This window comes from Manihot esculenta, chromosome 12 (assembly GCF_001659605.2).
Source record: "Manihot esculenta cultivar AM560-2 chromosome 12, M.esculenta_v8, whole genome shotgun sequence".
Classification (NCBI taxonomy): domain Eukaryota; kingdom Viridiplantae; phylum Streptophyta; class Magnoliopsida; order Malpighiales; family Euphorbiaceae; genus Manihot; species Manihot esculenta.
The window spans coordinates 34,320,671-34,429,615 of record NC_035172.2 but is presented as its reverse complement, the minus strand read 5'-3'; the positions used below and the strand labels follow the sequence as shown (position 1 = coordinate 34,429,615).

Sequence of the window (108,945 nt, the reverse complement as noted above, 5' to 3'; positions counted from 1 at the left end):
AAAAATTACAGAAAATATTTTGATAAAAAAAATTTTCAATAAAAGAATTTATTTTTTTATTATTCAATATTAATTTAAAAAATAAATTTTATTAATTAAAAAAATATTTTTTATTAACTAATTTTTATGAATACTCAAATATCAAAAATGTGAAAAAATATTATTTTTAAAAATATTTTTTGTAAAATAAACTGAGCATTTATCAGCGTTTGTTTCAAAAAAAATATATATTTTTCTTATTTTTTAATGTTTGAAACATTCTGAAAATTTAGTGAATAGAAAAAAAATTGAATTATTTCAAAAAAAATAACTTCATTTTTTTAAAAAGAAAAGTCATTTTATACATTTTAAAATTTTTAATAAATTTTATTTTTTAAATAAAAATAAGTTGTCTTATTAAAAAATATATTTTATAATTTTTCACCATACAAATGGAATCTTAATCAACAATTAATAAAACTGTATATATCTCTCCCTTTCAATTTGAAATTTGAATATAAAACATATTCATCTTGTTCGTTCAATGTGAATTTCAATTAGTTGAAAAGTATGTATAAAAAAAAAAAAATTATAAAAAGAATAGTAGATGTGAAGGAAGAAACTAAGTGGGTGTGGTCCCTTAAGGGGACAAAAAAAGTATGGGACTTTTTATTTATGGTGAATTTGTCTTAGGGACCCAAAAGCAACATTACCAAACCTTATCAATCAATCAACTAATAACACCAAAATGAATCTCTTTCAATTTTAATCATCGCCCCAGCTCGACGGTGCCGCAGATTCTTGGGCTCTCTCTTTTCTTTTTATTTTCTAATGGGAACTCTTGGGTAATTTTCTATTTTTCTTGGTATAAAATCTAACTTGTTCAAATTGATTATGACACATCACTCCTACCTATTTTCCTTTTCAATTTTCTTTTCCTTATTGTTTTATTTATTTATTTTTAGCTAATCACAAGCACCTTTCATTAGAGATTGCAACCAAAATTAATCACTTAAAAAGAATAAGTTAAAAACGTTATGGTATCAAATGAGAAAAAATGGAGCCAATGGATTTTTAATTTTATTTTTCTTTTCAAAATTATATTAAGAAAATTACTAAATGGTATCAAAAAATAATTTGAAAATTTAAAAAAGAAAGTAGCTAGAGAATCTGCAAGTGGAGATTACATCACCAATTTGAAAAAGAAAACAAGTGAAAAGTATTAATTAACATAGAAATTAAGATGGAAGGAGCAGTAAGGGACCACTGCAGACGTTAATGGCATTTTCATGGTTGAAACAAGGGGTGGTGCTTCTCCACTATCCCCACACACACACACATCACCATAATAAAAGTGCATTTCGCTTTGGTTTCTGCTATGATTTTTAATCTCTCCTCCTTTTTAATTAATATTTTAAAATAATATAAAACGCATCCATTTCTAAAAATAAATTATATTATTAATTAAAGTTTTTTTTAAAATACAAATAAAAAAATCTTATTTACCATCATTTTTGAAATATTTATCATCAGACTAAAATTACACTTATTATTAGACTCAGACTAAAACTGGCGACTGGCATTACACTTATTATTAGACTCAGACTAAAATTGGCGACTGACGAGAGATATTTATTATCAGACTAAAATTACATTTATTATCAGACTCAGACTAAAGATGGCGAGTGCAAAGCAAATTGATTAATTAAGGGTTAACCAGCTTGTTAATAGACAAGAGCTGAGCTTGGAGGTAAAATCTAGGTCTAGTGTAGCTTGTGCATGGAGATTGAGAGAAAGATGAGACCATTTTCATTAATTAACATCGATCCATATACATAAGTGCACCCACTATGGATAATTTTTTTTTAAATTTTTACATATTTTTTACACAATAATTATATTATGTAATAATATATTGTCTTCCTCAAAGCTCATCATATAACGTGGGGGCATCAATGGAGTTGATGTTGACTAATAATGGCACTATTTATAAATATATATAAATCTCTCTCTCTTTCTTTCTGTAGTAGACATTAATTCTCTCTCCAAAAGACTACAGTCTTCAAGTCAAGCAACAGCCATAGTTTCACTTTTCCTAGAAGCAGCAGCCTTGGAGCTTGAAGATGTTGATGCATGGCGATCTTCTTTCTTTGATGCCATAGCCAGACTACTGCACTTTTCTTTTATCTCATCATTCTTCATCTGTTGTTCTCTGCACTCTACACTACAAAAAGCCGTATCCCCTCTGCATATATATAACAATATCAATAAAATCAAATACATGAATAATTCAGTTTCTTGAAAATAAGAAGAAAAACGAAACAAGATTGAGATTTGAGAAGCCACATGAGTAAATTCATAAACTTTAGCTGATATTTCATCTAGATCTTTATATATCTGTTGAAAACCATTGAAGATCAGGGAAAAAAGGGAGAGTCTTGAAGAATTAAAGCACATAACTTAAATTTAATATACCTATACATGTAAATATCTTTCCCATGAGCCAAGCGGCGGTTGCAAAGGCCACAAGTTCTCAAGAAATGAGCAGTTTCCAATAAAGCACCAGCTGAGCTTCTCCTTTGATTAATCCTGGGAGACACCATGCTTGCCAAGAAACGTTGATCGTATAAGCCATTACTATTACTATAATAATTTAGACACACTTCTTCAGCTCCCACAGCTGCATGATGAGGATCTCCGATCATCTGGTGGTGGTTTTGGGTACTGCTATCTTCAGACGACGGCGCCATCTCCGAGGCACCCATGTCGGGAATATCAACGGTGATGCCGGACATACTTGTGGTTCTTCTGATGGGTGCTCGAGGACGCTTCCCTAGCAACATCCTCACAAATTGAGAGAGAGAGAGAGTAGTGGATTTTGGAGGTAGCGAGTGGAAATGGAAGGCAAGGAGAGAAGATAAACGGAGGAGAGTGAGAGAGAATCTTGGCCGTTGCTTGCGGGCACCGGGTCCTAAGTCCTAACAAGTCCACGTCATGCCCTCGCCTTTCCTTTAATGCTTTGCTTTGCTTTCCTGCCTTTCTTTCTCCACCTCCTTCTGCATCTCTAGTTTTCCTTTTATAATGCTTTTTTTTTTTTTTTTTGCTTTTTTTGTTTTTTATCTATACCTTTCAAATTATTAATTTCTTCTTTTAAATCAATTTCATAATTGCTGTTTATTCACGTTTTCTCTTTTACCCAAAATTTTTCAATTTTTATGCAAAGGGTATGCTGAAGTATATTATCATTTTGATAATTAGGTATTTTCATTAATTCTTTTTAGTCTCGTAATTATTTTGATCTCAAGAAATTCATGTTAAATAAATAGTATACATAACAGTCTAGACCAAGTTGATTTAAATAATTTTTAAATTTAATTTTTATTTAATTTAAAATAATTAATTTAAATTATTTAATAATTTTATACGAAATTATTTTAAAATTATCACGTTATTACCAATCTTAATATATATTATTTATTTTATTGCATCATAATACAAACAAAAATAATGACAACATTTAATGTCAACATTATTGATGCAACTAAGGATGAACCCTAATAATACATACCTAGTGTAGATATATAGGCAGATGATGCATAGACATAAACACTATAGATTTTTTTTTTTTCAGAAAATATAATTAAATAATTATCAAAGCCTTCGAGTCCAAAATGGCTCATACATTTTTTAAATATCATTTTTATCGAGTTTCCCAAGTCCTTTTTCCTATTTTTTAAATACCGTAAGTATTGAAAAATAAATAAATAATTGAATTTTTTTAATTAAAGTATCATATCCAACCGAATAAAACTTTAAATTAAATTTATTTTATTCTTTTTTTTTAATTCAAACCAACTTATTTATTCATATTGCTGAGATATTTTATATCTCTCCCTTTCCATCAAGTGGGATACATTCGTGTCTAAATAGAGTATATTTATCATTTCCATTAGAGAGAAAAAAAAATCTATATGAGTAATATTCGATTTAAATCGAAAAAAATTAATTGAGTTAAATTAATTTAAAATTTTAGTTTAATTTTTTATTCAATTTAATTTAGTTTGATTTTTAAATTTAAAAATTTCAATTATTTAGATTTGGTTTGATTTTAATTAAAAAAAATAAAAAAAAAATCGAACTAAATTTATTAGTGATAATAATATATTATTTTCAATAACACAGAGAGATTAAATTATATTAAGGTTAAAATATCTCAATTAAATTTTAAAATATTAAAAATAAAATATAAAAAATAAAAAATTTATTAAAAATTTAAATCGATCAAATTAAATCGAATCAAATTAAATGAGATTGATTCGGTTCAAATCGACTTCTGATCAAAATCGATTCACTTTGATTTTTATAAATACTGAAATTTTAATTTTTAATTTATTTAAATTCCATTTTAAATTAAAAAATAAATTTTTATAAATATTAAAATTTTAATTTTTAATTTATTCAGTTGGATTTAATTTTAAATTGAATCGATCGAATGCTCACAGTAAATTACGTAATTTTAAAAATTAATTAAAAATTAATTTTTAACATACTTTAATTTTAAAAGCGCCAAAATATCAACACAATTTTTTTTCAAACCTTTTTTTCTCAATTATATATACAATAATGTTTTTTGTCCTATTAACCAAATTCTTCTATTATACAAATAAATTGGATATTATTATTATTAAAACTATTTTTTGAGCATCTTTCTTTAAATAAGTTAATTATAATATATTAAATTTAATTTTAAAGATTTTAAAATAAAAAATATATATTTTTTAAGATTAATTTTAACAGTATTTAAAAGTATATATGTTTTAAAAAGGAAATTAAATATTTTATTTAACAAAAAATAAATAAATTTGAGACTAATATAATATATGTATTTATTTTAATATTAAAGCATCAATGTATGAAGAGTTTCATAGATGGGAAAAAAGTGTGTTGAAAAATCACAAATGGAAATTGAACAGAAAATTAATTTGATGGCTCACTGATTAATTTTTAATTTTAAATAATATATTAAAATACTTTTAATATTTTAATAAATTTATTAATTAATTATTATATTAATTTTAATCGTTAAATATTATAACAAAATTAAAATACATCTGTTAAAAAAATTAATTAATAAAAATTTTAAAAATTTAAGAGATTAATTAATAAAATTTTTAAAATAATTTTTATTATTAATAGCTGACTAATATAAAATAATTTTTTATAAAGACAGGTTTTTCGTTTAAAAAAAGTATCTAAATATTACTTAATATTAAATTTTTATTCAAATATTTTAATAAAAATTATAATAAAAATAAAATTACAAAAATATTATTATTGGTTGGCCCATTACATGACAACACTCACAGGCCTTGATTGGCTCGGCAGGTTGCTTTGCTATATTTATTTATTTATTTTCTGGGTGTAATATATGCTTTTTATACGCTTGTGGAAGAAATCATGGGCTACTGACCCACACGAGAATCAATAATTTATAATTGATTATAACAATAGAATTAATGATTTCATAATTAAATTTTATTTTACTACACAAAATATTAAATAATTATTTGTTTCAATATAATTATTATTGTTTCAATTATAAATTATAAATATATTTTTATATAAAAATAATGTCTTCCAGATGTCCATCCAGTCGTTTCAGTTTAAAATTAAATCGAATTAAATAAATTAAAAATTGAAATTTTAGTGTTTATAAAAATTAAATCAAATCGATTTTGATTAAAAATTAAATCGATCTGATTCAATTCGGTTTAATTAATTTCGATTTTTAATTATTTTTTTATTTTTTATACTTTATTTTTTGTTTGAAATTAAAAATCAAACCGAATCGAAATATTTAAAAAACTGAACTAAATTTTCAATTTAATTCGATTCGGTCAGTACGGCTCACCCTATTCCTCTCAGCTTAATTTGTTTTTAAAGTGTTTCTTTTTATCAATTTAAATTTCAATGCATCAATTTAAATAGAAAAACTAATCCCTAAATAAAATAGAAAACTCTTGAAAATGTCATATAATACGAAATTAATAACTTGAATAAAAGCTTTTAAATTTGAAACCACAGCCAAAATAGGACAACAAAACGTGTTGAGATTGCTTGGAGATAAATTCTAGATTAAAAACACAAGCCTCTCTTTACTGGACATAATAACAAACAGCTTGGCTGCATGTGTTTGCGAGCTGCCTGTGTCTCAGTGCTTCCCCTGCTACAAAAACTCTGATTTCTTCCCTGTTTTCAGACCCGCGTACGTAATTGACAGCTGAATTACCTGAAGGAATTGCCCATTAGATGCTTTCAACTCAACTCGATTTGCATCATTACTAAAAAGGATTAACCTATATGACCTTAGTGATTATACACAAGAGCGATGAATGATACAAGTAATTGTTGGGAATTCCATTGAAGAGAGAAGGTTTCGTCCATCCTTATATGAGAAGCCAATTTCCTAATTAACAGCTTTGAATGGCAGTGCAAGGGAGAGAAGATGAGCAATTGAAAACTGGAAAATCACCGAGAAAAGGGCCAGGATGTATGAACAACCAGCCATTTCCGCTACTGTGTGTTGCTGGCAGATAAAGAAAGTCATGCCTATAGATATATAGAAGATTGAAGTAAGCATGTATAATAAATTTGAACAATTAAATTGAGTAAAATTAATTTGATTCAAATTAATTTTAATTTAAAATTGATTCAATTTATTTTTATAAATATTAAAATTTTAATTTTAATTTATTTAATTTAATATAATTTTAAATTCAACTAATCGAATACACATATTATACTAAACTATTATAATAGATTTTTTATTTTAATTATTACCATAATATTATAATTATAATAAAAACTTGTATTATATTTGCATATGTGAAATTTGATATCCTACATATTTATAACCTTTAAGAGATTAATCAAATTAATTTAACTCAACAAATAGTTTTTGAGATTTTCTTTTTGTTTTGCGTTTTTTTCTCAAGTATTTCAAACTTATAATTACGTTTCCAATTTAGCTACTTCTCTTTACTCTCTGTTTTATCTCCTTCTTCGCTGAAAAAGTTTTTGGAATTCCCACCGGCCACTTTGACCAATAGTAACGCTTTTTTCCTTCGATTTCTATAATAAAGTAGCGATTTACTGACTTCTTCCTTTCGGTAAAAAATCTTTCTTTTCTTTTTATTATTTCTCACTCTTAAAACTCCATTTATTTCACAAAGATTTTTTTTTTAAAAAAAATATATTTTATATTTTTTAATATTTAAAATACTCAAAAAATTTAATTAATAAAAAATTTATCTAAACCCAATTGATCCTAAGACAATTGTTTAGATCCCATATAATTTTTGTATAAAGAAACCCACATATATGTCTCGAGTATACGGGTCTAGGCAAGAGTTGTAAGACACCCTTGATTATACAGTGGCAACTGAAGATAAGAGAGGTAAACCGTATTTTCCTTCTTGAAAACTAGCCAACATCAAAGGAAATACACATCATTTTGGTGGGCTTGCAGGAAGCATAAGCCAGTTGTTGGTAATGAACAAGTAGCAACTACACATGTTGGAAATCTAAAGCTTTATATAGTTGTTCCGGATCATCCACTTGAGGCTCCATTTGTGATCTTCACACTTATAAGCCCAATACGCCCATCCAAACGTGGCACGCCCATAAACTTCCTCTTGAGCTTTAGCAAATTTTTTATAATCTTCTTTTGATGCTCCCTTCAATGCCCATTCTCCAGTCCATTCCCCTGCAAAATCCATCACAAGGCAAACAAATCTGTATCATTCAGTTTTGGTACAAATACAACCGACTCTGTCTGAAAAACACAAGTTATAGTCATATGATTGCATACCAACAAAACTCAGGGGACCATTTGCATTGGTCACAGCACTGAGATCACCAGCCCGCTGATTATAGACGAAATCAATGTTCTGTTGCGGATTCATGTTGTTGAATGAATCTGAAAAGAGGTTGTAGTAATGCACATCGATGGCTACACGATTGAGGGTGCTCGCAAACGAGAGCAGTTCCTTTGCATCTGCAGGTCCTAGCCTGTTTGAAAGGATCACATAAGCACTTTGTGTGTGCTTCCTTACAGCATTATAGCCTGCTTGGTAATACTTCTTAAGGATGTCCAGATTGATGCCTGGGGCCATAGGTTCATTCATCAACTCAATTGCTGCAAGACTTGGATTCTCTGCATATCTGCTTTGAAGCAAAGCATATATACATCAGAATTCAGGCAAAATGTTTAAAATATCCAATGACACAATTAAATTGAGTAAACCAAGATTAACAACCCATCTAATACCTTGCTGCAATGAAGTCTATTACAGCTACAGTTTCCTGAATATTGGAATCTCCCCATTCCTGATATCCATCTCGCGCTCCGCTGTGCTCATTGCCATTTTGTGAAGCTCGAATCGCATGTAAATCCACTATTACCTTCATTCCATACTTCCTGATTTATGTTAATTTATTCAGACCAAAGGGACTACAAACCATTGTTTATACTTATGGGATTTCTGATCAAATAAATTTCTGAGAGATGGATTAGTACAATAATCCATTCATGGGTACTTACTCTGCCCATGTAAAAGCTTTGTCTAAGGCTTCCAAGGAGCCATGTACAAAAGGCTTTGGTGTGGGATCACTAGCTATCCACCATCCAACTGGAACTCTGACAGCATTAAGACCATTTGCTGACATGAATCTGAAGTCCTTTTCAGTTATGTAAGAATTCCGATGATCCTGGTGAAGGAAACAGATTTGCATTTCATATATGTTTTCTCCACTTGGATCACATCTCTGCCTGTTAAAAATGCCTTGAAAGTTTGATTTTTCACCTGCAAGACCTTGTGAGCTTTTTCTGGGCCATAGCCATTTGTAATTTGGTATTCACCACGTAAGGTCCTGTCAGCGAGAATGATCATTTTAAAGATGGTTGGATCACTGTCTTCCCAAGCAGAGCCTCCATAATCTGCAGTCACCAACGTTTCTGATTGTGCCTGATTACAAAGATAAGCTTAGATCCTTCATTTTCTAGCATATTGTTTCTAAAAATATGATGCTTCTTAATAACTAATAAAAACCCATGTCCATGAGAGTTCAGAGACAATCTCTAATTGATTGTTATAAGATCTAGATTACAACTCACAGCATTTGTTTGATAAACAGAAATTCTAATTTCAGGACTTCTATCATCAGAAGATGAAATAAACCTGAAGGAATTGGCCATTCGATGCTTGGAGGCGAACTCGATTAGGATCGCCATTGTTCCTTATGATCTGAATTGTTTGTCGGTCTCCTGTTGTATTTGAAACTGCTGTGACTTGGTTTCCTTCACTTTCCAGACCCACGAACTGTTTGTTGAAAGCTCTCAAATTGAAAAATGTCTCATTGATCCTCCACAACTAAGTAATTGAAATTGCAGTGAAAGATCAATGGACTGTCGTAGAAATTATCCATGCCCATCATCTTAAAAGTACACAGTAGCAGTCTTACTCTGAAAGTTTCCCAGCCAGAGGCTGAGGATCGGTTGGCTACAAGAATGCTTCCACCTCCATTTTCTGAGCAGAGAAATTTTTGCAGCTTTGTGGACATGAATTGCACTTGGGTTCCATCCTGCCAAGACAATACAGTAAAAAATCATTAAATTTCAAGAAACTAAACTAAAAAAGGAAAATTGTCAACAAAGATAGCTCCAAGAAGGAGCAACAATCACCAAAAGATCTTTGTTAGGGATATGATCAAAGAGTGAAGGTTTCATCCAGCCTTCTATGACAAGCCAGTTCCCCAAACTCACAGCTTTATATGGCTGTGCAAAAGAAACAGAGGGAACACAAGAACACAGGAAACAAGCAAACAGAAGGTAATGGTAATCCATTTTTCTTTTCTTTTTTCTTTTCTTCACCCTCTTTCGAGCAAAATGAGAATTTATTTATACACAGTAGCTTTATGAAAAAGAAGCATGGATTCAAGGGTTTCAGTTCTAACTTAGCTCAAGTGGCATTCAGATTCAATATGGAGTGACATTTGGCATTGACAAGACTTTGACTTGGATTCCTGTGCAAAATTTAGTTTTATCTGATAGCTCAATCCTAAATTTTCTTGTCTGATAAATGAACATGGACAACCTGATAAAAATTCTGAATAAAAGGAAAAGAAAATATGCTCATACAGTTGATATTCACTTGACATTTCATAGATTACATGCATCTTGGAGCTTAGCTGGGGGTTAATGCCAATGCCAATGCCAATGCCAAACCCATTTGTTTAAGTGTATGTTTGGATGAAAGAAAGGGAAATAAAAAGAGAAAAATAAAAATTAGTGGGAAATAAAGTTTTGTTAATTTATTTGAATATTGAAAAAAATAGAATAACGCAAAAAAATAAAATTACAATTTTAACTCCACATATAGTATAATAAATTTAGAGATATATTTACATTTTAAAAAAATTTTATCTACATTTTTTTCATTCTGAAGAGAAAATGGTTCATGTTCATGTTCATATTGATAGTGATGGAGCTTCTCTATTTAATTAAATCATACGTTATGATTTTGGGTTGAAATTCTTTTAGAGGCTGTGTTTTATAGATTAGTCTTTTAAGATTTTATATAGATTACGAATAAGTGCATGTGAAAGTTTTGTGATTATTGTCATTGATTTGACCTAAATTCTGGTGTTGGTGTGATGTATGTTTTTTTTTTTTTTTTGTAAATAATAATAATAAACTAATGTGGTTGAGGATGGACAAGGCCTTGCCTTGGGCAGCCCATCTAAGGTAATGTCTGAATCGCCTAAGGCCTTTTTGCACCGAAGGAAAGAACAATCATCAAAGGTTTTTAAGTCTAACTTTTAAAAGTTTCCAAAATAATTTCATTTTTTGGAAGTAAATAAATTATTTAAATTTTGTCAAAAATTTCTGAAAAAAAAAGATTAATATTTGTTAACCGGAGGCAAGAAAAAGGAGAAGCCTGCTGCACTGACGGGGACGTAGCTACAGCAAGTAGTCACAGGCTCAAAAAGGTCAACTCTTGTATTCTTCGTGCACTCATAGTCACAGTGACAGACATGGTAGCTCTGCTCAGCTAAAATATTGAGCCAGCAGCTCCATCCTCAGTGAATAAATTACCCACACCATCTCAAGTAAGTGTTTGGACATAAATTTATTTTTTTTCCATTTTATTTTAAATAATTAAAATGTGTTATATTAAATTAATAATTAGTATTGATATTAAAATAGGGGTGTTTATATTATTTATATTATTAAATTTATTAAATAATTTTATTTTTTAAAAATTTAAAATATCAACCAAATAAATTAAAAGTAACTTCTGCCTGAAAAGGTTGGCTTAAGTAGTAATTATTGGTAGAAAAAGTTGAGGTGGAAAAGGGAAAATGAAAAAGGTCAATGGGTGAAAATAAAGATAAGCAATCAGACAGAGATGATGAAAAAATTTAAAAAAAAAAAGGCAGAAAGAGAGCAGAGATGATATGGGCAATCTTTGGTTCACAGTGTACTGTAATAGGGCTGCAGACGAATCTTTTTGGACTACCAACTAGCTTGTCATGTGAAATCAGCAACACCACCTATCTTTTTCTTTTCCTTTCTTTTCTTTTTTCCTTGGAATTCCTTCACCTGCCTGTTTAATTTCTATTCAACTAATAACATATGCATAAATCTTGAGGAATAATCCAAAATACAGATGCTAAAATTCTTAATTCCTTAATGCTCCAATATTAATAGTAAAGTATACATATATAAACGGAATCAGGAACTTCCCTTTAATAGGGCACTGCTGCGGCACCACCGGCTGTACCGCTGCGACACTTTCATCCCCTTCGTGTCCCTTGCCGTACCTTCCCTCCCGTACCTTCCCTCCGCCCTGTATATAAATCTTATATAAGATGAAAGATGAATCACCCATTAGATCTAGAGTTCTCCTTGTATGGGTTTTGTCCTTTTTTTTTTCTAAGTTGGGTTTGCTTGGGGTTTATCTTTGTAGGATTGTTATGTGCCTCCAGTACGTTTCTCTTTTATGAATATTAACCCATATTTATCTATTTCAAAAAAAAAAAATACATTTTAATTTTTAAATTTTTAATATAATTAAAAGATTAGTAGTTATATTTATAGAATAGAATACTTATATTTCTATGTAATTAATTATTCAAATTTTTCATTCATAATTTTATTAGTTAACCAATCAAATGAATATCGTATAAATATTTTAAATATTTAAAATATTTTGATGAATATTTAAATATTTTTAATATAGATGAATAATTTTATAGTGTAAACTATATTTTGATCAATAATAACTTTTAACGTAATTAATAAATAAATTTTTATATTTTTAAAATTAAAATTTTAAACTCTTACGTATTTAATCTGCCTAAAATTATAATTTTTTCATCTATTATAAATATTAACTCAAAATATGTTTAAATTTTTGAAATTATAATTTTTTTAATAAAATATTCTTTATAAAAATTTATAAATTATTAAAAATTAATTAATATTACTTAAAAATAGTTGAAATTGTAAGTATTTTTTTAAAATTTTAAAATTATAAGTACTGAAATATTTTAATAAATAGAAATTGAAGAATAAAAAGTATTAAAAATTAATTAAATGAGATATTATAGATAAAAGTTAATTGAGATTTAAGTGTTCTATCAAATAAAAAATAAAAAATAAAAATATTTAAATTATAATAGATGAGGATAGACTAATTATAAATGAATTTAAGTGTATAATTTTAAAAATATAAAATTTAATATATTAATTATATAAAATTAAATATTTAAGTGTAATTTATCTATTTAAAAAGATATTAAAGATATTTTCATACTTTTAATGGAAAAAATGAATAGATAGACCTCTGATTTGAATAGACCGATTATAAAAATATTTAAATGTTTAGTTTAAAAAATATATGAATCAATTTATTAATTATTGTAAAATATAGGGATTAAAATGTAATTTAATAAAAAAACTTTATCTCTAAAAAAAGAATAAGAGTTTACAGGCAGAGAAGTAGTTGCAATTTCATTTTCAGAACAGCAGAATATATACATTGAAAGAAGTAAATATCCCAAAAATCTAGTGCTGTGAAAAAGCCTATATCAGCCAACTGCTTCCTGGCTTACCAATCCATCTGATTTATCACCTTTTTCCTAGTTTGCCTGGGTTCAAACCCCCAAGCCAATGTCAATTCTAACAAAAAGTCAAAAACTACTGATCCATCATGACCCTACACTTAACATTCTCTTCTTCTCTCTCTCCATTAACTACATCTTCTGTCATCTGATCGAAAGCATCCAAAGTTTAATCTGTTTATGCATTTCTTTTGCTCCTTTTGATGCCTCATGCACCTTACCTTTTCACTTTTCCTCTGTCTTCTAGATCTCCTCTTGGTAAAAATATAAAGCAGAAGTGCTTTTGCGTTCAAGTTGATAGAGAAGAATATGGAGGTTCGATCCAGGAGAGCCAGAGAAAGAGATACCAGTCCCGACAGAGCCAAGGTGTCCATGCAGACGCAGATGCAGCCAAGGCTCAAAACCATCAAAAAGGTTCAAGTTGTTTACTACCTCTCCAGAAACGGCCAGCTTGAACACCCGCATTACATGGAAGTTACCCATTTCGCCAATCAACATCTCCGTTTGAGAGGTAGATAAAAAATCAATACTTGATCACTGATTCCCACTTTGCAACTGAATTTTTCCTCTTCATTTATCTTGCTTTTGTTAGATGTTGTGGAACGGCTTACGGTTCTTAGAGGCAAAGGCATGCCTTCTCTATACTCGTGGTCTTGCAAAAGGTTCGTATGGACATGATTTTAGCCAGTAACTTTGTTTCTGTAAGCTTGTTTAGCTGAGTGACTGGTTTTTTTTTTCCCAGGAGCTATAAGAATGGCTACGTGTGGAATGACTTGGCGGAGAATGATATCATCCATCCATCAGATGGAGCTGAGTACGTACTCAAAGGGTCTGAACTTGTTGAAGGATGTTCTGGTCAGTCACCATTGTTAATTAATTCTTTTGTAGATGTTTATGTCCATTATTAATTGATTAATTACAGTCCATACAACTGGGGCCATCTATTATTTCTTTCTTTTGCAGAAAGGTTCCAACAGCTGCAGGTAACCAATAATAGACAACTGATTCAAGAACCCATTCTCCAGGCGAAAGGAAAACAACTTCAGGCTCCGAGCCAACCCAAACAGCTAGAAGAAACGCACAACGCCAAGTACGAATTCGAAGATTACGAAGAAGAGGAAGAAGAACAAGAACAAGAATCACAAGAAGAGTATGAAGATGAAGAGAAAACAAGCTACACGACCTCCACAACGCCCCACTCTCGTTGTTCCAGAGGTGTATCAACAGACGAGCTTGAAGAACAACCTCCAAAAAACCCCACCACTGAGTCAACTCACCACGGCTCGTCCCCTCCGTCAACAGCATTAGTACTCTCAGCTGATAAAACCCACGTGAACTCGTCCAACAGCACTTCCAAACGATTTGAAGATGGTGATCCAATTGCCCCCGAGTCAGCAGCTCCTCGGAACTCGGTCCTACTCCAATTAATCTCGTGTGGAAATTTAGCTGTGGCTAAAGCAAAGGGTAATGCACCGAGTTTCAAGCAATCAGCAAAGGCGAACATCACCAATGAGGTTAAAAGAAGCGAAAGTAATCTCCACAAAGGAGTATTGTATAAAAGTGCAGTAAAGGTCGCTGAGGAGGATATGATAATCAAATACATGTCTGAGAATCCTAGATTTGGAAATTTACAGGCGGAAGAGAAGGAATATTTTAGCGGTAGCATTGTTGAATCGATGAGTGAGAACCGAGTTACGGCGGAGCCAGGTTTGAAGCGATCAAACTCATATAATGAAGAAAGGTAAGTGCAGATTCCATTGTCTTGAACTTCAAGATTTCTTGATTCTTACTGTTGCATGATCACCACCCAATAACCAATGTAAACTTTTTATTATTTTTGTGAAATCCTCACAAAAAATTATGGCAAGATGATGACACACATGTGATTACTAAGAATAATTTACTGAATTTCATAAATTATTTTGTGGATTTAATAAATTATTTTGTGGATTTACGAAAGTGAATCTTCTTATTTTCTTGAAAGTAAAGAAAAGTTGAGCTTACATTCGTGATTACTGGTCAGGAGAACGAAGAACAGACTGGAAGAAGAAGAAGTGCAGGAAGAGTGTAAAGAGAAAGCAGGAAGAGGCAAATGTATCCCTCGCATGAAGGCTTCATCGTCCTTAAAACAAACCAAAAAATGAAGGATATGTAATAATGTCGGGTTCAGTGGAGTGGTTGTTGCAGTAATTATTAGCAGTTGTTAGGTACATTGTTTCTTTTTTACTTGCTACTTGCTGTCATCATTAATTACCAAGGGTAACTCTTGTCCGGTGGAAAGTTGATGAGATGTTGAAAAATCTTGGAGTTGGGTAATGAACGAGTACGTTGAGATTGTAACCATGGTGAGATTTCTTCATCATTTGATTTGGTTGCTGGTCTCCGGTCTCCTGTTGTGTTGCCACCTTAACTGTTTCTCTGTTAAGTGAAGTGCTGTAATATGAGATTGTAATTGATTTCCTCCTCCTATAGTTCTTTTTAAGAATCGGAATCCGTCTGTATAGTTCCTAGCTAAAACTTTTTGTTTTAACTTTATAAAAACTAGAAAATAATTAACAAAATAAAAATTAATATCACATTCTCACCTCTATTTTCTTCTGCCTCGAATAACTTTAAGCTCCCTTTTGCTCCTTTCTCACTTGACTTGCTATTTTGGCCGTGCTTAATAATTAGTGAGGCAAGCCACTATTTTCTCTTTCTTCTCTATCATATCATTTTTTACCCTACTTTTTCCCATTCTCAAACGTAGCATTAATTTTGAAATGCCTATATTGATAGGTCAACAAAGGCATGTGTAGATATTCTCATGTACAGAGATGGCCTCTCTAAATTTCTAAAGAGAAAATCCTCCTTGTTTGCTTTCTTTTATCTTTTGAGACTAGGTCCTTTTTTTGCATGAGTGTGGCTGTTTTTACCCCTCTAGACAGGAAGAGCTTCTCTTATTCAATATGGACTGTGGGTTACCCTTCCCTCCCCATTAAGGTGGATGTAATTATATATATGTATGTATATATATGCATGTATTTTATTTTTATATTTATATTTTTAGTTGTAAACTTGAGCTTAGATGGAGAGGATTCTTTAGATCTATCTTCTTTTAGTTGGTTTTCTTTCTTCGTTGTTAATTAGTGCTTCAGTAAGACTTGATCGGTACCTTAACTACAGAAGTAATTCTTGCATGGTTGGATAGAAGATATCCTAAGATCCTTGAGCCATGAATTCCACTTGTTTGGATCATTGACCTTTGTGGCTCTATTCTCTGAAGCTAAGACTCTGCTTAGGTTCCTCTCTCGTAGCCACAATAGTTGAAGTTTCTTTAGAGTATGACTCGAATTGAACCAATGGCTTCTTGGAACAACACTCCTGGCCTCCTTAGTCTTCAATATGTTTTTTCTTAAAGTTTGGCTCTATTTATAGGGAGGTCTCTCTCTTATCAAGTATCAATTATTTGGTTATTTCCCTTTTTATTTAAGGTGTAGAGTTCAATAGTGTGATTTTTTTTGTGTGTATGAGATCTTTTGGTTTTAAGTAGTGTTAATTTTTGTGATGATCATTAAAGATTTAATAGAGGAAGAGTTGTTTCTATTATTCTATTTTGATTTCTTATTGTATGATAAGTTGAGATTCAAAAAATAGGGTTTACAGTTGTTGTGTGAGCTTGGTTGGAAAAAAAGACGTTCCCTTTTACTTTTATCTACTAGTGAGGTCTAATCGCTTCTCTGCTGCTGCAGTGTCACTCGTCTCTGCCACTCAAATTCGTATGTACGTATGGATGTGTCAGAACTCCTTTCCACGTCAGGCGGCCATTTAATTCCCTCCGACGCACATGCGTGCAGAGCTACGAAGTGATTGGGTCTACTCCACTATCTCTTGTCACGTCACCGAGCTAAACTTTTTTTATTCGAATCCATTCACATAGCCTATTCGGCTTGATTCTCGTGTTGGGCTGAAATATATAGTGTGAGACTGGTTTATTTGAGTAAGACTTAATGGGTGTTGGGACTGTACTGTTTTTTCAGGGTCTAATCTTGTCCCAGACATAAAAAGTCCAAGATCTGTCATCGTAAATCATGTGGTAGTCTCGTTGATCAAATTGCACGTTCTTCTCCGCCTTTTAGGATTTGATGGGATTAGATTCTTCTGGATTTGAAGTTTTGGACTTGTTTTAATTTGGATAATTTTCTTGGAACCTGGACTTAGTTTTGAGAGTTAACTTATATGAGCTAGTTATTTCTTGGATTTTTCAGAATTAGGCTATACTTTTTTAATAATAAACTACGTTTCTTATAAAAAAAAAAAATAAAGAAAAGAGAAGAACGTAAACACATGTATATACGAACCTCAAAAGATAATAATGCTTTTGATGTTGAGGACTTAACAATCAATTCAAGGGTCAAGAAACATGATTTGTTGCTGATTTCTATAGGTTGGTTAAATCAGTGTCTTAGAATCTAAATGGATCCAATCTAATCAAGTTTTTTCCATTTCATATTGTTGATCATTTGCAGCAAGTCGTCGTTTTTTCATTTTCAGTAATATTGCCCTGAAAGGTTATCATGAACTGATTTCTATTTTCTAATGCACAGAAGCATGGGAATTGTGTTTAATTTATGGGAGCTCTCCCGGAGCCTTCAATGGGAAACGGGCTCATTTGATTCTCCATCATTTATCGCCACATGACAAGCTTCCAAAGGACTCAGATATTAAGCGAGATTGCTGATAAATCCAGCGATATTGTCCTCGGGATCCATGACATACCCATTAATTAAAAGTCTCTTTATTTCCTTTTCTTGGATCTTGCTTGGTTACAACTAGTTACTACATCTTCCATTTAATGTTTCCCCATCCATCAAGTCAGCTATATATCTTTTCCACATGCCCATGCACGTCAATTATATCATACTAACTAAAATAAAATGTAAAAAATTCTCAGCACAGTATATATCCATGGGAGAAAAATTGATGGGAGTACTGTTGAACAAAAGATCTCTGCGTAAAAGAAGGAAGAAGAAAGACACCAATTAATTAACACAGAGACTAAAACGCCGCAATGGGTGCTAATTTTTCAAGTCTTGCTGCATGTGTGAAGCTTCACCCGCTTCATTGCTGCTCTATTTAATTCGTCGCTGATACCATATACCACGCTCAATTTCTTCACTTGTGCAGTTTTGCCTCTTCCTCTTTCTCATCTTCAGGTCTGTAGAGTCATGGCTAGGTGGCTGATGCTGTTGTTTGCCCTCTCTCTCTGTGTACTCCCTGGACTGGTTAGTGCACGCCGAGCTAGGAGGCCTTTCCATATCCAAGGCCGTGTCTACTGTGACACTTGCCGCTGTGGATTCGAGACCCCAAAAACAACTTACATTCCTGGTGCTAATTCTCTACGTAGCATATGCATCACCTTTGGTTTTGTAGTAGCCATTTCTTGCTTACTGAATTAGTTCAATTGGTGAGTTTCTTGCAGGTGCGAGGGTCAGGATCGAGTGCCAAGATAGGGCAACTTTGCAGCTGAGATACAGTGTAGAGGGAGTAACAGACTCAACTGGAACATACAAAATAAAGGTAGAGGATGACCATCTTGACGAGCTATGCTATGCTACTCTTGTTAGCAGTCCGGTGGCTAATTGTAGGAGGGCGGATCCAGGACGCAGTCGATCCGAAGTTGTACTAACTCGCAACAATGGTGCAATTTCTAACCTGCATTTCGCAAATTCCTTGGGATATTTTAGAGATGAACCTCTTTCTGGCTGTGCTGAATTGGTCAAGCACCTCTTGGAATCTGAATAGATTGATTCATTTGTTGCTGATTTTGCACAATTCCATGGAGTCTTAGGCCCAGTTTCTGCTTTACTTCTGTCCCCTTGATGTTTGATTTAGCTGTCGTGTTATGGTTCTTATTGATCTCTTAGAGTCTCTTAGCTCAGGAGACTATGCAGTGTCGCAAAATTGTTGTTCACAGCCGGCAAATTTTGGGATAAAAATTGATTCCATGTATCCTATGTCTGTTATTTCAGTTAAAATCAAATGCATTTAATAAAATTGTAAGAGATTATATATCTCAATCGATTTAATTAATAAAAAATAAATTTTACAATATAAATATTATATTTACAATTTCGTATTATAATTCTCAATTACAAATATAAAATTGAATTGAAATCAAACTAAAATTAGTAACAAAATGAAATAAGAGGAACCCTTGATTCGATTTTAATATTTCTAAATTTGAAATCTAAACCATTGATTTTAATCCGAAACCAGCTTGGTCTGGCCAGTTAGCAAGGGTTGATCCATTGAGAAATAACGTAAACGATAAATTGAGTGTATGTCGTCTCTAAGGGAACAAAATTGTCCTCAAGGCAACAACATTCAAATCTTCATGCCCATCAAATATTTTTCTTTTGTTCACTTTTTAGTTTTTTTTTTTTTTTTTTAATCTTGATTTATGAAACGTTTTTTCTCAAGGAGAAGACTTCAAATTCCAATGCCTTAATTTCTCCTAATTACCGAGGAAAGAAAATCATGATAAAAAATAATTAAAAAAAAAATAAGTAGCCTATTATATTATTTTTCTCTTGAGATAATTGAAAAGAAAGTAGCTCAGAATTGTGAACTAGTTAGGTTACTGTGAAGTATGATTCCAACGGTTTCATCCCTTTTCTTTTTTTTTTTTTTGGTTACCTTCCCAAAAGTTCCCCGAAACCATTGGCGCCAAAATCTCAGCCTTCGTAACAGATCACAAAGTTCCATTTTCATTCACCAAAAACAGAAGAGAGAAAGAGAGAGGAAGAGGGAACCCTAGAGCAACACCATTCATGAGTATGAGCAAACCCAGAAAGTTGTCTTTCCTGCAGACTTCAATGTGCATGTCAGTTTAAGATCGTTCATTCCGTGGCCATTTTTCACAAAGATGCCAACGAAAGATTGATCCTCTGCTATTCATTGTTTTTTTTTTCAAAGAATGAATACGTCAATGACCAAAGCCGATAGCCCTGCAAGTACCCCTCCTGAAAGTTCCTTACCGGTGGATAAGAAAAAGAAGGTAATAGTTGTCCAGTTTCAATGCTTTTATCAAAAAACTGTAGCCATGATTAATTTTATGATTTGTTTCCATGCATATAATTTTATGCAGTTTGTCATTCCAAAGATTTTCAGTTCTAGACGCAACAAAGCAGGCTCTAACGACGACACAGGATCAGATGGTGATGAAGTTTTTATTGGTATTCCCTTCTCTGTATATGTTTGCATGCGTGTGTGTGTTTGCGTATATTCTTGTTCTTGATTTTTGGGGATTTGGTTAGTGGATACAGAAAAAAATATATCAGAAAGGAGAATCACGTTCATGGAGACTCCTGATCAGCCAACCAGAAAAAATTTCTCAGGTATGTTTTATTAGATGCACAACATTTAAGCATTTTTTTTCATGCCAAAATATAATACATATCTGGACCTACTCCATCCTCCATCGTGTCCAAGTCACATGTAAGTGGGTCCCACAACAAAAAAAAAATTTACGTGGGATCCACTTTTATATGTCTTGAACTAATGAATCGAGTCCACCTAAGAATTTGAGTTATGTAAACATGGTGAATCATTGTTTTTATTGAATCTATGTGTGATGACCAAAAGCCACGTAGACATGAAGGACTCCAAGTTCAGCTTAACCCATGTTGCAAAATCAATGTAGCTGACCTAAAAATATAACCAGTTTTGTTGGCTTAGATATTTTGTAAACTAGAGGGAAAAGAAAATATGATGGAGACATGGGAATTCTTTTTCATGCTTGCTGTTGACCTGTTGTCCTTTTCATTGATAAATTGATGATTTTGGACTTGAGGATTTAATTAAAAGTTAAAACCATGGTGTTGATTTCTTTATCTACTTGCAGAAAGACAGGCTAGTTCTGCAATTGAAGGCCTGAACCTATCAAACTTTGAGCATGCTATGGCTTCAGAAACAGAAACTAAAGAATTTAGGTACGAGTTATAGTTGTTATTTTTTCAAAAATTAGGGTCACGTTCCTTTGCAGTAGGAACATTAATTGTGATTGGGTTGCAGGATTTTCGTAGGAACATGGAATGTAGGAGGAAGGACACCCAACTTCGGCATCAACCTGGAAGATTTTTTGCAGGTGGAAGGCTGTGCAGATTTATATGTCTGTGGGTATGATTAAAAAATCACAAATATATATCATAATCTAATTGCAGTTAAGTGACTAAATGACTAATGCATTCTGTTAAATGCATGCATTTATCATCATGCAACTGTAGGAGAGCAATTCAGGTTCAAATATGAGCTTAGTGGTTCTATGCATGGGAGGATGTAATTTGTTTTGAACAACAAGTGGACTTATTATAATTTGTTTGATTGATGGATATATATGTTAATGTTACTGCTGTTTTCCGGCTAGAAATAAAAATTTGGTCTAAGCTTATTTCTCTTCAGGTTTCAGGAAATTGTTCCACTCAGTGCTGGAAATGTATTGGTGATTGAAGACAATGAGCCTGCTGCAAGATGGCTGGCTCTGATAAACCACGCACTTAATAAGCCAAGGCAAGAGTACTACTCTTTTGCTGATTCAAGCCCTTTAAGGGACTTCAAAAGCCACAATGTCAAAGACCCTAAGTTTTTCAACAAATCTTCTCTCAAGGTAATTAGCAAAAATTTGAAGGCAGATAGTAATCTTCTCAAGATCTGCAATTGTCCCGTAGAGTACCTATCTCGAGAGAGACATAGATTAAGAAAACTTAATGAGTCCATGGCTGCATTAGACCCGGAAATTGATCCTCGTCATCGATATAACAGCTCAAATAGCTCGATTTATACCGTTGGTATGCCTACATCACCCACACAGATTTACAGCCTTATAGCAAGCAAGCAAATGGTTGGTATTTTTCTTTCAGTGTGGGCTAAGAAGGAGTTGGTTCCTCACATTGGCCATCTCAGAGTCTCTTCTGTAGGGAGAGGAATAATGGGTCGTCTTGGCAACAAGGTCAGCTGAATGATTGTATGTTGTCTATATATATATACAAATTGGTTCCTTAAAGTTATCAAATCCAGACAGTAGTGGAGAGATCTAACCTGGAAGATTATATCAGTTGTAGTAATTATGACGAGCATTGGAATTTAGTGCCTGCTTAATTTGATTGATCATATTGCAGGGATGTATATCAGTAAGCATGTCTTTGCATAGAACGAGCCTCTGCTTCGTCTGCTGTCACCTGGCTTCTGGGGAGAAAGAAGGGGACGAACTAAGAAGAAATGCTGATGTAGCTGAGATCCTTAAGAGCACACAATTCCCCAAGATTTGCAAGAATCCAAATCCTCGTGCCCCGGAAAAGATAATTGACCACGAGTATGAGTTATCCTTTAATATTTTTGCCTTAAATTCGTCGCCCTACCTAATCTTTTCACTTAAAAAAATCAATTTTGCAGCCGGGTAATTTGGCTTGGAGACTTAAATTATCGAGTATCTTTGAGCTATGAGAAAACAAGGGTACTGGTGGAGGATAATGACTGGGACACCTTGCTGGAAAAGGACCAGGTTTGTTGCTTTCATTGTTTACAAACTTCACAAAAGCAAGTGGTGAGTCACCACTACTTGTCTGTTTACAGACCATGCATTAATGAATATATAATATTGTGGGGATCGAATGTTTCCTTACAACAAGATTCCAAAGACAAGGAAGTTTATGCAATAAACAAGATTATCATTATATATTTAACACGCTGACTTGCTATAGCGATAATGCTAACTGCAGTTGAATATGGAGAGAGAAGCAGGAAGGGTGTTTGACGGATTCATTGAAGGAAGGATTTTGTTTGCTCCCACTTATAAATACTCCTATAATTCAGATTCATATGCTGGAGAAAATGGAAAATCCAAGAAGAAACGTAGAACCCCAGCATGGTATATATGAAAAACATTGGTTCTTTATGGAGAAGAAGCTGCAAAAGTTGATGACTTTGTTAATGAAGCTCAAAAATTTTCAGGTGTGACAGGATATTATGGCGAGGCAAAGGCATTGATCAGTTGTCGTATGTTCGAGTAGAGTCAAGATTCTCCGACCACAGACCGGTTTGCGCTGTCTTCGCGGTGGAGATAGAAGCAAAGAACAGAAACAACAGCAGGTTCAGAAAGGGTTACTCCTGTACTGCTCCCAGGATGTTGGAATATGCTGAATGTATGCCTCAAAGGCATAGCTTTTATGGAGTGTAGTGTTCATTTTATTAGGTTTTATTTTGTTTTTGGGTGAGAGAGGGGAAGAAATCAAGAAAATCACCACCTGTACCTCTTTCTTTTTTCACCTCAAAAATATTTTTGCTAACTGTTTTTGTTTCTAAAAGCAATTACCAATATATAGCAAATAATTTAAAAGAACAGCATTTTGTATATTGATGTAAACCAAATTTCTCAAAGCCTGTTTGTGCCATTGCATGAAGCATGGTTAGCTTTCCAAAATTTGCAGTCTTTTTTTTCATATTATTTTTTAGATTTTTTTTTCTTTGTCGAAGATAAAATTGCATTAGAGATAGACTTAAGACCATTGTAATGAGCCCAGTACAATCATTATAAGTAAATTAGGGCAAACAAGTCCAACACAAATAAGTTTGGACTAAAGAAATTAAGGTCCAAGGCCCAATTACAAAAACCTTAATATAAGTAAAAGGAAATAAGGGAAGGGCTCCTGTTGGTAACTGCCACATGCCACCATCGATTGCCGCTGTTTTTCAATAGATCGCATTCCCACTATCGTTATGACCCACGTGGTTTTTTTTTTCTTTTATATTTTTCTTTAATAAGCAAGATTAATATGCTCTTGAATGACTCCAAAAGGGGAAAAATAATAGTGAGAAAAGGGAAATTATAAAGGTTAGGCTCCAAAGATTGAAAATGAAAGAAAAGATTGCTTTGGCATCCATAGAACCAGAGGATTTAATTAAATACCGATGGGAAAATGAGTTTCATAATTTTCAAATTATCTTTTTTCTCATTTTGGTAAAGATAATGATTAACTTTAAGATAAAATAAAAGGGCAATATATTTAATATAACCTAACTTTTGATTAATGGGTAATTCAACATGGTCATAAAGAGTCTAAAAGACACAGCAAGACAAAATAAATAAATAAAAATATTTAAGAGTTATAAATATTAGACTAAATATATTAAAATTTTATTTATTTGAGTGATGATCGGAGATTTAGAAAGAAATAGAATTTTTGTATATATAAAAATATTTAGTATGAAGAGTGACACCTTTTTTATTCTTTTTTCCTTATTCTTTTGGTGATTGTATAACCGCCACCCTATTAACTTGTCATTGTCATGCAGAACTGTATTTACGAGCGTACCTATTTGTCCATCGACCGTCATTTAATTCCCCTTCGACGTTCAGATCGCGGTATAATTGGACTTGCTCTCCTACTCCCTATCACGTCAAATGAGTTAGGCTTCTTTCTTGCTAGTTCGGGCCTTCAATCAAGACAATCTGCTTTAATCGCAGATCGTATGGTGTATTGATGGGTCAACTTGCATAATAGGGTCTAATGGATTTTGGACCTAAATTAGCTTGCGTGGTGGACTCTAATGAACTTTAAGTCTATTTCTTCCTTTAAAATTCGACCTCGCATGTCAGAGATCCAGCACCCATCATAGAAGAATTTAAAGAAAAACTCAGCGTAGAACTTATTTAAAATTGTTAAAACAAATTTCATTTCGTTTATTATATTTATCAACTTTTTGAGAAGTCTTAAACTCAAATTAACTAGTATCACCCAATTAAAAATAATTAATATTAATAAGGCTATAAAATGATCGGGATTACACCTTGAATCAGCCTACTACAAAAAAATCTAGCTAAAAACACATAAATTCAGCCCACATAAGAAAAAGATTCAAGGACTACTAGCTAGAGCCAAAATCCTAGGTTATACAGTACTACTTCAGAAAACATAACTCGACATTCCAATGAGGAACAATGTCATTACCGCCACCAAAAGCTCTGGTAGGAACTTTCATTACTGGCAGTTATGCAAAACTATCTCCAGCAAAAAGGAAATTTTCAACTATATCACAGAATATCATTGGAATCAGGAAGCTCTAAAAACCATCAATTAAGGTTTTGCATCTCAAACTAGGGCCAACATATTAAAAAGGTTCCTTATAATTCTGATAGATAAAAAAAAAAAGCCTGAATGTGTGCCTGGAGTTGAAGAAGGAGCCGAGGTGGGAATCTTCTTCCCCGATTTAATTGCGCCTTTTATCGGCGAGCTCCACAATTAAACCTTACTCCATTCCCAATTCTTGATAACAATCGGAGGCATGACAAGCACAAAACATATAATTCTTTTTTTACTTTTCCCAATAATTATATTTTTATTTATGGGTCACTGCCTCTGCAAAAGGACCCAGCCCATCCCTTCTTTTTGACTCTTCCACATAAAGAACCAATAAATTTACTGGAAAAAGCACCGATTAAAAAAAATATATATATTAATATACAATAACATTCCATGTCACCATCTCCACAGGCCTCACTGCAGACATCCCTTCCCATTTCCCTTGATTTTGTAATTGTTTGTATCTTTACATCAGATAGTTTTATAAAAGGAATTATTAAATAACAAATTTTTACTTCCTTCAACATATTATTTTCTTGGAAATAAGATTCACTCATAATTTATTTTTTTCCGGAAAATAATTCTTTTTTTTTTCAGAAAATAAATATGCAAAGAAAAAGTGAAAAGAAAAAGCGCTTCCAATTCCCCAAAAACCCGGATTTTAAGGAGCCGTTAGAGCCCCTCTCTGGGGAAAACCTAGGGGCAAATATGTCATTTTGCGTAATTTATTCTTCAGTGTGCATCACATCCGCACCATTTCTCTTCTCTTCTCCCCTGTCCTGCACTATCAGGCGATCGCAGACAAGAGAGTACAAATTATTTTGAAATAAATTATAAAGAATGATACAATACTTAGATACTGTGAGAAAGCGACATTTTTCTTTCTCTGCAAAGTCCCTTGAAGCTGATTTCCATTTTTTCTTTTTAATTTTCTTTTTGATAAAAATGTAGATGCCACACACAGATAATCACTCACACAAAACGAGGCAACCTTCTTCTCTGCACCAGCTGTTGCACAGTTTCAGATTCCTCTCTCTCATCTTTAACCTTTCTTCTGTTTTACATCATTGCTCTGCTCTATCACTCTCTCTGTGTATGCAAAATCTTTGCTTTTGGAGCCTGAAGGCTGGTGCATCTCTGGCCTCACATTCATTGCTTTCAATCTTTCAGGTTTCCGTTAATGGCTTTCATTTTGTGACTTCCCAACTACTCTTTGCTGTTTAATGTTATCTTCTTCTCTGAAAATAACTGCTCCCATTGTGCCTTTTCGCTTTCTTCTCTGTTTTACCCTAAAAGAAAACTCCAACCATTTCTACTTCGTTTTCGATTTTCACTCTCTGTGTCTTGTCCTAATCCTATAATTAGAGCTTTCTCCAAGTGGGTTTTTTGTTTCTTGTAGGACACATCTTCTCCTGTGACTAGAAAAAGGTTGCTCTGTCTTGCTGTTCTAATCCAAAGTTGGATTTTTTAGGAGAAAGGGTTTCGCTTTTTCTTTACTGTCATTTCCTTCGTTTTGCTGGCGTTGTGGTTGTGGATTTTATTACTATTCCCAGGGAATTTTTTTTTCTTTTCTTTTTACGGACTCCGAAGGTTGAAGTTTGTTCCATAAAATGGAGTGTTAAATTTTAGAGAAAAGTTTGGTCGTTCAAGCTGTAATGTCCAGTTGTTTTATTTGCGTCTTTTAAGGATATTTCTGTTTGGAAACCAGGAAAATGCAGTTGGTTTACATTAATTTTCCGTGCAATTTCTAGTGAAAAAGTTTGGTTTTTCAAGGTCTTCATCATTCTAAGATATTCTGTTTAAATAAATGGCGATCATTTCATGAAACGGGCCTCGTTTATTCCTTAAGCAATGGGCACTGCGAGCTCCAAAGCTGAGAAAAATGAAGCTTTGCGTTTATGCAAAGAACGCAGGAGATTCATACAGCAAGCTATTGATTCAAGGTACAATCTCGCTGCAGCTCATGTCTCTTATATCAACTCTTTGAAAAACCTTGGCATAGCTCTCCGGCGATTTGCCGAAGCAGAAATTTTGATAGAATCTTCTGTATCAACAACGTCAGCCACTGAACTTTACAAGACTCCATCACACTCTTCATACCCATCTCCCTCTCCCTCTCACATTGCAGAGGTTTCGGATTCACCTTTGCACAACGAGAGCCCCATTTCACCACCAGTGATTAGTATGAGTTACATGAGAGTTAGGGGCGCTGCTAACCCAGTGACTGTTAAGATTAATTTGAATAATAGTACTGATGGCTTTGTTGAGGACGAGTCTTTTTGCATGCCAATGCCACCGCCACCACCTCCTTTTGAGTCTGGTGGTTCTTGGGATTATTTTGATCCGAGTGATAATTGTGAAAGTTTTAGATTTGTGAGGGGGAATGAACTGGATATGGATTGTGATGATGCCAGAGGGTTCAACGAATCTAGAGGTGATAGAGTTGGCATTGATCATAATGTAGTAGATGCGAAGGGGAAATGGACGAAATGGTCGAAAGTTGGTTTAGATGGAAGTGGTCAAGCACATGAAGGAACTATAGGGCCTGGATTGGAGCAAAGGGGTTTAGAAACTTCTGGTAACTTTGCAACACAAAATGGCAGTTATGGTGTAAGAGTAGAGAGTATTTCTCATTCAGGTAGATTGGTTGGAGTTGAAGGTTTTACTAGAAAACCAATAGATATTCAAGTGAGGCCAGCGGAAACAGCCCAAAATGCCAATGGTTTGAGTCTTGAGAAGTCAGGTTCAAAGAAAGTGAAAGAAGCGGCCATGAAAGATTTATCTGCAGAGAGAGAAGATCCATCAGAGTTTATTACCCACAGAGCCAAAGATTTTCTATCAAGCATAAAGGATATAGAACATAGATTCTTTAGAGCTTCTGAATCTGGCAAGGAAGTCTCAAGGATGCTTGAGGCAAACAATATAAGGGTTGGATATTCTGAGAGAAAAGGTAATTCTTTTTGTTGATGGCAAATTAATGTTGATAAGTAACAGCTAATTTATATTCTGGTTCCTTGTTTACCCACGGCAATGCAAATGCATGTTTGCTTTTATTCATGTAGATTTTATTGCTAAATCTTTTCGCGAATTTATTCGTAATAAATTTGATTGTCATAGGGAATTCATCTGCCTCAACAGTTCTGACAGCTTTCCATATTTGCTGCCAAGGAAAGGCTGGACTTTCATCTTATGGTAAGCTTTAGCTTCAAGCACATCAAGATTTGGGCCATCAATGCAATTATATTGTAATCTATTCAATGGTGTAAATTGCTTTTTTAGGCTGTATTTGTTATCACAAATGCATATTGCACTTGCGACTCTTTAATAATTCAACATTCCATATACTTTACTGATCCGGTGAATTGATTCTTGGCATTTAGGATACCTTCTATAAGTACCTATTGGTGCTGTAGGGGTGTTGAGTCAATAGTTGATTTCAACTTGCAGGCACATTTATATGATGTTGATTTTGCTGTTCTTTCTTACTAGTTTAATGGGTGCAGTATTTCTGTCTTTTCATACCATTTTGTCTTCTCCAATATTGTAGAACCTGCAGAACATGTTACAAAGGTCATTACATGGAAAAGGACAGCATCTTCAAGGTCATCTTCATCAAGAAATCCACTTGCGATGGCAACAAGAGATGATATTTCTGATAGTGGTAGTGATTTTGTTGAAGAGTTCTGCATGATTGCAGGAAGTCATACTTCTACCCTTGATAGGCTGTATGCATGGGAAAGAAAATTATATGATGAAGTAAAGGTACTTTGTCAACTCCTCTTTGATTATAGGAGTGGTGATATGTTCTTGAGCCCACATGACATAAATGTTAACATCTTTTCTACCCCTTTGATTCTGCATTTTAATCTTATGTTATGTACTGTATATGAGGGGATGGCTTGATTTTGGTGCCTTTGTTTCTCTACTGATTCATGATATGAATATGCACATCGACAATATTTTACAATACTTTATCAATAGGGAACATTTTCTTGTCCCAAAAACTATTGGTTTTTAATTGCAACAGTTTTGTAGATTAAGATCTTTCTTGCATGTTCCTCTAAAAAAAATGACCCTTCTTGCGTGACATAACCTACTGTTTGGATATACAGAGAGGTTTTATTCAATGTGTGGAAAATGACTTCTTTTGACCAGAAAAATATTTTTTGTTGACCAAATTTTCTGAGTGCTCCAAACATTTTCCTGGAAACGGAGCCTTATTCTCTACCAAATTCCATTTAAATCCTTTCCAATAAATTTGCATTCAACTGTTAACATTTGCATCATGATTTCTAAGGAAGTATCTTTAAAAATTATATACTTTCCTCATAAGCAACCACCATCCTGAATATTATGCTGCTGACTTTGCTATTACTTTGTTATTGGTTACCCAAGTATATTAGCATTGCCAACGGCATACTTGGATTTGCAGACACTTAAAATTTGGTTGTCTATAGGCCAGTGAATATATCAGGAAGGAGTACGATCAGAAATGTGACCAACTCAGGCACCAGTTTGCCAAGGACCATAGTGCTCTAGTGATTGACAAGACCCGAGCAGTTGTAAAGGATCTGCATTCACGGATAATAGTCGCGATTCATTCTGTTGATACAATATCAAAACGGATTGAGAAGATGCGAGATGAAGAGTTGCAGCCACAACTTCTAGAGCTAATTCAAGGGTAGGCAATGTTCTTATTTCCTTATTTATCTCAAATAAAATTAAGCATTGAAAATCTAATACTGTAGCCTATCGTTATATGTATAATCCTTGAGAACCACATGAATGAGACATTTCTGTTAATTCATCAGTAGTGTTGGATTGATGACACCAGCAAACATATGCAGGCTGATCAGGATGTGGAAGGCTATGCTTGAATGCCATCATGCACAATACATCACCATCTCATTGGCATACCATTTAAGAAGGACATCAGGAAGTCCACAGGGAGATACTCACAGGCAGATTATGGCTCAGCTCCTGGAAGAGATAGAGTGTTTCGGCCTGAGCTTTGCAAACTGGGTTAACAGTCATGCTTCCTATGTGGATGCTCTTAATGGGTGGCTGCAAAACTGCATCCTGCAACCACGAGAGCGTTCCAAGAGCAGGAGACCATTCTCCCCTCGTCGAGCCCTGGCCCCACCAATTTTTGTGCTTTGCCGTGATTGGTCAGCTGGCATAAAAGCTTTGCCATCTGAGGAACTTGGCAATGCTATCAAAGCCTTCTTATCTGACCTTTGCCATTTAATGGATCAAAAGACAGAACAATTACAAAACAAAGAGAAATTAATTGATGAAAATAATGGAGAGTTGGAGAGAAAAGATGATGAGAAAAATGATGAAGCTGCATCGAGCTTGAGCTGCATACAAGCAAGTTTGACAAAGGTTCTTGACAGACTCAACAAATTTTCTGAGGCTTCATTGAAAATGTACGAGGACATAAGACAGAAAAGTGAAGCAGCTCGAATAGCATACTTGAATTGCAGGCCAGTGAGATATTAAAGCTTATGTAATTATTATTTATAATATATAAGCATTTATGTAATTATAAGAATTTCTGTCTGGAACATGGAAATGAAAGTAGATACCTGTAAATGTCAAAAGTATCGTTTCAAACAGTTGTTCGGAAGAGAGGGAACAGTTTGTTGCAGTTCTGAAATATGTTTTTGCAGCTTACTCATGCAGGAGCAGAGCTAAGTTCAGGGGGCCCATTGATTTTGCTTTATATTGTTCTTCGTATCAAACGAGAACTTGAGAAAATTATGACAAAATACAGAAAGTTAAGAAAACTATGGACAAGAAAGGATCATGTTAGCCGTCCAAAATCATTGATCACATGGCTGCTGAAGGCCAAAATGTTCTCGAATATGCTTTGTTTTTCTGCAGCATCAGATAAGTGTTTTATGCTCTTAATAATGATTATATATAAAAATCCAAAAAAGACTTCCTTCTATAATGTTCCTTAAAATTGATCAGAGAAAATGTCTCAAAATTCCTCAATTAACCACGAAAATATTTCCCAAGAGAGTCAAACAAATAAGCCTAATATGAAGCTTATATCTTAGAGATGATTCCTAACCAGGATAACATTGTTCAGGCCTGGTTTTGCAAGTAACATCACTTGTATTAGTATGAAGATTACAAATAATTCCAGAGTCAGATTTTAGAAGTTCACTCATAGATGTTCAAGTGATAAACGATTAAAGGTTGACATATAGTTTGTTACAAGCTACCATCTGAAAGGGAAAGACGTACAGGTTTCCACCATATTATTCTTCCCTTGATCCCATTGAGTTCTAATTAGGAACAACAATACAAAACTACGAAAAAATGCAACCTATCCCTGTTTTTCCCAACTGGCCATCTTGAATAAACTCATCTCTGCTGCCGTTGCTTCTCTACAAATTAAAATCCAATATACTGAGTGTACTGAGAATAAGCTTCAGACTGCATGGCGATTGGAGCTTTTGTAACATGATCAGGAAGATCAAATGCGTCAACAAGTTCCCTTGCAATGTTTCTCACTTGGAAACTAAGATATTCCGTGAGCTTGTGGATTGCCTGCAAATGAAAAGAGATAAATAAATAACCTGCCTGAGATATCCTCAAACAACTATTTCTTTCTCTTTAAAGCAGGAGTGATATATTTATAATCTCCTCAGTTCAACTCCAATTAACAATCTAAAGATAATCAGAGAGGCAAATCCACCGATACCCCTATGGAATTCAGTTTCTGTTAAAAAATCTGGGATTTGAATACCTTAGCTTTGTTTGGTGCCACATAGTCAACGTTGCGGTATGTTCCTATGTCCTTCCAAATTCGATCCAATGCATAAAGATCACAAACAAGTTTCAAAGCAGCACGAGAACTTGCATCTGGGCAACTGGCACATAAAACAGATGAAATTAGAAACTATTAACCCCCACATGAAGATGACCAAAAGTTTGTGTTAAGGAATTACTTCTGCACTGCTTCAATAAATTTCTCAAGGATCACAGATTCAATATGAGATTCTGCAAGAGTGAGAAGGTGATTCAAGCACCGATTCCAAGCACCAAAACCCCCAAGAGTTTTGGAGTGCTTGCGAAGTCGGACAGCAAGACTTTGAAGTAATCGAGATGTTCGGTACTGTACGGGAAAAAAAAACAGGCGTAAATGAAGGTATATGCACGTATAGTCATGACCTCTTTTATATCACAAAACTAATGCAGCACTCACTCTGAAGGCATCCAACTGGAATTTAGGATCTCTCAAGTGTTCAACACCTTCCCATCGTGCAGTTACAGGATTTGGTTGAGATAGATATGCGTTCATGGATTCTTTCAAGTAGTTCCACGTAACAGATAGGGTCCCACCTTGGAATTTTTCCTGGTATTGCTTTAAGAGATCACCTGCTACCTACATCGCAACTAAAATTTCAGGTCTAAAAGATATTGTGGGAACAATGTGTCCCTGTGATCTTATCCTTGCATATAAAGCAGTAGCAGATTATAACACATGCTACTGAAAGGTGATAATCTGTAAAAGCAATGCCACATGCATGAACTCCTCTGTTTGAACAGAAGGGCTTCTAGAGTAATTGAAAATAATGTTAGTTTAAATTGTGAATAAAATTTGGTCCTTCCTTTAATTGGTCAGTTTCATGTATAAATATTAGATTTATGAATGTGGTTAATAAATTCATGTATAAATATTAGATTTATGATTATGGTTGAGTATTTATTAATTCAAGATGAATTTACGAAACTTACTATTCCTTTGACAAAGAAGAACCTTGAATACACTCACATAATCGGGTTTGTTGAAGTTCAAGAAGCCATGAAAAACATGAAAATAGGGATGTATACAGCCCAAATGTAGCCCTTTATAAGTTGCCTTAAGGAGATTAAAATAGCTTGGCTAACCAAAGTATTCAATGGCGTAGATCTAGCAAAATGCCAAATAAATATAGGAAAAGCACTTTTTTTCTCATATTTAAGAACGAAAGAGACAGCAATAGTATAAACTCCACGGCATTAAACTGATGGATCATACAATGAATATATGGGAAAGCGTGATTAATCACGAACTTAGTGACATTACTAACGTATCAGAGAACCAATTTAGTGACCTTACTAAAGAGTGCTTAATCACGAACTTATAAGGAAATGAAGAAAGATATCCAGAGTGGTTATTATTATGGAAAAGGCATATGATAGACCAAGGGAAATCCTTTTGTGGATAATGGAGAAAAAAGAGTATATCTTACATGTATGAGAGGGTAGCCATATTGTGCAAGAGCAATATGAGGGGATGGCGAGGGGACAAGTTCCCTATGATAGTGGTTTTTCATTAGGAATCAGTTTTGAGTTTGTTTCTATATACATTAGTTATAGATGAGCTAACTTTTCATATCCAAGATCATGTCCCTAGTTCATATATTTACAAATGACATCGTCTTAGTGGATGAAACTACTGAAGGAGTTAACCGAAAAATAATTGTGGATAATGACTCTTGAGATAAGGATTTTAGGCCAAGCAGAAGTAAGAGGAAAATGCATTCCAAGTTTAGCTACCGTAAAAGAAATGGATGGGAGGTTGGTCGAAGTTTCAGTACCAAAATGCAACTAATTTAAGTATTTAGGTTCTATCATCCAGAAGTACAAAGTAATAAATGTAAGCATAACTTGTAGGATAAAGACAGGATGGAAGAAATAGATTGTCATGGCTATTCTATGTGGTAGGATCCCTAAATAAAGTGAAAGGTAAATTCTATATAATTATGGTCATGCTAGCTATGTTGTATTGGAGAATGTTAAACATCTAAGGTACAGCATATTCATATGATGAGCATGGCAGAAATGGAAAGTTAAGAAAAATGTCTGATACACGATAATGGTAAAGATTATGAATATGTACTGTGGCAGATTGCCAAACAGTATAGGGAAAGAATTTAATAGGAGGAAAGTAGAAGAATTAGAGAGAAAAAGGAGGAGGAGACAGAATTGAGAGGGAATAGAGACTAAGATCCATTAGCTCATTCAAAATACCACTCTACAATTAAGATTCTCCCATATATGCTGTTTGGACTCACAGTGCAGCTGGATAACAAACTAACCAGCTGTATAACTACTTTATGAAAATATACCTAAAATATCGTCTCTTATTTCCCCCCAATTCTAATTACATTTACCCCTCTTCTTCTTCCTATAATACGTAACAGAATGCCACACCATCAGGTTGTGCATGTAGCATCACAACAGGGATCAAATATGAAATAGCCTATCAAGATGGTTTGACCATATCTAACATATCAAATGTCTCAATATGAATTGTGATAAGTTAGTGGTTAAGAAAAGGAGAGACATAAAATGACATGGATTGAAGTAGTATCAAAATATGGATGATTTTTTTTAATACTGATGCGGAATTAGTTCCAAACGGAGCAAAATAATGAAAAATAACCCATATAGCCAATCCAAATAAGTTATGGGATAAAGACATCTTTGTTGTTATTGTAGTAACCTCATGACCATGAAATGCCATTAATTTCAAATCAGCAATAATATGGTCATATAGAAAAGGCCTGAACTAAACTTCAATATCATATTTACAAAGTGCTAGAATCCCTATAACTATACCTATAATGTAAATATCATCTATAAGATGGCAGTTAATTCTCCTTGAAAATAATCAGGTCTCCAGCATGAGTGCCTTGACTGATAGTGGAACAGCTTTATCAGAAGACCATGATAATGTTTAGGACATAATTCTAAAAGCCCTTTGAGGTTTGCCCATAGTGTGCTCTTTGTCTTTAGTTTTTCAAAACTAGTATCCCTGTGCAAGCATAAGGGAAAGTGTAAACATTTTTTTTTTGTTTAACCACAGATATCCCCAACTCACTAGACTAAAACTAAATCATGTTCCCGCCTAGTCGGTCCACTAAGGAGAAAATTCTAATGCACAACAATTCAGCAGTTAAATGACGGTTAAAATCTAAAAGTTTCAAGGACTTAAGTGTAAAAAATTTTTTAGTTTTATAATCAACTAATAAAGGGATAAAATGTAGAGATGTTAAAAAACCTTAAGAACCTAAGTAAACAGTTTTGGAACAAAAGAGACATATATATGTCATCTCCAACCTCAAGAGGATATTAGTAAATTATCCTAATATCTAAAGCACAAACCATCTTAAAACATTGACTAGGGTCAGGTTGCTCAAGGGTCACTGCTGCCTCTCCTTAAAAATCTGAATAGTTTTTGGAATAGGGATAAAGGTGGGTGGTCGTGGCACATATTAGAGTTGCCACACCAGTCGTAAATCATTGCAATTCTTTTCCTTTTCTTGCCCTCCTAATATATTCAGGTATCCTTGTGTTTCATGCAATGAACAAGCTAGGAGCACACATTTTAAATTATCCAAGAGAATTTGATAAAATGGATTTTGTACCTGTTGTAGAAGCACTGTGTTGTCCCCCTCAAATGTCTGAAAAATATCATGATCATTCCTCAATGTACCAAACCGATTGACAGCCGCATAGCCATGCCCTCCACAGGCTTCTCTGCAGACACTCAAGGACTTTGCTGTATATGATGTAACATATGCCTTAAGGCCAGATGAAAGCGCATGCACATCTCCAAATAATTGTTCATCATGAGTCTTTTTCATCTCAGAATATTTTTTAACCAAATGCAACGTTGCAAAATGGAATGCATAAGTCGAAGCTAGCATTGGCATGAGCTTGTGCTGCTGAGACTGATAATCAAGAATGCTAACTTCAGGCTGCTTGGGAGGGCCAAACTGCTGGCGCAGCAATGAATATCGGATGGCAATTGTTCCAGCAAGTTTAAGTACACCAACTGAAGAATATGCAAGGCCAACCCTTCCACCAACAAGTTCACCTAGTGTAGCAGCAAACCGTTTATTTATGGTTGGAAGGCTACTGGTGTACTTCCCATCCCGAGACACATCTCCAAATCGATTAAGAAGATTGTCTCGGGGAATTCTTACTGAACTGAACCTCAATGCTCCATTATCTACCCCATTCAGGCCAACCTTGTGGCCACAATCATGTATTTCAATTCCTGGAAGCGTTTGGTGGGTCTTCAAATCCCTTATTGGAACAATAAAAGCATGGACACCCATATCAGAGACGCCCTTAGAATCATTAGTAGGCAAAAGAAGCCTGGCAAAAACTGTAGCAAACTTGCCATGAACTGCAGCATTGCCAATCCACCACTTGATGGCTCCATCATTAGGAGTGTTGATTACAAATTCATCAGTAATTTGATCAAATGTTGCAACAGTTTGGAGTCCTTGAACATTTGAGCCTTTGAAGCCACAATAAAAATTAGTACCCAACATTAGAGAAAGAAAATTTGATAAGCACCTATTGGAACCAAATACACGTAAAGATACAAAATTTTATAATCAATAACCACAATCAACCAGCTTTCTCTGTTAGTGACCAAAATGAGATAGAACAGTATTATCAGGACCTACAGCAGTTATACAATTTACAGCACCTTTTGAAGGCCTTTCCTCAGAAGTTAATACAACTGTGTAATTAATTCAGTTTCACATCTCAAAATTTAAAATATTCATGACTTAAAGTCTTGTGAAGTTAATAGAAATTTATTAAACTTTGTTAATGAGCTTCTAAACATAAATAAATTTAATGATTTACAAAAAATAAGGAAAGGAATAAGAGCTTACCATGATGTAGCTCTGTCATAGCAAAACAACCTGGGTAGTCCAAATTGTCAATACCATCAAAGTACTTATCTCTATGCTTTTTAGTCCCTAAGTTAAGCACAGAGCCTCCCCAAAGACTGCAAGAGAAAATACTGAAAGTCAGTATCATATTGGAAAGAAGAAACTTATTAGCTGACAAATTATGATAACAACAGTACAGCATGCACTTTTCCTGGGGAAAAACTAATTTTTCCCCTATGATCGTTTGAAACTAAGTACAGACAATTAAAAAAAGAAGTTTACAACAGGGTACAGATTATGAAAATTTCTTAAGCTCAAGCTAAGAGTAGCATGCAATACACTTATCTCACACTTGATTACCCCCAAAAATTTTGAACCTGTAAGAATAATTCTTAAATCTGACACAGTTGAACCTTACAAATAAGGCATGATAATTTATAAAGGAAAAAATGAAGGGTCATGGCCTGAATGCATATGATAGAACATCAAAAAGACTCCCATTCTTTTCTCAAAGGGAAAAAGAAGTAAGACAAATATACTTCCTATAAGTACAACATGTGCGTTGAAAATTCCAAGTGCATACACAAGTGAAGAGTCCAAATATGATATTGCCAAGTAATACAGTCGGACTGTTAGAATGAAAGGCACTGCAAAAGAGGATGAAAACACAGGACAACTAAATTGAAGCTATCAAGAAAAGTATTTTCAAATATGTTTTGATGGAATAACATAATTTCTTCCATGTCAATTCATGGATGAGAAAGTATTAGCACAGGATTTGTCCATCAACATCCTATCAAGCCTTTTAAAAGATAATCCAAGTTGAAGATCAAGCACATAAGCTTTGAATACAGAAACATCAACATCAAAAATAAAAAAATTACGCCATTGAGTTCTTCAAAATGAGTTGGTATATACAGTTACCCCAGAGATAAAAACCTGTAACAGTTACCATGCCAAAAATATCAAATATTTTGAAATGGAGAGAAACTATTAGTCCAGGAAATAGGGTGCACGAAAGAAAAGATCATTTTACTATTTAAAATAAGCCAAAGCATAGGTTTTTGCAAAACGATACCCATGTATGCAAAATGCTCAACAGCAGCCCAAACATTTGCAGCATATTTGAACCGTCATAATTACAGGCAGATACAAAAATATCTGCTTCTGTTTACAAACACAACATATTACTTAATACGGTTTCACAAGTGAAGCAAAGGACAAATCCATCCCATTCGCAAGGACAAGAATCCCAACAAACAAGACAATAAATAAATTCCATATCAACCAAAAACAAGCATTTATCTAGAAACAGAACAAAAATGGTGTCAAAATTTCGATTTCTATATATAAAGTGTGCAATAAATTGAGAAAGGAGTAAAAAACAAGCAAAAACTCACCTGTACTGGACTCCCAGCTTGATCCCAAGCGACATATCCATGCCCCCAGCAGCCTCCGCAATGGCAAAATACTTAGCAGGATCCTCCACCACATACCTAAACGGCCTAATCCCAGCTTCTCTGACCAAACCCGATAGCTGCCTCCAGCAGAGCTCCCTGTGTTCATCTTTGGAAATCTCCAGTGGGGTCTGCAACTCCGGCCTCGAGTTGAAGTACGCATACACCTTCTCCTGTATCTCCCTGTGTTCACCTCTCATGTAAAAGGACAGTTTCTGAGTATCCACCTCCAACTTGGCCTTGGCGCACGCCACCATCCCCAGCTGGTGGGACTCGTAAAGAGGACGAGGAATTGGGATGAGGTGGAAGGACAGGCGTTGGATGCGGCGAGATACGATCTGGGTTTCATCGTCGGACGTCGGATTTGGGTTTTCTTGATCCATTATCATCTTGCTAGTTTTGAGATTAAATGCAGAGTCAAGATAATTTAGAGCAAAGAGAAATAGGCAAAGATTTTTTAGTCGGAAGAGTGGAAAGCGTTCTCTCTTCTTTGCTTATACGGTTCAGATGATGACGTGGGGATTGTTATGATCGACACGTGGGTTTGACCTATTGGATAAGACCGTGGCAGTTAATAATGGCGCGCCTTCCAACGTCGTGAAGATATGCCTCGCGGAAATCTTTTAATATTTTTCTTATAATATAATATTTTTATGCTTCTTTCGGATAGTCAGAATTTTAAAAAAAGGAATGAATTGGAATTTAATTTCTTTAAATTTACTTATTTGGACAATAAATATAAATTTTAATTTCTTTAAATCTAATTTTTTAAAATTAAAATTAAACTGAATTTAAATTTTATAATTATTCAATTGGGTCAGTTATTTTAATTTAAATAGAATATTGTTGAACTATATTTATGGATTAAATTATTTTAATTTAGTTATTAAATAAATATATAAAAAATGGTAAAGTATCAACCTTTGATCACTCGAAATAATGGCATTGCCATCTCTACTCTTTGTACTTATGGAAGATGATATGCATGAGGTTTGCCATCATGACTAATGACTGCTCTTTCAAGTAGTTTGGGCTTATTTCCTTTTGTTGCAGTGCTTTGCTAGGTTGTTTGCGGCCTAGCTGTATTTCTTGCTTTTTCTCAATGAATTAACCCTTTCCTATGGCTTCCCAAAAAACTTATATGAGAAAGGAACAAATAACAATTAGATTAAATATTTTTTTTGATATTTATGCATATTTAGCCTTTTGTTTATTTTCAGAAAAATATTTTATTTCATATTTTTTATATTTAAAACATTTAAAAAAATGAATTAATAAAATATATTATATTATCTGATCACATTAAATCTATAAAAAAAAATAAAATTTCTGTATCTGAAAAAATTTAGTCTAAAGGGTCACACTCTCTCTTTTATATTTATATTCTTATTAGAGCCGTACGTACAAACGTATCTGTTTGTCCATTCTCTTCAGACGACCATTTAATTATCTTCCAGTGTCCATATTAATAGAGTCGCGGCATAACTGATCTTGTTCTGTTACTTCTTGTCATGTCAAATGAGTTAGATCTTCTCTAGTTAGGCCGGACCCTCGGTCTTACATAATTCGCTCTAATGAGTTTTAAATCTATTTTTTCTTTTAGAATTGTATTAGAGATCCCACGATTATCATTATCAAATGAAAAAATAAATTATTTTTTAAATTTTGAAAATTTTATAAAATATTATATATAAATTTGTTAGTGTATTTATTTTTTAAATTAAAATATAAATAAATAAAAAATAAAATTATCTCATTAAAAAATATTTTTAATTATAAATTATTTTCCACAAATAATAGAGAAGCCCTAACTATACATATTTTTCCAAGGGTATTTACATATGATATTATTTTCAACATTTTTTCTATATAAGTTCTCCATAAATAGTTTGTTTTGCTTTAATTATTCTTTATATTAAATTTTGTAATTTTTATATTTTAAATATCATTAGTATAAAATTTAATATTTAAAATTATTTTATTTTTTTAATAAAATATGCTTTGTCGTGGAAATTTATTTATATATATAATTCACTTAATTAATTATATTATATATATAATTAAAATTTAATTAATACATTGTAGTTTTGCTTGTAATAATGAGTAAATAATTATGAGTGATTATGTTATTATAGAAATATTTGTAAATCTTTTCTTTTTTTTTCTTTTTTTTTAACAATTTTAAATAAGGAAAATATATATAAATTAATTGATAGCAAAAATATTTATATTGAAAAATAATATTTCTGTTAAGTGTAGATTGACAATAACTGAGTAGACAGGAGTCATGTTCATAAACAATTGAAAAATTAATTTTAGTGGCATAAAAGTTATTAAGTCTCAATTTAATAAAAAAATAAAAAAACATCAAAATGTATGTGAAGTTTTAAAAACATGTTAAATAATTTATCAATTAATATTAATCGTTAAATATTAAAAAATAATTATTAAAAAATCAATTAATAATTTTTTTTAAAATTTAAAAAATATATTTATATATTTTTTAAAATTAAGAGGGTAATTAATAATTTTTTTATAATATAGGGATTAAATAGTAATTTAATTTTAAAGAGTAATCTTAATTACGTGAATAAATTAAAAGGTTTATTTGGGGATTTGACTTTATAGTTAGCCAAAAAGAAAGATGGTTTACAGAGGGAAGCGCTGAGCTGACCGTGAGCGCCCAAAAATCTAAATATTTTCAAAACGCGGGTCAGGACCCGCATTCGCCTGGTTCCCGCCTCTGCAAAATTTGGAACTGAAATTTTACTCTTCCCTGTTCCGCAAATCCAGACTAAACTACGATCACTTGGCAGGTTTTGGAAATTGGCATTCTCGGCACTGGATGCAAAGATCTTGGTTGAATTGAATCATTCACTTGCTTATCACCCTTTCCGAATCAAGCTACTTGTCACTAGGCTATGAAAACCTTGTTTAAACGCCCGTGGAGTGCTCGTAAAACCGTCGCAGTCGACGAATTACAGTTACGAACGATAGGGAAGTGATACCCCTTTTGAGGGTATGCGCCGGTGGTCTCTGGAATTGAGGGATACTCTTTTTCTGTAAGGTCAGTTTCTCCAATACCCCAATAAAAATTTCATGTTCTTCACATCGACCTTTCAATTTTCCCCTGAATCCTAGGGCCTTTTTTTCCCTATGAAATATGGAGAATTTAGTTGTAGATACTTGTTGCGACATGATTGAAACTCATTTTTTTTTGTTTGCTCTTTTCTTTTTAATGCTGCGGTTTCCAGGTTTGAGGATCAGCGGTGCGATCAAAATTTTATTTTATCTTGTTTTATTTTTGTCGAGGTTGTCTAATTGGGAAGTGGGTTTTTCTTTTTGGTGAATTGGGGTTGTAGTCTTTATGTTGTGAAGTTGATTGCGCTTATAGGCTGTGCTGTTAGACGAATGATGGGTGGAGATAATTTCACTGAAGGTGTTTCCAAAATGCGCGCTGTTTTGGGAGATATGACCAATCGTCCATTAAAAAGAGAGTTTTCATCCATTTCTAATGATTTGCGGCTTAAATCTGGTGATGAGTATGGTAATAGATTGGTCACTGAAGATGGGGATTCACGTTCTCCAAAACAACTGTGTTTAGGAGTTGAAAAGTTGGTCAAAGGGAAATGTAAAACCAAATTTGTAGTTGAAAATAGCAATGAGAAAGGTTTGTTTCTCATGGAAGATAAGCAACCTAGCGATTCATCACCTGCTGATAGTGTAATTGATACGTCGCAGGAGAATAATGTTTCCATAATCTCACATGTACCTAATGAAAAAAAAGAAACATCTCCATTATTAGATGTCAGCGTCAATGTTCTTAGGAGTGGAACAATGGCACACAGTGTTGGGGAAGGTGTGGATGCATCGAGAGATAGTAGTGCATCTACTGGTTCAATGCCCACAAACTCGTGGTCTTGCAAGAAATATAGTGATGATGAAGGGGGGCTCACTTCTGATGTTAAGCAAAGCAATCCGGAAGGTCATGTTGGTACAGGTGTTGACAAGGTTCTTGGTGTTGGCATGTTACCCACTACTAAATACGGGTCTGTTGAGTGGTCAAGGTTGCCCATGTCACAGGGCTCCAAATCATTTGAGTTGAAAAGGTGCACGGCCCTTAAAGATGATGGTTATGCTAATTTGAGTGCAGGTGCTGATTTGATGAAAGCTTGTTCTTGCTCTTTTTGTTTGAAAGGTAACTATAAATACTGACTTTTGAATCTGTATATTGGACATTGATTATGGAAATTTACCCATCACATGTCTATTTGGTCAATCAGCTGCTTACATTTGGTCAGACCTCCATTACCAGGATATCAAAGGAAGAACAGCTGGTAAGCTTGTGCACGGGGAAAAAAAAGATTACTGCTATTTACAATTTTTTCCAGAATTTCATTTACTATATCAACTAGAATACAACTTTATAGCTCTTGTGGTGATCGATATCATGCTATTTCTTTCCTCCTAGCATTAAAGAAGAGTCAGAAAGAAGCAAGCATCTTGGTTAATAAATATGCCAGGGGAAAGCAGACTGACCTTCCTGGCCAAGGGAACTCCAATAAATCCTCAAAATTAGAGTCTGACCTCACGGCTCAGTGGAGGTCTCTCTTTCATCGCATGGAGGATATATTTGCTCATGAAAGCAACCAACTTGTGAGTGTAACTTCTACTTTTTTCTGTTTAATTTTGTTTCTGATCATATAAAATTTAGCACCCCGCAACTGATTCCGATTATTGTGGCTGACCAAAAGAACCTGGTGTGCCATAAGAATTCCTAATTCCCATTGTTGGTTGCAAGGATTTGGTTGAAACTATTTATCATGCTACTGCCTGGCCCCTGAACGGTGAATTCTGTGTCTTGATATATTCTCAAATCTCCTTTGCAGCAAGCCAGCTTTGTTGCACTGAAAGATTTGAGAGAAAATTGCAAGATGGATTTAGAGAGGGCCACTGGGATGCCTTCTGACAAATGAGTGATATTTGTTCCTTCGATGATTGTAAGACGTTCTTGGCACTCCAGTTCTAGAAACTTATGCGTTACTGCAGATGCACCAGTAGTGCACACATGTGCCATGGCTTTGTTGTTTAGAGTTCTTTGCAGTTCTATTATTGTTAAAGTATCTGTTACCTTGCATCCATTGTAATGCCTGTTGTTTTAGTATTATCTGCATTAGCAAGAACTTCCATTATGGAAAGTTTGAAAGTTGTGGTTTTTATCCACTTGGTTGATTATATTATCCTTCTCGACATCTTAGTTTGTCATTTGCCTATTGCTGGTAGGATTTATTTCTCGGATACTCAAAGTCAGTGAGATTTATCCCCTTTTCAAATTCAAGTTACATACCATTACAATCAAGGAAATTTCATTAGCGTCTTTATTTTATTCTTTCTTTTTGTAATTAGTGTTCCTCACTCCCTTATTGGTTGTGATGGTTTTAGAAATTCCCATTAGAGAAATCGTTTGATTGGATTGAACTTTGTGATCCAAAAGGAAAAATTCTATATTATTTTCTGATTGGCAGCTATATAAAATTCAAAATGATTATATCTAGAAGTGAGATATCAGAACACATTATAAGAAATTAGGTGACAGTAAGATATATTTCAAATATGCAGTGACGAACTAAGCTTAGTTTGAAAGATTGCTTCGCCTTGAACATCATTTGGAGAAAAGTAGATGGAGTAGTTCTTTGGTGTCTCAAGATCCAGATGATTTCAACTTGCATAGCAGATATAAAGCTCTATATGTTTCCTTCTATAAGTATGTTTTTGTGGGTTATTATATTAAGAAAATCAGATTAACATGCGAAACCTATTTTCATATGTAGGGCTGTAGCCTTAACATCGGATCTATCTTCTGAAGATTTTGGAGTTACAATTTTTTTCCCCATATATTGAGTTGCCTTTAGTACTACCAAATGGGTTGATCTAACAGTTGAGGTCAAAAAGCTATTAGTTTGCAAGCTTTAGATTAAGGATTTAGTTTGGAAGCTTTAGATGGAAATAGTCTTTGATCAGTTCTCACTTCTTAGTTTGCAATCTTTAGATTTAGGGTAAGTAATAAAGTATAACTTTGGTTCTTGCATATTTAAACCTGTAATGATCCGTAGGCCTTCCCCTATTGACCCTAATCGCTTTAATATAGTTCCTACCAACCAAAATCCACTGTTTACATCTGCGTACGTTAACTTGTAGAGCTTTCCCATATTAGTATAGATATAGAAGCAAAGGCTCACTAGATTAAGTGGTAGTTACGTCACATCTATGTTTGTTGTGCTTCTAGTCCAACCAGCCTTAACTGAGGTGCTAAAGAATTTCAATTGGGCGGTTCTTGTTTTTTTTTTTTCTAAAGCGAGATATTTTATTGTAAAACAAAGTAAAAAACAAATATAACTATCTAATATTAACATCTCCTTAAAACATCCTATACATCACTTGGTCTCAATTTAACAATAAAGAGAATCCTATACATCACTTGGTCTCAGTTTAACAATAAAGAGAATCTTATGTATAATTGTATTTACGTCTAGGATCATTACATGAGAGAGTTAGTTTCCATAAAATGACATAATCCTAGTTATCAAGAATTATACGTCTAGAATCATTACATGAGAGAGTTAGTTTTCATAAAATGACATAATTCTAGTTATCAATCATCCTGTAGTTCCTCACTTTCTCTCAAACTGCCTATGTAACCATGTCACAAGGATCAAGTAACTTCTAATTTCCTTGTCTCCATAGATCATTAGCCTCCAATTTCCTTACCTCCATAGGTCATTAATCTTCAAGTGTTTAGGTACATCTACATCCTCAAAATTTAAGTTAGAAAATTCATCAAAAATATTAATACTATTCAATTAAGAGTCAAACTAGAAGAAATATGTCACCCTTTCCATTTTGTAATAATAAAACTGCTTAAAAAACTTGCTAATCTTCATAATATGTCTTCAGATCTAACTTGCATCCAAAAGTTTAATAATTTCTAAAACTCATTTGCTTCAACTTATTCCTACTCAGGTTTTGATGTTTGCGTCATCTTTATTGAAGAATTCATTACTTATACTAATAAGAGTGGCAGTTACTAATGGCGGAAGGGAGTTTCTTTGACCTAACACCCTGCCTGGTACCCATTCAATTTTGATGAGGGTCTTTTCCTTAGGTTGTCCAAAATTGGAGAGCTGAACTGACATTTCAGTCCATTTGGCTTTTGTGTGCTGTGGTTTTCTCTGCATCTGTCCCAACTATAAGTTTTCTATCATACACCAAAACTTCGAATCAAACCTGGTAAAATGCTCTTGAATTACGAAAGAGCCTATCACATGCTCTTTTAATACTTGCCCATTGCATGAAATTTCAGCTCCATTGATTTTGGTTTATTAGATGCAAGACAGCATGTCGTTTTTTAATATTGAAAGATATAATTTGAATATTACTTGGACTAAAATTAGCCCCAAATAAAAATAAAAAAAATCATTGTAGGTAATACCCCATGATAGGTTGCAGCAAGTGTTTGAAAACAACTCTACTAACTATAATATCTTCATACTAGAGAATGTGAACTAGGATGTGCCACGTTTCACTCAGTTACTGGAATTGGAACATTATCTTATGAGCACTGAGATTGACATTTGAGAGTCAACTGTTTAAATTACATTATCTTTCCTTCTTATATGCATATTTGGTCTCCAGAAATTGTTTTTTATTTTGTTATTGTTATTTTTTTCAATGATATGTTGTTTATGAGCTGTGATGTTGCAGGATAGAAACCATGACATTGGCCAATTGAATAAATGAAATAATGAATTCCCCTGTGATGTGAAGTGCAATTTAGTTGAAAATAAATAAATAAATAAATAATATGAAAATTATTGAGAATCCACACACATGCTTATGTTATGGCGTAGCTTAATGGAATCCCATGAAGGATCCACGTGATGTGCTCATTGCAAAAACAAAAAAGGGGCAGCAGCTGATGAGAACTGGAAGAGGTAGACGTGAAGAAAGTCAGAGAGAAGATAATGCCCTCACCAGCTGATGCCTTTGCTCTGCTCTGCTCTCTAATAAATATATACATCTGCTTTGGTTCTTCACATCTCTCAAGGTCACTTGTCCTCCCACATTTTTGTCTTTTCTGCCAAGTTCTTGCCCTTTCTAATTTGTATATAAAAAATTGTTAATTTAATAAATAAATAAATTTTGATTTTGATTTTGATTTTCATTAAATTAATATTATCATCTTAGATTAAGCATATAAATATTTGAAGAAAAGAAACCATTGGCAAGCTTTAAAAGAAGTCAAGAAGAGCAGACGCGGCCACGTCAGAACGACTAGAATTGGCTGGTTACACGTTGTCACGTACATTTAGAGATGAGGAAAAATTATAGAGATAGAGACGGATGGTGCTTTGCTTGCCTTATAAGTGATTTCCACGTTGGATATGACGTGTTACAGCGTCAAAAGTGGGACCCTTTACTATCTTTTGCTTTCAAATTCTCTGGGACCCACCACGAACCAACCAAAATGGATCCTTTGGCTTATTTCTTACGCTACTTTTTAACCCACGCTTTTCCGTCGTTTTGACTTCTCAACACTAACTCAACCATGGTTATCTTAACCATATACCTTCAAACGTTTAATGAAGGGTCTGACAAAATAAAATCTATAAAAAAATTTATAAATTTAAAATATCACATCAATCAATTCTTTTTTTTTTTAAATACAGGACTCATTATTTTAATAATTTCCAATTATTAATATAATTTGTGTATATACCAATTTTCTTTGTTATTTAATTCAAAAACAAAATTCTAATTTTAATTTATCAAAAAATAATAAATAAACTATTTAAAAATTTTTAAGCATCTCAAATTATTATTTATTTTATAGATTATAATTAATATATAAATTAATCATATTATTTTTACTTAATTTTATCATATTTTTAATATAATTAATTTATTATTAATAATACTTTTATTATTTTAATAAAATTTAATATTTTTAACTCATTTCGATATATAGTATAAAGTGAATAAAAATTATGAGATATAATAATTTTAAGGGTGAATGTTTATTTTTAATACATTTTTTATTTATATTAATTTACTAAAATGAAATAAATTATTTAAAATAAAATCATTTATAATCTATAATGAACGGAAAATTTTGATGAGATTAAACAAAAGTAGGATTCTAAAACACAAAAAAAATTTATATTTTTTAAATTTTATAAAAAATAAAAAACAAAGTAGGATTCTAAAACACAAAAAAAAATTATATTTTTTAAATTTTATAAAAAATAAAAAACACTGAAATAATTATTTTTTATGTTTTTTTTATAATATTGAAAAATTGACAAACACATAGAAAACTCTGTGTACAGATAATTTTACATGAAGGAAATATGATTTTTAATAGTTATATTTATATATTTAAATATGCATATTTTTAATTTTAAATTAATATAAATATTACATGAATTTTTCTTTATTTAAAATTAATATTAAAATTAAAATGAGAAATATTATAAATAAACATATATTTTTTTAAAAAATAATGATAATTTGAACATATTTTCCATTTTTTCTAATAAAAAATAATTTTCAATATATTTTTTTAATTTTTTAAAAAAATAAAAATAAATTAAGAGTAGAAAACAAAAATCTTAAATTTTCACTTCTTCGGAATTCAGAAATTAAGCATTTGTACAGTGTTGCAATGGCGCCGCAATTCACGATAGATTGTCTTGCTCAGATTTAGTGGGATGATTACGTCTCCACTCCCTTAATTAAACCTTCACTAATCATGCTTTAAAAAAAATAATCATACTTATCTAATCTTGCTTTGCTTAGCAACAAACTTTCTACCTTTTTAGCACGCATCCGCCAACCTTAATTCCATCCCCACTTCATCTTTTCACACTGTTTTCCTTAACTTAAGCTAATTATTCATTTAAAATTTTTATAAGATACAAATTTTTAAAATATATTAAATGGGGTTATTGGAAAATAAATTATAATTTTAAATAAAAAGAAATATAAAGTAATAATCTTAATCTATTTTTGTGAGAATGATTGAGTATTAGTTATAACTAAATTTTAATAATTTGCTTAATCCTAAGATTATGGTCACCATGTGTTGTTTTTGGATAAGACTGATGCTTTTTAACTTTATTATATCAACCTTATAATATATAGTGGAAAGCTTTTAACCCACTATCCTATAACAGTGGACACTGTATTTCTATTCAATTCTCTTTTATTTTATATTATAAATTTATATAAATTCAATTTAAATTAGAATTTTCCACAACATCCAACGGTGGATTTTTATTTACTCAGTATGGGTTACCCGACAACACACGGTGATTGCCCACACAAATTAATTAAGGATGACATGGCATTACAGGAGCGTGCCGCAACATTAATAAGAACAAAAACCGCATTAAATTCCAAAAGCAGATAACTGAGAGCCATTACAGTCAAACTAAATAATCAGCTCAAAACGTGTAACGCCGCCGCTACTTAACGGACACAACCGGTCACCAGATACAGCATACTCCTACGTGGCGACTCTCCATTTGATAACTCGCATCGAATATTGGTATCATCGAAGTTGACGAAATAAAAAATAAATAAAACGGTAAATGCGGTTTAGAGAGAGAATCTAAAGGCCAAGCCTTTGAGCTGAGAGCCTAGAGTTTCTATAAGAAGGGGGCCGGAGCAGAAACTGAGAAAGGCAAGGAGTGAAATCACAAAAGAAGTGAGGCCACTTAAAAAAAGAGCGATTGAGAGCTTTTTTCTTCTCTGCAACTGTGTTTGATAAAAAAAATTTCTTTCTCTTTCCCCTCTTCTCTGTAATCCCCCGCTTCTCTGTATCCCGTTCTGTCAATCGTCTGTCTTTCAAATCTTATACTGAGGTTTGTTTTCTTGGTGAAACAGCCAACCCATTTGAAATTGAAAGCCAGGTGATTCAGAATAGAGATCCAGGCTTATTTTATCTCCCTGTATTTTATTCTTTCTACAGTTTCATCAACTTGAGAGGGTTTGTTTTTGGTCCCTCAAGGTTGGTCTTTTTTGTTTTTTCAAGCTTCACTAGGATTTTGTCTACTCTTGCTGTTCATATAAATCTAGTTCCTCCCCTGTTCTTGAATTTTGTTAAGTAACAGGTTAATTTTAAGATCTTTGTCTTTTAGATTGAGAAAAGGTATGGCAGCAGCTATAGATTTCTACAATAGCAGCGTAACACCAGGTTTCTCAATTATAGATCCTTGTAGAGAAGAACTCATGAAAGCACTTGAACCTTTTATGAAAAGTGCGTCATCAACCTCCCCTTCTTATACTTCACCATCTCCCTCTGCTTCTCCTTCTTCATCTTCTTCTTTCTCCTCTTACCCTTCTTGCTCTTATGACTCTCCAATCTCGTCGCAGCCCAATTTTTACTCTGATTTTAGCTCCCCATCTAATTATAACCAGATGGGTTTTGAGCAAACAGGTTCAATAGGGCTTAACCACCTCACCCCTTCTCAAATCCTTCAAATCCAAGCCCAAATTCATCTCCAGCAACAACAACAGCAACGGCAGATTGCTAATCTTACCACAACTTCGCACTTACTCCATAACCAAAGGCTCAATTACTTGGCTCCAAAACCTGTCCCCATGAAACAATCTGCTTCTCCTCCAAAGCCGACAAAACTTTACAGAGGAGTGAGGCAGCGGCATTGGGGCAAGTGGGTTGCTGAAATCAGACTCCCCAAGAACAGGACAAGACTCTGGCTTGGCACTTTTGACACAGCTGAAGAGGCAGCCTTGGCTTATGACAAGGCGGCTTATAAACTAAGAGGAGAATTTGCCAGGCTTAATTTTCCCCACCTTCGCCATCAAGGAGCTCATGTTTCTGGAGAATTTGGCGACTACAAGCCTCTTCATTCCTCTGTTGATGCAAAGTTGCAAGCGATTTGTCAAAGCTTGGCAAACTCGCAGAAACATGGAAAAACAGAGGAGCAGAGTTCCGCTGATGATTCCAAAAAAATTCTACCAGCTCCTACACAGGCGAAGAAGCAAGATGATTACTCCATAAAAAGTGAATTGAAAAAGGAGTTTGAGACTTTTGGAGTTGAAGATTATAAGGTGGATAATTCAGCAGCTTCATCTGATGAGTCATTAGCTGGTTCTTCTTCACCTCAGTCTGAGATTTCATTCTTGGATTTCTCCGATTCATCACAGTGGGATGAGACTGAGAATTTTAGTTTGGAGAAATACCCATCAGTGGAGATTGACTGGGCAGCCCTCTAAGTTTTCAATTACTATGTAATCTCTTTTGTCCATTGTCTTTTCCAGGTTTACTTTTGGCGTCATAAGTAGCTTCTGCAATGAAGTTTTTGGCATTTGCAGAGTTACAATTAGGGTCAAGTCCTACATATATGGTTAAGAAATAGCTGGTTACATGTTCCACTTGTATGTCCATGAGCAATCTCTCCATTTGGTCTTGCTGGTACTTTTTTTCCTAGCTTGATCATTGGAGAGTTTCTGAGTTGGGTTTGAAATTTGAGGTCAGTGTAATTAAGCAATCGTCTCTCAATATATCAATGTATCTTTTTCCTGTAATTTTTGTATAAATTGTTATTGTGTTTGCTTTACTTCTACCTGTTATGTTTTTCATCTTAAACTTTACAGTTTATAATTCATCTAACTTCCAAATAGACATCTCTACTAATTGAAAAATTTTCATTTCAAACAAGACAAAATGGATTGATTTCAATAGATTGCCTTCCTTAATTTATCAAAAATAATATAATTATGGAATGTTAAATGTGATTGAATTAATTGAAATTTTGTGGGGCCAGCTAAGGCTTGAAAATTGACCAATTGAACTCAATTATTGTCCTTCAATTACTATTTATTTTGAAAATTTAAGATATGGACAAAATAGAAACATGCTGCCACAGTTGAGATAGCCAAATTGCATTTATGAACTTTTTCAATTTAGTCATCCAAGTTGTCTAAGAAAATGAAGCAATTGTCTTCTTAAATGTCAATCAAATTCAATAATGCATATTAATCCCTTGAGTTAAGAGCTTTCTAGACTTTTCCTGGGAAAAAAATTGCAGAAGAAAGTTTCATCTCAGAGAAAATTTCTTTAGTAATTAATAAAGAATAGAATTGCTGAGCTCAGAAAGCATCCTTGCATGTCCTGTCCACGAGACATTCACATGGAAGGTTTCCATTAGAGTACATAATGAAGTGTTTACAAATTCAAGAAAAAATGCAATGTAAGAAAAAGAATAAAAAAGAAATAATTGTGTAGTAGAAGCATCTGGAATCAGCCATCTCTGCAGCCTGATTGACAGGTGAGAAAGGCAAAGCCATGGATTTGCAACTTGCAGGTGGCATTTTCTCAGCACAGAAATATTAAAACATGACAGTATCTTATCTCTTGAGGCTTGAGATAAGGAATATGGAGACCACCACTCTCTCCCTTTTCTTTTTAAATGATGAATCTATCAAGAATTCTTATTCTTCATGCAGCAAACAAGTCACAGTAGCCATATAACTAAATGGAGAAGAAGAGAAAGACACTGTTGGGCCATTTGGAATCCTTACAAAGCTTTTAGCTATGCTTCTTCCTTCCTTCCTTCCTTCCACCTTTCTTTATTGGATGATTCTTTGATATTTTGTTGAATATTTTATATTTTTTTAAAGCATAAAATTTTCTTTTCCATTGTTTTCTTTCCTTTTACTTTACCTTAAAATCTTGTGTGAAGCATCCAAATCTAATAAGAGAACAAAAGGAGTGTGAATGGGATTTGAATTATGCAGTCTCAAAGTTGGTGAAGGATTCTTGAGAGGTGGAGGAGATCTTTCTCAAATTTCTTCACTTTACAGTTTTTGGTGATGTGAGATTGAAAGGGTATATGCAAAATGTTGGATGCCTTTGAGGTTGGTTGGTCATATGGAGGTGATTCAGAGAGAGAGAGAGAGAATTAAACAAAAAAAAATTTTAATTATGCACAAGACAAAAAATAGCTATTTGGAAATTGTTTTCATTGTCTGAATTGGTGGCTGTAATGATCAAAGAGGATCTTGGACGTCATTACCCTGTGTCTGCATCAGGTTTTTAATAATGCACCAAATCAGCCTAGGGTTAAGAAATTAAATGAAAATGGGCTATTTTGGAATCAAGCCCAATTACAACTGTTGGCCCGTGTTATGCTCCAACTCTCTTGGATCTTAACACTATGTTTAAAGTGGTCCAAGAAAAATAAGGTATTTTGTTTTTTCTTTTTAAATTTAAATTGAAGTGTAATGTAAATTGAAACCTAAATTGAAATACTCGATCAATTTAGGGTCAAAATACAATTACAAAAAAAAAAATCAGTGGTTAGCATGATTTCTTTTTTTTTTTTTTTAAAAGGGTTGAAACAAAGAAAATTTGACATAACTGGCTTATAACAAAACCCTCAAAATCCTCAAAATCCTTACTCTTTCCAATAAAAATCTTCATCCATAAAGGGTTTAGAAGGTGATGCGAATCGAACCAAAATGGTTTAACCTATTTGAGTGGAGAGATACCAAGTCAAGTATAATTCCAACTGCTGGCTCATATTTTGGTCTAACCCACTGGGCCTGAGAATCCAACATTCTTCAGCCATGGGAATTCATGCATTGGCCTGTACAGCATAAGTTGGCAAATTTTTTCATATTTCAAACGAGAAAAGGAAATAAACTTAGACTCATATTCCAAAACATAAGGAACTTAAACACTAATATACCAAAACATAAGGCATCACTTCTCAAATGAATCAAGACTAATTAGGGAAAAGGAGCCATTGAAGAGAACCTATAAAATGGAAATGCTCAAAAAGCAAGCTGTGGAGTATCCACAAATCACCCACAGACGTCTTTGTCCATGTGAAGGCTGCCTTGTAAAAGTTAAAATTCTTGATGACCTAATATATTCTTTTACAAATATAAGAGAAATTTTCATGTGGAAATGCAATGACAATTGTGATTTGTTTACGAGCTCATGTGACAATTCTGAAAAATCTATCTTCTCATCCTCCATCACCAAAAAACAATTCCCATATTCTTATCTAAGGATTAAGGTTTGGCCCTTGTATGGCCACCTTTACGTGGAATAAAAGATTCTAAAGAAAACAAGACTATGCTTGGTTCTTGCTTCTTGGAGTTTTAAACAACAACTCAAAGAAAAAAGAACCATCCTTGGAGAATTTCTATATTTTGAGTTAGCTAGAGTAATTAAATATTCTCGAGAAAGTTAATAGCAAGAGAATAAATGTAGGTCATTGAATGAAGACTGCACCACTTTATAATGAAGATGTAGACTGCTCGAATAGAGAGCTTCAGCATTCTTTAATGGATTCCATTCAAGACATTGTATTCTGGTCTCACCATATATGCAACTCCAAGCGTTTGGTGTTGGAATCCTATATAGCTAAAAGGTATATAATAGAGAATTTATTGTAAGAAAACCACTTGAATTATTGATGCTTTGTTTGTTGTACCCTTAGATTCTTAGAATTTTATACAACTTCTTTGCGTACTTATTATACCCATTATCTTATTATAAGCTAATCAAAAGAATGGCCAGTTTGCAGCAAGCATCTCTCTCCGGCCCCCATGTTCATGAGACGTAGAGAAGAGCTTTCCATGATTTCTCTCTAATGGTGAAGCTATGGCTACAACTAGACTAGTTAGTACTATAAAGACGATGAACTCAAGTTTACTAATATCTATGTCTTTTCAAGAATAATTATAACCCACCTGTGTTTGTCCAAAGAATCGTGATTATATATCACCATGCACCTTGATGATCCCCGGCTTCTTATCATGGAGTGAGGCTGGACCTGAAAAAGAATATAGATCAAAAACTCATCAGACCATTCTAAAGCAGGTTGGTCCAATATCGCATGTTTCAGTCCGGTGACGTGAAACAGGTCGAACTAACCACAAGCGTAAATCCATTAGAAAATAGTGTAGTTTGATAACACGACAAGAGATATGAAAGCAGGTACGGTCATTTCGCAGCCCTATCAACATTTTCAGTGGAGGAAATTGAATCGCCAATTGACAGAGATGGATATATTGGCACGTCCGTACGTATGGATTTAAATAATAGAGACATGTAACACTGTAATATGATTGTGATTATACATCATTAGAAAATAAAATAAAAAAAAAAAAAGTTATATTTTTTTATTAAACTCACTTATAAACCATAAATTTTATTTTTTGAATATTAAAATATCACATCACCTTCTACTCTGTTAATTAATTCAACCTATTTTAGCTCGTGTATATATTAAAATGGATTATTTGTTTAATTTTCTAGGTGAATCGATCTGTTTTTTTTTATCTAACACGTGAGGAAATTACTGTTATTATTGTATATGACAAACCCACTTTCACAATCCACAGCTACGAACTGTTTGATTTAGACGATGATATTTGGTAATAAAAAAGAAGTCTGCCACCTGGATTTCCATCATGTCGACCTGGATATTAGTAGGAAGGTCCCATGAATTCTATCAAAATCACCAACTGGTTTTCAGTTGGAAATGGTTAATAATATATATATACACATAAAGCAAAAGGAAGGAAACTAGTAATTATTTAATTTAATTTTTAATAAATTTTATGTCTTCTCACGATAATCAACTTACATGGAAGCTTGTAGACACATCATTACGCGGAAAAGGAGCTTTGCCCTTCTCTCTCTCTCTCTCTCTCACATGTGTGTAATTAATTTCTTCCTATATGTACAGTGAGAGAGAGAGTTTTTGGACAGATTTGGGTGCCGACTTGGAAATCAAAGTTGTGAGGATAATTCTGTCTGATATTGCAATGATGTAATGATATGATGATATGGGACAAATTTACCAGTCGGGTAATGTGGTGGATAAGAAGGCTGCAAGAGATCATCTTCACCATCATCATCATTTTCCAATACAGTTTATATAACTATTGAAAATAGTAGAGTTCAAATAGGATTTGAGCTTTGAATATTCAAAATTAAAATCATTAAACTAAATACCACCTTTTTGGAATCCTAAGGAATTTCTTCCTTTCTTTTCTTTGTCAAGTCCACGTTAAGAGCAATGAAGTGAAGGTCGACTCTCAGATCCAATTAGTCATTATGATCATTAATTTTCTTTCTAAAATTTTTCCCTCTTGCGAATTTTTTCATCAAAATAGATTTAAAGCTTGCTTTATCATAGTGGTCTCAATTTTGCTCTTTAGAGAATCTCTTCAGTCATAAACTCTATTATCAATATCAGCATTTAGATTTTGTTTTCTAGAAGATAAATTATTTATTATTATTATTATTATTATTATAAATTTACGTGGTTGTAGGATATTTCCATGAACATGCATGGAGAAGGGGAGGTTGAAGTAAAGACAAATGATAATAATTTAGGGAATAGGATAAAAAAGAAGAAAAAAAAAAGAGAAAAGACTATTTTTTCCCCAAAAATTGAAAATGACAAACAACAATTTACAGAATAAGAATCCAAAATAAATCCTAATGGGAAAAAAAAGATTGAATAATTAGAAGTGGGAACAAGTGAAGTGAGCCATCCTTTCAAACAATACCCACTTTCATGGGTTCCGTCTGCTATTTGTTAAGCTTTTTGAATAGGAAGATTATATTTATATTTCTCCCAATGATGTTCATGTGCCTTTTTCTTTTTATTAAGAATGATTTTTTCTTTTGAAACTGAAGATAATGACAAAAACAGTGATTTACCATTTTATAAACAGCTTTTGCTCTCTTGAAGCGACATCATAAACTGTGTGACCCAACTCATCTGCACTGTTATAATCTCTTATGTATATATATAAAATGAAGGGAAGGGAAGGGAATATACTTGCAATTGGAAGTGGGTGCATGAACAGAAACCAATAATCTGAAAGCTCGACATTGGCAACCTTTTATTTATATTTTTCCTTAATTATTCCCTTATTCTACGACTCCAAATTCCAACATTGGAGAACAATCTTTGTCGGACTCTATACATAGTACATGAAGTGTTTATACTAAACATTTAGCTAGGGATATTATTTTTTTTTTTGATAAAAAGGTTCCACATAAAAATAATAAAAAGAAATCATTAATCCATTACAATTCTGCATAAATGAATAGAAGTAAGGATAAAAAAGATTGCATTATCTGTTTAATATCCAGTAGTTATGGGTCGTTATCTTGTTTGTTAATAAACTGTTGCATAAATAATTAAATAAATAAAATCAATTGACTCGTTGCTTAGTCAAGAAAGACAAATTAGCTTTGTCTGTTCATAACCATTTTGAAGGATTAATTTTCAAAAGGTGAATGCTAAAACTTATCCTTCTTACGTCTGCTTTTGCTTTTTCTTTTTTCTTTTTTTAAAAAAATCATCTATAAAATATAATTTACTTCGACAAAAACTTAAACCTAAATAATAATAATAGGAAATTTTTGTTTCAGAAAAAAAAATAAAAAAGATAAAAAGAAGAAGAAGAACAAGATAGAAAGAAGGGATATGCAGATTAGGAGATAAGAGAGCTTCTTTAATCGTTAAAAGGAAGGATAGGTTGGGGGACCCCACAGCTGGTATTCTCATTAGTCAACTTGACAATGACATGGCACCGACCCCACACTACACAACACACTCACAAAGCAAGAGGGTTTGTGGTCCATGCATCTCTTACATGGCATTACAATATAAAAAGTTTTCTTTTTAGGCCCACAAAAAACCGAAAGTCTCGGTGGTATATATGTCGGCTTAGCAGTTATTTCAGTTAGTCATTATTTTGTTGGTTGAAATCCTGATCGGGAAAAACTTGGTTTCCTCCTATGTCTTGGAATCTTCGAACCTCCTCCCCCTTTTCCTTGTTTCTAATTTCGATTTGGTTTCGTGGCAACAAACAGATCAAGATGAAGATGAAGAATTCAAGATGTGTCCAATTCTGATTTATTCTTTATTCAAATTGAATTATTTGCTTTGAGATTTCATTACTTTTTACGTAAATTTAGGACATATATATCCAACTAATTGAGTGTTTGAGCATAATTATGGGACCCATTTGTAATTAAGTAGTAAAAGTTAAAAGAGAATTATCCATGGATTACTGTGTGTTTCACTAGAAGAGAATATCTATCTACAAAAATTATTTGTAAGAAGAATAATTAAATAAATTTTTAGACAATTATGCATTTTTTTAAGTAAAAAATTAAAATTTTTGATTTTAATGGAGCAAGATAAACTTAGTTTTTTTTAAAAAAAAGAAAAAGAAAAAGAAAATCATATATAGCAAGGATGGAACCCACACAACTTGCTGAAAATAAACAAAACACATAGAATACAAAAAGAAAATCAAGTATCTAATCTTGTTTACATCAAATGGGACCATATTTTTTGGAGATTTTATGTGGTCAAGGATTAATATAACAAGAAGATTTTGATTTTTTTTTTCTTTTTCCTATTACTTTAGTTGTGTGAAAGGAAGGATTTCATATGTGCAAGTTGTCCTTATTGAGATGATTTCCCAACTCACATCATTTCTTCTTACACCCAAATTTTGGCTGTCGGTCACAAAGGAAGATGAGCTTCCAAGATTAACGAACAAAGATTTCAATAATTTGACTGACCAATATTTAGGCAGTCACATATTTTGGACTCTCCCAACATTCCACATGTTGGCCAACACAATTTGTTATTATCCTAGTCAAATTCTTGTGCATTAATCAATCACGTAATTCCATTTAAATAAAGATTCATTGTTACCTATTTCCTAAAATCCACCAAAGGAAAAAAAAAAAAAAAAAAGAATGTGGGTTGTTTGCTAAAATTATCCATGAATGAGACATTGCTGAAGCAGATGCAAGGAATTCCCTCGTTTGTGTAAATAAGTATAGTACTTGATGAGACTATACAACAAAGTGCCATGAATTCAGACATTTCTTCATTCTTCGTAAACGTTCGATAATTTGATATTGGCATTTTAGATAATAAATAAACGGTTCACTTTTATATATATATATATATAATATAATTAATTAATAAATTTTACCATTATATTTTATTTTTATTCTAATATTTGTAAAATTTATCTCCAAATTCTAAGGAGCTGTACATAATTATTTTTATTATAATGGTCATTTTTATTGACACAAATAATTAATTTTAAATTTTGTTATAGATTTATATCGGATTTATTTTTACTGTTGACATTTGATGAAAACTTACGATAATTTTTTTTTGAAAAATTTTGAAATGCACAACTTTCATAATTGTAATGGGAGTCACATATCTATTATAAAATTTAAAATAAAAATTTTACTATTTAAAAATTATTTTTATATTTTAATTATTTTTTAAATATTTTTATAATTTTACATATTAAAATTCTTTTTATTATAATACTCATTTTTTAATTTTTAAAAAATTTTAACAGTTTAATTTATTATTTCTCTTATATTATTTTAACCAAATAATATTAATTAAAATTTTTGATAAAATCTAATTAATTTTTTATCATTCAAGAAATAGATTTATTTTCGAGTGTGTTGAATTTATAAACTTTATAAATATAAGTAATAATCAAATTAGAAAAGTAAAATTGAGCTCACTCAAGAATGTATAGAGAAATGATGTAAATATTTAATTTAATAATTAAGAAATTATTAATTAATAATAACAAAAGAAAATCATATAAGTTCATGAACTAGGTAGAGTTGGTTTCTTGGTTTAATTACAGCACACAGGGATTCATATATGTCAGGACCCATTGCCTGATTGACAAGTAAAGAAATTCATAAACATAAATATGCATTTAAAAAAATAATAATAAAAAAGGGGAATTTGAATTTCGATGTCAACAAGAAAAGGGAAAATTGGGAGAAAAAATTAAAAAAAAAAGAAGGGTCCCATTATAATGATGAAGGAAAACTAGGGGATATTTGTGTGAATGGCAACTGGCTGTCATCCAATAAACACAAAGTGACATTTTAAAGTATTTTCCTTTCCAGTTTCCATCCACTAATGCCAAAAATTATACAATAAATAGAATTTATATTTTTATAAAATTAAATAATAATATAATATATATTTTAATTTTATTAATTAATAATATCACATCATTTCTGTGACATGCTACTCTCACCCACCAAATATTTTTTCCACTAGCGCATGGTTCCATAACATTTGCATCCATCCATGCACCACCTGGTCCTGGCGGAGACACATCGCCCCCACTGGGTCAAAAACCGACGTGTCAATAGGTGGGCCGACATTAAAAAGAAGATTACAAGTTTTTGTTTGAACGTGGAGTGAGTGAGAGAGAGATTAGTGAATGATTTGGGCCATACCCACATGGATTTCTAATCATTTTTGTGCCAATTTGCACACTTACATTACACTCCTTGTCTTTTCATTGACACCAACCTAAGCTAATCTTTGGTGGTCAATTTTTTTTTTTCCCATTAACATATCTCACTGAATGTTGGGTTCATGGAGAGTTCGTGCTTTGTAGATTGATGAATCCATGTGAATTAGAGAATCAAATTTGGTTAAGGCAAATATTCACCTCGAAAATGTAAGAACAAGAACATGTTCATGGGGGGATGGATGGATTCACTTCACATAAAAATTTAAGCACAAAACAAACACACATGTTAATGTTTTGTGTTTATATTCTTAAATCGGTCTACCGACCATGGAAGTTGGCTTTTGTAGCTCCTGTTTCAAATAATGATGTGGACCTTGAATTCAATAATTTTTTGACGCGTGTATGGTCAAGCTGTATCTATGTGGAGAGTAAAAGAAAGAAACACTGTACACGTGTGGTGTCGCCCTGGACACGAACATTGCTCATGACAAAGTCTTCATTAATATATTTTTTTTCTCAGAAAAGTCTTCATTAATTGTTTGAAATTTTAAGCAGTAAGTTTATATTTAGCTCAAAACCCTAGCTATGGCTACGTAGTTTTTTTATTGCATGGGGATCCGCTGATGTTTCTTGTTCTCTAGATGGCCAACAGACACTTCTTGCTCCGCTAATTTTAAACTACGTATTCTCTTCCGTATAATTTTATTTCCTATTTTTAAGACATTATTTAACCAGAATTATCTATTACTTTATAAAATTTAAAAATATTATTTTTTTTCTCAATTTTATTCTAGTATCTACTAAATATTAATTAAATTATTATTGAAAATATAAAATAATGACTCTCACTTTCACCAAGTATAATTTGGTGGAATATATGGTGGTACAACTTTTTCTATTTGCTTTAATGGTAGGTTTGGCCTCCATTATTAGAGGATATCTCTATTTTAATCTTTCAAAATTGACTTTATCTAGAAGATTCAATCTAACAATTTATTTAATCATTCTACTATTTTTTTTTATTAAAAAAAATTAATTTTATTGAATTAAAAAAAATTAATTTTATTAGTGTAAAATTGAGAGAAGATGATGAACTAATTAATAAAAGCGTAGATTTAGGCGAAGAACACGGAATCACACTTGGATTAATAAAAATTTAATTTTATACTTTATAGTTTACTTTTTAAAATTTTTAATTTAATTAAATAAGAAAACCAGTAGTTTAAGAGGCATGCGCCATCTCGAAAGGCCTCCTGTTTCGTCCAATAAAGAATGAACTCTAAGATCTTCCTTCTCATAATGTAATGTGAACTTACGTATAAAAAATTATTTATTTTTGGTTACAAAGATGCAAAAAGAAAATTCAATAATAAATACTAACCCATGTGAGAATTTCTGAACGTGGTGGCCATAAATATATTTATTTTTTTTATATCATATGATCAGAGAATCAATACGTGACTTTCTTGGTTTTTGAAAAAAAAAATTATGAACAAGAAAAAGAAATTGTTGTTATTATTAATTTAATATATAATAAGAAAGAAAGACTAAAATCTTTCAAAATGTTCTCTCTTCTTTTGATTTATTTTAGTCAATAGAGAATCTCTTTTTAATTATTTTAATTGTATTCTTGGCATGCAAGTCATCTTGGTTGGTTAATTTTGTTTCTCTCTCACCATTATTATGTACAGAAATTGCTTAATTTAATTATAAATATATGGTTTGGTATCAACATAGGGTGGTGGTCGGTTAGGACAGATTATGATTCAGATTTAAGGATTAATTAATAATTTTATTTTAATTGGAATTTTTTTAAAAAAATATATAATTTGAAGACTGCATTCAGAGGAAGGTGTCGAGAGAGATTGTCGTTCAACATCTGTCTAATTATATTCACATTAACAGAGAATTAGAGACCAACATCTGTCTAATTTTTTTTTTAATGAAGTTTACAGTCCAGCCTATGTGGTAGGCCAGGTGGCTGCGTCAGAGAGTTTGGATTAGGTACAAGCACAGTCAATTTAAGCTTGGACAGCAAATTCTGGGTTTCTAGACACGTGTGACAGTTGTTCAATTTTGTTTTCTCTTCCAAAAAATTGACTATCAAGTATGAATAATTTTCTTTAAGAAAAAAAATATTGAAAATTTTTTTTGTTATTGGCTTCTTTGCTTGTGAATGGGGAACAAAGAGATTCATTTGAGTTCCTGATAAATAAAGTATTAATTAATAAATATATACTAAATTTTTATAATGCAAGTCTACAAGGAATTGTGTAAGAATAGTGTTCAGACTATTGCCTGCCCTAATAGAAGCAAGTAGAGAAAATTGTGAAATATATTTCAGTTGTGATAGTAATTAAGTGAAAATTATAATGAATTATGATGTTATAATGTTTTAAAAATAGGATTTATAGTCCGCGTTTAAATTTAGTTAAAAAAAATGTTATTTTTTATTTTTTTAGCGTTTAATCATTTTTTTATTATAATATTATCTATTTTTATTACTTAAATCAATACGTACGGATGTATTAAAATATTTCTTTATACTAGACGATTATTTAATTTTTTTAACGTTCATGTTGACAGAATTGTGAAATAGCTGAGTTTGCTTCTCCTTATTTTATGTTATATCACCGGACTGAAATTTTTATGGATAGGTTTGAGTGCATAATCAATCTGATCCTCCTCTCATTACAGGACCGGTCTCATAATGTTGCATCATTTTATTTATGTGAAATTTAATGAGTTTTAATTTCATAATTCTTTTAGAGTCGGGTTTTATTTTCTGATTAGAAAAGAACGGCTTATGAATAGCATGAACAAGCGGGTGTAGTAATAGGAAAATGCATGGGAAAAGGGGGTTTGCTTATAAAATAGTGGAAATAGGAGAATCGCAGCAGCTGGTTTTGCAAGATTGCTAAATAACAAAGGGGGTTAGGTTATAGCCGTTGGTTTCGTTTCAGATTACAGGGGGCGTACCTTATGAGCCACGGTTCGGTTGCTATTCCTCAAAATAGGTTGGGTTTCGGCCTTTTGGGTTCCATAATACTCCGGTTCAGCTCCATTTTTGGAAATACTGCTCCAGGATAAACAACCCGTGGGTTTAGAGGTCTGGAATGTGAGCGTCAACACGTGGCATAAGCACAAAGTAAGTATGTATCAGCCAAGGAATGTCGGCCACGTGGAAAACCGGCTAGCTTTGGCCAGTGAAGTTATGGAAGACGGCTACTAGGCTTCTGAGTGAAAGACTCGTTGGTGGGACCCGCCTCAGGATTTCGGGGGCTGGGACAGAGGTGTGGGCCCTTATCTCTTCCGCCCCTTGTGGGTCCCATTTTTTGGAGCTTAGGAGTGGTGGGTACTTTAAGCTCGCTCGTCCGTTAGCGTCTGGTTCCAACTATAAAATCGACCATTCGCCTCTGTCTCTCTCACAAGCACACATTCTCTTTCTCTCTCTCACTCGTTCTCTTCCTCTTCAAATCTTTGTGGCCTGTTTTTTCGCTTCTCTCTGCCATTTGTTTTCTTCTTCTCTCTATCTAATTTCCAAGCTTGAATAGTCATAGCACTCTGTTTTCTTTTAACTCCTCTATTACTTCTTCATTTCTTGTTTATTCCTTTCAAGAATCCAAGGTACCTTTTCAGTGTGTATTTTCTCAAATGGGTCTGTTTTGGTTCTCGATTGTGTTTATCTTTTTTGGTACTTTCTTTAGTCTAAAAAACAGAGTGGTTTTGGATTTTTTTTGTAGGGACATTAGAACCAAGATGACGAACCAAAATGTGGTAGTATCCGATCCAAAATCCACCATCAACTTGGCAATCACTGTGCACGTGTCGGACTCTTCTATCTTCCCCACCGCCGCACAGAAGCCACCTGCCGCTCCTGGTGGCTACATCTCCATTTCAAGAAAGAAACTTCTGAAGAATCTTGAAATCAATGGAGGGGCAAGGATAAACGCCTGGGTTGATTCAATGAGAGCCTCATCTCCTACCCATCTCAAATCCACACCCTCTATCACTGATGACCAAGGCTCATGGATTGTGAGTATTAAAACAGAACAGAAGAGAAATTTTATTTAAATAAAAAAAAGACCCAAACTATAAATGGAGTTTTCGTGTTGGCAATGGGAAAAGACGATTGATCCTGCTTGTTTTATAACATTTGCAGCTTCATCACCCATCGGCCTTGGACATGTTTGAGCAGATAATTGAGGCGTCAAAAGGGAAGCAAATTGTAATGTTTTTGGACTATGATGGTACCCTTTCTCCTATTGTTGATGACCCAGATCGAGCTTTCATGTCCAAGAAGGTGAAGCCTTTGTCTCTGTTAACTTTAGTATTTGATATCTGGCTAGAGCCATTGTTACTAAAGCTTCATCTTTTCTTGTTTAAATTAGATGAGAGCAACAGTGAGAAAGCTGGCCAAGTGTTTCCCAACTGCTATAGTGAGTGGGAGATGCAGAGACAAGGTACATTCCAATCCAATCCGAAGTTGTTTGGTTTCTTGCTGCTGTTTTGAATGCAAAACTTGATTTTTTAATCTTCCTTATTCAGTTCTGATTTTTCGCCTTCTTTTGTTTATTATAGGTGTATAACTTTGTACGGTTAGCAGAGCTGTACTATGCTGGAAGCCATGGCATGGACATTAAGGGACCAGCAAAAGGCTCCAAATACAAGAAAGTAATACATCTTTGGCTCCATATTAGCTGAAAAAAACTTGTAATTTCTGCTTGTTTTCTCTGTTTTCTCACAATCTCTTCCCTCATTCCTCAGGGAAGTGAAGCTCTCATCTTCCAACCTGCAAGTGAATTTCTACCCATGATCGATGAGGTTTACAAGGAACTGATAGAGAAAACAAAATCAACTCCAGGAGCTAAGGTGGAGAACAATAAGTTCTGTGTGTCAGTCCATTTTCGCTGTGTTGATGAGAAGGTAGAAAACAATAAAGAATCAAATCAATCACAGTTATCAGTCATATATATATTTATATATATAAACTTTTTTTCGAGTGTAATGTTAACTAACTTTGCATGAAAATTACAGAAATGGAGTGAACTGGCCCAAGTGGTTAGGTCAGTCTTGAAAGATTACCCAAAGCTGAGACTTACTCAAGGGAGAAAGGTGTGACGTGGCATCTAATAACTCGTTACATTTTTTAAAAAATTTATTGGAATTTTTTCAATATTAATATTTTATTTTATACAGGTATTGGAAATCCGTCCTACTATTAAATGGGACAAAGGGAAGGCTCTTGAATTTTTGTTGGAGTCACTTGGTGAGTTTTCTATGGTTTTACTTGTCTATTTATGAAACTTTAAATAATCATAACTAAGACCGTATTATCTGAAAAGTGGTCACTCTCCCACTAAATGCTGGAGTCCATCTCCAGACTTGAATAGTCTCGAGTTAGACTCTTGTCAAAGCCAATTATATAAAAAAATGCTAATATTCATCATCCTTTTTTAACTCTACTCTTATTGCTACAGGATTTGCCAATTGTACCGATGTTTTCCCTGTTTATATTGGAGATGATCGAACAGATGAAGATGCATTCAAGGTATCCAATGTTTTTTTTTTTTTTGTCTAAAAAAGAAACTGTGATGTTTTAGGCTAATGGGTATTTTTTTTTTTTAAATTGTAAATAGGTATTAAGAGAAAGAGGACAAGGTTTTGGTATCCTAGTCTCTAAATTTCCAAAGGACACAAATGCATCGTATTCTCTACAGGAACCCACCCAGGCAAGTTTTTTGTTTAAAAAAAATTTGCATGCCTATTCAGTGAATAGTGAGGCTAATGCACAATTGGAAATATTCTTGCAGGTGATGGATTTTTTGCAACGTTTAGTAGAGTGGAAACAAGTCTCCCTGCGAGGGCAGCCGAGGCTGTAAAGACTAAAGATTAGCCCCTTTAAGAAATGTAATTAAGGGTGGGATTAGACTCTAATTTTCTTGCTTCATTGTTTAAAACAACTGGACAAGAAAAGAAAAAATATATATATATATAAAAAAAAAGTTAACTATTTATTGGCTTCAAAGCCTTGTACATGCATCTTGTAATTACCCGAGTACAAAGGGGTAAAGACTTGTAATTTTGCAAGGGGTTGGCTAAATGAATAGAGAAATTTTACTTTCTCACTTTAACCATTCTGATGATAGTAATAATTAAAAAAAACCCTCAAAGTAAATCCTGCTTCTTTATATTATGGCAGTATTTGACCTTTAACTTACCACCTTCCAAATACACTTCCTCATTGATTCCGAAGGTGACCACCTTTAAGTAGCAGAGAAAGAGAGAGAGAGAGAGAGAGAGGGGGTGAGGTGTCAAGCATCATTCTATAGAAAGGTATGGAGAAAGGTTGTGTTTGGTGGGATGGAAAATTGAACTCCTCATTACTCTTACATGAAAACTAGTAAGTACCAAGTACCACCTTAATTTTTTCAATTAATCCTCTTAAGTCAGCATGAGAAGATAATGCCAATGAATTAATTACTAATTTTCTCTTCTTAAATCCCCCTTTTCCCTTAAGGACCAAATTGAAAAGGGCTTCATCTTTCCGAGAACATAGGTAGGCTATAGATATGTATAAATGCATTCTATCGTAGGCAACTTTAATCACATTTATAGTACAGAATCGGTCCAATGTAATAACTACACATCCTCTATGATTGACATTAAAAAAGTTCAAAGTAGCTAGCTAAGGCCTCTCATAGCATATGCATAAGAATACAAGAACCAGCTAGCTATGGATGCAATGCAAGAACAAGAAAGGCTTAAAAAAAAGTTAAGTAATTTGATAGATCATATTATCAAAGCTCACTGACAAACACTTACTATGAAGATAAGATAATCTTAAGCATTTATGATTGGATCAAAGGAGATTTGGAGTGTAATGTGGAGGCCCCAAAGAACTCTTTCTTTTAGTTTACTTTTAATTTTATCTAAAATGCTGAGTCAAAAGAACAAACTTATGAGGTGGATCATCCAAAAAATGGTGTACCTTACTATCCCATTTCAGTTTTTCTTTATGAAATGCTCCTTCTCTCCTTCAAGCTTGGATTACTCAATGAGAGAATAATTAATTAATAATGTTTTTTTTTTAATAAACAGCTGATATTTTAAGCTATATTTATTGATAATGCATGTGCATGCTAGTTAATTGTGTCATATCAAGGAGGGTTTTGTTATCTTCCCCAGCTGATATCATAGTTGCATTATAGGGAATTCTAGGTAGAAGAACTGCCACTCTTCTTTTCTTTTCTTTTCTTTTCTTTTCTTTTCTTTCTCACATTTCAAGAAAGTAATTATTTTTCTTTTCTTTGGAATAGTCAATTATGAAACCCTCTACTCGAAACTAATTTGTTTATTTAATTACTACGATGCCAAGCAACTAGCTAGCTAGGCTGGTTGTGTTCAATTATTCAAAAAAGCTTCTTTTTTCTTTATTTTTTTGGAAAATTTTATATAGTTTTGTGTCTATGTATGTAATTATCAGACTAATCTCTTCTGGATGTCTAATTTTGTATGTGTCTCCTTTTGTGCTTACCAAAGAATAGCATACACCCTTTTCTCAGACAAGGGCGAGAAAAGATTTGGAACAATTTTAATATGCTTTATAGATAACATTTTTACAAATAGAAAAATGAAATAGGACATGGGTGGCCAATTTAATAAATAATTCTGCCCTTTTTTATTATTTTTGGTGAAGCAACTTATAATAATTCAGTCTTAAATCTTACAAATTGAATAGATAATTACATGGTTCAGATGCTGGCACGGGTCTATGTTGTTTGATGTAAGAAACAAGCATGCACCACAACTTCATTGGTGGAAGATTTGTTTATTCATTAATGATCTTTGCAAACCCCCACAAGCAATAGAAAGCAGTCTACATATAGTTTAGGTGTTAGTTGGAGTCTATATGTGTTAGGAAACTAGGAATTGTACGTATACTGATTGTTAATTTATTGAAACAAAAATAAATTTACTATTTAATTTCAATAATATCAAAAAACTCTTAATTAATGTATCGATTTTAAAAAATTATGTTAAAATATCTATGGGATTTAAAAAAATTTATTAATTAGTTTCTATTTTAATTTTAATTGTTAAATTTTATTAAAAATCTAAAGTATTTTCAATATAAAAAAATTAATTAGTAGATATTTTTATAAAATTAAAAAATTAATAAATAAATTTTTTTTCATACGATACTGAGTAAATAGTAAATATTTAATAATTAAAATTAAAAATTATTAAAAAAAATTTAAACATTTACGATAATTCACATTTATGTTCAACACTTTAAATATTGAAACTTTAAATATTGAATCGTAAAATTAAACATTTTTAATTTACCATAATTATAACCAAGAATACTAAATTAAATTTTAAAAATTTATAATATAGTCCTAAAATTACATTTGACTAATAAAATAATCTTTAAATACAATGTCATTTTCTTGTTAATCTCATTATTTATTTCTTATTTTCACTTTTATATAATATCATAAATTATTAATAAAAATTTAAAATATAAAAAAATAAAACTTTACTATTTAAAACATATGATATTTTTATTTTATTTACAATATTATTAATAGAAAATAAAGTTTTTCAAATATAAAAAATATTCACATAATTTATAATATTGAGTATCATTGAAATATTTTAATATATATTATTTATATATGATATTTTATATAATATATATTTATAATAAATATTTATAATATATTTAATATTGCATATAATAAATATAAGGTATATTTAGTTTTAATATAAAATTTAAATTAAAGAATTATATATTTTATTAATAATATAAAATTTTAAAAACTATATTATAATTTATCATTAATTTTTTAAAATTCAATTTAATTCTCTTAATTATAATTGTGTCAAAATTGAAAGGATTCATTATCCAAAATTTAAAATGTTCAATATAAATGTGAATTACTCTAAATATTTAGATTTTTTTAAATATTTTTAAAATTAATAAAGAAATTAATTAATAAAATTTTTAAAATTTTATGAACATTTTTAAAAATTGAAGAATTAAGTAATGAATCTTTTCATAATAACGAATTAAATGAAATTTTTTTTAGAAATAAAAAAGCAGGGGTAGGCCAGGTTCCTTGATATCTATAAAAATTTTGGATGATGGGTTAATTTTTGTTGCTTGATAAGGAGGGGGGAGAGAGGAAGATAAAAACTTTTTTTTTTTTTTTTTGGGTAGGTTAGTGAAAGGGAAACCCACCACTACTAGGTAAGGGAATCTATGGTTGCAATGAGGAGTTGGAATCCACTTACGTTGTTGTTTTTGATGTGAAGAAAACACATGTATTTTTGAATAGAGACACTAACATGGCTCCAACCTTTGACAACCTCGGTTCTTTAGGACGTGGAAAGATGGAGTCCACTAGCTTCAACACTCATCATTGGTGCCTTAACTGAATTAAACTAAGCCCTTTTAAGCTTCAATTATTGGTAGAAAGGGGAACAGATCTTATGCCCTGTCCCCAATGCAAAACCAACCCTAACCCTAGCTACCTAAATTAAATCATGTATGTATCCTCTTTTTGCTCCACCATTCATGGCTTCTTCCCCTCTTCAATACCTATATAGCTATTTTAGATCTCATGCTCAGCCTTATTTTTGTATTATAATAATAAATATTTGATGCATTTTAGATTATGGTCACATTTGAATCCCTCATGCTCCCACCAACCCAAACCTTAGAATATATAAAAGTAATAAGATCTTTCATGTGGACGGCTACACCATACCCATTATAAAAATGTAAATTTGATGATTCCCACGAATACTCATTGTAATAAAGACATGTTTCAGAGATGAGCAACGTTGAGCCATTGTTGTGTGGTGATACAAGGATATAGTTTCAACACCTGTATTTTTATTGGGAATTGGTCCCCGCTTTGAGGGTCGAGCTGCCGCCACCACAATCACAACTACAGAGGAGAGGAGGGCGGTGGCGGTTTTAATTTGTCTTTGGATTACTATATATAATTACCTTTCTGTATATTTGTATAGAGCCACTCACTGGCGAGAGGTGCCCAACTCATGGTCACATGGATCCCCATGTGCCCCAGATGCCCTTGTTATGGGGAACAAATGAATAGAACCTGTAGATAAATTAGGTCATTGGCCGACCCCTTCTGTATCCTTCTGACACTTACGGAAGTGACTGATGAGAAATAAGACGAATAATTGGGAATGTGTTTTTGGGTCACTTCTTTATTCTATGCATGAATCCAATTTATGACACGAACGAGAACAAAGACAAGAGGAGTTATGAAAGGATTTTCAGACCCATGCAACTCCCATTGACTGAACCATGCAGTCTTCTAATGATAATATTAAACATACATGGAACCACAACCATGAAAGACAAGTTGAAAGTTTTAAGTAGAATCATCATGCATGCATGCATGGCTTAGTCTATCATCCCATCATCCGACTATATAACGTCACAGAATAAGAACAATAATTCGATTCTCTAATTGATCCAGTAGATAGGTAGGGTAGGTGTCCTAATAAATAAGTCGATAACTTTTCTGAAGGAATTTATCTCTTCTGCCCATTTCCCCAATCAATGTGACAAGAAAATTTAGGAAATAATAGAGAGCAATGGCATTTGTCCCATCCTCTCCCTGCAATACCATGGATATATTCATTGTAAAAAGTTGAGTCTATATGGTCTTTTTCTCTTTACACTTCAAGAAACTCAAAAGTCAATATGTTTTTTTTTTTTTTTAAATCCATTATCTTATCCCAAAAAAAAAACCATTAATCTATAAAATAACCCAAAAAGCAATTATCTGAAAAAAAAAATAAAAAACCCAAAAAAGAAAATGGTGAGGAAAGTTGAATGTATTTTGTCAAGGCTGCTTTAATTGCAATTGGTGAGAATTAAAAGAAACAGAATTTTTTTTGTTTGATAGAGAAAACACAATTAATTTTGTAAGAAAATAGTAAGGTATAGGTGCTTTTCCAATCTGCCAATAATTATTATTAATTCACAAGTTGTAAAGCAAGTTTTTGAAAAGGAACATATCCATTGAGCATGCCTGTACTAAAGTTTTTCCATCCTTCATTTTTCTATATATATAATGACTAATGATCTTTTGAAATTTACTTCCCTTTAATCCAACACTTGTCTTTTAAAGTACCAACTTTCTTTAAGATACCTTCTTTTTATGCAAAGTATCATAAAATATCTTCCACAATAATTGTTGTATATAGCTCTCTACTTTCTTTTCTATTACATCTTTTCAGGGAAAATAACACAGATTATTGCATGCATGTTTGGGGAACTGACTGACCTTAGACTCATTTTTGGACTGAATACATAGCTAGTCTTCAGCTAAACGAAAGGAAATTGAATTGTCTATCATTGCTCTTCCTTGCTTTACACATTTGCATTTAATAGGGCCAGTGATCAGCTCTCTAACAGACCTCACATAGGCCTCCAAATGGGTGTCATTTAGGAAGATATGACCAATTAATTACCAATCCTTTTCGATATTCGGCATCGAGGGCTTATGGGTATCTGAAACTAAATAGTTATCGCAAATCTCGGCCACTTGCACAACAATGGGTTTTCTAATATTTTCTTTACAAGAACGCCATTGGGCCTTTGCTGCTTTGTAGTCTTTAGAAACTTTTATCTCAGTTTAAAAGACTGCGCAACGGATCGTAAGAAAACAGAATACAGAGAAGCCCTCTCATGGAGAAGTTTATGAGTGTTTCTATTTTTTATTTATTAGGATAACCTTTTATTTGATTTTTTAAACTTAAAATTGAAATAATTTTATTGACATTTACACTTGACATGGATGGAAACATAAGAAGAGAGTATGAAAAGTTACATTTAATTTGTCCTGAATTAATAATTAGGTCTATATTGAAAATTAAGAAGAATATGAAAGACGAAAAAAACTTAACTGGACTCTGACCATATGGATCTAAAATACGTGAATGTGAGTCTTTTTATGAAAAAATCGAGTTTTGAGTTTGTAATGAACCAATTTCCCTACGAATTTTGTATAAAAAATTGCATGAAGACCATGTAATGAACTGTAATAATAGGTTATAAATAAATGAATTGAAACCTAAAAACACATGGATCATTCAATTGAACTTGGTTTGACAACGTTGGGATACAACGTTATTACCTGAAGCCCCCAACGAGCTCACCTTCAAATTACAAATAATATTGATTGCCTTGCTCCAGGACTTCATTTTCACTGGAACTTTATTCATTTTCAGAACTAAGGACACATGTCGTTTCCCCTTTTTGTCTTTAATGCTTCTTGTTATGTCTTCAGGCAGTGATCCTTTCGAGGACTTTAGCGTTAATCCAACCTTTGTTGAACTACCAGCAGGTTGATCAAATCGCGGGGATTTTCCTGCACCAATTTTGTTACCATTGTACAAAAGTGTGATGCCCCCAGGACTGCTATAAATAGTCTCCGTTTTCTTATTTCGATTCTTTGCCTTCAATGTGATTTCATAGATCGTATTACGTGCGTTTTTATGGGATGAAGAAGGTGGATTCTTGACACCCACATGCACAACAGAAAAAACAGGAGTCTTAGGTTTAGAAGCAATATGAACGACTCCTACGATCAATCCGACTAAGGCAGCAACAACCAACAACGTTATAACAACACAGAGCGTACAATTCCCATTTGAGTTCTTCTTCTTCTCTGGATTCCGGTAACGTTCAGCAATGATGGCATTTTCCGGTGGAGGGACGTTAAATATGTGTTCCTTGGGAATTTGGACGACATAGGTCTCTGATTGATCAATGGAAACAGGCTTTGGTTTAACTTTGAGTGAACTCTTGCGAGAAGGAAAAGGTCTAGGTCGGAAAATTGGCTCGTAGTTGGGAGGTGAGGGTCTTGTCTGAAGAGGTGGCTCGTCGGCTTGCTGAATTCTGAAAAGTGGGAAGCGCTCCCCCATGAGGAGATGGAAGGAGGAAGTTAAGGTGGCAAGGGTAAATGGTAATAAATGATGAAGAGGGAAGCTAGGGTTTGCATGGCAAGATGTGGTTAACGAGTAGCAAGGGGACAGGTAGCAGAGGGCAAAAGGGAACGTTGCAAGATTGGAATAATGAAGATTGGACAATCCGTAAATGTTTGTTTGGCAGTTACTAAGGAATGAGTGAAGCATTGTCTGGACAACCCATATTTTGAGTAATAATAAGGAGAGTATATATCTATTTTTAGATACTTACTTGGTCAAGACATCAGTTAGGATTTGCACTGAATTTCTCTTATGCTTAATTTGCCAATCTTTGCATCCTTTATTAGTACATTTATGTTTGGTAGTTAATTGATTAAGGATTTCAATTTCGAACCGAACTAAAATGAACCGAACCAATTATAAAAATTAAAGGAGAGTTTCATAATGAAAGATGAATTTCTGTCCGATTAGTTTATAGTCGGCCATAAAAGAGAAATATCATCCTCGTGTTGCATCGGCCATGGAAGGGAGTTTTAGTCTTGGGTTTGCATGAAACCGAAAAGGGAAGAATGGTGCAGCCTAGGTTTGTATGCCGTTACTGTAATGAGAGTAGAACATAAAAGAAGAAGACAGTTTTGTTTGGAAATACTAAAACTTAACTAAAAGATCTTAAGATCATAAGGATTAAGAATTTAAAATTTATATAAACTTTATAAATAATTTAAATAATAATAAATTAATGTTTACGATTAATTAAATTTAGTTTTACTTATAATAATATAAAAATATAGTATTTAATTCAATTTTCAGACAACATTAGCTTTTCAAGCTCACGTAATATTAGTTTTTCAAGTTTTGTATGAATTTATTGTATAAATATTGTATAAAATAATGATTTAATTATATTTAAGCTAAAAATTTATTCTATTTAAATTAAATAAATTATAACCCAATTGTTAATTTTATTTCACATAAAAATCTTTACTAAGTTGAGTGGATATAATTAATTTAATTAATTGAAATATTTAATAAATTGAAATTGATTTAATGGAGTAAAAATTAATTCTTTTCATTTACTACTATTCATTTGAAAAAAAATATATATTAAAATATATACAACTTATTATATTGTTTCTCGACATTATAAAATTAATAAGAAAAAATTTAATTAATAAAACCAGCACAAATAATATAAATTTTATCTTTACTTATGAAAAAGTTATTATATTTATTACATATAACTTAATAAATTATTTTCTTTTTTATTTGTGAAAATGTATTATACTTTACGCCATTTAGAAAAATAATTTTTTCTTTAACTTGTTAAATATTAGTAATAAATTATAATTTATTTTATAATATTTAGTAAAAGTTATGTTTAGTTCATATATTTTTAAATTTTATTTGATCAATAAAATAATTTTTAATTTAAATTTTATATTTTTAATTAAAATTAATTCATATATTTTATAGCTAAATATTATAATTACTAATACGTTTTTATATTTACAAACTAAACTCCTTGTTTATTAAATTTTAATATTTTATATATGAAAACAATAAAATAAAAATTAATAAAAAACTTAACATCTCCTTTTTATTTTAATTAAATAAAAAAACAAAGACAAATCGCAAATCACACACACATATAACTATTGATATTTTAAAGGATCATTATATTTTACTACACCGAAAATAAAACTACGAATTTTAATTTAAAAATTTTTTTATCTAGAATTTGATGAATTTAATAAGTAATGTGGCTGGAAATAGAGTTGAATTATAATTCGTCAATATGTAAAAGAGAAAATATGAGATGGTTGATATCTATGAACAGTCACTCCGCTCAAGTTAGTAAACTAATAGAATATATGAATATAATAGATTATAGGTATAATGGAGATTTTCTTAGAATATATTCGCTAATAATAACTTTCCATGAACACTCGACCAATTTAAGTGGGGACAAATTTTAGTGAAGCACTGAATGTTAGAGTGTTTTAGTCTTCCTTTTTGTGGGTGAGACCTTTGTGATCGCATGTAAGATTATTAGACCTTACTACTAGTCTTATACTATGATGACAGCTCATAACTTATTTTGGATGATTATTATATCGTATCATAGGTCCTGATTTGGAGTTTACAATTGTCTTCACGATCTTGAGCACGTGGCACGTTTAAATTGGCCCTACATGCTCGCATCCCTTTGCCTATTCCTTGATATAAATGATGATTTCTTTGCTTCTCGAGTTGCATTTAAACTTGCTATTGAAATCGTAGTATAAAAATCCTTATTCTCCTCCTCTGATTACCACTTTTACTCACAATTGATCTTTGCACTTTGAAAAAGACTCGACCATCTAGCCTTCTACTACCACTTTTGCTTTAGGTATTTTTTTTTATTTCTTTTTCCAAGATAAATATCTCCTCTACATCGTCTCCTTCTAGTGGAAGCTCCACTTCAGGCTCCTATTCTGACGGCTCCATCCGTGCTCTAGCTCCTATCATTCCACTGAGGGCGATCCATGAGAACGATAGCCTTCTGGTGAACGATATCCCATCCGTGTTAATAGAAAAGGACGTGGACCGTCTGTACAATCACTATCAGATCTCCTGAGAACTCTTTCGAATTCATGCACCCAACCTATGCGTTCGTGTTGATGACTAAATTCCTGCAGAGGACACGGTCATAATTTATAAAGAGCAACTGAAGGCGAGCCTTCAATTTTCCATGGACCCATTTTTCATTGAAGTCCTCTACTTTCAAAAGCTTGTCGTCACTCAACTGCATCCCAACAAGTGGAGAATTCTGGTGGCTTTCCGTTTCCTTTGTTTCAACAAAAAATCGAGCAGAGTGTTGCACTCTTCTCCTAACTGTACCAACCTGTGCGTTCGTGTTGATGACCAAACTCCTGCAGAGGACACGATCATAGTTTACAAAAAGCAACTGAAGGCGGGTCTTCGATTTTTCATGGACCCATTTTTCATTGAAGTCCTCCATTTCTACAAGCTTGTTGTTGTAATACCCGGCTCGAGTCCGGCCTCGGAATTCCTGTAGTCTGGTGGAATCTCGGGTGTCGAAACCCTTAAGAAGGGTAATACATATGTTTTCTGAGGTATTTTGACTTGTTTTAAGGTTTTACGTATAAAGGAAAATGAGTTTTGAAAGAAAGGCAACAAGAGAGAAATGCAAAGGTTCGGCCGCCGAAGGTCACTTTCGGCCGCTGAACATTGCATGGTTTCGAGTTCTCCTTCGGCTGCCGAAGGTGGTCTGGCCAGCCACCTATAAAAAGGGCCAAAGGGTCGGTGGAAGGAGGATATTGCTCCTCCACTTGCAGCCAGAGGTGAGTTCAAGCCTCTCCCACGTTGACTTTCATGTTTTTCATGGTTTTCACCAAATCTTTCAAGAGTTGTAAGAGTTTTGGTATGTTTTGAAGGTTTTGAGTAAACATAGCAAGTTTGGAAGTTTGGAGCTTTGGAAGAGATTTTCTTCATATCTCCACGTTAGGATCACTTGATCTCTTGTTTGGAAGAGGTAAGTCAAGATCCAGAACCTCTTTTACTGATTTTTGAAGGTTTTATGGGAGTTGTATGGATAGTATGCATGAATAGGGTTTTGGTTGAGGTTTTGCATGATTTAGTGTTTCAGCATGTGTAAGTGTTGTTTGATGTGTTGTTTTGGGTTATAAGGTAGTTTTAGGCCCTTTTATGCATGTTTTTATGGTATGTGCTAGTTGGGAGTAGTTGATATGCATGTTGGGTAAGTTTTGTGTTGAGTTTGCATGAAACAGAGCAGGGTTCTGCCCAGCGGGCAAAACCAGGTTCGGTCGCCGAACCCCTTGTGGAGGCAGTTTCGGCTGCCAAAGCTTGCCCCCGAAAGTTAGGCGTTCGGTTTAGAAAGGGACTTTCGGCCGCCGAAAGAGGGAGTTCGGCCGCCGAAAGTGTGTGAGTTTCATCTCTGGACGAGACCTTCGGCCGCCAAAGGTGCCGCCGAACATGCATGAGTTTCGTCTCTGGAGAGAGGTTTCGGCCGCCGAACCTGCCGCCGAACGTGCCCTGTCCAGCTTTCTTTTGCATGTTTTATGTGATTGTTTGGGGATCTTGTAGAGGGTTTTTGGGGAGTTTCTTAGAGATGTTCTTGAGTTAGTTTGGTCCCTCATTTGAGTCCACCTGTGTAGGTACGGACCAGAGGAACCCCAGAGATTAGCAGTGAGCACTGTTTCAGAACCTGCAGAGTTAGTACAGAGTCAGCCAGAGGTGAGTGGAACTTCTCTTTTCAGAACTAAACTGCTTTGAGCATATATCATGCATCATAATGAGTCTAGTAGGATGCTTGCATTAGTTTCACGAATATGCGGCATTGCATATACGATGCGTATGAGGCTGTGGATAGACCAAGGCGACTCCAATAGCCCAAGCTCTGTTATAAGACCTGGCCGGGCCAGGCAGCCATCTGTAGGTAAGACCTGACTAGAGCAAGCAGCAGAGATAGTAAGACCTGGCTGGGCCAGGCAGGCAGAGTTGATAAGACCTGGCTGGGCCAGGCAGATTGAGGTTGTAAGACCTGGCTAGGCCAGGCATCCTTTTAGGATTGGGATTTTTGGTGGTCATGTCTATCCCTGAGATGATGTGCTGTTGTGCATTCCATGAGATCATGATTTTCAGATTATGTTTTCTAGTTCTGCTCATTGGGCTTGTATAGCTCATCCCTCTCCCCTAACCCCAGTTGTGCAGGTTCAGAGTCCAGAGGGAGTCCAGCAGGGTGTGCAAGAAGCAGAGTTATGTAATAGCTAGTGTGGACATGTTCATGTAAAAAGATAATGTATAGTGTGTAGCTTTGTGCTTAACTTATAAGAGTTGTAGTCCCTTGTTGTAGACACATGATCAGTGTATGTATGTTTCTTTTATTGTTAATGCATATGAGAAAACCAGGCTTAACATTATGAGTTGATAGACTAGAAAGAGTGCATGCACAGGTTAAGCCCTGGAGGAAAACAAGGTTTTAATGGTTTGACAGAAAACGTATGATCATGTATGGGATCTCACAGGTACACAGACAGTATAGCAGGCTTACTACGGGTCCCGGCGACCTTAAGTCGATCTGGATCCTAGTGCCGGTAGCAGTTCGGTTTTCGAGCTGTTACAGATTGGTATCAGAGCCCTAGGTTCACATGGTCGGACCTATAGAGAGAGAGGTGGGCTCATAGAGGTTTAGTGGGTCAAGCACAATAGGAAAACATGTCCACTAGGATAGGATGTTAGTCCTGTCTATCTGATGCTGTGAACTGCCAGTATGTATGCATGTGCCTTATATGATGTGCGCTTATGTGCTCTGTTATGTGTTGTTTTCCAGAGAGAGTTAAGATGCGAGGAACTCGTCGATCCGCGAGATTGACTAGAGTCCCACCTGAAAGTGAGGGTACAGCTGCTCGTCCTCCTGCATTGCCAAGGGCAAGGACTCACAGGTCAAGCAGGGAGGGAACGTCAAGAGACCCGAGAAGGTCTTCTGACGAGAGCAGAAGAGGAATAGGCAGAGGGGGAAGATCAGAAGAAGAGAGAGGTGCTATGGAGGAGGATCAGAGTAGAGATGTAAGTATGGGTATAGGAAGGTCAGAAGAAGGTATGGGGGAGTCCCAGGGAGGCGCACAGGCCTCGGGGTTTGGCTATCCACCCTTTCCACAGGGCCCAGGGTATCCGATGAGAGGCACGTTGGATTACTCCAGCTTTGCCCCATATCCACCCTACATGCCATATATGCCCTATCCTTCCTTCTATCCACCATATCACATGTATCCACCCCCACCTTTTCATCCAAGTTCAGCATCGCCTGAATCCAGAGAAACAGTACCTCCACCACCACCACCTGAACCAGTAGCCCCTGTTGTTGAAGCACAACCCAGTTCTTCAGGGGGAAATAAGGTGAAGATGACCGAGTACTTAAAGTTGGATGCTCCTAAATTCAATACGGGAGATGACCCCTTTGAGTATCTCAGTGCAGTCAGAATGATCACAAGTGAGTTGGGAGTAGATGACAGTAGAGCCATTGAGATGGCAGGGTTCACATTAAAATGCAAGAAAGCCAGAGAATGGTTCCAGAATTATGTGGACCCCAGAATTGACAGTATGTCATGGGAAGAGTTCGCCAATGAATTTGCTGGGTGGGCTTTCCCTGACAGTTCCAGGGAGCTAAAGGTTGTGGAGTTTGAACAGTTGAGACAGACGGAGGAGATGAGTGTTGATGAGTATACAGATAAGTTCCTGGAATTGTTACCATATGTGGGTTAGGCGTATGATACGGATCAGAAGAAGGCAAAGAGATATGCCACGAGGCTTCATCCCAGGTATTTCTCTTTGATTCTCCACGCGGAGAAGGAGAGTTTCCACTCCATTGTGGATGCTGCTAGAAAGATGGAGGCCAGTGCCATCAGTCAGGGAGTAGTCAAGCAATCAAAGGCACAGTCTTCTGGTGCTAAACCAGGTTCCTCCGCACAGAGTACGGCAAGTGCGAGCAAGAAGAGATGGGATAAATTCAAAGGAAAGAGAGGCAAGTTCTGGAACAGGATTAAGACGGGTCTGGGAATGAGTAGTGGCTCCAGCTCTGGCACAGATCTTCTAGTTTGCAATAGGTGTGGGAGACTGCACAGAGGAGCTTGTTTGTTGGGATCTTCAGCCTGCTATAGATGTGGGCAGGAGGGACATTATGCACGAGAATGTCCTCAGGCAACTTTGGTTACACCATCCCAGCAGATGACCTCAGGTAGTGTCGTACAGTCAGCAGCTTCAGCCCGACCACCAAGCAGTGGCAGAGGTAGAGGAAGAGGGGCAGCCTCTTCATCAGGGATGGGTTCCCGAGGTGCAGGTCCATCAGCTCCAGCACGGATTTTCACCATGACTCAGCAGGAGGCAGACACTTCGAACACAGTGGTGTCAGGTAATCTCATCATTGGGTGTTCCGAGGTATATGCTTTGATGGACCCCGGTGCTTCTCACTCTTTCATTTCTTCTAAAGCCGCAGAGAGATTGGGGTTGATCGTATCCGAGTTAGCGTGTCCTCTCTGGGTCAGTGGACCTAGATGTGACCCATCATTGGCAGAGTCAGTCTGTCAGTTCAGTCCAGTGTTTATAGAGGATAGATGCCTTCCAGCTGACCTTGTGGTTCTAGAGTTGACAGATTTTGATGTCATTCTAGGGATGTGACCCATCAGTGGACCTAGATGTGACCCATCATTGGCAGAGTCAGTCTGTCAGTTCAGTCCAGTGTTTATAGAGGATAGATGCCTTCCAGCTGACCTTGTGGTTCTAGAGTTGACAGATTTTGATGTCATTCTAGGGATGGATTGGTTATCTACCTATAGTGCTACCTTGCACTGCAGGGACAAGGTAGAGAGTCTCAGAGACCAAGATGGGTCAGAGTGTGTCTTCAGAGGAGACAGGAGAGGGACACCTAGGAGTTTGATCTCAGCCCTTCAAGCTCGTAGGATGTTGAGGAAGGGTTGTCAGGGGTTCCTAGCTTATGTGAGAGAGCTAGACAGTCGGGTTAGGGAACCGTCCTCAGTACCAGTTGTTCGAGAATTCCCAGATGTGTTTCCTGACGAGCTTCCAGGACTACCACCTGATAGGGAAATAGAGTTCAAGATAGAATTGATGCCTGGTTCTAGACCGATCTCTATTCCTCCCTACAAGATGGCACTAGCAGAGCTGAAAGAGTTGAAAGAGCAGTTACAGGATTTGGTAGCTAAGGGTTTCATCCGCCCGAGTACCTCACCCTGGGGTGCTCCAGTATTATTTTTTTCTAAAATAGATCTCAGATCCGGATACCACCAGTTGAAGATTAGGGAAGGAGATGTATCCAAGACGGCTTTCAGGACCAGATATGGGCATTATGAGTTCCTAGTGATGCCGTTCGGGTTGACTAATGCCCCTGCAGCATTCATGGATCTCATTAACAGGGTTTTCAGGGAGTACTTGGATTGTTTTGTGATCGTCTTTATAGATGATATCTTGGTGTACTCCAGGAATGCAGAGGAGCATGCCCAGCATCTGAGAATCGTGTTGCAAACCTTGAGAGAGCATGGCTTGTATGCCAAGTTCTCCAAGTGCGAGTTCTGGCTAAGGAACATTGCCTTTTTGGGACATGTAGTATCAGAGGAAGGAATAACAGTAGATCCCAAGAAGGTAGAGACAGTAGCCAATTGGCCTACACCCACGACAGTGACAGAAATCAAGAGTTTTCTGGGTTTGGCAGGCTACTATCGGAGGTTCGTGCAGGACTTTGCGAAGATAGCTGCTCCTATGACCAGACTGACCAGGAAGAATCAGAAGTTCGTATGGTCAGAGGATTGTGATGAGAGTTTTGAAGCGTTGAAGAGACGGTTGACTTCAGCACCGGTGTTAGCTCTGCCGATCAGTGATGAAGATTTCACAGTGTTCTGTGATGCATCCCGAGTGGGATTAGGTTGTGTGTTAATGCAGAATGACAGAGTGATAGCTTATGCTTCTAGACAGCTGAAGAAGCACGAGCTGAACTATCCGACACACGATCTTGAGATGGCAGCTGTTATCTTTGCACTTAAGATGTGGAGGCATTACCTCTATGGGGTAAAGTGTGAGATCTATACGGATCATAAGAGCCTGCAGCACATCTTGAGTCAGAGAGAGTTAAACTTGAGGCAGAGACGGTGGGTAGAATTGCTCAGTGATTACGATTGCAAGATCAAGTATCATCCGGGTAAGGCTAATGTTGTAGCTGACGCCTTAAGCCGGAAGTCACTTGGCAGTTTATCCCACATTGCAGTAGAGAGAAGACCGGTGGTGAAGGACTTTTACAGACTCATGGATGAAGGGCTACAGTTGCAGTTATCTGGTACAGGTGCTTTGATTGCACAGATGAGAGTTACACCAGTGTTTCTAGAGCAAGTGGCTCTGAAACAGCACGAAGACCCTGAGTTAGTGACGATTGCCAGGACTGTTCAATCGGGCAATAGTGCAGAGTTCAGATTTGACAGTGAGGGGATTCTTCGGCACGGTAAGAGATTATGTGTACCAGATGATAGCAGTTTAAAGGAAGACATTATGAGGGAAGCTCATAATGCGAGGTATAGCGTTCACCCTGGAGCCACCAAGATGTATCAAGATTTAAGAAGGGTGTATTGGTGGCCAGCGATGAAGAGGGAAGTGGCACAGTTTGTGTCAGCCTGCGAGACCTATCAAAGGGTGAAGCTAGAACACCAGAAGCCGGCTGGAATGCTTAACCCACTGCCGATTCCAGAATGGAAATGGGAGAACATCGCTATGGATTTTGTAGTGGGGTTACCGGCGACGTCCAACAGGCTAGACTCCATATGGGTGATTGTGGACAGATTGACAAAATCTGCTCACTTCATTCCAGTCAGGAGCAACTATGCTGTGGACAAATTGGCGTAGGTCTATGTAGAAGAGAGAGTCAAGCTGCATGGAGTTCCAGTGTCGATAGTATCAGATAGAGGACCGCAGTTCACCTCCAGGTTTTGGCGGAGTTTGCAAGCTGCTATGGGTACAAGATTGGATTTCAGCACTGCTTTTCATCCACAGACAGACGGTCAGTCAGAAAGGACCATCCAAACCATAGAAGATATGCTGAGAATGTGTGTGTTAGACTTTGGCGGTTCTTGGAGGCAGCATCTACCTCTGGTGGAGTTTGCCTACAACAACAACCATCATGCTAGCATAGGGATGGCTCCTTATGAAGCTCTGTATGGGAGGAAGTGCAGAACACCTGTTTGCTGGGAAGAGGTAGGAGAGAAGGCTCTTGCAGGGCCAGAGTTAGTTGAGATTACCAGCAAGTTAGTGCCTGTGATCAGAGAGAGGATCAGAACAGCTGTAAGCAGGCAGAAAAGCTATGCAGACATCCGTAGGAAGCAGATAGAGTTCCAGGAGGGGGATATGGTATTGCTGAAGGTGTCTCCAATGAAGGGAGTGGTTCGCTTTGGAAAGAAGGGTAAATTAGCTCCACGGTACATAGGTCCCTTTGAGATCTTGCAGAAGATCGGGCCTGTGTCGTATAGGCTGGATTTACCTGCATTGATGGACCGAATTCACCCGGTATTCAATGTGTCTATGTTGAGGAAATTTGTGTCAGATCCAGAAAAGGTTCTCAGTGAACCTGATGTAGAGATCCTTGGAGATCTCACATATGTAGAACAGCCAGTGCGGATCATTGACACCCAGATTCGAAAGCTGAGAAACAAGGAGATACCGATGGTGAAAGTCCTGTGGAACCACCATAAACTAGAAGAGTGCACTTGGAAAACACGGGAGTCCATGCTCCAGCAATATCCATATCTGTTTTAAGGTTAGGTTTTCCCCATTGCTATGTGTTTATGTGTTTATGTGTGTTGTTGTTTGAGGAACATTCGGGGACGAATGTTCTTAAGAGGGGGAGAATGTAATACCCGGCTCGAGTCCGGCCTCGGAATTCCTGTAGTCTGGTGGAATCTCGGGTGTCGGAACCCTTAAGAAGGGTAATACATATGTTTTCTGAGGTATTTTGCCTTGTTTTAAGGTTTTACGTATAAAGGAAAATGATTTTTGAAAGAAAGGCAACAAGGGAGAAATGCAAAGGTTCGACCGCCAAAGGTCACTTTCGGCCGCCGAACATTGCATGGTTTCGGGTTCTCCTTCGGCTGCCGAAGGTGGTCTGGCCAGCCACCTATAAAAAGGGCCAAAGGGTCGGTGGAAGGAGGATATTGCTCCCCCACTTGCAGCCAGAGGTGAGTTCAAGCCTCTCCCACGTTGACTTTCATGTTTTTCATGGTTTTCACCAAATCTTTCAAGAGTTGTAAGAGTTTTGGTGTGTTTTGAAGGTTTTGAGTAAACATAGCAAGTTTGGAAGTTTGGAGCTTTGGAAGAGATTTTCTTCATATCTCCACGTTAGAATCACTTGATCTCTTGTTTGGAAGAGGTAAGTCAAGATCCAGAACCTCTTTTACTGATTTTTGAAGGTTTTATGGGAGTTGTATGGATAGTATGCATGAATAGGGTTTTGGTTGAGGTTTTGCATGATTTAGTGTTTCAGCATGTGTAAGTGTTGTTTGATGTGTTGTTTTGGGTTATAAGGTAGTTTTAGGCCCTTTTATGCATGTTTTTATGGTATGTGTGTAATACCCGGCTAGACTCCGGTATCGGAATTCCTACCGTCCGGTGGAACCTCGGATGTCGGAGACCTCTAGAAGGGTAGAAACATGTTTGTATGAAATGTTTTTATGTTTTTAATGGTTTTAAGTATTAAATAAAAGGAGTTTTTACAAGAAAAGTCCTTGGAGGAAAACCCAGGTTCGGCCGCCGAAAGTCAAGTTCGGCCGCCGAACGTGCATGCGTTTTGGAGGCACGTTAGGCCCCCGAAAGCATGAGTGAGGGAAGTTCAGGTTCGGCCGCCGAACCTCATGTTCGGCCGCCGAACATGGCATGCATGCGGAGGCACATTCGGCCCCCGAACGTGGTCTGGCCAGCCACTATAAAAGGGTCCCTTAGCCGAAAACGGGCGAGGTTTTTTTCCCATTTCGGCCAAGGTGAGCTTTCCGCCGTCCCTCACCCATTTTTGATGTTCTTCCTCTAAATCTTTCAAGATTTTCACTTGTTTTCACTTGGTTTTGAAGATTTAAGCTTTTGAAACAAGTTTTGGAGCTTTGGGAACTCAGGAGCTCATTTTCGAGGATCTCCAAGTTTAGGTCGTCTCCCTCTCGATCTCCAAGAGGTAAGGGCCGATCTTAAGCTCCTTATGTGTTTTAAATAAGTTTTATGCAAGATCTATGGGTAGAAATGCATGTTAGGTTATATGTTGAACCTATGGGTTTTTGATGACTTTTTGAACAATGTAGCTTGTTTGTGTGTGATTGAAGTGTTGTAGATGGGGTTTATGTATGTTTGAGGCCCCTAGGAACTTGTATGCATGTTTTGGTTGAGATATATGCATGATTTATGGTTTTGGGAGGCAGGAGGTTCATTTGAACCAAGTTTCTGCCCGTTTGGCAGAAACCAGGTTCGGCAGCCGAAGGGAGTTTCGGCCGCCGAATCCCTTTTGTGGAGGCAGCATTCGGCTGCCGAAGGTGCCCCCGAAAAGAGACTTTCGTCTCTGTCTGGCACTTTCGGCCGCCGAAGGTGCCGCCGAACCTGCCTGACTTTCGTCTCTGGAGGGACTTTCGGCCGCCGAACCTGCCGCCGAAAGTGCTCTGTCCAGCCATTTCATGCATGTATTCTTATGGTTAATTTATGATGTTTTAGGGGGTTTTTGGGGAATAGTTTAGAGTTATATTCAAGTATGTTTGGTCCCTCATTTGAGTCCACCTGTGTAGGTTCGGACCCGAGGAACCGAGGACCCCAGCAGTGAGTTTAGCTGCGGTACTGTCAGAGTCAGCCAGAGGTGAGTGGAATTAGAACTAAATCTTTTAAATTAAATGCTTTATCATGTTTCATGCATCATGATTATGCAATAGGATGATTGCATTAGTTTTCACGAATATGCCGCATTGCATAAATTGTTGTTGATGTGGGTGAATGTTGGATGACCCATTTAGTCCAAGACAGGAAGACCAGGACCCCATGCTACGGCCTGGCACAGAGTAAGAAAGACCAGGCCCCAGTCTACAGGCCTGGCACAGAGTAAAACACAGTTATGGGACTCGAAGGCCAGGAGCCCAGAGGAGGCCCTGGAAAATGGTAAGTAATGTATGTATGACAGGAAGACCAGGACCCCATGCTACGGCCTGGCACAGAGTTAACTTGGACTATTTGGTGACAAGTTCACCCAACCCTTATGTGAATTGTTTGTGTTATGATGCATTTCATAGAGCATAGTGTTAATGTGTTTTACTAGCTCTACTCACTGGGCTTTTAGCTCACCCCTCTCCCTTTTCCCCCAGGCTTACAGGTACAGGATATAGTACGGGAGTCCGGATAGAGTAAAGAAGTCATGCCTATGTAATAGCTAGCAATGGATATGATCAAATTGTAATGTAAAAGTACAGTATAGTTATGTAATGAGTTTTGTGGATGTTAGTATGTGCTTGACCATAGATTGTTGTATCCCTTTATACATGATCTTATAGATCTTTATGATGTTTATGTAAACCAACTCAACAGATGTTATGTTACCCATTGGGGGTACAGATGAGATCCCACAGAGGGATCAAAGTTATGTAAATGTTTATGCACAGGTTGAGTTTGGTTGATGTTCAATGGAAAGAAAAGTTTTAATTCTTATGCTTATTGTTGATCATGTATGGGATTATACAGGTTTACAGGTATTATGTTAGGCTTGCTACGGGTCCCGGCGGCCTTAAGTCGACCCGGATCCTAGCGCCGGTAGCGGTCCAATTTTCGGGTCGTTACAATGTGCTAGTTGGGAGTAGTTGATATGCATGTTGGGTAAGTTTTGTGTTGAGTTTGCATGAAACAGAGCAGGGTTCTGCCCAGCGGGCAAAACCAGGTTCGGCCGCCGAACCCCTTGTGGAGGCAGTTTCGGCTGCCAAAGCTTGCCCTCGAAAGTTAGGCTGCCAAAACTTGCCCCCGAAAGTTAGGCGTTCGATTTAGAAAGGGGCTTTCGGCCGTCGAAAGAGGGAGTTCGGCCGCCGAAAGTGTGTGAGTTTCGTCTCTGGACGAGACCTTTGGCCATCGAAGGTGCCGCCAAACATGCATGAGTTTCGTCTCTGGAGAGGGGTTTCGGCCGCCGAACCTGCCGCCGAACGTGCCCTGTCTAGCTTTCTTTTGCATGTTTTATGTGATTGTTTGGGGATCTTGTAAAGGGTTTTTGGGGAGTTTCTTAGAGATGTTCTTGAGTTAGTTTGGTCCCTTATTTGAGTCCACCTGTGTAGGTACGGACCAGAGGAACCCCAGAGATTAGCAGTGAGCACTGTTTCAGAACCTGCAGAGTTAGTACAGAGTCAGCCAGAGGTGAGTGGAACTTCTCTTTTCAGAACTAAACTGCTTTGAGCATATATCATGCATCATAATGAGTCTAGTAGGATGCTTGCATTAGTTTCACGAATATGCTGCATTGCATATACGATGCGTATGAGGCTGTGGATAGACCAAGGCGACTCCAATAGCCCAAGCTCTGTTATAAGACCTGGCCGGGCCAGGCAGCCATCTGTAGGTAAGACCTGACTAGAGCAGGCAGCAGAGATAGTAAGACCTGGCTGGGCCAGGCAGGCAGAGTTGATAAGACCTGGCTGGGCCAGGCAGATTGAGGTTGTAAGACCTGGCTAGGCCAGGCATCCTTTTAGGATTGGGATTTTTGGTGGTCATGTCTATCCCTGAGATGATGTGCTGTTGTGCATTCCATGAGATCATGATTTTCAGATTATGTTTTCTAGTTCTGCTCATTGGGCTTGTATAGCTCATCCCTCTCCCCTAACCCCAGTTGTGCAGGTTCAGAGTCCAGAGGGAGTGCAGCAGGGTGTGTAAGAAGCAGAGTTATGTAATAGCTAGTGTGGACATGTTCATGTAAAAAGATAATGTATAGTGTGTAGCTTTGTGCTTAACTTATAAGAGTTGTAGTCCCTTGTTGTAGACACATGATCAGTGTATGTATGTTTCTTTTATTGTTAATGCATATGAGAAAACCAGGCTTCACATTATGAGTTGATAGACTAGAAAGAGTGCATGCACAGGTTAAGCCCTGGAGGAAAACAAGGTTTTAATGGTTTGACAGAAAACGTATGATCATGTATGGGATTTCACAGGTACACAGACAGTATAGCAGGCTTACTACGGGTCCCGGCGACCTTAAGTCGATCTGGATCCTAGTGCCGGTAGCAGTTCGGTTTCCGGGCTGTTACAGTTGTCACCCAATTGCATCCCAACAACTGGAGGATTCTGGTGGTTTTCCATTTTCTTTGTTTCAACAAAAAATCGAGCGAAGTGTTGCGCTCTTCTCCCAATTGTATCAGCTGGATAGCCAGAGGAATGAAGAATTCTAGTTCTTCATCGAAAAAAACGCTAGACTCTCTTTAATCGGATACCCTCTTTCCTTAAGCGCTGAAAGAATAAATTCTTCATCCTGCATCACAGGGTATCTAGGAGTTTTGGGCGACTCTAGACCAATTAGAATATACATGTGGAACTCAAGAAGGATGAGTCCACCCACGGCGAAACGAAAAAGAGGCTTTGAATTTTTTCTAGAAGATGGCCTTGACCCAAAGGATTGGTATCAACATTACGGTGAAGAATACCATTTTTTCCTAACAAAGTCATTTTCATGTAGAACAGATTCGGATCCCTCAACTGCCAAGACTTCAAAATCCTCGAGAAAGCATTTTCTGTACTATATACTAGTGTTTTTTTTTAACTTTCTTTATATTAAAAAATGCCTTATTTGCTTACAAAACTGCCGTTGAGCCATCCGGCCCACCACCTACTAAACATTTTCCTTTTAAGAGGAAAAATAATATTCTTTTTTCAAAAAATAGATGATTAATTTTTAAATTTGATTTTTATTTCTAATAAAAATATCTTTAATTTTTTGAAAAATCATCCACAATTTTCTCCTTTTAATTAAGTGAAAGGGCATTAATCTAAATTACTCATGTAAAACCTTCAACTACAAAAGTGGGAAGAATAATAATAATTAATATTATTATGTGGACACATTCACTGGTATCTTATTTTACACGTGGAAAATACAAGAAAGCCTCGGTTTCCTTTATTTGTAGTATCTTATTATACACGTGGACGCATCCATTGGTACTTTGCCTATTACCATGTGGGCACATCCATTGGTGTCTTACTATACACGTGGTATCTTATTATACACGTAGATGTTGTATATTTCCTTTATTGCCCTCAGGTACTCAGAACGATCCCTTCTTTCTAGTTCAACCATTTATAAATGTCAATCTCTAACTGCATGGTAGACAGTACAGCTTCGCATTTTCTCACCCAAATATGACAATGAACACTCGTCTTGCCTCTTTTCTCCTTCTCCTTACAGTCTCCACCGCCGTCGTTGCTGTAAGTTCCTCCATCATAACCGCCTCTTTTTTCTTTTTCTTTTTCTTTTTCTTTTCTTCACCAACAATATTTTGGAAAAAAAATTGCAGGATAAGCATGACTGCGTGTACACGATATATGTAAAGACTGCGTTGCTCATCAATGCAGGGACAGACTCCATCATCAGTGTCACGCTCTACAACGCCAAGGGCAAGTATGTGGAGATTTCAAATCTGGAGTCATGGGGCGGCCTGCGGGGGCCTGACCACGATTATTTCAAGAGAGGAAATTTAGATATTTTCAGCGGAAAAGGACCCTGCCTACACTCTCCAGTCTGCGCCTTGAATTTAACCTCTGATGCAAGCGGAACGAATCCTGACTGGTACTGTGAGTACGTTGAGGTGACAACCACTGACGTTCATGAGATTTGCTCGAAGCAGATGTTCACGATAGATGAGTGGCTGTCCCGTAAAGAGGAGCCTAAAGAGTTAACGGTCATTAGGAACAACTGTGCATCAAAAGCCAATGATCTCAAAGGTTGTGATGAGGTCAAAGTCAAATCTGCTATCATGTGAGGCGTTTCCATGGAAGCACTATTGCCATGGGAGATGATTAAGAGAGATTGTTCTAGTACGTGTGATATATGGTCGAAGCTATAAGTAATAAAAGTGTGTTTTCAGATTTTTCACGGTGCTCATCTCTTCATCTTCTGGTGCTTTGTATGTAAGATTATAAAATCTTTCAGATTTATTCACATATATTTATTATTAAATTAAATAATTTTATGTATAAATTAATTTCCTTTTATTTTTTAAATATTTAAAATGTGAATTTCATTTTTGTAGAAAAATAAAATGATAAAATCATTTCTTTTACACAGAGACGTAAAGAAAATTCAAACAGAAAAATCTATATGTGCTTATATATATTGGAAAACTGCTGATGTGTAAACAGATAACTATTTACTTTAATAAATCAATATAAAAATTAAATATATTAAATTAATATAAAATATGAATTTTTAGTTTAAAAATCTTTTTAATCTAAAATTTTATGAATTTCGTAAGTCTCAATAGCTAAGCTTTTTTTAATAGGAAAAAAGAACATAATTTTTAGAAAAATAGATATTCAATTTATCTGTTAGATTAAAATTAAATTAGAATAATTTTGCATTTGCTAAAAAATATTCTACCAAATTAATTTAAATTTTATGAACATACTTTTCTTAATCGAAACTAAAATAATAATTTATCATCTATAAATTTTTTAAAAATTATTTCCTCTAAATTTATATAACTTTCGCGGATTAAGAAGTATTAATTATTTTTTAATTTTAGTTTTATTTCTAATGAAAAGAATAATTTTATTTTTAATTTTTTTAAAAAATTATTTTTTAATCTCTAATATATAACAGAATTAACGGTTTTATCTCTCTATTTTTAGAATTCAACACTTTTATAATTAAAATCTAAAATTTCTCGGTTAAAATTTTTTATTAAATTAATAAACTTAATTAAAAAAAATAAATATAATTCTAAAAACATCCTTATCAATAATAAAATAATTACTATTTAATCTCTATAATATAAAAAAAAATCGCTATTTAACCTTTTAAATTTAAAAAATATATTAAAATATTTCTCATATTTTAAAAAGTCTACTAGTTAGTTTTTCTATTAATTTTATTACTAAATATTTTTTAATTTAATCCCTATAATTTAAAAGAAATTATTAGTTGGTCTCTCAAATTATTAAAATGTTTACTAATTAATCATTTCGTATCAGGGGTATTTTAGATTTTTTTTACAATACTTAATGACTAAAATTAACAGAAAAATTAATCAGTAAACTTTTTAAAATATCAGAGATATTTTAATGAATTTTTCAAATAGCAAGTCGTGACCGATAACGAGCGGCATCACAAAAATAATTTCTATTGAGGTTTAACTTTTATTTTTAATAATTTAAATTTTATATATTTTGATTTTTGTTATTTTTATTGAATTTAAATTTTAAATTTATTGAAATTTTTATTTATTTATGAAGATTGAGTTTGAGATTTTTTTTTTTTAAAATTTTGATGAAATTAAACTTTAGAGACTAAAGTGTTGAATTCAAAAAATAGAAGGATAAATCTGTTAATTATGTAATATCTTTGAAATGAAAACATATTTTTCCTTTAATTTTTTGAGAGAAGAACTTATAAATTTATAAAAATTAAATTTCAGGAACTAAAATATTAGATTGTTAAAAGAGTAATTCGATTATTTTTCCTGTTGTTAACTGTATTTTTGGAAGTCCTTCCCTCAACCTTTAATTTTGACGGAATTAAATTTCAAAACAAAAGTGTTGAAGTCTAAAAATAAAAGGATGAATCCGTTAATTATTGTAATACCCAGCTAGACTCCGGCGTCGGAATTTCAATCCTATGACAGAATCTCCGTTGGAATCCGGGATCTCAAGGCTAGAATCTCCTTAGGAAGGGTAAAATAAGGTTTTTATAAAATGAATTTTAAAAAAAAAATTTAAGGTTTTAAGAAAGAAAGAAAATAGTTTTGGAAGAAAAACCCAAGTTCGGCCGCCGAAGGTGGTGCCGCTGCGAGACCTCCTCTTTCGTCCTCCGAAGGTGGTTTTGTCTAGCCACCTATAAGAGACCTTCAGCCCGAAAATGAGAGAGTTTTTCTCTCTATTTTCGAGCAGAGGTGAGTCTTTGCCACCATTTGATACTTTTGTGTTTTTTCCTTCAAATCTCTTAAGAAATTCATGAGTTTTGTTTTGGTTTTTGAAGATTTGAGCTTGAATCTAAGTTTTGAAACCTTGGAGACCTCCGGAGACCGTTTTACCTCATCTCTATGTTGGGGTTGCTGTCACCTTTAGATCTCCAAGAGGTAAGGCTAGATCCTTGCTTTTCTTATATTTTAATTAAGTTTTAAGAAGGAGTAAATGGTTAAAAATGCATGAATGGTTAGATCTAAAACTTTAATGTTTGTGTTAGTTTTGTTGATGAATGTTTGCTCTTATGAGTTTTTGTTATTGTTTGTTAGGGTTTAAGCTAGTTTTTATGCCCCTTATGCATGTTGAGTGAGTATGTATGTTTTTTTAGAGTTTTGGAGGCTGAGTACATAGGGCAGAATCGGGTTCTGCCTAACTGGAGAACCCAGGTTCGGTCGCCGAAGCAAGGTTCAGCTGCCAAACCTGCTTGTGGAGGCAGCCTTTTGGCCACCTAACCTGCCCCCGAAAGCATGACTTTGGAATCTGTGATGGGGTTTCGGCCGTCGAACCTGCCCCCGAAAGTCCTTGACTTTTGGATCTGTGAGGTGGTTAGGCCGCCGAACCTGCTCCCGAAAGTCCCTGACTTTTGGATCTGTAATGGACCTTCGGCCACTGAACCTGCCGCTGAAAGTCCCCTGCACAGCCTTTGTAATACCCGGCTAGACTCCGGTATCGGAATCCCTACCGTCCGGTGGGACCTCGGATGTCGGAAACCTCTAGAAGGGTAAAACTATGATTTTATGAAATGTTTTAATGTATTTCATGTTTTTAAGTAAGATATTAAATGAGTTTTTGAATGAAAAATCTTTAGAGGAAAACCCAGGTTCGGCCGCCGAACTCCGAAGTTCGGCCGCCGAACATGCATGCTTTCGGAGGGACTTTAGGCGCCCGAAAATTTTGAGTGAGGGAAATGCAGGTTCGGCCGCCGAACTCCAAGTTCGGCCGCCGAACTCCAAGTTCGGCCGCCGAACCTTGCATGCATGCGGAGGCACTTTCGGCCCCCGAACGTGGCCTGGCCAGTCACCTATAAAATGGGCACTTAGCCGAAATGGGAGAGTTTTCTCCCATTTTCAGCCGCAGCAAGCTTCCGACCTCCCTCTCCCAAATCTTGTGTTTTTCCTTCAATCCCCACCATTTTCTTTGAGTTTTAAGGTTCCACAAAAGTTTTTGAGTGTTTTTAAGCAAGTTTGGAGCTTGGAAGTCTTGGAGCTAAATCCCTCCATTTTCCGAGCTAGGGTCGTTCTTCCTCTCGATCTCCAATAGGTAAGCTTCGATCTATGTTTCTTTTATGTTTTATGAAAGTTTTATGCAAGTTGATGGGGTAGAATGCATGTTTAGGCTTGTTGTTAGGTTTATGTTGTGATTTGAACAATGTATGTTGGAAATGTGTTGTTTGAAGTGTTGTAGTTGGGGTATATTATGGTTTGAGACCCCTAGGTGTGATGTATGATGTGTATGCATGTGTAGAGACAAGTTTATGCAGGTTTGAGGCGTTTTGGAGGCTGTGGACACAAGGGAGCCAAGTTTCTGCCCTTCGGCAGAAACTCAGGTTCGGCCGCCGAAGTGACTTTCGGCAGCCGAACCCCCTTGTGGAGGCAGTTTCGGCTGCCGAAGCCTGCCCCCGAAACTCAAGTTTCGTCTCTGTCTGGGAGGTTCGGCCGCCGAAAGTGCCGCCGAACCTGCATGACTTTCGGCTGCAGAGGGACTTTCGGCCGCCGAACCTGCCGCCGAACCTGCCGCCGAAAGTGCCCTGTTCAGCCATTTCTTGCATGTTTTCATGTGATGTTTTCAGGATGTTTTAGGGGGTTTTTGGGGAGTATTTCAGAGTCATGTTCATGTATGTTTGGTGCCTCATTTGAGTCCACCTGTGTAGGTTCGGACCCGAGGAACCGAGACCCCCGGTTGTGAGATAGTCGTTCAGAGTTCGTTGTTAAAGCTTCAGTTATCAGGTGAGTGGAACAACCCCTTAAGTTTTAAAGTAAATGAATAAATGAATGAATCATAAAGCATTGCCCATGCATCATTATGCCATGCAATATTAGGTTGTTTGCATTAGAATTCACGAATATGTTGCATTGCATACTTTGTTGTTGATGTGGATGAATGTTGAATGATCCATTAGCCCTCGTATGTCATGATAGCCTATGTGAGTCCAGGTGTGCCTGCTACGGCTCTACGCCCCTGGCACTATGACTGATTATGGAAGTCCGGGTGTGCCTGCTACGGCTCTACGCCCCCGGCATGTATAAGTAAGAAAGATAGGGGCTAAATGGTGACAAGTTCATCCTTGTTGTGAAATGTTTGTGTTATGGCGCATACATGAAAGCATGAATAAGAAAAAGAAAGAAAAAGTTAAATGATAATAATAATAATAAAATGAATAATAATATACCTAAAAATGGAGGAATTAAAACAAATGTTTTTAGTTTCTGCTCACTGGGCTCTAGTAGCTCACCCCACTCCCTTTATTCCCAGAGTTGCAGGTACAGGATAGATCAAGAAGTCGGCTAGAGTGAAGTCAAGTCATGTATGTTGTAATAGATAGTAGTGGACATGAACATGATGTAATGAGTATTTATGACCATGTAATGTAATGAATGATTTGATGATGTATTGAGGATTATAGTAGTGCTTGACCTAAAGGTGTGTGAATCCCCATTATGTACAGAGTGTTTAATGAGTAATGATGTTAATGACCATGATTATCCAAGCTGTTATGTATGATGATGATACCCCATTGGAGTATTTGATGAGGACTCCAGTGTGGGGTTTATGTATGATTTTGTGCATGCACAGGTTTTGCTTGGATAAGAGAAAAGAAAAATTTTTACAGATCATGTATATGTTGTTATGTATGGGATTCCACAGGTTTACAGGAGGTATGTAGGCTTGCTACGGGTCCCGGCGGCCTTAAGCCGATCTGGATCCTAGCGCCGGTAACGGGTCGGATTTCCGGGTCGTTACAGCCTTCTTTTGCTTGTTTTACTTCTTTTGCTTATTTTATGTGCATGTTTTGGTATGTTTAAGGAGGGGGGGTTTGGGGTTGTTTAGAGTTATGTAATAGTTATGTTTGGCCCCTCATTTGAGTCCATCTGTGTAGAATCGGACCTGGGAGACCGAAGAGGCCTACAGTAAGATAATTGCTTCAGTGTTAAGTGAACGTCAGCCAGAGGTGAGTAGAACTGAACTATCTTTTTAAAATAACTAAACTTTTAAGTATATTTACGCATCACGAATGCTATGTATATGTATTAGGTTGTTTTGCATTAAAATTCACGAATATGATGCATTGCATAATTTACTGTTGTTGTGGATGGATATTGGATGACCCACTAACCCTCGAGATGATATAATATGATATGATAAGGAAAGACTAAGACTTGTCCATTCTACGCCCCTGACACGATGTAAAAGAAAGACTAAGGCTTACCCATTCTACGCCCCTTGCATCATAGATATGTTATGTCATGTTTATGTTGTCTTGTGTGATTATATATGAGATTTTATCATGTACTCAAATGTATAGTAGGTTTGCTACGGATTCTGATAATCTTAAGTCGATCTGAATTCTAGTGCCGGTAGCGGTTCGATTTCTGATTCGTTACAATTATGCTCTATTTCACAAATAAAAAAGTAATTTTTTTTTTTTATAAATTCACCCGCAATTTGTTTGTCTAAACTTATCCACGATTATCTCCTTTTAATTATCTGAAATAATATTAATTTAATAAAAGAAAAAGTAATCATGGGAAACTTAAACTACACGTGGACGTTGTATATTTCCTTTGTTGCCCTCAGGTACTCAGAACGATCCCTGAGTAGGAAAAGACAAGAAAGCCCCGATTTCTTCCGAGTTCAACCATTTATAAATTTCAATCTCTGATTGCATGGTACACAGTACAGCTTCGCAATTCCTTGCCCAAAATATGGCAATCAACACTCGTCTTCTCTCATTTCTCCTTCTCCTCACCGCCTCCATCGCCGCCGTTTCTGTAAGTTCCTCCATAACCTCCACTACAACCGCCTTTTTGGGGTTTTTTTTTTCACTAACATTATTTTGGAAACAAAAATTGCAGTCGGATGATGATTGCGTGTACACGATGTATATAAGGACTGGGTCGATCTTCAGAGCAGGAACAGACTCCATCATCAGTGTCAGGCTCTACGACACCTACGGCGAGTATGTGGGGATCTCCGATCTGGTGTCATGGGGCGGCCTGATGGGGCCTAAGTACAACTATTTCGAGAGAGGAAATCTCGACATTTTCAGCGGAATAGGACCTTGTCTAAGCTCTTCAGTTTGTGCCTTGAACTTGACCTCTGATGGAAGTGGAATGTATCATGGCTGGTACTGTAACTACGTTGAGGTGACAACTACCGCCGTCCATAAGCCTTGCTTACAGCAGAAGTTCAAGGTAGATCAGTGGTTGGCCCGTGACGAGCCGCCTTATAATTTGACGGTCATCAAGAACTATTGTAATTCAAATGCCGATGATCTTAAAGGTCCTAATGGGGTCAACATCGAACTCAAATCTATTGTCATATGAGGCGTTTCCATGGGAGGTGATTAAGAGTGGTTGTTCTGCTACGTGTGTTTGTATGATTGTCTAAGCTGTGATTAATAAAGGTGGACGCCCTTTTTCTTTTTAGTAATTATTTTTTCAATTTAGTAGTAACAGTTAAATAACTTAAATTAATAAAAAAATGGGATAGTTTTCTAATTATGTATAAATTTACTTTTGAATTATACTGATTAATAATATTAAATTTCATTTTTTGGTGTAAATTTTTAAATGAATTATTACTAAAAAATTAAATAAAGTAAAATAAAATTTAAAATTATTACTAAAAAATTAAATAAGATAAAATAGATTTTGGAGAGCGTATCAATTCTAAAATGGTTAAGATTTAATCTTATTTGACTTTTTTCAATGACAGTGGAGAGGTAAATTTTAATTAATAAATTAAATTTATATGTTTGGCCATGCAATATTGCATTTAACTTTTTAGCCATTATATATTCTTAAAAAATGTAATAATACATCAATTAATATTGAAGTTTATCCGTGCATATAAAAAATTACTTTTTAAAAAATATAAATTTCTTGATATTAGAAAATTGAGGTAATTCTTGAAAATTTATCTTTAAAATAAAGAATTGAAGATCTAAATTTCAAGTGTTTTAAAACTTTAATAAAATTTTAAATTTTATTTCTAGTATTATATAATGATTGCCTAATTTTATCAAGACTTTCTCTCCTTTCAAGAAGTTGAGTTTTCACATAAAATTACCGTTAACAGGCATAATCCAGCAGATTCTCATTATGCTTGAAATCGCGGAATCGCCGGTTAATTAGCCGATGAGATCCCTTATCGATTAGCCAGCATCCATCGAATTTTTAAAAAATACTATAATTAACTCCATATTCATACAGTATAAAAGTTAATGATCACAGAGATAAATGTATATTATTCTCACATAATTACTCTTGAATTCTAAACAATTCTTTACATTCGCTCTTTTATTCAGTTTGCTAACTTGAGCGCTGAAGTGGCTGCCATAGGCGCCAACCACCTCACGTTATCTTTGTTGCTCTAATACATCAAAAGGTTGCACACTACTCTCAAGCAATACAAAGATTGGGAAGAGGCATCATTCATGGCCCCTAAGGAAGGGGAGAACGCTTCCATTGATACCCCCAAGGACTTGGATAGAAGCAATCCAACAAATTGGGGGATGAAGAGTCGTCAGATGAGACTCCAAAGACCGTTGACTAGAATATGGTTTGGGTCATACTAAGGTACCAAAAGGAGCAGGAGGAGGACTATGGCTTGGATGATACCTTGCCCCTGTTAGAAGTGATCTTAGTAGAAATTTTTTCAACCAAGTTCAAGCTGCCAAGCTTGGACAAATATGAAGGAAGAGCAGATCCCAAAAGTCACCTGGTGATCTTTAGGACAACTATGCAGTTTCAGAATATCAACGACTTCGTGTTGTGTCGAGTATTTTTGTCAACACTCACAGGTTTGGCTCCGAAATGGTACCAACATCAGAGCCCATGTTTAATTTAGAATTTTACACAATTCGCTATGTTATTTAAATCCAGGTTTATTACTTGTATACCTCCTAAAAAACTCTCCTTTGACTTGCGAAAGATCTGTCAAAGAGAGGACAAGTCTTTAAGGAGCTTTATTTTATTATTTAATGCAGAAACAATACAAGTAGAGGAATTAAATAATGAGATAGCATGTGAACCATGGAAGAAAGGAACACACAATGGCAAGTTCATGAATTTCCTAATCAAGAACCTAGCTGCTACATATTAACAGGTAATGGGCAAATCCCATAAGTGCATCAGGCTAGATGACAAAGTCCAAGCGTCAAGAGAGGACAAAAGGACGAGTCAAAAGCAAAATCAAAAGATAGAAAGGCAAGGATATGAAGAAGACCACATAAGTTACCCAGTCTCCTGAAGAAGGGATGACCAAGATAAGTATAAGAACTATATTCCATTAAATGACTCACGATCACATATTCTAATGTTGATCAGGAAAAACAACAAAGAAGTCAGGTGGCCTCCTAAACTCAACCCTAAGAAAGCCGAAAGGTGAGACAAGATCAAGTACTCCCACTTTCACAAAGACCAGAGACATACAACGAAGGAATGCCGACAACTAAGGGACGAGATCGAGAGGTTAATAAGGGATGACACACTTCAAAAGTTTGCAAGATAAAATAGAGGAGAGAGAAGACCCGAACTCGAGATAACAACTCTTAAAACTACCCCTGACCGTGAACCTGTAGCGGTTATATATGTAATTCGTCAGGCTATGATCTAAGTGTTAGTCCCACTAAACAAGGTATCTCATGTCAGGCCAGAAGGCAAAAATCCATGAGGTCATGATCTTGGTGTTAGTCTCATTAAATAAAGAATCTCATATCGAGCCACAAAGTGAGAATCCATCTGGCCATAATTTGGGCGTTAATCCCGCTAAACAATGCATTTTATACTCAAGCCACAAGACGAGTATACGCCACGTCGATCAACCGAGTGTTAGTCTCGTTCCACAAAAAGTCTTTAAGACATTTTATGCAAGGTCACAAGGCAGAATCCGTCAGGCCATAATTCAAATGTTAGTCCTGCTAAACAAGGCATCTAATGCCAAGGCCATAAGTCGGGTTTCGCCATGCTATAATTGGGTTTCTCTAGACCATAATCCAGGCATTAGTCCCGTTAAACAAAGCAAGTTTCTGCCAAAAAGCACCACACGGTGAGTAGCCACCAGACAAGTCTTCTGGTATCCTCCTAAAAGACAAAGGTAAATTTCTACCAAAAAGCGCCACAAGGTGGATAACCGCCAAGCGAGTCTTCTGGTGTCCTTTCCAAAAGACAAAAGCAAGTTTCTATCAAAAAGTGCCACAAGGCAGGTAACTGTTAAACGAGTCTTCTGGTGTACTTCCCAAAAGACAAAAATAAATTTATGTCAAAAAGCACTACAAGGCGGGTATCTATTAGGCTAACGATCGGGTATCAATCCCAATTAATAGAATCCTTTAAATCGTTATCATGACCAAGTGTTAAGTTCGGTTTTTTATTTATTTCATAGCCATGATGTGGGTAACCATCAAGCGAGTCACAAGGTTGGGGTAAGTCCCATTGAAAAGTTTAAAGTTATCTTATGACAAAATGCAAAGACTGTCAGATGCCTGGTCGAGTGTTAACCCCTTAACATTTTTTAAAAAAGATTATTCAAAGTCGTATTCAGCTATGATTGGACGAGAGTTATGACCAAGTACCAAGCATATAAACACTTAACGAAAATAATGACAGAGTATAGAATGAAAGATTTCTCATTAAAAATAAAAATTACAAAACAAGGTAATTATCAGACAAAATGATGCATGCATGGAAGATCAATCTAAATAGACCACGTAACCCAGATCGAGAAGATAACTGTCATTTTCGAATCTAAAAAATTGAAAACTAGCGAGGGGACTTCTGATATTACACAACGATCGAACAAAATAAGCCATGAGCTGTCGCCATAAAACAGTGCCACGCGGTAAGGGTCTGATAAATCGATACGCGGTCTCATCCGTGGAAAGAAAGACCTGAATACTGTTGCATCCGGTTTTTCATCAAAACTCGTCATGTCTTGAAGAGGTTGAATCTTCACATAAAGTTGCCCGCATGCACAATTCAGCAAATCCCTATTATGCCTGAAATCGCGGGATTCCCAACCAATTAACCGGCAAGATCCCTTATCAATTAGTCAGCATCTGTCGGATTTTCTGAAAATACTATAATTAAATCCATTTTCTTACGGTATATAAACTAATGATCACAAAAATAAAAATATGTTATTCTCATACAACTACTCTTAAGTTCTAAATAATTTTTTAGATTTATCATTTCTTTAATTTATTGACTTGAGTGTCAGAATAAATGCCATAAACACTAATCATCTCGCATTCTCTTTTTTATAAAATTAACTAATCACAATATTTTTTTTTCAGTCCCATCAATTTAATTATAGCGAAATTATATATGTAACTATTTTAAAATAAAATGATAATTTTTTATAACTAAAATTATACACAACTTTTTTTATGTAATTAAATAATTATTTAAAAATATTCATTTACCATAAGAAAAATTAATTTCACAATTACTACAAAATAAATGAATAAATCATAAATAAATTTAACAGTATAATATTTTTTAAAAGAAATGATTTTTTTAAAAAAATTTTTAAAGTTGTTATTTTTATTATTGATAATTTAACACTTTTTGCTTGAAAATATCAACAAAATTAAAAATGTTATTTAAAAAATATTTTGTACAAGTAACGAATATATAATATATATAAATATGGAAAGAAAGAGTAATACTAAAAATATCCTCTTAAAATACAAGAATCACATATTTATTTTTATTTATTTATTTTTAATTTATAGATAACTATAGTAGTATTATAATCTAAAATAATATTAAAAAATATTTAAAATAAAAATCATATTTAAAAAGTCAATAAAAATTAATATTTTCTGATGCATATTTAATATCGTCGCTAATAAAATGCATCCTTAAAATTTTTAGTGTAAATTATATTCTAAAAACTTAATCATGAAATTTTTGTTTCAAATAATTTTTAGTAACTAACATTATTTTGGAAAAAAAAAAAAATTGCAGGCCGATGATTGATGGGGCCTAAGTATAAATACTTGGAGAGAGGAAATATAGACATTTTTCAGCGGAAAAGGATCCTGTCTGAACTCTTCAATCTGTGCCTTGAACTTGACCTCCGATAAACGTGGAGCGCTTCAGAGCTGGTTGAGATAACAACCGCCGGCGTCCACAAGGTCGTGATGAGGTTAATGTCAAACTCAAATATAATTATATATCAATCAATATTAGAGTTTATGCTTGTATATAAAAATTACTGTCTAAAAGAAAATTTTCTTTATCATAGAAAATTGAGGTAATATTTCAAAATATATCTTTAAAATGAAGGATTAATGAAAATCTAGATTTCAAGTATTTTAAAATTTTAATTAAATTTAAATTATATTTCATTATAATCAAATAATATATTAGGTAATAAATTTAATAGTATAATACTATTTAAAAGATATGACTACTTTTATTTAATTTTTAAAGTTATTATTTTTAATACTTACAAGTTAACACTTTTTATCTGAAAATATCAATATCAGTAAACAATTTTTCTCAAAAAGAAATTATTTTTTCATATCGTAAAAAATAAGTAAATCGATATTTTGAACAATAAAATGATTAAATCATTTTTTATACAAAAATGGAAAGAAAATAGTTTTGCATATGAATAATTTCCTCTCACTTTTAAATATATAAAATTATTCTTAAAAATTTTATAAAAATTTATTTAAATTGGAATAAATAAAATGGTTAATTTGATTTCTTAAACTAATATATAATAGCTATTTAAATTTATGAATTTTTTAAAAATAATCACTCACCCAAACACGGTAATATTGTCAAACCTCCATTTATAAATTAAAAAATTAAATATTTAACTTCTAAAAAATAGGTTAATAGCCGCTAAAATATTTATAAATTAAATTATTAAAATTATTTATTCAAAAGTTTAAATGTTTAAACTGATATTTATTAAGGATTTTATTATTTTTTTTCAGCATTAAATTTTAGATTTTTTTGTGTAATTTGTAACAGTTTAAAGGGACAAATAACTCATTTTATTTGATGAGTTTAAATAAAATTTGATAAAATTTTAAAAGATAACGAGACTATTTGCTTTAATTTTTTTATTTTTAAAAATAAATCGAATAATTACTACTTTTCATGTTATTAATTATTTTATCTTTCCATTTATTTAATCCGTTAATATATATGAAATAATTAAAACATATTCATTTCTAACTGTTATATATGTAATTTAAAAATATAACCATTTAGTTTCTATAATTTTAAAATAATTATTTAATTTATAAAATTAATAAAAAAATAAGTTAATAGTTTGAAATACCGAAACTATTTAATACTAATTTAAAAATATAGAGATTAAGCCATTAATTTTATTAAATTAGCAAGGCTAGATAATAATTTTTATAATTAAATGAAATTTTGAATTCCCCAAGACATCAATCCATAATAAATTGTCAATTAATTTCTTTCATTTCCTTCTTTCTTTGGCAAATAATTTTTCCCCATATTTTTCAAACTCTCCCAAAAAAAGTCACAAAAGCATACAATTATACGTGTAAAAAAAAAAAAGAAAGAAATTGTTCAGGGTATATTTACTTACTTTACATCATAGTCCAAATATGGTGCCAATTTCTCTTCTATAGATCATACCATTTGCCAATTTCTCTCTTTTTTTTTCCCCATATATCCCCTCAGCAATGGCAGCCATATGGAGTTCGTCAAGTTTTGATTCTATAGGGCCTCTGTGCTGCTGCAGGTTCCTGCATTTGGAATCTTTCTCCTTTTCAATCTTCTTGCTTTGTTCTTCTATAAGTTCAAGCCTCAACATGCTTCTGTTGCTCTAATCCTTCACTTCCTCACCCTTGTACTTCTTAACCTGCGCTTTGGCCTCTAACAATCCCTTGCTCACCTCTTCATCTTCTGGTGCTTCTTTGTGCAAGATCTCGTAGTCTTGCATTGAAGCTTCCCATTTTTCCAACTATTATATTCCACCAAAATAAACATCAGATTCAGTAAAAATTACCCTTTTCAGAAGACTTTCCACAACCCAAAAATTTCTTTTGCATATATATATATATATATCATTGAAGTCTATATAGTCACCTTGACGTAGCAATCTGCTCTCCTTAGTCTAGCCTTGTAGTAATTAGGGCGCAAATTAAGCGAAGCATTACAATCTTCTACAGCTTTTTCATACTGGCCAAGCTTAGACCGACAGGCGGCTCGATTGCACAATAGAACCGAGTTGTAAGGATCATGTTCAAGTCCTTCACCATATGCATTAGATGCTTCATAGAATTTGGCTGCTTTAAAAAGTTGATTACCAGTTGATCGAGCTGCTGCTACAGCTCTGGCTTTCCTCATTACCATGTTCGCTTCCTTATTGTTAGAATCAAGCCTAGTCGCTCGTTGAGCCGCAGCTAATGCATCATCAAATCTGTCAATATGTCCATTTGCTTCAACCATTACGATTTCTCATCCATAAAGCAAAACATGCATGACTGAAAATTGTAACACTAACCTGCCGACAGCAATGTCGATTTGTGCTCGCACCATTAACAGATTTGCATTACCAATGGGTCCAAAATATTTGGTACATTCATCATCTTGGAAATGTGGACCATTTCTTAGCGCTTCGTCTGCTTCTTGGTGCCTATGCAGCTTTATCAAGGCCTCTGCTTGCAATGCAAATATCTTCCCATCACACAAGAGAAGGAACCCATGTTAGTATATCTAGCTAGCTTAAAGACAGGGAGATTTTTAGATGAGAAGTCATAAATTTTGGTGTCTTACTGCCGGCGCTGAATCCGCACCAGAAGAAATGGCAGCCTTGGTCTCCTTGATCAAGGTGTTCCAGTCTCGCAGTCTTCGTGCCTCGGTGCACTTGTTGAGATGGATCTGAAGAGCTTTAGCTTTAGCAATGTCTAAATGGTCAGCTTCTGGCCCTGAAAGTTTATAGTGGTACGTAGTTTTTTCCCCGTCCCCTAATCTATGCAGGATAGACAGTACGAATGTGTAAGAAATCAGCACGACCAGGCCGTGATTATCAAGTAAATAAGTTACTACCTGAGGTACAAGTTTGCTAAACGATGGTGAGCTCTATGATAATGAGGGTCAATTCGAATGGCTTCTCTGCACTCGAAAACTGCCTCGAGAAGCCTACCTAGAGCTGTCAATGCCGCGCTTTTGTTGCTTCTATATGAAGCCTTGTTGGGATCAATGGAGATTGCTGCATCATATAAAGCTAATGCCCCTGCAAAATTCCCATTCTTGTAATCTTCATTGCCCATAATTTTCAATTGTTCAGGGTCCATTCTTGTAGAGATGGCCCTGCATAATGGACCTCCAGGCTGCTCTGCACTTGGTTTCTGTGCTTCATGTTGTTGCTTCACTACATTTCCCATGAATTGCTCATTAGGCATGGAGTTTTCTTCTCTTGCAGTCTTGGGAAGATGATCAAGAACATTATATGAATTGGTGTTTCCTGCAGCAGCAGTCCCCCCTGATTGCCTCAAGTTGCCTAAGTTGCCGAAAAGCATGACATTGCTAGATGAAGCCCGGACAAGATTGCTGTTTCCTTTAGTCTTTTGGTGATCAGCAATCATGCTTTCGAGCTCGCCGGAGATGCCAATAGCTCCCCTAGGTAGCTTCCTACCTTGAGGAGGATAACCAAAATTTTGGTTACCATGAAGTTGGTCAGCTGAAATTTTGGTTCCCTCCTCTGAAGGTTTTCGACGATGGTTTTGTTGGTTCTGCAGAGGGTGGTGGTGTTGGTGTTGCTGCACAGGAGGAGGTATCTTGGGGTGATCAGAAGCTCTTGTAATAGGTTTTGGATGGCCATCTGATATGGCCGGTGAGTCATCGTAAAAATCAGCCTCATCGGAGCCACTCCTTCGTCTAACTGGAGAGGTCGGCGCCTTGACATAGGTGTTTCCGCTCAACGTGGAAAGTGAGCCAGAAGAAGCAGATCTTCTTGGCCAAAAACTTCGCCTTCCAAGAACTACATTTATTAGGCCACAACCAGTTCTTTTATCAGGCGAGATGTCCCCCATTTCCTATGAATTCTTATATGAACAATGCAGTTGGGAGGAATTGTAAATTCTCATCCGCAAAGATATATGCAAAGATTACTATTGGCAGACATAGAATAAAATTACAGAAGAAGAATGGGATTGAATGATAAGGTAAGAGAAAAAATTTAATAAGAGAAAGAAAATTGAAACTAGCTTAGCCCCCCAGGAGATGATTTAGAAGGGCCTCCTGGAGTGGCAGCCATGAAAGAAAGACTGTGGCTGTTTTCTTCTCTCTGTTTTGGGTCAGAGAATGATATTGGATGGCAAAACAGGGTGGAAAACAAAAAAAGAAAGAATAGGAATTTACACTCTAGGACTAATTATTGTTGTTTTATTTTTTTTGGTTAATTTGTGTTGCTGAAAAAAGAAAGCAAGAGACTCGGTCTCATGTGAAATGTAGATCTCTATATTTTTAGCAAGCAAAAAAAAAGGGCTTAGCTTTTCCCTTGCATTTGAATCACTCTGTTCTCTCTCAGTCAAAGATTCAATTAAATCGAATTAAAAGAAAAAATATTTAAAAAAATTTACTCAGTTTAGATGGGATGCAAGGGAAGAGAATCAACCATATGTAACATCAGAAATTTACCAGATTATCAAAGAAATACTCAGAAAAATCTCACTCCATGCTGCTTAACTCCAGCTTTTTGCCTCGTAAGGGTTAAAAAAAAAAATTTCCTAAAAAAAGGGTTAAACTTTATATTTTTTTAATTTTTAATTTATATAAGATATTTTTAATAGCTTTATAGTAAATATTTTCTCAAGATCTCAACCCTAAACCTCTAAATTTACTATTTTCAAGTTATATCAAAATATTTTATTGTAATCTTTATTAAATATTTTTTTTCACTCTGCTAAAATAATAAATTATTTTTATAACATTTGTATTATTTTTTTTAAATGTAAGGACTAAATTATTATAAAAATATAAAATTCAAAAGATTAAATTATTATAATTCAACGGTGAATTTTAATAAAATAACTATTATGTTAAGACAATAAAACCTTAGAAACTAAAAATTATTTCACATTTTATAGCATTATTACCTTCAATATTTTTCTACTATGTTAATATAAATAATTTAATTTTAATATTTATATTTTATGTTTTATTTCATATATCTATCAATTGTAATATATTTTAAAAATTTGTGTAAATTTTATAAAAATAATTTGTGTAACAATCCGAAAATTAAATCGTTATCGTTGTTAGGATTTAAATCAACTTAAAGGTCGTTGAAACCCATAATAAGCGCTAGGATACAAATTAACTTAAGGTCGCTGGAACCCATAGTAAGCCTACTATATATCCTGTTGCATCTAAAATAATCCTAAGCATGACTTTAAAAATGTACATGAACATTACATCTCGTGAACTAAAACTCGGCATATGCATACATACATAACTGAAAACATAAACTCATACTAAAGTTCTCATCAGATGCTCCAGTATGGTCATTATTACATGTCTCAGTTTAATTCAAACATAATTTAAATTTAAAATTTTTACATAATAAAATCATTAACAAAAAGAATAATAAAAGAAAATTCGGGCAAAGCACAATTTTAATCCACAATACATTATATGTCCACAACTATATGATTACATCTGAACTATACCAAGAAACATTTTGACTTACTGTGTTAACTCTGGTCCTGCAAACCTGAGATTAGGGGAAATGAATAAGCTACTAGAGTCTAATGAGCAGAAACATAATATAAAACAGTTTAATAAAACATATGTATGAATGCGTCACAACACAAATAATTCATATCAAGATAGACTTGTCACTACTAACACTCCATAATTTCAATAGTGTTCGGTTCACAAAGAATGCTCCTCATACTTCTTCTTAAACATAACATAATCATAGTGTCAGTGGTGTTGAATGAGCACTCTGATCTATCATATCCATCATAACATATCATAACATGCTCAATGGCTAGTAAGCCATCCAACATTAATCCACAACAGCAATTAATTATGCAATACATCATATTCGTGAATTTTAATGCAAAACAAGCTAAACATATATACATGGGATTCATGATGCATAAGTGTACTTAAAACGTTCGATTTCTTTAAAATAATAGTTTAGTTTAGTTCTACTCACCTCTTACTAACGCAAACCTAGCTCTAAAACACTTATCTCACTGTCTGCCTCCATAGTCACCCAAGTCCGATCTTATACAGATAGACTTAAATGCGAGATCAAATATAACTTTTACAACTCTTAAAACTATCCTAAAAAACCCTTAAAAATATATAAGAAAACATGTAGAAAACGAGCTGAACAGGAGATTTTCAGTGACAGTTTCGGCAACCTAAAGTCACCTTACAGATTCAAAAGTCAAACTTTCGGAGATAGGTTAGCAGCCAAAAATGGCTACTTCGAGTGCAGATTCGGCTGCCGAAGGGACCTTCGGCGGCAGAATCTGCATTTTGGTTTCATACCAAATCCGATTCTGCACTTAAACAATAAGTTCAAAAACAAGATCAAAGCACATAAGATCTTCAAAAACCATACTACGACAATATCACAAGGTTATAAACAATTCAAAAGACCCATTAACAACAACATGCATCAACAAAACATGAATTCATCCACTATCTTAATCTTGAAAACTTAAACCCCAAAACATTGCATGCATCGTCAAACCACTAAAAAGAAAACAACTTGCATTCTCTTTAAAATTTTAGGATAGAAGAGAGGCAATGATTTACTTACCTCCTTGAGACAAAACAACAACCACAATAAGGATTTTATAAGGAAGAAGGATGTTCTAATACTTTAGACTTTAAATTTTTAATCCAAAATCTTGATTTTCAAAACCAAGAGAAAGAATTGTGAATTTTTTGAAAAGAAAATAAAGAAATAAACTCAAAAGTATTAAGAAATGTATTTTTGACTCACCTCTGCCTGAAAATAGAGAAATATTTTTCTCCTTTTCTAAGCTAAAACCCTTTTATGGGTTGATTAGAAAAGTCACCTTTAATGGCTGAACTTTAAAACTTTTTTTAAACATATTTTTTAAAATACTTAAAATTTATTTTATAAAAACTCATTTTATCCCTATACAGTTTCTGATTTTAAAATTTCGAATTTCGACGGACATTATATCGAAAAGTTAAATTCCAACACTAGAATTTAACCAAATGTTACTACCTTAACATAGTTTAAAAAAAACTATTTAATATAAAATTATAATAAAATATCTTCATATAAATTGAAAATTAATAAATTTAGAGATTAAGGATTTGAGTTTATATAATGAAAAAATATTTAATGCAAAATTATTATAAATATCTTAATATAAATTAGAAATTAGAGAGTTTAAGGGGCATCCATTTTTGTTGCGATTTTTTATTTTTTATTTAATAAAAAAATAAAAAAATAATTCATTTATTAGTATTACATTTTTCTTTTTACTAATTATTAAAAAATATTTTTGAAATCAAAAAATTGAAAAATATAACTATTGATTTTTTATTACAGATTATATTTAACCATTATTTTTTATAAATTTTATTATATTATTGATAAGCGGTTGTCGAAACCGGCAAAAATAAACTTATTAAACGATCAACAATTAACTTGTAGATAGTGACAATAGGGTCGAACCACAAGGATTTGACACCACGGATTTTCTTAATAATGACTTGGACAAGTAAATAACAAGAAATTAAAAGAGGGGGGGTTTTGTTTTGATGATTAAAACTAAATAGTAAGAAAAAGTAATAATTTAAATAAATGAGAGTTTCAATGGGAAAAAAGATTTTAGTTGAAGTATGGATCTATTTCAGATTGTTTAGAATTGACCATTGATTCTTTAACACTCCTATTTATTTCAATAAATTAGTTTAGGATGTGGAAGACGCTTCTCACAATCCAAATTCCTCCTTAGTTCTAGTTTGATTAGGAAACGTTTGCTAATCAAACACTAGTTAACAAGTTGCCAAGGAACGTCCTTGGGACTTAGAGAAACCTAATTCTAACCTTACCAACCGCGTGGTCAAGTTTAGATTATGCAACTTGATTAAATGTGTGTTTAAATAATCTAAGCAATTACAGACCTAAATTATTCAAACAATTGTTACTCAAGCAATTAAAAGCAATAGGCCTAAA

General features: G+C 34.4%; 14 protein-coding genes across 14 annotated transcripts; 9 read left to right on the top strand and 5 right to left on the bottom strand.

Annotated features, from left to right (window-relative positions):
- Window positions 1–1,765: 1,765 nt before the first annotated feature.
- On the bottom strand, window positions 1,766–3,042 carry LOC110627385 (FCS-Like Zinc finger 5). The gene is made up of 2 exons (XM_021773674.2): window positions 2,455–3,042; window positions 1,766–2,224 (listed from the first exon to the last, which is right to left on the bottom strand). The coding sequence occupies exons 1-2, from the start codon at window positions 2,820–2,822 to the stop codon at window positions 2,047–2,049; spliced, it is 546 nt and encodes a 181-aa protein (XP_021629366.1). The 5' UTR covers window positions 2,823–3,042; the 3' UTR covers window positions 1,766–2,046.
- A 4,379-nt stretch (window positions 3,043–7,421) lies between these two features.
- LOC110627950 (probable glucan 1,3-beta-glucosidase A) lies at window positions 7,422–9,995 on the bottom strand. The gene is made up of 8 exons (XM_021774369.2): window positions 9,722–9,995; window positions 9,502–9,621; window positions 9,219–9,410; window positions 8,844–9,005; window positions 8,582–8,748; window positions 8,309–8,458; window positions 7,850–8,202; window positions 7,422–7,744 (listed from the first exon to the last, which is right to left on the bottom strand). Exons 1-8 carry the CDS (start codon window positions 9,881–9,883, stop codon window positions 7,563–7,565), a joined length of 1,488 nt encoding a protein of 495 aa, XP_021630061.1. The 5' UTR covers window positions 9,884–9,995; the 3' UTR covers window positions 7,422–7,562.
- A 3,113-nt stretch (window positions 9,996–13,108) lies between these two features.
- LOC110627989 (protein SOSEKI 2) lies at window positions 13,109–17,116 on the top strand. Its single transcript, XM_021774417.2, has 5 exons — window positions 13,109–13,675; window positions 13,757–13,826; window positions 13,907–14,019; window positions 14,128–14,905; window positions 15,188–17,116. The coding sequence occupies exons 1-5, from the start codon at window positions 13,474–13,476 to the stop codon at window positions 15,306–15,308; spliced, it is 1,284 nt and encodes a 427-aa protein (XP_021630109.1). The 5' UTR covers window positions 13,109–13,473; the 3' UTR covers window positions 15,309–17,116.
- Window positions 17,117–18,151: 1,035 nt separating this feature from the next.
- Window positions 18,152–19,219, top strand: LOC110628866 (protein DOWNSTREAM OF FLC). Its single transcript, XM_021775690.2, has 2 exons — window positions 18,152–18,531; window positions 18,626–19,219. Exons 1-2 carry the CDS (start codon window positions 18,372–18,374, stop codon window positions 18,946–18,948), a joined length of 483 nt encoding a protein of 160 aa, XP_021631382.1. The 5' UTR covers window positions 18,152–18,371; the 3' UTR covers window positions 18,949–19,219.
- Window positions 19,220–19,789: 570 nt separating this feature from the next.
- Window positions 19,790–23,553, top strand: LOC110628061 (type I inositol polyphosphate 5-phosphatase 5). The gene is made up of 10 exons (XM_021774509.2): window positions 19,790–20,203; window positions 20,294–20,381; window positions 20,463–20,543; window positions 21,050–21,137; window positions 21,220–21,324; window positions 21,607–22,153; window positions 22,323–22,516; window positions 22,597–22,705; window positions 22,923–23,071; window positions 23,155–23,553. Exons 1-10 carry the CDS (start codon window positions 20,123–20,125, stop codon window positions 23,378–23,380), a joined length of 1,668 nt encoding a protein of 555 aa, XP_021630201.1. The 5' UTR covers window positions 19,790–20,122; the 3' UTR covers window positions 23,381–23,553.
- Window positions 23,554–26,082: 2,529 nt separating this feature from the next.
- On the top strand, window positions 26,083–31,008 carry LOC110627780 (nitrate regulatory gene2 protein). Its single transcript, XM_021774142.2, has 5 exons — window positions 26,083–28,233; window positions 28,401–28,475; window positions 28,831–29,045; window positions 29,741–29,964; window positions 30,131–31,008. Exons 1-5 carry the CDS (start codon window positions 27,135–27,137, stop codon window positions 30,783–30,785), a joined length of 2,268 nt encoding a protein of 755 aa, XP_021629834.1. The 5' UTR covers window positions 26,083–27,134; the 3' UTR covers window positions 30,786–31,008.
- Window positions 31,009–31,386: 378 nt separating this feature from the next.
- On the bottom strand, window positions 31,387–38,913 carry LOC110628500 (acyl-coenzyme A oxidase 2, peroxisomal). Its single transcript, XM_021775187.2, has 7 exons — window positions 38,380–38,913; window positions 36,980–37,095; window positions 35,714–36,594; window positions 32,503–32,682; window positions 32,246–32,412; window positions 32,044–32,167; window positions 31,387–31,844 (listed from the first exon to the last, which is right to left on the bottom strand). Exons 1-7 carry the CDS (start codon window positions 38,823–38,825, stop codon window positions 31,689–31,691), a joined length of 2,070 nt encoding a protein of 689 aa, XP_021630879.1. The 5' UTR covers window positions 38,826–38,913; the 3' UTR covers window positions 31,387–31,688.
- A 2,204-nt stretch (window positions 38,914–41,117) lies between these two features.
- On the top strand, window positions 41,118–43,688 carry LOC110627889. Its single transcript, XM_021774266.2, has 5 exons — window positions 41,118–41,503; window positions 41,691–42,634; window positions 42,720–42,773; window positions 42,908–43,092; window positions 43,326–43,688. Exons 2-5 carry the CDS (start codon window positions 41,848–41,850, stop codon window positions 43,410–43,412), a joined length of 1,113 nt encoding a protein of 370 aa, XP_021629958.1. The 5' UTR covers window positions 41,118–41,503; window positions 41,691–41,847; the 3' UTR covers window positions 43,413–43,688.
- Window positions 43,689–49,159: 5,471 nt separating this feature from the next.
- On the top strand, window positions 49,160–51,077 carry LOC110628297 (ethylene-responsive transcription factor RAP2-4). Its single transcript, XM_021774904.2, has one exon. The coding sequence runs from the start codon at window positions 49,648–49,650 to the stop codon at window positions 50,731–50,733; it is 1,086 nt and encodes a 361-aa protein (XP_021630596.1). The 5' UTR covers window positions 49,160–49,647; the 3' UTR covers window positions 50,734–51,077.
- A 12,170-nt stretch (window positions 51,078–63,247) lies between these two features.
- Window positions 63,248–65,957, top strand: LOC110627838 (probable trehalose-phosphate phosphatase J). Its single transcript, XM_021774211.2, has 11 exons — window positions 63,248–63,456; window positions 63,573–63,864; window positions 63,992–64,132; window positions 64,221–64,292; window positions 64,411–64,503; window positions 64,597–64,755; window positions 64,867–64,944; window positions 65,029–65,098; window positions 65,310–65,380; window positions 65,469–65,561; window positions 65,643–65,957. The coding sequence occupies exons 2-11, from the start codon at window positions 63,589–63,591 to the stop codon at window positions 65,709–65,711; spliced, it is 1,122 nt and encodes a 373-aa protein (XP_021629903.1). The 5' UTR covers window positions 63,248–63,456; window positions 63,573–63,588; the 3' UTR covers window positions 65,712–65,957.
- A 6,013-nt stretch (window positions 65,958–71,970) lies between these two features.
- On the bottom strand, window positions 71,971–72,804 carry LOC110627647 (NDR1/HIN1-like protein 13). Its single transcript, XM_021773992.1, has one exon. It carries the CDS (start codon window positions 72,802–72,804, stop codon window positions 71,971–71,973), a length of 834 nt encoding a protein of 277 aa, XP_021629684.1.
- Window positions 72,805–88,634: 15,830 nt separating this feature from the next.
- Window positions 88,635–89,467, top strand: LOC110628582 (PLAT domain-containing protein 3). The gene is made up of 2 exons (XM_021775327.2): window positions 88,635–88,791; window positions 88,881–89,467. The coding sequence occupies exons 1-2, from the start codon at window positions 88,726–88,728 to the stop codon at window positions 89,343–89,345; spliced, it is 531 nt and encodes a 176-aa protein (XP_021631019.1). The 5' UTR covers window positions 88,635–88,725; the 3' UTR covers window positions 89,346–89,467.
- Window positions 89,468–95,392: 5,925 nt separating this feature from the next.
- Window positions 95,393–96,191, top strand: LOC110628668 (PLAT domain-containing protein 3). Its single transcript, XM_021775460.2, has 2 exons — window positions 95,393–95,534; window positions 95,619–96,191. The coding sequence occupies exons 1-2, from the start codon at window positions 95,430–95,432 to the stop codon at window positions 96,087–96,089; spliced, it is 576 nt and encodes a 191-aa protein (XP_021631152.1). The 5' UTR covers window positions 95,393–95,429; the 3' UTR covers window positions 96,090–96,191.
- A 6,195-nt stretch (window positions 96,192–102,386) lies between these two features.
- Window positions 102,387–104,839, bottom strand: LOC110627366 (inactive TPR repeat-containing thioredoxin TTL3). Its single transcript, XM_021773648.2, has 5 exons — window positions 103,815–104,839; window positions 103,542–103,737; window positions 103,270–103,442; window positions 102,852–103,185; window positions 102,387–102,726 (listed from the first exon to the last, which is right to left on the bottom strand). The coding sequence occupies exons 1-5, from the start codon at window positions 104,798–104,800 to the stop codon at window positions 102,589–102,591; spliced, it is 1,827 nt and encodes a 608-aa protein (XP_021629340.1). The 5' UTR covers window positions 104,801–104,839; the 3' UTR covers window positions 102,387–102,588.
- Window positions 104,840–108,945: the final 4,106 nt, after the last annotated feature.

What these genes read in the sequence shown, in the direction of transcription:
- LOC110627838 (XM_021774211.2), top strand. Translation starts at nt 63,589, where the DNA reads ATGACGAACCAAAATGTGGTAGTATCCGATCCAAAATCCACCATCAAC. An exon ending in GAGCTTTCATGTCCAAGAAG is followed by an intron (nt 64,133 to 64,220) that starts GTGAAGCCTTTG and finishes TGTTTAAATTAG; the next exon opens with ATGAGAGCAACAGTGAGAAA. An exon ending in CAGATGAAGATGCATTCAAG is followed by an intron (nt 65,381 to 65,468) that starts GTATCCAATGTT and finishes AATTGTAAATAG; the next exon opens with GTATTAAGAGAAAGAGGACA.
- LOC110627647 (XM_021773992.1), bottom strand. Translation starts at nt 72,804, where the DNA reads ATGGGGGAGCGCTTCCCACTTTTCAGAATTCAGCAAGCCGACGAGCCA.
- LOC110628500 (XM_021775187.2), bottom strand. Translation starts at nt 38,825, where the DNA reads ATGATAATGGATCAAGAAAACCCAAATCCGACGTCCGACGATGAAACC. An exon ending in TTTATTGAAGCAGTGCAGAA is followed by an intron (nt 32,168 to 32,245) that starts GTAATTCCTTAA and finishes TTTATGTGCCAG; the next exon opens with TTGCCCAGATGCAAGTTCTC. An exon ending in TGGCACCAAACAAAGCTAAG is followed by an intron (nt 31,845 to 32,043) that starts GTATTCAAATCC and finishes TTTCATTTGCAG; the next exon opens with GCAATCCACAAGCTCACGGA.
- LOC110627950 (XM_021774369.2), bottom strand. Translation starts at nt 9,883, where the DNA reads ATGGATTACCATTACCTTCTGTTTGCTTGTTTCCTGTGTTCTTGTGTT. An exon ending in TCCCTAACAAAGATCTTTTG is followed by an intron (nt 9,622 to 9,721) that starts GTGATTGTTGCT and finishes TTGTCTTGGCAG; the next exon opens with GATGGAACCCAAGTGCAATT. An exon ending in CTGGCTGGGAAACTTTCAGA is followed by an intron (nt 9,411 to 9,501) that starts GTAAGACTGCTA and finishes TCAATTACTTAG; the next exon opens with TTGTGGAGGATCAATGAGAC.
- LOC110627385 (XM_021773674.2), bottom strand. Translation starts at nt 2,822, where the DNA reads ATGTTGCTAGGGAAGCGTCCTCGAGCACCCATCAGAAGAACCACAAGT. An exon ending in AAAGATATTTACATGTATAG is followed by an intron (nt 2,225 to 2,454) that starts GTATATTAAATT and finishes ATATATATGCAG; the next exon opens with AGGGGATACGGCTTTTTGTA.
- LOC110627889 (XM_021774266.2), top strand. Translation starts at nt 41,848, where the DNA reads ATGATGGGTGGAGATAATTTCACTGAAGGTGTTTCCAAAATGCGCGCT. An exon ending in TTGCTCTTTTTGTTTGAAAG is followed by an intron (nt 42,635 to 42,719) that starts GTAACTATAAAT and finishes TTGGTCAATCAG; the next exon opens with CTGCTTACATTTGGTCAGAC. An exon ending in TATCAAAGGAAGAACAGCTG is followed by an intron (nt 42,774 to 42,907) that starts GTAAGCTTGTGC and finishes CTTTCCTCCTAG; the next exon opens with CATTAAAGAAGAGTCAGAAA.
- LOC110627780 (XM_021774142.2), top strand. Translation starts at nt 27,135, where the DNA reads ATGGGCACTGCGAGCTCCAAAGCTGAGAAAAATGAAGCTTTGCGTTTA. An exon ending in TGGATATTCTGAGAGAAAAG is followed by an intron (nt 28,234 to 28,400) that starts GTAATTCTTTTT and finishes TGATTGTCATAG; the next exon opens with GGAATTCATCTGCCTCAACA. An exon ending in AATTATATGATGAAGTAAAG is followed by an intron (nt 29,046 to 29,740) that starts GTACTTTGTCAA and finishes GGTTGTCTATAG; the next exon opens with GCCAGTGAATATATCAGGAA.
- LOC110628297 (XM_021774904.2), top strand. Translation starts at nt 49,648, where the DNA reads ATGGCAGCAGCTATAGATTTCTACAATAGCAGCGTAACACCAGGTTTC.
- LOC110628582 (XM_021775327.2), top strand. Translation starts at nt 88,726, where the DNA reads ATGACAATGAACACTCGTCTTGCCTCTTTTCTCCTTCTCCTTACAGTC. An exon ending in TCTCCACCGCCGTCGTTGCT is followed by an intron (nt 88,792 to 88,880) that starts GTAAGTTCCTCC and finishes AAAAAATTGCAG; the next exon opens with GATAAGCATGACTGCGTGTA.
- LOC110628061 (XM_021774509.2), top strand. Translation starts at nt 20,123, where the DNA reads ATGAATACGTCAATGACCAAAGCCGATAGCCCTGCAAGTACCCCTCCT. An exon ending in ACAGAAACTAAAGAATTTAG is followed by an intron (nt 21,138 to 21,219) that starts GTACGAGTTATA and finishes ATTGGGTTGCAG; the next exon opens with GATTTTCGTAGGAACATGGA. An exon ending in AAACGTAGAACCCCAGCATG is followed by an intron (nt 23,072 to 23,154) that starts GTATATATGAAA and finishes AAAAATTTTCAG; the next exon opens with GTGTGACAGGATATTATGGC.
- LOC110627989 (XM_021774417.2), top strand. Translation starts at nt 13,474, where the DNA reads ATGGAGGTTCGATCCAGGAGAGCCAGAGAAAGAGATACCAGTCCCGAC. An exon ending in TACTCGTGGTCTTGCAAAAG is followed by an intron (nt 13,827 to 13,906) that starts GTTCGTATGGAC and finishes TTTTTTTCCCAG; the next exon opens with GAGCTATAAGAATGGCTACG. An exon ending in ACTTGTTGAAGGATGTTCTG is followed by an intron (nt 14,020 to 14,127) that starts GTCAGTCACCAT and finishes TTTCTTTTGCAG; the next exon opens with AAAGGTTCCAACAGCTGCAG.
- LOC110627366 (XM_021773648.2), bottom strand. Translation starts at nt 104,800, where the DNA reads ATGGGGGACATCTCGCCTGATAAAAGAACTGGTTGTGGCCTAATAAAT. An exon ending in TTAGCAAACTTGTACCTCAG is followed by an intron (nt 103,738 to 103,814) that starts GTAGTAACTTAT and finishes TATCCTGCATAG; the next exon opens with ATTAGGGGACGGGGAAAAAA. An exon ending in GTGCGGATTCAGCGCCGGCA is followed by an intron (nt 103,443 to 103,541) that starts GTAAGACACCAA and finishes TGTGATGGGAAG; the next exon opens with ATATTTGCATTGCAAGCAGA.
- LOC110628668 (XM_021775460.2), top strand. Translation starts at nt 95,430, where the DNA reads ATGGTACACAGTACAGCTTCGCAATTCCTTGCCCAAAATATGGCAATC. An exon ending in CCTCCATCGCCGCCGTTTCT is followed by an intron (nt 95,535 to 95,618) that starts GTAAGTTCCTCC and finishes CAAAAATTGCAG; the next exon opens with TCGGATGATGATTGCGTGTA.
- LOC110628866 (XM_021775690.2), top strand. Translation starts at nt 18,372, where the DNA reads ATGGCTAGGTGGCTGATGCTGTTGTTTGCCCTCTCTCTCTGTGTACTC. An exon ending in AAAAACAACTTACATTCCTG is followed by an intron (nt 18,532 to 18,625) that starts GTGCTAATTCTC and finishes AGTTTCTTGCAG; the next exon opens with GTGCGAGGGTCAGGATCGAG.